The 144,179-nt window shown below is 39.2% G+C and overlaps 3 protein-coding genes across 3 annotated transcripts; 1 reads left to right on the top strand and 2 right to left on the bottom strand.

The window, feature by feature from the left end:
- Nucleotides 1–49,490: 49,490 nt before the first annotated feature.
- TMEM182 (transmembrane protein 182) lies at nucleotides 49,491–69,328 on the bottom strand. Its single transcript, XM_079317755.1, has 5 exons — nucleotides 68,949–69,328; nucleotides 68,466–68,565; nucleotides 67,045–67,143; nucleotides 58,489–58,626; nucleotides 49,491–50,462 (listed from the first exon to the last, which is right to left on the bottom strand). Exons 1-5 carry the CDS (start codon nucleotides 69,087–69,089, stop codon nucleotides 50,239–50,241), a joined length of 702 nt encoding a protein of 233 aa, XP_079173881.1. The 5' UTR covers nucleotides 69,090–69,328; the 3' UTR covers nucleotides 49,491–50,238.
- Nucleotides 69,329–76,155: 6,827 nt separating this feature from the next.
- Nucleotides 76,156–88,327, top strand: MFSD9 (major facilitator superfamily domain containing 9). Its single transcript, XM_079314710.1, has 6 exons — nucleotides 76,156–78,813; nucleotides 80,657–80,744; nucleotides 82,000–82,043; nucleotides 83,014–83,143; nucleotides 83,540–83,749; nucleotides 84,242–88,327. The coding sequence occupies exons 1-6, from the start codon at nucleotides 78,232–78,234 to the stop codon at nucleotides 85,027–85,029; spliced, it is 1,842 nt and encodes a 613-aa protein (XP_079170836.1). The 5' UTR covers nucleotides 76,156–78,231; the 3' UTR covers nucleotides 85,030–88,327.
- A 4,601-nt stretch (nucleotides 88,328–92,928) lies between these two features.
- Nucleotides 92,929–124,932, bottom strand: SLC9A2 (solute carrier family 9 member A2). Its single transcript, XM_079314698.1, has 12 exons — nucleotides 124,487–124,932; nucleotides 118,553–119,016; nucleotides 113,100–113,350; nucleotides 106,398–106,615; nucleotides 104,810–105,012; nucleotides 102,480–102,569; nucleotides 101,141–101,211; nucleotides 99,536–99,697; nucleotides 98,861–98,957; nucleotides 97,835–97,966; nucleotides 95,859–95,949; nucleotides 92,929–93,840 (listed from the first exon to the last, which is right to left on the bottom strand). Exons 1-12 carry the CDS (start codon nucleotides 124,770–124,772, stop codon nucleotides 93,470–93,472), a joined length of 2,436 nt encoding a protein of 811 aa, XP_079170824.1. The 5' UTR covers nucleotides 124,773–124,932; the 3' UTR covers nucleotides 92,929–93,469.
- Between the last annotated feature and the right edge of the window lie 19,247 nt (nucleotides 124,933–144,179).

The following is a 144,179-nucleotide window of genomic DNA, read 5'->3' as shown; positions in this document are numbered from 1 at the left end:
ACAGGCAGAGTGTAGTATTTTAATGAGGCTGTGGCTTTTGGTAGTAGGGATGCTCAGTTTTCTGCCAGATACAAGGCCTGGCAATGAAGCTTTTCCTTTCCCAAAAAACATCTTGTAAACTGTAGCTTTAGGTAGACTCAAAAAGACTTGGGCTGGCTGGGACAAAATCTGTCCTCACAAAACGAACTACAGAACAGTCATGATGACAGAACTTTGAATGTGGGTGGCCAAAATCAAACTTTGAGCTTGAGGAAGGATATGTCCCTGAGCAGTGTGACACCTCTCACCTGAATGTTACATCTCTTGGGCATTAAAGATTCAGGGACCTCGATCAGCTGTGGAGTGCTCTTCATGACACACAATTACTTTTTATGTGCAAGATATTCTAATTATCCTGTAGGCATCCATTTCAGGTAACAGAATTATTATTGAAAGCCATTTAATTTTTGGTGGCAGTCACTTGAGTGTACAAAGTAGACTAGCACAAGAAATTACTTAGCACAGATCCAGATCCTCCCTCGTTTGCATACACACAAATAATGTGATTTTTATTTTTTGTTTATACAAAAGGCCAGTAAAATACTAATATGTACTGAATATAGTGTGTTCCTAGTATCAGAGTCTTAAGAGTATGAAGAAAATACATAATTTTTAATTATACCTGCATGAATTTTCTGGGTAAAATGAATAGCAAATTTTTACCTACAAGTGTGTGATATAGTATTGTTATACTGCACATACTAAAGCTCTATGTGCAATAACCAAAGCATCCACAATTATTGTAGTAAAGAGAAGAAACAAAACAAAACAAAAAAGATTCTAAGTCTTTTAGGAAAGGATCTAAATTCATATACTTCAAGGAATAAAACAGTCTGTGGATTAAGAAATTTTCCCTGTGGACAACTAGTCTCTGTAACAACCTACTGCAGAGTTTCTGGCATGCTCATCTGAATCTAGCCAATTTTATAAATGCTTTACTAAAAAAGGTGGACAACTTTTCTGATCCAGCATGTCCTCTGTGTATTCACATGAAAAATGAGAGCCTCTTATATTACGCCTACCATGAGCAGTTTTGTCTGCTATAACTCTGCTCTTGATACTTTTCCAAATGTAAATTTAACCAACTGGTGGTTAAGGTTTCCTTATTATACCTTCTTCACTTCCCATTCCTATCCCCATTGTAGAAGACTGTAAAATGCCATCTCCTTGCACTACAGGCATATAGCATGTCTGGGAAATAACACCTGGAGCTCAGAGGAGCACTGGCAGTACCAGAGGAAGAGAAAAAAGACCAGCTGCAAGGCCCTGCTGGGTTTCTGCCCTAGCACTGGGTGATCCACACAAGGTTTCACTCCACCTGTTGGATGTTTGTGTTTGCAATCCTTCTCCATGATAATGTGGCTTTAATTAAAATGGTAACTAAAACTCACTGCATGGGCCCCATCAGGAAGGCATAGCATCTCAGAGGGCTGAGGCAGAAGATACAGGAACACTGACTCAGGAGAGGGCAAGCTGTCTCTTTCCAGTGTCTGCAGTTTAGGGCTCTTTAGGGATGGGAGCTGTAGGCTATAGACCCCAGCAGTACATCTCTGATGTGGATTTTTAAGGTAGACACACTCCTTACACTTCCCTCCATGCAGGACCCAGGCAGGAAATTCAAAAGGAATCCATACTCCAGATTTAAAGGAAGGGTGCCAGTTGCAAGTCTTCTTCCCAAGGGATCTCCACTGGGACAGCAGTTCTGCTGCTCAAAAGGGATGAGGAACTGTGAGGTCTGGGGAACCAGCATTACCACTGGCATTTAATGCTGTATTTATTGCTTTGATTTTGGGCATCTCAGTGTAAAGTCAGTAAAAGCTCCAGGAATTCAGCATGTTGGAAAATCAGACCCAGCTTGTCTTAAATTGACTATCCAGGACAGAAAGCTTCTCTGGGAAAATTCTCTGTTTCTGTAGAAGCAGTTGTTTACCAACTTTTTTTATTTAATGCTGAAACACCCTTCAAGTTGTTAAAGCAATACAAAAGCTTACAGCTTTCCCTTCAGAGTGATTTTGGAATTTTGATTGCTTTCTCTGAAAATGAAATACTACATTTTGTATTGCTGGTGAGTAAGCTTTGCTACATCTCAAATTTCTTTCATTTAATTATATAGAGGTAGTATAAATCACCTGTCCTGAGATTTTCCCTCTGTGTTCCACAGAAGCACAGTCAGTAAGGCTGTGGTGAGGGTGAGGCTTGTCAGTGAGGGCTGGTATGTGGACAACTCATCTGGTCCTAAACACACAGGAACCTTCCTTATAACCCATTTCTGGAGCCTACAGTAAGCTGTGGGCTCTGTCTCCCACCATGACACCCAACCAGCTGGAAGTACCTCTGGCTGCAGGACCACTTCCACACCAGGATTAATTTTTGGAGCCCTGACAGAAGCCTTCAGTACTATTAGTTCAAATAAGTTTGGAAATCACTGGATTATAGGACAACTCACAGTTTAGCAAGCTGTTGCCTGAGGATTTTTCAGAAGAAAAAAAAAAATAGAAGAAAAAAGCATAGCAAAATAAAAGCATAGCAAAATAAAAGCATATGAGCTTATGCTAAAATAGTCCTCTGACTTGGGGCATTTCAGTTTTAACTCAGAGAGGAGATTGTGGGAACTCAGAATTTTCACAAAGCAAATCCAAACCCAAGTGTGTTAAATTGACCACCCAAAGTCAGAAAGCTCCTTCTGACACTTTTTGCTTTTTTTTTTTTTAATCCATTATCCATTCATCTTCAGGCTTCTAAACTGAGTCTGAAATCCTGTACATTCTGTATAATACACAAAGTTAAGATTATGCAGTTGGAAAATACTTCTCTGCTGCAGTTTTCTCCTAAGATGTCTTACAAATACTGAGCACAGAGCCCCCGTGCAGAATGCAGCTGGGTGCCATTCAAGTAGTTCTTTCAGGGATAGTACAGGAAGATGTGCATGGAGATAGGAGTGTCTGAGGCTTCCACCAAGAGGCAGTAATTCCAGGAAGCAATGCTCACAGGAAGGTGTGGTGCTCCTTTCAGCAGTGGCATTAATGCTTGCTAATTTCCTTGAATGCTACTGCCTAAGCATTTTATGATTGCTTTCCCCATCCTTGAGAACTTCTGTGGAGACTGACAAATAGTTGTGCTAGGACTACTAATAGAGTTTTACAACATATCACTAAGATCTTGAGAGCTCTTCCTCCAGAATACTTGCAGACATTCTGTGGATGACCAATGTTTGCTCAATCTGTTATTAAGTAATAGCCATTAATTCAATAATCCACCAGAAATTAGGACCCTAAGCTTTTTTCAGTATTGGCTTTTACAGATTTCTCTGAAATGTCATCACATGACAGTTTTCAATCTCAGCAAGCTCCTCCAGGTCAACAAGTAAAAGGCAGTAACAAAGCAAAGCAAAACATTTAACAAATTCAATGAGCATCTATTATCAGCCTGATTACACACTGCACCACATAGAGTCCTAATGATTTCAGTGGGGCTCCATGCAGCATAAGGAGTCTCCCATGCAGATTAGTTTACAAGATCAGGGTCTCCATATGGAACATCTCCTCCATTCACCCCTTCCTGTTCTGAATAGAGCTGTATAAAACAAAGGCCTGCTTTTCTGCAAGGTTAGAATTCTTGATGGGCTTGTACAATGATTCAAATGGTAACAGCTATGAAAATATTTCTCAGTGCTATTTAGAACCTGTGTTGGCTTTTCTCACCTCGGTCACTCACCGCAATCTTCTCTGTCCAATTACCTTTCTAATAATCATTTTGATGCATTTCAGCTGCCACAGCATTAGGTGTAAATGCCTAAAATCATACCATGCAATTCCAGGAATAATTTCATGGGAGGACTGTCATGGGGTGTGTAATATTAAGGGGAAAAAAATCAAATGTCAGAAACTTCATATTGATACTTTGATCAGAAGCAACATGAGACTGAAAGTTTTTGAACAACAAACCATTTGAGAGTGTGTAACATGCTTGTGAAAATATTCATAGCGTAATTAGATAAATAACAGATCCAGTGTCTATTTTTACTTTCCCTTGATGAGAAGCTTTGCAGGAGAGACTGCTGGTAGTTAATTCTCCCTAACAACAATCTGTGTAATCACAAACCCCAATTAGCTGTGCCTGTTCTATGCTATACAAACTATTTCCTTAGCGCTTCACATCACTACTTTGTAATTAGCTTTCATCTACACGAGCTTTGACTAAAAAAATATAAAAGAGTGTAAGTGATTGTACTGCCACTCAGTATTCTGCGAAATAATCGCTAGCGATTTCAATCAGATTAATTTTATCACCCGTATTAAGGAAAATTACCTCCCTCTTCACTCTCTACAGCTGAGGGCTATTTCATTTCCTGAGATGTTCATAAAAGCATAATATAAAGCAATCTGTAATTGTAAATATCCTTCCCTAATAACTTTGAGATATTTCCTTAATACATCTTTACATTTGGAGTTTCCGTTCCATAAAATACAGTAACAAGTGCTCTATTATGTTTTAAGTGTGTGCTGTTAAGCTGGACAACTTAGCACTGTCCTTCCTGTTTTTACATAGGGTTATATTTAACTTGCAGATAATGGGAACAAGGTTTAAAAGTGATGGAGCGGAATAATGGCGTTACAGCAATAATATATCTTGCCTTTGTGAGGAATAGAACTTTACGGCCTATTTCAGGTCAGCCAACACCAATTCCATTTTTCACAGCCTGACAACTTTCACCTTCACCCACACTCCAGATGGGTATTAAAAACTACTTTCCAAACAAAACTGAGGTTTGGCTATATCCACGTTTTACACCTGGGAAGAGCCCTTTGATACTTAAAACCTACACAATTAGAAAAAACCTACAAAATTAGAAAATAAAATAAAGTAAAATAAAATAAAATAAAATATATAATAATAAAATTAAATTAAATATAAAATAAAATTTAATACTAAAATATAAAAATGGTCAGCCCACAATAGACGCATGCCACTGGTTTGTGTGGTGAACTTCCCAGCTATTCAAAGAGCAAAGAAAGCTGCTGAGGTCCTGCAGGAAGGGTCATAGCAGGGGGATTTCTGTGACTGCAACTCTTGCAACTGCTGCAGCAAGGACATGGCCTTAGTAAAATTTTAGCACCTGGTTTGTGGGAAATGTGAGGTGTGCTAGGAGGACCCAGCATCTCAGTATAGCACCACCAAGAAGGTTCATTGAGCTGTTCAGGCCACCATCAGTTTTCACTGAACACAGATCCAGATGTGCATGTGATGGTTTGTGTGGAAAGCTCTCTCACTGAGCTGTCTACACTCTGAGTTGGTCTGTAAGCATTGTTCCTGAATATATCCATGTAGTTTTTAAAAAAATTATAACAAAGGAAAACAGATAAAAAGGCACTGGGTGACTAAAGTGCATTCTCACCTTTATATGTGCATGTTGTCTGTATTGCAGTGCTTTCCCCCAACATCCTCAGCTTCACCACAGAGGTACAAGGCCACTGATACAGAAAGCACTCATCTCAGGGCCAACACAGCTTAAGGCTGCTTTAAGCAGCCCCTGTTCTCCTCAGAAAGTAGTCTTCCAGCCTTTCAAAGATAAAGGCATCTCATCATCTGAGCAGCTCTGTACTCTGCTTTATCTGCCTTTTCCCTTGGACTGTCTCACTCATCCCTAATTATTGCAGGTGAGAGCTACCAGTGCATGGGAAGTCTGCCTGTCATTGGAGAGATGACAAAGACCAAGATAGGTAAGGGAGCATCCCCACTGGAGAAAGAAACTCTCCCTGCCCGCTGCACTGGAGTCTGAAATGTCCCAAATGGTGAAGCTCCAGGGATAAATGAGGGGAGCAGACCACACAGGGTGCCCCAGCCCACTGTGAATCATTGCACATGGCTGTACATGCCTTGGCACTTTGACACTCTGCAGGGCGTGGGAAATGAATAACAGAATGTATCTTGAAATTTTAGGAATGGGGTGGGGGTTGGAGATGTAATGCAGTTTCATCAATGTCATGGTGTCAGGATATGGTGGATGTTAGAGATAACATCTCACTGGAATCAAACATATTGCACTCACCTTTCTTTCTACAGGAGCAAGATAAACTGTTCTACCTTTTAGTCAAGCATGAGAAGAAATCCACTCTCATCTAGAGCAACACCTTGACTGTTTGCAGTCATGCCTCTTTGTATACATGGATGAGACACATCACACAGATAGACTGCAATGGGTTAATTTCCTTTGCTGTTCACTTAAGACATAGGAGAGGCATTTATGTCCTTTCTTTACCACTGTCCTAGTTTCCATGGTGGTAGAAGACACTGAAGACCAGATTATATGTTTCAACTTGGCATGACAGAAATTCTAAAAACTTATCAGAAATTAATTTTCAGTTGGCCTGAGTCTCTGCAGGAATCCGTGCCTGAATCTTTTCCAAGGATGTTGTCAGAAAAGAGGCCTGCAGCTGCTATATCCCCACATGGCACAGATATTCCCAGCAGAAGTGTCATCTTCCACTCCCTTTTTTCTGCTTAAGCAGCGTTCAGGGACAGGGATGCAGCAGACAGAAACACTGAATCCCCTGAGGAAAAGGAGACAAAATCATTGCAAGAAGAAAGGCTCAAGTTCATACATCTCCAGAAAAATTCAAACACATGCTGAATTTCAATTTTCTCATGCTTAAATTTCCACTTCTGAGAAGGCCAGCTAATAAACAAAGTCACCTATTACAGTTGTACAAATGTTGCATCCCCACTGCCTTATATTGTCAGGAAATAAAGTGAAACTAGTAAAAATTCTGTATCCCTGGCAAATATCTGAAACTCTTTTATGTGGAACAAGGATACAGTTAGGGCTGAAAGAACATGTGTTTTCAGTCCCACTGAAAATTTCACTGTCTTCATATCTGCTTTTATCCCAATTTGGAACAGAAAGTTAAACATTGACTACTGAAACTTCTGAAAATCACAAAGTTCAGAAATGTCAAAATATGCCACTTTAGTATTTCTGATCTAAAGGAAATGCTGAATGTAACAAAACTGCAAGAGTGAATAATATTTTCTGAATGAAACCAGAGCATTTCATTTTAGCTCTGTTCCAATGTATGTCACCCTGACATGATCTTGATACCTCACAAAAGCTGGAGATTAGATGTTTTGCATTATTAATTTTTTGCTATGGACAGATTTTCTGAGCGTGCCACAAGGTATACATCACCCATCATACAAATCCCCAGGTAAAACATCCAGTTGCATCTTGTGAAGTGTAATCCACTGGAGAGATATTTCCATGTGGATCTTGCTCATCAGGCTGTTAGGAACAACAACACTGCATAGCAGCACAGAAAAATGTTGAATAGAGCTGATACCAAATATTTGGCTTAATTGAACAAGACAAATGGGTTGGGATTGTGTTGATCCAATCCCAGGCTTTCATGTAATTGTTAAATATTATACTGAATTACATGTATTGGTACAGTGGTCATTCATAAAGATACTCTGGACTACATTGGGGTAAAATAATGTGCATTTTTGAGCAGTTATACAGATGACTGGTGCCATTTGATCGTCAGAGATTAAAATACTGTGAGTTTTTTGGCTGAGATAAAGTTAGCTAAGATGACAAGTTTTCTGACCACTATAAATACATTTTGCTGTCACATTTGAAACAGTAGATAATTAATGCAGAGCCAGATGCTACTAATATACAGTACTAAAACTTGTTAATACAAGGCTATAATAAAGCTGTTAATACTGATAATATCATGTAGCATTTTAAACTATGCCAAAATATTCCTTAGAATTGTTCCCTTGCTGTGGAAGGGTTTGCTACATTTTGGGTTTCTTTTCCTAAATAATCTCCAACAGCATTTATCATGTTATCTGTCATAAATAAAGTCAGCTCTTGCCTCTAGGGTCCTGCGGTTTAACAGGCAACAATAGGCAACAATAAGAAAGTTGAGATGTGTTAGAAATCTAAACCAAGCAGGATTTGTTATTTCCCTTATAACAGAAGCTGGATACCCCATCAAGCCCAAGACTTCATTGTTTGCATGTGCATTGTAGACAGGTGAGGAGAGATAATCTTGGTCCTGGAGAGCTTGAATAAAAATATAAATCTAAAGGAAAGCACACCTTAAAAAACCTGCTTTTTGCCTGTAAGGGTCTCTTCTTTCTCCTTTACACTTAAACCCAAGAAAACCTTCAGTGTGGCTGAGTATTCAAAGGTGCAATCAAAACCTCTTGAAATCTGGGAAAGTTTTTGAGTATGCTTTTAAAAATTGAGCTCCAGTTATCCAGATGTATGAGAAATATCCTACTGTAAATGAAAGGAAGGCATTCTCTCACTCTTACAAGAAATCTAACTGAAAATGAGAATAGCTCTGATCACCAGAGTCCGAAATTGGTATTCCAAGAGTTTCATAACAGAAATTGGTTTGCCTCCATTTTACTGAATTATACTGTTCAGTAGTTAGAAACTCATTTTATAAGCAAATACGTACTTACCTATTTTTTAAGGCTCTGACCCACTGATCATCTTAATGGCTTATAACTACAAGTGTTCCAACTGGTTGATACCATCTGTCTGAATCTGCTAGACAAAAGGGTAGTGGACTAGATCTGTGGCTTTAGCTCATTTAGTTTATATTCAAGAAAATGTGACATTAGTTAGTCTTTAGTATGGAACACTGTTGAAATATTATGAAAGCCAAATGATTGTTCTTCTTTAAAAAGTAAAAGGCAGTGACTAATTAAACAGCAATGAAAAAGAATGACAGAGCAGCTGTGGACTGTGTTATTCTCTGATCCCTAGATACAGATGGGCATTAAAATAGCCTGCCTTCTGGGAATGCAGAAAGAAACACAGAGGGGAAAAGTAGGTTTCCAACTGTCCAAAGTTAAAATTGTCTCACTAAAATAAAGGCAAGAAGTAAGAGGGGTAGATGGCTGCACTGGATTGTGTCTGGACCAGACCTGTGGGCTTGTGTATCATAGTTGTGGATAGTCCTGTGGTTTGTTCCCACGTGAATTCAAGGAACATGATCACCTCCAATAAGCAGAAAAGAATGTCAAGGATAGATGGAAAGTCCTCTCTGCCTCAGGAGGTGTCAGAAGAGTGCTCAGCACATGGATGGTAACTGCCTTCAGGCATAAGCAAAAGGCAAGTTTTTGTCAGTGACCAACATAGTTTCTGACATGCAATGCCCATGACATTGAATATTAAGGGTACGAGATGTCAATGCCAGATTTTATTGAATTAAAGGTTTATATTCTACAAGTCTGCTTAGAACATAGTTTTCCCCATAACAGTTAAACATTGACTAGAGCCTTTAGAACATCAAGGATCCAATTTGCTAATGATCTGTGTCCATGTACAAATCAACTTAATAGCACTATTCCTGGAAATATTACAAGCAGAGAGATAAGTTTCACATTTGTCAAAGCTGTTCAAAACCATTAAACCATTTGGAATATTTTCTTCTTTTTTCTTTTTTTCCTTTTTTGGGGGGGAGGAAGTATTAAAAAGATTTAGCAGTTTAAGGAGAGATCAAGGCTATTTTCAGGCAATTATTTGAAATTGTTAAAATCTGGCTCTGCTTTTTTCTAAAATGCACATTGTGATGCCATTAGAGCAGCTCTGACAGGAGTGTAGACAATGCACATTTTTTTCTTCTCTCTTTTTTTTTTCATATTTTTTGGAGTTGTTTTAAGGATTCTGGCCATTTGGATCTACATCTGTCTTGGTCCCTTGAGAATTATTAGTAGCAATTTGTGAAGAATCAGAAATTCATTTGTCTTTTGATACTGATGACTATACTAACAGTCCAAAATCTTTCCAACTGAAAAGTTGTCTTTAAAAAGACTTGATGTTAGAAAGATTTTTTTTCTCTTCAGCAGGAGGAATGTTCACAAAATTTAGATCAGAGAAAAACTAAAAATTTATTTTTCCTTTTTTTTTCTTACCAAAATTAATTAAATGTATACTCAGCTTGGTGCATAATATACATAATATAGTTTGCCTAGGTTTTATAGAGCTTATCAATCCCAGCGGCAGTTCAGAGAAACCTTTGCTCAAAACTTATACAATAATGTTTTTCCCCAAATCTAATTTGTCCTGAATCAGGGAACATAGTTAAAATACAATGAACAAAGTTTCCAGTAATTACATCAAAATTAAAATTTCCTTTTACTCCAATCTAATTAAAATTAATTGAAAGCACATGCTTTAAACCAACTTGCCATACTGTCAATGTGATCAGTTTGTCTTATTGTAGATAAAGCCATACCTGCTTACTAAAAGTATGCACGTTCTGGCTTCTTCTCCTGCCTTTGAATATTAATAAACTACCCAGAAGGCAGGTGAGAACAGTTTTCTCAGTCAATGCTTTGGCTTTTGGTGAAAAATGCTTTCAGAAAATAAAACAGTAGTCAAACTATCCAAAGAGCTCAGCTAGGTCATGAAACGAAGCTGAAATGGTCTTTCAGAGGACTCTTCCTTCAGTGTCTTGAGAGATACATGGTAAATGTGATTTAAGAAAGTGAGTTTGTAGGGAAAGAGAATGAGGACAGGACAGTGGAAATGTTTAGATTGCATAGATAGCCAACATCCAATGTCTTCATAAATCACAAGGCAAAACTCCTTTCCTCATCTGACACCAGGTCTGCCAGTTAATACCACAGGATTCTGATTGTAATATGTGCCTGCAATACCACAGGATTCTGATTGTAATATGTGCCTGCCTAGTGAATGAAATTAGGGAGCTACAAATAATAATCTGCTAAATATTTCTGCAGTATTCAAAAAGGCAAGGAGCTGCCTTCTTCTGCACCTCCAGTCTTTTCCTGTCTTTCAGATGACAAACACAGCTTTCTAGGTGAGGTACAGACACAAGTATGCACACACACAGAGAAATACACACATGCATCAGTACATGCACATATTTTACCCTGAGATTTGCTTTAAAGGTTGCTGTGCAAAGTCTGGTGGATTAATATGTATCTCCAGGACAAACACACACTCACAGTGTGTTTTGGAGGCACCACTTTGACTCAGAAAGAATCCCACCTTTCCCAGCTTCAAATAAACATGGTAACTAGGAAAAAGAGATGGTTTAAAAATCAAAGACAAAATTTCTTGTCACTGCCAGCTAGAAAAGGTATGTAGGAAAAACAAAAATTTCAGCTTCTTATGTTCCTTTTTTTTTTTTTTTTTTTTTTTTTTTTGTTTTTTTTTTTTGTTTCCTTTTGTAGAAATAGATTTCTTTTTTAAGAGATACCACTTTGCACTTCTGGCAACTAGCAGTAAGTGTGTAGAATCATTCCACTAATGCTCTCCCTCTCTACTGACACTTTCATCTAAAGTTATCAGAGGATGCAACTAAAATATGTAAGCCCCACAATGCTAGTTTGAGTATGAGCCACTCTTTTTTACAAGTAAAATCACAACTGCTTTTTGGCAGCAGTAGAAATATAATTAACCCCTTTGTTTTCCCCTTCTCCCTTGCAAGGCCCTAAGCATGTTTGTTCTGACCTCTACATCTTGCACAAATGCTGGTGAGCCATGAGGTAGACAGTGTGAGACAACTAAATATATTGAAAAAGTACCTTTCTTTGGGGCAAAGGAACCTGTGCTTCAGCCAAGGCAGTTCCCAGCTGAGTTTCATCTGTTTGTGCCAGGACAGCACCAGGGCAGAAACAATTTGCTGACAGATCAAAGGGGCAGTAATGTGCCTGCTAAAGCTATCACTGCCTTTGCATATCTACCTACAATCTAAAAAAATAATAATTTGCATATAGGGTTCTATGTCTTCTAGGATCAGGGCCAAAAATCAAATCTTTATTTACCTAGTCAAGGTCACAGAGAAAGTCAGCAGAGGCAGGATATGATCCCAAAATTTGTTTACTGGGTCTGCATCATCCTGATAGAGAAACACAATCAAAAATAGCTTTTAAAAAGTTTTCAGCAAGTAGCTTCTCAGGATATGTAATTGTACATTACTGTGGCATTTTAATCACTTCTGAAAGTACTGTGTGAAATTGTAAAGTTATTAGATGACAAAGCTATCTCCAGCATGCATAGTCTAAAATGGGCTAATGTTAGAAGTCTGTGCTGCTCATGGGCATATTAGGTCTGCCTTTTTCCCCCCTCCTCCCCTAAACTGCATGCCAAAAGATGTATGATCCACTTTCTGAGCCAGGTCACCTTTAAGAGCACAGTGACATGCCACAGAATTATTTGCCAGTCCTCACCAGAGATGTCTGCAAGTGCAAAGCCTGTGACAAAGGACTGAAATGACAGCACTTTGACTCACTTCTACATTGTGTTTGTTTAGGAAGGTCCTAGAAATTGTATTTCACCAACCACATTCGCTATCAACACACAATTATCTGGCTTAATCATGTGGAACAGTGGCAAATTCACCTGGGGCTTAGGAACTAATGACATTCTCGTCTGAGCTGCTTTAGTGAAATGGCCTAGCACCTGAAGCAGGAACAGCAAGATTGCTCAAGAAAATTTGGTTTTCTTTTTTCATTTCACAGCATAGGGGCTCTGCTCAAATCAACAAACGCTCCTGATTAAATAGCTGTGGTAGTTGACTTATTTGCACTTGTGTGTATGGCTCTGAATGTACATTGAGAATCCCTAACCTTTACAGGAAAAGAATTGTCTGTGACTTGTTTTTAATATGTTGTATTTTGACATAGAAAATAGTCAAATAATTTTGCATTTTATAATTTTGGTATGATGAGATCTGTGAGTGTGGGTAACTCCAAATATCCCAAAACCAGCACGGGGCAACCGCAAAAAAACTCCACCTTTTCTAACACTGAATGTATTTGTATCTATTTTTGTCAGCAGCCTGGGCAAGGCCATTTAAATTCTGCTTGCTCAACAGAAACTCAGATTCTTATGTGGTTTCCCCCCTAGTATACAGGAGATGGGATGAGTTGTATTGCTGCTGACTGTGCCACAAAATCTCAAAAGTTTAGAGGTGGGCAAAGATGAGAAATTGAATGTTCAGGCTCTTGAATCCTTAAAAAAAGGGATAGGGAGGCTTGGAACCACCTTGGCCAAAGGAAAGAAACTATCCCTTTTTCCATGAATAAAGTCTCTCAAAAAACATTCAGAAAGATATAGTAGGTGATATATGAGCTATTCATACTCAACTTTCATATTCACCTTTGGCATTTCATGTTCAAGGACTCCAGAGAAAAATTCCCACAGTCTTGAACAGACAACTCCAAAACAAGGCAGCCCAGTTGGGCTTGTTGCCACCACTTTTCCTGTTATGAAAATTAATTAGCACTAACTACGATATGGATATCAGCTCAGACTGGTAGGCAGATAAAATTAAGTTTGTATGGATAAGATGCAAAGCCACCCACTCAATGTTGATTCTGCTTTTGACTACTACTAATACTCTATCCTACTAATGCAGCATCAGCATTTGTAGCAGAAGATTTGTAGCAGAAGATCTCCCCACAGCCTCTATACCATGATTGCTCCCACATCAGCAAGAGAAGCACTCATATAAGGTTGTGCATAAAGCAGTTTTTGCCAAGCCAGCCAATGCAGCCCACATTGGAATCCCAATGCCCTATCACTGATTGCCTGGCTCATTGTAACAAAGCTCTGGCAGCAAAAGCTTTGGCAATTTCTGGAAGAGTTGGTGATTCAGGAACCTCTTTGTAAGTAGCACTATTGAAGATAGTCCTGCTAGGTTATGTGAAAACACTTATTTCCCCTCTTTGAGTCTGTATCTCAACATAGTCAGGCATAAATCTGATAAAATGGGTCACTGAAAGATTGAAAAGGCTAGTACAGTTCTGTAAATGCAAGGATAGAAAACATCCATAGTCTCAGAAGTCCACGAGGAAGTTATTCCATATGGTCAGAAATGAAGAGATTTTGGTTTGATGCTGATCTCCAGGGGAAGTGATTGCTGACATGCTATGTCATTTAACTGGAAAGAGCTGAAGCTTTGCAGAAGATGGACTGAAATGGAAAAGAGTAGAGGGGCAGATTTGTTCACATTAGCTCCAAGGTAATGTTCAAGCATCTCAGGAGGAGCCTGGAATATCCTTTTGTTTCCTGAACTATCTCAATAAAGCTAGGTAAAACAAGCAAAATTTTGGAGGCTATGAGAGAAAATAGTTCTTCATATAGCCTTCTGTGCTGCAAGATGCAGAGGCTTACCTGTTTATGACTGGACAGTCACCAGGATAAGGTGTCACCAGCACCACCTTTGAAGCCCTCAGCATATTACACTGTCCCTGGAATTTCTCAATCACCCAAAGGCTCAATTTCTAACATATACCTGTGCACCATATTGATCTCATGGGGAACTTGAGGTTTCTAGGACCCCAAAAGATACTCCACCTATTTCCTTAACACTGGGCTTGGCACTGTCTCAGCAACCACATGAAAGCTCATCCTTGTTGTCTGCAGTGAGCTTTGCATGACTGCAGCAATTATTTCCCCTTGATGTCTCACCCCACCATAATTGTAGGGGTTTTAGCACTCCAGATCATGGTGCTTTTTGAATCTTAGCTCAGCACCAGTATAAATTAGTATAGCTAGATTGAAGTCAACAGTTACAGCAAGTAATATTGAGAGAGAATGCAGACAGTAAACCCAACTCGGTGAAATGAAGAAAGTTCTATTTCAATATATCTGTGTCACTGTTTCTGTGAGACCCCTATGTGCTCTAAGGCCATGCTTTAACACTGGAATATCTAACATCTCAGGGGAAAGATCAAAGCTACCAGGCTGGCTGTATTTCAGTGACAGATAGGGGGATAAATGCAGTCAGCATGGATTTGAATGGCTTTTGTGACAGGAGTGCATTGCCATCAGGAGCAGTTTAGTCAGTGAGTTCTACACTTGGAGGACACAATCAATTCACTGTATGCCAACAAAAGAATGTCACTGATAATGGGGAAAAGTTGCTTCCAGATGGTCATACCCTATGGTCATTTTGGATATTTTGCTGTTAAGGCTGTAGTAGTAGAGAGGAAAAAAATGTGAGATTGGGTGCATTTATGCAGATGTGTATGTGAATCCTATCATTAAAGCATTTGATTCTAGTCCCTACACAGAAGTTACCATACATACAGTCACTTATCACTAATACTAGGTTTCATCAGGCATATCTAAATCAGGAAATAATATGGTAATTTTCACAGTCACCAAGTGGAAAATATTTATGGTGCAGTAGTTCAATATATCTGTATTTTATATTTCTAAGATTGTACCTGATGACATAATAAGAGTTTGAGTTTAAATAACAGCTGGATGATTTCAGAAAGAAAAAATGCACTGGTAGAAAGCTTACTCCTTTATAAAAAATCTTTTCCACGTTCATCAGGATTGCCAGCCTGGGGCAAACTTAATTAAAGTCAATGGAGAAAAAAATTGAATACTTAAAAGTGCTATTTGGGGTTCATAGAGCTTGAATGACTTAAAATATGAAATATTCAATTACTAATAATTGTGGGGTTTTGTTTGGTGAGCATTTTGTCACTCACTCCACACTTCACATCCTCTTCCTTTCATTCTCTTCTAGACAGAAGGGTTAAAAGAGAAGAAAATTAGCAGCTCAAGTTACAGTTCCCAGAGTGAAGAGGTACCCAGATTTCACCAACCCATTGCTCTTCATCATCCTGGTTCTCTCCCTTGACTCAGACCTTGTGCCTGCTGCTTTCTTGCTGGCTCCTTTCCTCTCTCCCTGAAACATGTTCTCTCTCCTCTCAGTCTTTTTTTCACTTTTTCTGGGTGTGATCATGATTCATGAAGTGATGATCTGACTTTGAACATGTCCTTACATTTAGCAGCTCACTGACTTAGGTGCCAGGGAGGGTTTGAATTTCTTACTGACTTGAACACACCATTTAATAAACTCAAATGCTTTAAATGGAGATTTGAAAGAAATAATACCAGGAGATATTTTTCAGCAGAAGCTCAACAGGGCTTGTAAAGGGAAATCTGTTGGGCAAAGGCAATGAAACTTGAAATGGTTTTGTTTACTGGACTGCAGTATTAGAGGAGGTGAGCTCAAATTTAAATATATCCCCTACCCAAAGTGGCTTCTGATTTCAAGTATTTAGTTTTATATCTTGGGGGACAGAGTTCACTGGGATTGATGCTTCAGTAAAAGACAAAATGCTGTGCAAGAGATCAAGCAATTTCCTCACCTTTGAAATTAAAACCAAATCAAATCAAAGATATATGTATTAAAATAGAACATGAAAAACTGAAGTCAGCCTCACAGACCAATGCTAAATATTTCCTAATTTCAAATATTCTCCAAGAACTATAATAAAAGGACAGCTTTGGCTCAGTTATGAGATATTCAACAATTCCAGAATTACTGGAAGAAACAAGACTAAGGTTCATTAAGTGATTGATGAGGACAGGCTATTTGAGTGAAATTTTAAAAAATATTTTACTGTCTTATAATAAAATAAAATCCTAACCTGGAGAAATGGCAAATTAATTAACATATTCTCCAGTACTTAGTGACACCTCAGTAGAAAGAAACTCTTAAAATGTGAAACCCTTGACATTGCCAGAATAGAAAAATAAAGTACATGTCTCTCAGTGGGTACCAGGGACCTATATTATGTCCTACTGTTGGTTACAGAATTTTCAATATTTTCTTATCCTTTTTCACTCATATGAACTGCAGCTTATAGCAGTGGTAATCATTTCCTGTGTTTGAAAAAGAGATGAAAGCATTCATGGATGAAAGCAAGTTGGATTTAATCTCCTTCTCTCTCATCCAGTGCACTGTACTGATCATTTTCCAAAAAAACAAGACTTAAGCTCATTTTTGTCATGACAAAACTAGTTTCATAATAATCAGATGGCAATTCCTAGTGTACACAATTCTAATATAATTACCAGGAGGAAATGTAGAGGGAGTTGCAGGTTTGAGATAAAGAAAAGCCTGTGAATTTTGTATTAATGTCTCAGACTCTCTTATTTGTGCAAGTAATCAATCTTTCGGGGAGTAGAATAGTAATTCTTTGTGAAAAAATGACAAGAGTCTGAGGAAGAAAGAAGATAATCTGAGTTTCATTCTGTACACAGCAGGTCAGCTGTGATTGACAAAGCTCATCACAAAACTATAGCTCCCGGAATAATCCCAATAGCAGAGTTTCATTTGCAGCCGAAGCAGTGTTAATGACATGTTTAACAGCTGCTTGTTGAAGTTTGGAATCTGCATTAACCTGCAGAGCAGTGAGCAGAGAAATGAGGGGAAGTATTGAAATCAAGCCCTCATTATGCTGACAGCCCAGGGTAAGGGGCAGCCAGGGGCTGGTGGAGAGGGAGGTTTGGGGGGCCTGGCTGCAGATGGGGGTACAGAGGAGATGGCAGCACCAGATCCACGAACACAAAGGCTGCACGAGGGAACTGACAGGCTGGCTCACAGCATCGGGGAAGGGGGAAATTCAACAGCTGGGATGAGCAAAAAGGGAGAGGTGGAAAACGCAGGACTGGCAGCACATGGCTTGTGAAGAGGAAAAGCAACTGCTCCTTGCAGGTTATCTCATCCTCAGCCAGCCCCTTCTCCAGCCTTTAGCTGTTCTCTTCTAGCCAGGGGTCTTTGTCTACCCTATAAAAGGGACTAATATCACAGCATTCAGTCTCCTGCTGATACCACTTTTAAGATGAAGAAACAAAGCCAAGACACTGAATGCCTTTCCATGCCACACTGATATCCAGCAATAAGAAATTTAAAAATACTCATCCAACTCCAATCCTCCTACACCAATGCACATATTAAGAGCCTGGGTGCACTTGAGCTGCCTGTAGACTGTACTGTTCTTCAGCAACTCCCTCTTTCATCCTGCTAACACTAACATCAGTTTCACAAAAGCAAGGGGCAAAGGCCTGGAAGCATCTGATTCCTATGTGCATGCTCCAAAATGTTGGCAGTGCCAGGAGGCATCTTTTGATGGAGATTATAGTTAATACAGACATATATACAGTACCTTCATAGGTTAAACAAAATGGCTTATTGTTCTTCTTAGTACTTTATCAGCTATGGGGTTCCATTAAAAGTCATTTGAAGGACATCCCTCACACCAATTTTACTGACTTTTCTTGTCTGAGGGGCTTCTTAGTCAGTCTTTTCCACTGTATTGGGTTCCTCTCTGTTGCTTCCTGACATGAGTGGAACACTTCTAATCCTCTAAAATCATTTGATTTAGTCCATAAATTGTAGGTGACAGGCATTGAGCTTTGACCAAAGTCCCAGATTGTCCTTCCAAGCTTCCAAGGCTTCCAAGCATGTAAATTCAAGGACATTACAGCTTGAACTGAAGAGTTTCTTAAGCACCTGGCTTAATGTCTTTCCAGAAACAAGGACTTGAAAAGAGGTACATTTTTGGTAAAGTCTAGCTAGGCTAGACTCAGCAGACCCCTCAAACTAACTCTGATCTGCTACTATTGGGGCCCTTACCACTAACCCAAGTGACCAATCCTAGGGGGCTGGAAAAGATTTTTGCCTTTAAGAATATTTGGTATTCAAAGCCAAGACATCCCAAGGATAAGTAATGGCCATGAAAATAAAACCAAATTTTAGAGGTGTGCAAGTCTGACACAAGTTTAGAGTCACATTAGTGGTAAGGTCTGCCATTCAAACCACCCACAATTTTCTTATTATGCCTGCATTTCCAGTGTTTTATTTTCGACCGTTTTTTTAATTTTTGTTTCAAATGTCTTTGTCTCTAGTGAGGGTCAAAATCTCTGCTCTGGAACAATGTTGTCTGGGAAACAAGCCAAAACACAGTTGATGCTCTCTGAAAAAAAAAAAAAATTCAGGAGAAAACAGAATGACATTGAACTGGCATGGTCCAGAGGCTAGAGCAGGACTCAGGGACCTGTGTTATATAAATACCTTCAAACTGATTTACCATTGTACCAATGACAATATTTCTTGACATTCCTAGTCAGAAGAGGTTTTGTTTACGAAAAATTCAAAATTTGGCTAAATATTGACTGTTCCTGTGGTAATTTTCTCTTGCCTGCTTGGTTTCATGTGGTGATCATATTTGAGACCACTTTGGTTGTGAGTCTTTTCACAAACATTTTTTTCAGACAACCTTCTAAAACCTTAAGGCACATAGCAACTCAAAAGCTACATCAGGGCAAAGCTGGATGTAGGTAGATATGTAAGGTAGAAGTAATATACACCACCACAGCCAGTTAAAATCTTCCACAACCTCAGAAAACACATGTGGTTTGTCATTCTAGCCTCTCTCCTAGAAAAGTCTTTATATCCTGTGAAAATTTCACTTACTCTCTTAGCTATTCTGTGGACTCAGGCATCAAAAATCAGACATATTTTGGTGACATATTCTTATGTTTAAACAACCATTTTCTGACTCTAAATAATGTCAGATACAGCTTGTGTGTTTTTTTTTTTTCCTTATGCATACCTGCTAGCTATTGCATTATCAAAAGACTTAGATAGTATTGTTAATTTGTCCCCTAAAACATATGCAATGGATTTACACAGATCCTGATGGTTTTGACAGCAAAATCTACTCCTGGGAAAGTCTTCTTAATCCGTGTTCCCAAACAAACCTGAGGGCAAAGACTGAATGATAGTAAGCTGTTGAACATGAAAATAAATAACAAACAAAAGGAAATGAGATATACCTATGGAACAATTTGGCAATGTGTTTAAACACTTTTGTTGTGATTTTCAGAACTACTTTTAAAATACAATGACTCTGTTAGATAGATAAATTTCTCAGAAAGAGCTTAGGAAACCTTATTATTTTCAGCTCAGCCTTTAATTTTGCAATGGCCAGGAAGTTTATTACAGAGGATATAAGGTCAGAAGAAGGGTTCATCTTTGAATATAAATACACAAAATTCAGTCACCAGAACTAACCACTTCATGCTTCTTCACAGTATCAAAGCTCTATAACTTCTGTTGCATTTTAGCATAATTTATGAATTTTAATATTTTCTGTAAGATAATAATAATCATTGGGGGGTGTTCCTAGCACTGTGTTCTGCTTGCACTCTCTGTATCTTACTTTGTCAAGTTCTTTATGTCCTTCTATTTGGCTTCTCTGCAATAAATACATTCTAGTATTATACTTCTAACAGTAAAACTCAACTTCACCTGCCGCAGGTGAAGTTCCTGTGCAGGCAGGAATTTGCTGAAACTTGGAGGTGGAGGAGCCCCAAAATATGAGAGTTTCCTTGGAGATAAATAATTCCCACTGTAAGGAAACTTTGTTTGAGGATTCCCTTTGGGAAACAATACCGCTGTTGCCATCTGCAATGACCATGACTTTAAACCTGGTCTATTTAATTTTCTCCATTAATAGTATACAGCTCTGCAAGTGCTTTAGAGAGACAGTGGAGTGCTTTAGTACCACAGTATCTGAAGCACAGAGAGTTTGAAGGGACTGACCTGAAATCCCTCATCAGACAGAGGGATGCTCCTCCCCAGTCCTCCTGTCACACAACTTCCCTATGCAGAGTATTTTGCAACCTGGCAGTTGAACTAGCAGTTTTGCAGCTTTGTCAAGGTAAATTGTCAGCAGTGTTCCAGGAAACTGGGATGAACATGTAGAAATGATGATGAAGATACTGAAATTCCACAAAGCCAGCAGTTGGACTAAGATATATAGAATAAATAGATGCATTTGTTGATTTTGCTGACCAATGAACACCCTTACCAGAAACCCTTTTGTCAATCTATGATTGTGTTTAGACTTCACCATGAGGAAGTGTCTCCAAAGGCAGTGGGATTGACACCTTGCACAAGAAGGAATTGTCAAAAAAGGGATTTCCCTGTAGGAAAATGGGAGTATGCACAAATAGAGAATACACTGATTTTCATTCTGCTTCAGTGTAAAAATATTGCAATCATCCTGTGGCTTTTCTAAAGTTAAGTTGCTTAATTTCAGATTGAGGAAAATAAAATAAAATAAAATAAAATAAAATAAAATAAAATAAAATAAAATAAAATAAAATAAAATAAAATAAAATAAAATAAAATAAAATAAAATATTATTTTAAAAAAAGATAAAAAACCAGAAGAGACTCAGCTTTTGCCTAAATACATGTACATTACACACACACACAGTCACTAATTTGGTGTAAGGAAGCGAGAAGATTTTGACACCTTTTATTGGGAGCATATGCTATATTTGCTGTTAGCATTTCAGGACCTTTTTTTATAGCCAGATAAGAATGGGCTGGCAGAAACATAAATGAGAATCCAACTCCATACCTGTCTGAACAAATTTCTTGCACTAATGGGTTGAATTAAAGGAGATGATCTTGTTGCCATATGTGCGTTTTGCTGCTCTTAACCATATGGCTTTACTGCTAAGCAAAATATTTCTAGATTTCTATTTTTTTCATCCTCAAGCTGGGACAAATGTCAGCTTTTTGAAATTTTTCCCACATTGAGAATCAGGGAAAAATTGTATTAAAGTAGTTAAAATATTTCCTTTACATCTCAGACTTCCACAAAAGTTTACAGTGAATTACTCTAGCTTACTAAGCAATCAGTTATTTTGTGCAGGAAATAGTGATAGTTTTGATACAGCTAAATTCAGAACAGACTGATAATTTATCAGGTTTTTGAAAATTTGAGTTTGAATGAATCAATATATTTAGCAAATAAGTGTTATTTCAGTTGAAAACTTTTTCGAGTCGTGTCAAATAAACATAATGTATGCTTTGTGATTAGAAAGGAAGCCAATAAGCTTTTTCTTAATGCAGGAAGTGACTTAGGGAAATGTGAAAGTGAAAGAGGGAAGGTAACCAGAGATAGACTGTATAAAATCACAGGTTTCAAAACAGGCATGGATAAGGACAAAATGAAAAACCAAATAAAAAGAGCAAATTAATCAGGAATGTCAAAGAAGAAAACACAAAAGAAAAGGAGCTTTGAAAAGGACTGCAACTTCACCTGTGGCTAAGAGAGAAAATATGAAATCTGCACTTTGTCACTAAGCTAGCTATGACTTGAGCAAATTGTTGCCCTTATTTTGGATTTGAGTCATAATACCATATGGTCATAAGACACCATTGAAATGGACTACATGGGTGGTAATGGCAACTACTGCATACTTTAGTGTGTCTCTTAGTTTAGTTTCTACCAAAAGGGTCAGATACTTAGTCTAGCCCGTGATTTGAACCAAACTGGTAAGAAGAGCCAGGGACAGATTTGTTTCAACAGCATGCATATGAGCTGGGAATAAAATGCTGATGCACCAAACCCTTGACTAGCTTTGTGGAGAATTACAGGAGCAATCAGAGCATCTCCCTTTGAAATTACATCCTAAATGGAGGAAGAAACAGTGGACAGCTAGAAGGATAAGTGATGGCCTTCTTCAAGCATTTTTCCACCAATGTCCATCTCTCAACACAATAGGAAAATATAAGTTATCCTTCATCTTTCCCTTGATCACAGACATGAAAAAAGATCAAGACCACCGATTACCTGAAGAGGATGGTAAAAAAAATGCAGAAATCATGCAAGGCAGAAATATTGTTTGTCTGCCACATTTTGGGGCAGAATGCAGGAAGAACTCCTCCTCTCCAGTGGCCATGGCTAGGAAGCATGTTCTCCAACTACATGACCAAAGACTGTGAACAACTTTCCTGGCTTTCTATTCCATCTTGAGAAAGAAGGCACCTGGGAGGCTCACCTTGCCAGAGCTAAAGGGGCAGAGAGGACCTGCTCTTTTTTATAGCAAGTCTTCCCATTCCTGATAAGCCCTTAGACAACTCATAAAGAGAAATTTTATGCTGCTAAAAATGCAACATGGATCTAAAAGCAGATACATTCTGTGTATTAGTGGGAGAGAAGATACGGGTAATTATTGCTTATTTTGTAATCATTTTAGGTTTTAAGAAATCAATTAATGCAAAGCTAATGCACATCTCCCCTGATGTTTTTAAAGGTCACCCACCCTTTTCTTTCAAAGATCAAAAGCATGAACTAATACCATAGGAAATGTTGAAGCCTGCAAAGTGTCCCTCCTCCATGACATGACTTAGGTGTTTGTTCCTCTCTGTGCTTTGATCTTTTCCCAGTAGCATGCAGGCACTGTAACCTTTAAGTCTGAATTGAACTTGCAAACTCCTAATGACTGAGCAGGTTCAAAACTGAGCAGAAGTAGTCTTTCCCATTCATTGTTAGTAGGAATAGAAGAGTTTTTCAGACTTTACATTGTCAGCATGGAAGAAGTTGCCTATGAATATTTACCTTTAAATTAAAGGGAATTTTCTACAGCTTCTGCTAAAACTAAGTTTTACTTAGTTTCATGATAAGGCTACTCTCACAGAAAGCACAGTTTTTGTCAGTATATGTCTGGAAATAGAAATATTAGATGAATCCTTCAAGGGCAGCAGGAATATAACCCCTTTTTCTGCCTGGCATGGCAGTAAATATGCTCATGAATCATCTTTTAAAGAAAGACCATTGTCGCCCAAAACCACAAGCTAAGAATTTAGGAAATAAATTAAAATACCTTTCTGGAGGCTAGGAGCTGATGCAATTTGGCCATTACTAGCTCTGCTGGATTTTGGAGCATTGTAATCTCTAGTGAGGTCTTGTGTCAGAGTCAGATGCGATTGCAGCAAGCACTGAATGCTCACCTGTTCTCCTTCTACACCAATTGACTCACACTGACCATTTGCTCACTACATTTCCAAATCAAAATTTATATTAAATGGAAAAAAAACAAAGTATTAGTATCAGGTGGTTTTTATAACAGCTGTATTTTCCTGGGTGGGGGTGGATCAAGATGTTTCATTCTTGATTGGGATGAAAAATTACTGAATGATGACAAACTGAATGTCAGTCTGCTCAAGCCACACTTTTAGTATGTGCTAAAGCCTGTTGCAAACATACCAGCATTTTCTCCTTGAATTTCAAAGTATGACTTTTCTTATGGTTCTGTGCAAAGACAGTGGCTCAATTCCTAGGGCGTTTTTTATTATGTGACTAAATGGCTAGGTACTAAATATCCCCCTTTATTATAACATTACAGATTTAGTTATTTAAGAGCAAAATAGTGAGCCATTAAAAAACAGCTATCTCAGAGACTGGAGTGAGCAGTAAATCACTGTTAAATTTAGCTTTCTTTTTCACAATTCTACCCATTATTAAAATCTCTTTTCAAGTCTGTGAATTGATTTGAAGCAGAACTCTGTGGATATCCGATATACGCTCTCCAGGGGAATTTAGAGATTGCAGCATGTTCTGAAAGAGCAATGAACTTACTGCCCCTTTCCATGATGTCAAGAGAAACTCCTGTCCTAGACAGATAGCAGCCATATCTCAGTTAGAAAAGAGATTGAGAACTGCTGTTTTGTTCTGGGATGGTTAATTTGGGTTTCTTATTCAATCTCCTTTTTGGTGAGGTGTGCTTCTGGCCAAATTTTACAGATCAAAACGGAAAAAAACCCTTTTTATTTACTGCATGTATATTTGTGTACTTGAAATCCAATTCCCATTAAATTTGTATATGTAATGCCAGACAAAAAGGACACTTAGACTACAAGAAATGTTTTTTCTTGGCACGTGATCACATGAGTATGGGAAGTGGTTTCAGCATACTTATTTTTCCTCTTGCTTTGTTTCAATCTGTTATTTTTTGTATTTGTATTGTTCATTAACCCCCATTTAAGAAATATTAATCCTTTAAAATAGTACTTAACAAACAGCACCAACATATGCAGAAATTGCTCAGAAACAATCTTACCAAAAGTGGCTGATAACCACAAATTGTTTTTCTGCCTCTGAAGTATCATGAAAAAAATAAGTCCTCTTGTTGCTCAGGCAGCCAGCATGCTGCACTAAAGCTAAAATCTTACTTGAGGTTTGGTTATCAGAAAGGAGAAAACTTTGATTCTCAAAGTCAGGAGTAGATGAATGCACATCATAAGAATGTTATGACCATTTAATCGTTTTTCCATAAGAAAAGATTAAAATGCCTTAGTTATGCTAGATTAAATGCTCATTCAATAATTGCAATGGACAGTATGCTTTCAGAGTAGGAGAATTAAATTAAAAGAAAGACAACTACAGAAAATGTACTAGTGGTAGAATTAGACAATGTTTCATCAGTCCCTGATGTCTCTACAGTAATGAACCTGTCAAAAGATAATAATATTTTAGTGAAAGGTGTGATTGGATGAGTCACATTATTTATTAACTGTTACCCTAAAATATCACTTTTGTCTTATTATTAAAGAATGGTTAGAGGGCAGCAGGGATGCCTGACATAAAGCATTAAAACATGGATTATGGCTATAACAGGCCATGAAGTGTATATGCTATGCTGTAAACTCTGTAGCACAACAGGCTAATACCTGATAACTCAGAGCATTCGAGGAACCATAAACCAGACTTTGTGCAGGGGCTTTGGATCAGTCTGCTAATTCAGTAGTGCTTTTGGCTATCTTCCTGGAGCTAACTTTGTCAAAATATCTTAACTGTCTGGTGGCTACAACCTTGGATTCCAAATTTGATATTCAAAGCATTGAGATGAAACACTTTCTTCTTCTGTTTTTTTATTTGGTTTGGGTTTTCTTAATTATGGTGATAACAGTAGTAGGCAGGAGGGTGTTATGGAAAAATGAACTATACAGCTGCAGCAAACTCAGCAGAAAGTCAGAGATCACAACAAGCTCTCTGGCATTCCCAAACCACGTGCATTTTATTGCAAGTCTAGCCTAGGTCATCTAGTTGTATGGTAAGGAAGGGATCTCTATAAATCCACTACAAAAGATAATGAGGAGGAATAAATTACACAGTGGTATTGTGGATGAGAGCAAAAGAGCTACTATGAGATGGAAAGGATGTGGCTCCTACAATGAGGAGGCCATATCTAAACCACAGATAATATGTACATAGAAAATTTTCCTCAAAATGCTCCTTTCTTTGATTTTCTTAAAGCAACAGCAGTGAAAAATCAGGAGGCCAGACTTTGGCACCAATGCCTGGCATTTTTACCAAAAAAATCCAAATTTCTTTGGCTCAGCTCAACAATTACAAGTAACACTCTGCCAAATCATATTTCCCTGTAGCAGTTGCTGGTTTCTCAGAATAATCTATCTTTCCTATGGCTGTTAGACCACATCACACTGATAAAATGCAAAAAGAAGTGGCATTGTATACAAAACCAGCTTTTAAACAGCAAATGAACAACCTTTAACTAAGTACATGAGCTTGCCTAAAACTAGACCTCAACCTCATTCTCAAGCAAAATGTATCTTGCACTTCCAGAAACTGCTTTAAGAGAAGACAAAAAGTTACCAATTATATACCAAGAAAAAGCTGGCCTTGTGGAAAGAGGAAAAGATATTTAAAATTAACCCATTCATTGATAAAAAGGGAGCTACTCCTGGTAGATGCAACTTGATCCAAAGTGCTATGTGTGGGGTTAAATCCCTCATGTTCCTGTAAATACAAACCCTTCAATAAATCAGGGGCAGCAGCAAGGTTTTGACTATTGCCATTACTGCCATAAGTATTTCTACTAAAACCATTAATTCAGGGTATAATAATGCAACACTGCACAACACCAAACTGGCAAAGTCCTGCAAGCACACCTAAATTTTTATGTTTTGTTAGAAAGGTTACTCATGAACAAAGATAGATGAGACACTGGGGCAGATACCAGGAGTGTGCATATCATCCCAGCTTCATCAGCATCACTGAACCCCAGCACACCCTCTTGCCAGCCTGCAGATGGGGCCTTCAGGGCTCTTGGAGACACAAACAACACACCTACATGCACATACACACACCCATGTGGAAAGAGAAAATCCCACAGAGAGTGCATTTACATAGACAATTCTCATGCTTTAATATTGAGCAAATTCCACCAGTTTTTTTGAAAGGAATTAATGTTATCAAGACCAAAGCAGGTTCTGAGTTGCTGAGGAAACCCAAACCCTGGAGCTAAAGCTACATCCCTTTTTGGTAAAATATACAAACCTTGTCCTGGTTTCCTTTCTGTGAAAACCTGGAATTCTGAAAGGCTTCCTGAGCTGGTTCACACTTTTGAAATTTTAGCTGAATCACTACTCTGGCACCAAGTTCCTGCCATATTCAGAATGATCATGAAGACCTTTCCCACTACAAACCAAGGCTCATTGCTGCTGGAGAAATGGTGTCAAATATTTTTTACTGTTTGACTCTTTCAAGGATGATTACTGCCAACCTAATATGAAAATGGGAGTATCAGAAATATGCAGATTATAGGTATTTAAACTGTAATGCAGGATTATATGAAAGCACTTACTATTGCAGTGTTTGCCATTGAAACAACTTCACTGAGATAACCTGGCTGTAGCAGGCAAGGACAACACACATACCATGATGCCCAGTTTCACAGGAGGGGAGGAGAATGGACACAAGCAAAGCAAATTTGTGATTTAGTGCAAAGCTGAATTGTCCAGAACAAACACATCACAAAACAGTGAACATACCCTGCAATTTGGAAACCTCCCCAAATACACTGCAAAGTACTCATGGTAAGAATTGGAGGTGTCTGAGGTGGTTTGTGCAAGGGCTGCTAAACACCTCATTTGCACCTTTATGGTTAGCAATTAGATGTTGTAAATATCTAATACTCCCACACATACCTCTACACAATCACAAGAATGCTCTTGTCCCTGGACCACAAAACATCCTTTGGAAACAAATGCCTCAATAGAACAGATGACAGCCCACTGTTCAGGTTTCTAGAAATCAGTTAAAAAATAAGGCAGAGGAAAGATTTATTTTCAGCTGACAATAGATGGACTATTTGTAAAATGGCAAAGCAGGAGTTAATCTAATTCCCTTAAGCTCCTTATGAAATGACAGCCCTTAAAAGGGTTGTACCTACACTTATAGCTAACGATGCAAGTTGCAAGGAAGTGGAGAATCAGGCCCACTTGATTCTAATCCTACTGAGTAAAATATATATTTGTACATTAATCAGAGTGTGCACAGAAATACCTATATAACAATACATAAGGAAATGAAGGGATTAAAGCACAGAAATCTCCAGATGCTGGAAAAGATTTTGCGTCCTTATTTTTAGCAGTCAGCATCAGCAAGATTGTCTTTCAAAGGAAGGAGAGAAACTGACTTCACAAAGACACTTGCATTTCAGGTCAGCGGTACTTAGGGAGTATTTCTGTTCCCAGATGGCTTCCTGAGTATATTTATAAGATGCAGAAAAAAAAGGACCTGCAAATATTTCCGCACTCACTGCATTTTAATCTGGACAAGGGATTAAAGGGAGGTGCTTCCCATTGCTTACATAACAGCCACTGAAAACACTTCACATGCCCATGCCTGTCTGAACAATTTCCATGCCAAAAGGACAGAAGATACTTGGCCCTTGAAGCCCCACTGCAGGAACCACAGAAAAACCAAAGGATGCACATGCACATCAGTACCAAGGATCAGACAAAAGTTATTGCTACTCTCTGTTATTTACTCCTGAATTCTTTGCAAAAGCAACAACAATGTACAATGATCTGATAAACAGTACTGCTATTTTTTTTCTTTCAAGGTCAGTTCCAAGAAACCCTTGCTAGAATCAGCTAATTAATTTCTGGCCTCTTTAACTACAGAGTATTTGAAGCCACATGTTATGAATCATTTTCAGTTGAGATATTAAAATCAGATTACAACAGAAAAGCCTTGTAAATATTTGCCTTCAAATGAGGCTAAGAATAAATATATATTCAGTAATTCATCCATATTTAGCAGATATTAAAGAGACAAAGCATAGCTTTAAATTCACTTATCATTTTATACAAAGAGGGGAAATATGAAACTTGGCTTGATTAGCTTGTTTCTTCCTATGCTTTGTAATACCTTATTAAAATTTGAACTTTGAAATTGATATTATCAGTCAAATAATGTCAGCAGAAATATTTAATCTGTGGTTAGAGCTTTATTAATAGAACTTTTATTTGAAGTGTTTTATGTCCAAAGAGGAAAAAAAATAATAAAAAAAAAAGCCTGAAATGGATTTGGAAGGTTGATTTGACTTCACTGATCTCATTCTGAAATGCTACATAATGTGCTGCTAAAGAAAAATCTCTAAATCTTGCTTCCCACATACACACACTTCAGACTTCCAAGACTAGAGAGCCCTCACTGAGTAACATGCTCCTTTTTGACTGGCAGGTATTCAGGTCTTCATGCAGCACAGGGTTCAACTGCCCTTCCACAGCAGCCAAACAAAGACTTGGGCTCACTGCAAAAGACACATAAAAGACATTTCTCTCTTCTTCCCTCCTGATAATATTTTAACCATTAAAGAATACAGTATAGAAGGGAAATAGGGAAATGATCGCTTCTTGTCTGGTTTTGACAAATGAGTAGTATTAACTCATAAAATAAATTTGTAGACCTCTGATAGACCAGACCCCAAAATTAAATATAATTATTCTGACAAAAATGGAAATGACATCGCAGAGCCTCCAAGGGTGACATTAGAAATAAAAATCACTTCAGAATTTTGCTTATAGAGGAGCCACATTTATGGAAATCTGAGTGACTGTCATTCACAGTATTCCATTTTGTGCAATAGCAATGACATTGGAAATAGATTTCAGTTTCCCTGTAAAGTATCTTTTCATCTCCACTGACACATGCACCAAATACTGCAGAACACAACCTATAAAGAAATATATATGAGAAATAGAATCATGAAGTCTTGCTGTGTGTTCTTGTTTTTCCAGTAAATATTCTAGTTGTCAGCCCTGTCAGTTATAGATTTTCAAGGATGAGACTTATTTTGCAAATAGAAGAAACAGAGGGGGACAGAGAAAAGAGGAAGACAGAGAAGGAAGAAAGAAAGAGAAGAGGAAGGAAGGAAGGAAGGAAGGAAGGGAGGAAGGGAGGAAGGGAGGAAGGGAGGAAGGGAGGAAGGGAGGAAGGGAGGAAGGGAGGAAGGAAGGGAGGAAGGGAGGAAGGTGGGTGATGGGAAAGAAATAAGGCAAATGGGAAAAATTAAGAGAGAAAAAGAAATCTTCCCAACTAAACAAATTTTAATATGACTCCCAGTATTTTGGTGAGTATGGCAAGGAATAAAATGTTGATTTCACAGGGAATCTGGTTTCAAAGCATTCAATAATCTTAAACTAATAATTTGAAAAATATAATGCCTCTATTAATTACTTTGTTACCACAAAAGTCATCCTTATGTAAGGACAAAATAGAAGAATTCTGCATAGAAGAATTCTGTACTCAAAAAGATCCCCACTAATGTACCCGACTTTCTTTTTGTCACACATACATAGGTGCAGATATTTGATTCATACAAAAACTACAGGTTAGAGCTCTTAGGAACAAAGAGGGAAAAGATAATCAGCTCACCACTTCATCATGGTTTTATCAAGTCAAGTACAAAGCCTAAAACCTAGAGGTACTTGCAAAGAGCTGATCATCCTTCGCCAAAACTAAAAACAAAACAAAAAAGCCTTTCAGGTCTCTACATCCCTGTTGATTTGTGAATGTCTGCCTTTGATAATGCTCCATTATACCAGTAGAGGTTATGGCATTATCCACTGTGAGCAGTTCATGAAGACAGGCATGAAAAAGAGGACTTTGAATTCTCTACTTGACGTTTTCTTTCATAATGAAATTTATGATATGTGTTAGAAATCACTCTACAGTAGCAGGGTGAACACACATTGTTTCACTCCTGAAAACTTGACTAAAATCACATAGCCACAATTGAATTTCTGTACATAGCAAAGGCCACTAAATAAATTGTTTTCCCAGCACTACAAATGTAACAGTGAGAAAGGGGAAGAAGGGTGCTTATTAAAGCATGTAGTATTAAAAGAAGTTATGTCATCACCAAAGTTTGTAACAGGGACTCTACTGCTGGTGCTGTTTTGCAACCAGTTTGCAGAAAATCTCCATATCTAATGCTCTTCCTGGCTCTGCTCCTTTCACCCCTCAGCCCCATCCACAGGTGCTGGGTGCCATCCAAGGCAGGAGATCAGAAGCTCTCTGTGGCACCCCTCAGGAGACCTCAGTAGATCATTGTAGAAATTCACTTGGATTTTCATTTCCAGTATTAACCCTTACCCCCCTTCCTAATATTCCCACTCGGTGAAAAAATCTTTATTCAGGTATAGACAAAACAAAAACAAAAACAAAAACAAAAACAAAAACAAAAACAAAAACAAAAACAAAAACAAAAACAAAAACAAAAACAAAACCACAATAATACAGTTCCTGCCAACCAAACACTGATCAGAGGCAGAAGGTTTGGGTCCAACTGTGCCTTGATTTACAATTTTTCATACCAAATAATAAGAATAATAGAAAATTCAGGAGTGAAGGTTTCTATTTTGTGCCACTTCAGCCCCAGTCTCTTTTATTTTTGGTTTGGGATTTTTTTTTTTTTTCCTTTTCGTAACAATATTATTTGGAGCATAATAAATATTACTGTTTGTAACTTTTAGCCTGAAGAGTTTTCTTTCTCAAGACACTGACACTTTCACTGTCTTTGTAGACCTTAGCTATGTGACATCATTGGTATACTAGTGCAAGCTTTGATATTTTAGTACTTTTATGACTGAAGAAAATGCTATCAGATTTGAGATTGGTCACAAACAAAAGGGCTGATAGCTGTTGCACAAGATCAACTTTCTTTTAAAACCTTTCATTACTAATGCATGTAGTCAAAATATTTAGATATTATTTGGTTTATCCTAATATTATCTTAATATTCATAACTTACATTTTATTGCAGGAGAATTTGAAAATAGCAGTAACATTAAATGGGAAATTGTCAGAGAGAACCACAGAATTTGTGTCACTGGTCTGCAGAAGATGTTCTTCCCCAAAGAGTAATGGGAATTTTTCAGAGTCCTGCATCAAATTGGCAATAATATTAAATGGCAAGTGTTGCATGATTATATCAGCACTTCTCGTATTTTCTCTCCAGCACCCCAGTATACTGAATTAATTCAGTATTTCCCTTGGGTTGGAGGCAGAAAATAGCATGAAAAAATGCAAAATAACATGCCACCATTTTTAGAAGGGGACTTATTTGTGATGTTTTCTTTAGGACTGCAGTCTCCTGAAGAGCCAAAGGGCACAGTTAGTTTAACAGGGTTTGTATGAGACAATGGCTCCAGTATGCATCCTTTGGGCAAGTCCATGGGTCATAGCAACCAGCTGGGATGATCAAGCTGAAATGCATGTGGACATCTCCCCTGGAAAGTAGCTGTGGTCAGAAAAGCCCTCTTTTCCAGGCACTCAGGGCTGGCTGGGAATCATTTACCACTAGAAAAGAAGCAGTAGCCTCATCATGGACCTGACCTGAGATTTAACTCTCTTCTACTTATCTGAGCCCCTGGCAGGAGCCAAAGCAGACACACAGAGAACATGGTGGGAGCTGGAGATTTGGAAATGTGTCAGGAATGGCAGGGGAAAATGAATTCTGAAGGAGACATGAGGCTGCTCAGGAAGGGAGGGAGGAAGGCAACAGCTCACAGGCTGAGCCATCCGTGCTGCACCAGAGGAGCAGAGGAGGCTGTGTGTGTGCTCTTCCAGGGGGTATGCCAAGCATAGGATTGCTGCTGATGGGGAAAGAGCTTCAGCAACCAAGCACATTCTTTGTGATGCAAAGGAGATGTTTCATTACAAACCTGTTGAGGAGTGTTACTCAGCTCTGCAGGTGTGGAGAGGAACAGAGAGGCAGCATCCTGACCCAGATGATGGCATCCCAACCCAAATTATGGCATCCCGACTCAGATGATGGCATCCCAATCCAGATGATGGCATCTTGACCCAGAGGATGGCATTCTGACCCAAACGATGGCAGCCCAACCCAGATGATGGCATCCCAACCAAGATGACATCCCTACCCAGATAATGGCATTCTGACCCACATGACATCCCGACCCAGATGATGGCATTCTGACCCAGATGGCGTGACCCAGCTGTTGAGGCACCATGGCTACATGGGCCAGAATGCTGTTTTTTCTTGCAAAATATTGCACAGAGTCACTGTCTAAGATTTTTATTCAAACCCTTGAATTTAAGTGTGTTACCACTCTCAGAAGGAATATATCACACAGTTGCCTAGTGTACAAGAATAGCTATGGAGCTATGGCCTCAGTCAGTATTGAAAACAATATCTGAAACACATTTTAGGCTAGAAAGTAGCAAAATCACTCATTTCAGAACATGGCTTAGACAAAAACACAGACTGGCTGGCGTCTTTTTGGCTTATAACACAAGCTACATGGCCACAGCGTGAACTTGCCCTGGAGAAACCCTGCAATGCTCGGGTTGGAAATGGTGTTGAGAAATCTTTAAGTCCCCTGGAGGGACTTTTGTTTTTAACCAGTTCAAAATATTTCTATCCAGCGTTTCTATCCAGTTCTGCAGTTTTCCTCCTAATGACTGAAATCAATGCATGGGCCCTAACTTTTTTGCTGCTCTCCTACCATATGAAAATGATGCTGGTGTGTGCTTCGTGCTGCCTTTCCCCATCACCCAGTGGGTGAATTTTGTAGCCTGCCTTGTTAGTGGCACAGCAGGCCGCCGAAAGGAAACCGAGTTGTTTGTATGAGATGAGATGTTGGGCTGCCAACTGTTATAAATCTTGTGCTACTTACAGCTTCGCCTTTTCTTCAAGTCTACTCCACCCCCTGCTGTGGTTTCCACTGTTGGAGCAACATTAGGAGGCACAACTGAAAGCAGTAATATTGGCATTTGTGGGGAAAATAAGAGAAAAGGCGAGGCACGAATGTTTCATTGCAAGAACTATATGCATAAGACCTGCAGCCGCAGACATTTGGGCTCTGTGACAGTGGAAAGGGGATTTGTCCCCTGTAATATTTACCTGTAGCTGTATACACTGGCACCAGCTTGTTTTGTAAGTGTAGCTGCTTGTAACCTTGCACGTGCTTCCCCACTGTCATATCATATTAAATGAGCTATAATTGTAGTCTATTAGAGTGCAATAACCTAAAAGTGATAGTGCATGACAGCACCTGTCAACACGTCATGGAGGATTGTACAGAATGCTGAATTATACCCATTTTATACCACATTAATGAGGCAGCTCATTCTTATCCAGTCATAAATAAACAGGTTTCAATTTCTTTTTACACCATGAGAAGCTGGCTGGCTTTTTTTTTTTTTTTTCCTTTTGCACTGAGAGCCACAGAAGTCATGATGGGGTGATCTACTGCCTTTAAAGGAATATCAGTGTGTGTGGTCATTATTGTGACGGTATTATTTTTATCATTATTAATTGTTTTATGAATTCATCTTGGTGTGACTGCTTCTTTACACTTTTTCTGGAAAATAAAATAGAAATGCATAACAAAAACCAATACTGGTTGTCCCTAATAAACTTTTAATATAAAATAAATTGCTTCAGCAGCACCCAAAGGACAGAGTGGTACGGGCAGAAACCTGATCCCCTTAAGATCAGTAGCTGTTCTGGGGTCTGGCTCTCCCTCATAAACTCTTTAAGTCAGGTTTGAACAGGGAATGGGAAGAGAAAAAAGGAAAATGACAGTAGGGAGAAGAAAGACAGAGAATGAGAGGCTTCCAGACAAATCGAAAGAAAAGCAAATGTATCAAAGCACATGTATAGTGCCCATTATTTTCCCTAACCTAACTAGATCACGGTGCCTTCATTTTGGAGAGCTGCTTAGGCTTCAGAGCCATAAATAAGTGCCTGTGCTCTTCTGCTGAGCCCACGTGAGGAGAGGTCGATAGAGACCCTGTGAGTGAGCCAATATCTCACCCCCTGACTCACACAGAGGCACCAAATACACCAGGTCAGTGATTCTGAGAGGTGCTTGGGTTGTCATGTCAGACAGTTTCTTTCCTTTCCTTGTTCAAAGTTACCCAGCTAATGCAAGAAGAAGTGATCCATTTAGGAACTTTTAAGTGTATATATAAAGTATAATGTGCAGAAATAAAGCACACTTGAGACAACCAATAAAGAGTAGACAGTGTTTATAAGAGAAAAAATATTTTCAATGCAATGAATATTAAAGGGCTGGAAGAAACTGGCTACCAAACAAAATGAACACTAAATTCTGGTCCTTTGCCAGGCATCTCCCACAGGGTCAGTGTGATGGGTGTCTTTCGGCTCCTGGGAAACAGCCTCTGCTCCTTCTTTGATCTCTGAACTGTTGCAGGAAGAAGAGCAAGCTTGAAAGCACAGCCCACAGGAGGCACGCCAGCTTTTCCTTAGGAGGTGAGAAACAGAGATCCAGCCTTGGGAGCTGACACCTGGGCAGTCAGCGTGACCAGAAAATGATCTCCCCACCCTTGAGCACACAGGACCCCCAAAATGCCCTCTGCACCTCGGGAAACCCCCAGCTTGCCACAGGGATGGTGATTTGGAGTCACAGGGAAAACCCATGGTACCTATCTGAATACTCTGACACCACAGGCTATTTTATTCTTTTTTATATTTTTCCCTCTGGACTGGTGATGAGTAATTTTGTCAGTAGTGGGTGTTACGGACTGCTTAAGTAAAACTTTTGTCAAACCTTATTTACATTATATACTTATTACTTAAAAATAAAAATCTAAATTGTTTCTTCACTTCAACATTTCCCCTCTAACCTTAGCTTCATAATAGAGAACTAGATTTAGAATTTTGTTGTTCATATTAAAAAAAAAAAAAAAAGTTTAAAATTCTCATCTGAAAATCAAGCCATCATTTCACTCAGAATTTGTTTGCAACCTATCTTCCAACAAATGCACTGTCCTGTGAAAGAAGGGTAGAAGGACAGAGGGAAGCAGTGTTGTTAGGTACTAGGCAAAAAGTCAGGTCAAAATTGTTTCTGAAATTGGTTTGATTTGGTTAATAATTATGACTGAAAATTATCATTATTAAAAAAAAAAACCACGATAAATTATTTTCATATTCTCACAATATTTTTCACATATTTTCAAAACGTTATTTTTGTTTGAAAGTTATTTGCAAGCTTCTCTAAATTTAAAATGCATTTAATGAGCATTTCAATACCTCCAAATAAATGAATCATTAGCTTTGACTTCAACCCCAAATCACTTTCCCTAACTTTTTTTTAAATTTTTCCGAGAAAGCCAATAAAATTTTATGCTTCAGGTCAATCCAAAATGAATGGGTTTTTTCTTCAGTTTGACCAATGAACTGAAAAATCAATTATTCACACAACTCCTCTTTAAAATGGCTTGGAACCATCTAATTGTGCATGTGGGCAGATACTTACTGTGTGATCTTATTGCTGCTCTCCTAATTCTTGCTCTTTTCCCGCCTAGCTTTGTTGTGTTTTGTTCTATGTCAGATCACAGGCTGTTGCAGTTGGACATTTTGCCTTCCTGACATCTGAGGTATGTGTGCAGGGCAATTATTCCTATACCACTGGTACATAAGGAGCACAGGACTGTGTCCTTCACATGTCCATCAGTTCTCACTATTATCTGGATGCCTTCCTTGCTGCAAGGGACATCCCCAATACACAGGATTCAGGGTCTTTTATTTCCTCCTGAAATTAATATTTCCATTTTGCAAATTAACCTTTTATCCTTTCCTATCTGGCCTGCCCACTGCCATTTGAACTGGAAGCCAACTGAAGGAAGAGAACACAACAGAGGTCTTTCAAATGTCCACAGACATTTGTCCACAGCAGAGGGAGAGCCAAGTGTTTGATTTCCAAACTGGAAAGCAGGTGAGAAGCAGAAAATGACAGAGAAGACTGGAAGAGTTTGGTTTCTATCTGCTCAACAATGTTGGCAAAGCAAGAATAGATTAATGAACAAGTGGTTCTTGGTGTAGATATAACTACCAGATCATTCAAATATATTTTTATCTTTCACTGTCTTGCCCAGGTTTTTGCTGTTTTGTTTATTAGTTGATTTTTTATTTTCTTTCCTTTTAAAATAAACCTAAAGTAGTGTTTTCTGGTTTTCTGCTTAACCCAGTCTGAGTTTATTTCAGACTTACCTTGTTTACAGTGTGGCAGTAAAGGTTTCTTTGCAACCTAAGAACAAAATTTTAACAGATATGCATTGTAAAAATGCTTGATTCCTCCTCAAAACAAAATGGATATTTCACCTTGACCCAGACAAATGGCAGATGCTGCCAAACACTTATGGTAGCAAGCAGAGACAGGAGAAAGAAAGGTTTGCTCATACACTGCCCTCAGATGACTACCAATCATTCATAAATTACTCCCTATGTTGTTTTGATTTTGTTTTTTCTTTAATGATTTTTAGTGCTCTTATAAAGCGCCAGTGCCTCTCTCTTCACCCCAAACTAACAATGCATTTGTAACAAATCCTCCTTCAAACATGATGCACAGTCTGGAAAACATGTTTGTCTCTGAAAGGGACTCACTGGAAGCTTATAAAACAAGAACCTTTCTATTTTTAAAGTGTTTCACATATATCCTCTGGACATGTAAGTCATAGCTCCCTGCCCCTGTGGATGACTGAAACCAACCAAGAATCTCTGCATTAGGCTGCTGTGTGTTTCAGTGCTCTATAAACCTCTGGTGGGGATGACAGTGAGTGATCAGCAGGAAGCTTTCATAGAAGTCCTGATGCTAATAGAGAACAAATATTTTTCCAGTAGAGAACAACTATTGAGATCTCTGGGATTGCAGCTTAGAAGGAAAAAGATGTAAAGATGGCCAAAGAAAAACAAGCCCAAGTCCAGACTCTCCAGGAGTTTAGTTCTAAAGAAGATTTTATGTTTTTGGTGTTAATCATGGCCTCCTGAACCCTGGGTGCAGGCCAGAGTCTGGCACAGAGCAGAGAGAAGGAATCAGCACCTGACAACAGGGACAAGGAACAACTCTGGGAGCAGCAACCTACATCATGCCATGGAATAAATGGGACCTACTTAACTAACTGTACTTTGCAGTTCTATATTATTAGCTGCTGGGGCAACTGGTGCCTTGGCACTGCAGTCCTGTGGATTGCATCCACAGCCTGGACCTGCTAACTAAGCCTGAGCAAGTGATGCAGCTCAGCTGGCTGGTGGCCCAGGCTCTACCACGCAGCAAGCAAAGCATCTCAGCTCTTCTGCAGGACACCCAGTGCAATTATGTGTGTTAAAGCAGCACCACCTCTGTAACCTGCACACCAGGAGCACCTTGCCAAGCACTCACTCACTACACAATATGACATTTGACACCTGGTTTGCAGGGGCTGTGCTGGGTACAGAAGGAGAGTTCCTTCTCCTCAGCTGCATTTCTAAATTAATCTTTATCTGACACCCAAGTACCACCCACATTTGCCAGCTGACACCCTGCGTCAGGCTCTGCTCCTGGTTCTGTAAATTCCATTAAGACCCCAGGGACAGCCAAAGTGCAAAAGCAAACAGATCTGAGGACCTTGTTTTGGAGTCTGGTGGTGGGTTTTGCTGCTCTTATATGCCAATGGAATTTTAAAAGATGAGTACAAATGATACAGACTTGTGTAATGCTTGACATCAATTCCTTCAACATCAGAGTTCTCCAAAAAAGAAGTTTGCAGTTTAATTAGAATGGCTTACATCCAGCAACTGTATTCAGAATAAACAAAAATTAGAACATAGGGATATTTTTTTTTCCCTGGAAGTGTCTCAAATAGGGAGAGGGAAGAATTTACTTACATTCACACACTGTGAGTTTGTTTTAGAAGCATACTGCCAGGGCAGATACTTGTGGCTGGAGGCCAAGGGGAGACCCTACAGGCTAAGTTAGATGGGGTCCTTGTTGTCCAATGTGCTAGTGGGAAAAGGAGAGGCTGGCATGAGGCCTCTGCCCAGAACCTTTTTTTATATTGTGTCCCAACAGAAAAAGGTGTGTGAAGTCTGATTGTCTTCATAGATGATTTCCTATCTTTTGAACTCCTCTTCTTGTTGAAGGTACCATGGGTAAATCACATTAGCTTTGATCTGAGCCTTTCCCAACACCCCATAAAACATAGCTTTGCATACCAGAGCATGAACAACAGCAATAAAAGGGGTGCACTTAAGTGTAGAGTTTTATGGATCCATCTGCCAAGCATCTCTTCACAAGAGGAGAAACGCATTATGAGTCTAAGCAGATGCCAGGTCTCACCAAACTGCTCATTGACAGCAAAACATCAAGCCATACCTATAATTGCCTGACCTGGTTGCTACACATTGGAGATGAATCTGAAGGAATCACTGATGCACTGACTCTGAGGGAGCACTTCAGGGAATGGACATGAGAGGAGATGATGCTGAGGGCACTCAAGTCCTTTCTCTGTTTATCCTTGACCAAACATGGTCCTCACCAGCAGGGTTATCTGAGTTTCTCTGAGGATGCAGAAGAGGGAAAGATGCACACAATATTTATAATCAGTTGAGGAGATGTCACATTCATCCTGATCGCATTCCTGTTCTCTGATCAGAAGAAAAGGCATTGCTCCTGCATAAAAGTAGTAAATGGTATGCAGGAAAAATAAGGACACTTTTCAAGGATATGGATAAGTAAATATGATTCCACATTAATAGAATTACAGAATTGTTTTAGCTGGAAGGGACATTTGGAGGTCATCTGCTCTGATTACCTTCTCAAGACTGGTCTTGGTTTGAAGTTAGTAAGTCAGAGCTACCCTAGTGAGGGAGTTCAACCAGTCATAAAGGACAACATGGATTTTAGAGCCCTGGCAGCATCTTCTGGCACCCTCAGTCCCCTGAACACACAGAAGTTGTCCGAGTCCCTGAGGACTCCCTGAGCCGGGGGGGATAAAGTCCACACAGTGTTTGAGTTGCTGCATAGCACTTACTGAGCCTTCCCACTGGGATAAACTCTTGAGAACTGGGTCTACCTCAGTTTTCCCAGTAAGTGAAGTGATCCTAGCCAAGCCCAATGTTCACATCACCAGTGTGTTCAGTGTGCCTAAGAAGAACATTCTGTGGGATGGTGAATTCCCCTCTGCCTCTTCACATAGTCTGTGTTAGCTGTCACAGAAGACATACTGTACAAAGGTACTCTGGGGTCAAGACACATGTGAAATATCTCCAGTTGTCTCCTTCCCACTATCTCCCATCCATTCTTTTCCTCTCTTCTCTTCCCCCATTACTTTTGCTGATGTACAGACACTCAGCATTGCCTGGGAGAAGTGACCATTTGACTTCTATCTTCCCAGGCCTCCAAACATCCTCCCAGCAGCAAACACAAGGGCAGAGCATGCAAGCCAGAGCAAGCACTTGCCAGAAGGGCCCATGCCCTTAGAGAGAGAGATTTTATTTGCATGGACTAAAGCTCCCCCTGTACACCTAGGTGCTAGAAAAACCTGACCACCCTAATATTTGTGTAAAGGGAATAAAAGGAGCACGAACGTGATCAGATGGAATCACTAGCTAGCTTTAGCAAACATGGGCTCTAATTAATTTTTTCCTCCCATTGTTTACCCAGCTTTGTATGTAACTGAGAGCTGAACTGGGCTTATCAGTAATTACCAACAGTTCTGGAAACTTTACACGTTATTGTGCTGCCTTACTACACAGGGTAGTGATCCATGAAGATGGGTGTCTCTACATTCATTGCTAAGCAATGCCTTTAAAAAATCAAAATCTCCTCCAACCCACTATTATGGTTGTTGCAAAGAAGAGGGAAAAGGAGGGAAAGCAGAGGGTGGCAGCGTGTCTGCTTCAGATCTATGAGAGTTTCCAGGACACAGTGGCACGCTACCTCGGCAGCAGTGTCACAGGATGCTCCGCCTGCAGCCAGGCTGCTTTCCCAGCCCTGGAATTGCATTTTCCCATTCCATAGTGACACCTGCTGGGAGCAACTGAGCGGAGACTCCCCTGCTGCTCTGCTTGGCAAGGGGCTGAGCAGTGCAAAATGAAGGGTCTACAGCAATCAGGCAGATTGATTCCCCTCCTTTCCTTACAGATTGAGCCAGGCTCTTATCAGAGAGAAAACGGATGTCTGCAGCATGATTAATGCTCAGAAACACCCCACATGAGCAGCCCCTGAGACAAGACACTGGAGCATCAGCTGTAGGCCTGCAGGAGAAAGGAGTGAAGAACATCAGAGGGCTGTTTGCATGCAGAGGGCCAAATTTAGCCCATGTAGCAAGGAGGTGAAAGCAGGGTTTAATTTTTCCCCTTTGAAGGAGTTGGAAGGTCATATGAAAGGAAAAGGCATGCTCTACTTGCTGTTTGCTGACAGTCTTTCTGTAAATATTGAGCAGTGTAGGAAGAAAAGATCTTGGGCCAGTACCTTTGTTGTGGTTCAATACAGTCATTGCGATGGCAGCCCAAACTGTGGCTTCTCTGGGCTTTCTATTCTCCTTTTCTCCTGAGGATTTCACTGCTCCTGCCCAATGTTTAGATTCCATCATGCCTGGCATGTGGGCTGCAATCAATGCATGCAATAACCGGGGAAATGGAAAAATCTTGCCCTAACCCTGCACTTTCCTTTCCCCTTCTCAAAGCTGAAGGGAAAAGAAAACTCAGGAGGAAAAGTGCCAAAATGTTTTAGAAATAAACGACAGACACCAGAGTCATCACACATTTTCCTAGGCAGGATAGTAATTTCTGTAATGTATTTTTAACCGTGAGGAGTGATGGGAGGGAAGCCACTTAAATCTAATGCAAATGAAGGATTTGTCAGTTACGCAGTTCGTATAATGTCATACGTAGAAAATGTTATAAAAGTGGAGGGATTATGGTGAGGAGAGACATTTCTAAAATTGGAGGCCTCCTTTTAGGGCTTTAGCCCCCTCACTCTTTCAGATCACTGGGAACGTTTTCCTCCAAGGAAGGGCAGGAGCCTCTCTCAAAAACTGTGACAGCTCTCTGAGCTACATGTTACTTAAGAAACTTCAGTCTCCTCACTGCTACCTCTTCCAGTTTTTGCCAACTGCTGCTTCTCGTTATTTCAGTTCTCCAGTGATCCCCAACCACTTTAAGCACAGCAGGGCAGTTTCCAGATTCTTCCAGGCTATTTCCTTCCTCCCTTCAAGGCAATGGCAGCTTCTGTGACCAAAAACCTTATCTAATATGGAGGCTTTCCGCTGTTTTGGTTTTGATTCCAGATTGGATTAAAGGTGCTAGAAACAGGACCATTTGTCTGGCTGATGCCAAGTGACAGCATCAGTTTATGGGCACATCTGGAATTTCTTCGCAGCAGTGGCTCAATAGGGTTAATTACACTGACCTCATTTATAGAGCACTTTGAGATCTTATGAATGAATATAAGTGTTTAAAAAAACCCCAATGTATTATAGTTATTAATATGTATTACTCTCATGGATAATTATTTAAGCAAGAAATTATTGAAGCACCCATTTACTGCAAAAAGTAGAGCAGCACTGCAGTCACAGGAGCCTGGCAGGCTGGAAAGAGCTTTTAGCCCATCATTTGGGGCCGTCCTGCCCCACTAATGGCTTTGGTTGTTATTAAGGCTTCCGCGAAGGGTAAAACGTGCTTAAGTGTATTAGCCTCTACTCGGTGAAGGCTGACAGACGTGAGACCCTCAAAATAAACAGGAGGCCGAGATGCCTTTAAATGGCTAAACCGCGAGCCAGCAGTAAACGCTGAGCCGCGGGAGCAGAACAGCCGGGCTCTCATTAGCGCTAACAAGCCGCTTTCCCGGGAAGCCGCTCCCGGCACAGCTCCTTTCGAGGGGAAATGAAGCCCCCCGGTGGCCGCCGGGCTCCTTGCAGCCCCCGCTCCGCACCGCTCCCGGGACCCCGCTCCTGTATCTCACCCGCACCGCTCCCGCACCGCGCCCGAGACCCTGCTCCCTTATCGCTCCTGGGATCCTGCTCCCATATCGCTCCCGCACTGCTCTCAGGACCCTGCTCCCATATCGCTCCCGCACTGCTCTCAGGACCCTGCTCTCCCGCATCGCTCCTGGGACCCTGCTCTCCCGCAGCACCCCCGCATCGCTCCCGGGATCCTGCTCTCCCGCACCGCTCCCGGTCCCGGGCCTCGGCCCCGCAGCTCTGCCGGCCACCCCGCGGGTTGTGCCCGCCCCCGGCCCGCACATCCCCTTCCCCAGCCCCTTCCCCAGCCCGCCGCAATGAGCGGCCCGGGGAGAGCAGGCGCCTCTCAGCCGAGGGGGTTCCGTGCCGCCTGCAGCAGGCTGCACAGGGGGACGTGAATGTCACCCGTGTTCCCTCTCAGATAAACAACAAATACAAATCTCAACAAACACGATGCAGATTCTCCCTTTCACAGAGAAGAAACTGGCGGGCGTCCCAGTCTCACGAGGGTAGAGTTTGGTTTTGCCAATCATTTGTCTTAACGCTGGAGTAGTTCAGACGCTGATACAGTACAAGTGTTCTTTCCAGATTTAAAAGCCACACCTTTGGCATTCTTCAGTGGCAGGATCCAAGTGCACTGAAAAGCTGGTGTGGACCAACTGCTTTTTGATAAATTGCTCTCTCAAAGATCTTTTTCTTTTATTGTGCAGCTTTTAGACAATCCTTGCATCGACCAGTATTCCTGCATGGAGGCATACCGGCAGCAACTGAGCAGGCATTTGTTTGTGCTAGAATAAGGATCTGACCAAACAACCCAAGCAAGTGGCTGGCTGATCAAGGACCTTCAGATACCAAGATGTTGGACCTTAGCTTCTAAATGGAGCTTCTACTTTGGGCTCTACATCACGAATTTCTTCCTACTCTGACTGCAGAAGTTCTCAATTAAAATAAAGAGCCCATAGCTGATTCATGCAGAGTCTTCAATGGATGTGCTGATTTCACTGGAGCAGCAGAGATATGGACACAGATTAACAAAGACAATCTGAACAATCTGAAGAGTATTTCACTGCCATTGAAATATGCATAGAATTTGTTTAGATTCTTTTCTAAAAAAAATTCAGATGTGCTTTTTTACAGTAATTCATAATTGGAATATAATTACTTAATATTCCCATACATCTGAATTACAAGTAATGCTTCTTATTGCAGAAAGGTTATCAAAATAGTCACTGTGTGAATCACAGGTTAGACTTGTAAGAGGGTCTTATACAATAGAACCAACTGTCACCATCCTTCATTAAATGTGTGTCACTGCCCTGTGACAGATTTTTATAGGATCATTTCTACAATAAGGTACTCCTAGGTTTTTATTAGAGGTAGAAAAACTAAGCTGATAGCTGGAACTTTTATTTTCTGATAGATACTGGAAGCAAGTGCCTCCCATGGATTACATTCTCTGTAGATACAGAAAGTAGCCAGAAAAATCTTCCAAGGAAATATGAAACTCTGTACAGCTTTTCTACAGTAGTGTATCAATCCAGCTAAAGAGCTACAACTTACACATACCACATTCTGTCACACAATGTCATGGAGGCTGCATTCTAACCTGTCCGTGTGGGTCCTGGAGCAGCTCACAAAGCTCTTCAGGCTGGTCTCAGCACCAGGCATGTGCAGGACTGTTGTGTGCATGGCACAGCACACCAGTGCCTCAAAGGATGAGGTGCTTCAAGGGAAGCTTAACACTTCCCTCCCTGCTTCTCAGGGAAGGCTGAAAGGCTCTTGTACTGGATTATGTGATGTACATGCCAAGGAGCCAAGCTACTTAGTACTAGTCCTAGAACATACAGGAATATGCTGCACATATTGCTTTGACTAGCAAATTGTTATTTAAAGATTTGAACCCTGAAAAGATTTCTTCATAATTGCAAGGGAGAGGGGTGGGGGTAGGATGATGACTTACAAATGGGTGGGACATCAGAAAATACGAGTAAAAAAAAAGCATTAAATAAAAAAATATCCATTTCCTAACCAAGACTCACTGGAGCTTCTCTAAAAGCACTATCCCAGTGCTTTTAAACCCAGGGAGAGGTTAAATGCAAGCTGATCACCCCAGCTTCTGAATTTAACACATCTATCAGAGTTCACAATGAGCTGGGCATGGGATCAGTCACTTTGTTGTCCACGGAAAATTCTCCTGTTCTTCATTAATAGAATAACTAAATTTCCAGCTAAATACAGTGTATTTTTTTGGTTGTCTTCTTGGGCTAGCTTTTCTTGATTTTGTTCAATGCTCTGTAAAATTCAAGATTAGTTTTATGATATTAAGAGCAAGTTTCAAATCTGTTTCAAATCTATTGCAAATCTCATAAAGATATCCTCTCCTGCTACAAAATCTCACCCTGGATTGAATATGGGAAGACAAAATTAGTCTTTTTCAAGACAGAATCATCAAAGATCAATGACCATCAAAGAGCTTTACTTGGAGGAATAAAGAAAGAAGCCAAATTTCAAGATAATGCAGAGTCAGTGAGACTGGAGTGCTTGAAGCTGCTGGAATTTTTTTAAGTCATTCACAAATACTATATCTACCCTTGACAGGTCATTTAATTCTATTTAGCACTTTTTATTCTCTGTGGTTTATAAGCTCTTAAGCAAATGTAAGAGGGAGGAAAAGCTAACGTGTCTGATAATACACTATATCAGGCTGACAACCTAACTGAATTTCCCCTGTGGTGCTAGCAAAATGTTCCAAAAAGTAATAACGCATAAAAAAAGAGAGAGAAAAGGAGAAAAGGGGAGGGGGAAAGGATCATAGAGATCATGCCGTCACATTTAATTTCAGAGAACAAAACCTGAAGCTGATTTCTCTTTAGATCAGTTGTATACCAGTTGGAACATGGGTGCCTAGCACTGCGACAGAGTAATATGATCTGAGCTTTAAATAGCTGCCAAATAACCATGTGGTGGCTGGCAGCATTAAACGTGTTGCAACGAGAATGATCTGTTTCAAAGTAAAGCCACATAACAGAGGATTAGTCAATCTGATGTGGTATAGAAGAGGAGGGGGGAACGTTTCTCATTATCCTTCTGGGTTTCTTTCTGGTTTAAATGTGTTTCCAACTCAAAGATGCATTAATTTAAGCTCCTTCTCTTGACTGGTTTAAAACCTGAACCATGTCCAGGTCATTTCAGATAACATCTCCTAAGGAGCCCGGGTACAAGGTGGGGAGTAACAGCGTGACAAATGTGAAGTAACACCACTGAGACTGTTCCCTCGATTTAACCTGGTACAGAGTGGCTGCCTCTCAGTGTGAAAGGCACCTTTCCTGAGCAGGGCCACTCTACACCTCCCACCCCCACCCCGCTACCACCCCCCCACCTCCCTAGCTTGTACCAAATGCATCCTTGCCAGATTTTAGGAACAGATAAGGAACAGATCTACAGCAAGTAACATGGGGTGATTTGCACTCCAAGCCCTCTAATTATCCTCACAGCAAAATGTGGAGCCTTGCAGCACTCCATGAGGCCCTTCTGGGCTCTTTGGGACATAGGGGAAAATCAGGTGCAGTTTGAAGATGTCTAATACCGGAGCTGCTGCCAACCCTCCATTCCTTCTTACCTTCAGATGGCTCTCCTGACCACTATCCTGGATAGATAAAGCACATAAGGACTGGAAAGACAGACCAGTTTTGGTCTCAAACTGGTAATATGAGTGAGAGACACAGAGGGAAAAGTGGTGCTGTAAGTACTTGCCATTCTTCATCCCTTCTGTCACTTTTGATTATACATGACTGACTTCTGTTTCCAATTTCAGTGTCTCCACCAACTTCAGCTGCATCAGTTCAGACTTACTGTAAGTTAACAGCAGAATTTCATGTGAAGATACTTTATCTAGCCTTTACTGCCTGGGAATCACACTGCCAAAAGGACAAATAGGAACAGGAGAGCCAGAAGAGAGCCAGCTGTCGCATCAGAAGGTAAATAGCTCATTTAAGATGTTCAATACGACTTTTTAAAAGATAATAAGCACAATATACTTCACAGCCAGGATTTTGCAAGAATGAAGATAGCAATAGACACTACTTACAACTGTCCTACTAGCAGTTTACTAGCACATTAGAGAGTACAGTCTTGGTGGCAGCAGGTAGCACCCTGCAGAGAAATAAAGCAAGCCTTTTTTTTTTTTTGCATTTCCTCAGAGGAGAACCTGTTTTTAGCTCATTAATATAAATACCAACAAAGAGCCACAAATTTCATGAAGGTGAACTCCAGTGAAACCTACAGCAGTCATCCAAATGAGTAAAAAGCATGAACTGGGGCAAATTCTTTTCTGACTGGTCCTGTCTGCAGCTGCCTTTGCCACATTGTGTTGGTGCATCCCCCAGGGATGGCAGAGGCATCAACAGATGGCATCAACACAGGGACACTCACATCTCCTTTCCTCCCTCCTTTCTCACCTCCTTCTCCTCATTTTAACACTTCCTCCTTTATGGGCAGTCATGGTCCTTGCCATGTTTGCACTGGACAAATGGATGATTAACAGATTGAAAGTAATCAGAAAATGCTTCTTATTTACTCTTCTTCCTCACTCTTCCAAACACATTCCTTAAAAAATAAACCTATTTTCTTCCAATATGATCACAGGTTATTAAGCCAGCTAGGAAATTATTAAGGAAAAAAAACAACAACAACCAAACTCCTATGGATTTGTGAGGAACACAGTTCTTTGACCAATTTCACAGAATATTTTGATTAGCGTATTTAATCCTCTTTACAATATTTTATTCAGCTCTCATGAAAATCCCTGCATCCCTGCCAAGGATTTTCTAGACAAAAGCATATCTGGAAGAATGCCACAAAGCAAGTCTCCCTAGCTAGCCTGTCTTCCCCAAGTTCTTACAAGCACATTCCCCTGCACATAGTTCTTTAATGAAACCAGAAGAACAAGAGTTAAACTGTGATTTTAGGCAATATCCATTCAGAAATGCTCCCCACCATGCTTAATATCATTCCTTAGTCTGCAGCAACTACTTATTACATATCATGTGCTTGCTTACATATATTTTTTGGAGGGAGCAAACAAAACCCACCATTCAGAAGGAACCTGACTTTCAGTCCTGCCACTAAGAGTGAATCCAATTAAAGTAAATTGATAGAGCTACAGGCTGCTGTCAAAGTATGAGTTTGAGTGAAAAATTTATGAGGACTCAAGAAATTTATACTGGTCTTGGAAAGGCTTCCAGACATTTCCAAGGGAATATTCAGAAACACTTGGATCTCAATGGCCATTGCATGCACAGTCTGACCCAAAGTGTTGCCTCCAAGAGAGGATGTCTCACACACAAAAGTGTAACTAATTTAGCTGCATAATGGACAGAGCTCTGAAGATGCACATGGGCTGAATTAAGGGCACCACGGGAGCCTTTGGCTCAATCCTTGCAGAGTTTATTAGTTGCTGCTGCACACATGGTTGGGTTTGCTGGAAGAGGTCCAGCTCTGAGGCACCTCTCAATTCCTCCAGCTTCCAAAACCTGCAAGAAAGTGGCTCAAGCATATTGCTCCCTCTAAGCTCTTGTGGAGAAGGACTCTCCCCTGCAGAGAAGCAGACAGGGTTTGGGAGGGGGTACCCAGTCAATAATTCTTGATTATTGAGTTTACCTTCACAATTATTAGTGAGTGTCCTCGACTGTATAGAGGGCAAATTCCAACAGAATGTGTTATTTGAGAAACAGTATGTGATTGTGTAATTAAGGGCAGGAATATAATACCATATGTACAACGAGCAAGGTTAATTTCAGCATTTCCTGACTAACCAACAGCATTATGGTGTAACCCTAATGTTCTCCGGATGGTTGTCATTTATGTGGGGTTCATATATATATATATATATGCTTATGAATATTTGGTTAAAATTCACCCATCATACTCTCTGACATAGTGATTAAAAACACTATGTTATATGCCAATAAAATATTTTTGTGAATTGGTAATTATTCTAAACCTCACAGTCCCAGCTTCCCTACCTCCCACTCTTGTTGTCTTCCTGTTCTATAATGTATAACACTAATCTTGATGAAGGAAAAATAAAGAAGTAGCAGGAAAGGCTGGAAAGCTTCCAATCACAAAACTTCCCAAAATGGAAGTAACATCCAATCTGGCCCACCACAACTTCTCTGTGGGCATTCCTTTCCTGCCTTTTAGCAATGCTTTCAGTATTCAGAACAGCTGTGGAATTAAGCATTATGAACAAGAACAAACCGACTTGCAGCCCTTGCTTTTCCCCATCAGCCCCAAACTATTCTGCATTGAGTTACAAAGTGAAAACCAGCACACTCTCAGATGGATTTAATTTCTATTTGGGCCCAATGCCAAAGTTTCACCATTGTTGAAACTCAACCCTATCTTTTCCATACCGTGCATACAGTCTCATCCTTATCCCATCTTCCACACAGATGTGCACGAACACAAACACACACACACAGAACCAGCCACTCCAGCAATGCAGAACCAAATCCATCTCCCCTGCTGCCTTAGCTGGGCTCATTGCTTTCCCTAGCAAGCCTAGCAGGCAAGTTGGATTTGGTCTATAATGCAGATTTTTAATATGTGGGAAAATGAAGGCTGCATAAGACACACATTTTCATGTTCTAGATATTGTCTTGATAATAAACCTTTTTTAAGAAAAAAATTAATTTTACACAACCATGAAAATATTTGTTAGAGGAGTCAATTGTTCCACTGAAAAATAAAAGGGTTAAAACTTAATTAAAATATTAATGCTATAATTCAAAATACAATTCTGGCACAACTTCAGATAGCGATTGTACTATGGCATTTTGGCTTACAGAATCATGCAACACATGGATTTCAGAATACATAAGTATACAGCTTTCATATGCATACAGAAAAGAAAAATGGTAATAGAACAGTTAAGCTTTTACACATTCATGGCAATTGTCTTCTCCCTCGTCCTCTTCCTATGGATGCTGCAGGAACAACTGCACTCTATTTTTATGAAGTGCAGACATGTTTGCTGCCATTAAAGCTAAGGCAAGTACTGGAAAACAGGAGAGGAGGTAGATTGAATTACTGTGTTTGAATGTTTGCCTTCTCCTCTACTTTGTGCCATTCTCTACAAACAGAAGTACAGTGTAAATGCTAAAAGATAAATGTATAAAATGTGGATTTGAGACGATTCATGTTCATTTTTCACTTGCAGAAAATTTTTGTCTTCTTCTGTTCATTAACCTACAAAAATGCTGTTAATAGTAAAATGGGAAGAACCACAACTGTGTTTTCTACAGGATTAAAAACAATTAGTTGGGTCTAAAGGTGGCTTCTTCCTGTACTGAATTTCGTGTCCTTTACCCTTAAACAAGTAATAGAAGAAATTCCCGATGTCTGCTGCATACATAGGATTGCCACAACGGTAATAATGTACAAAATTGTGTTCCAGTTTACACTTGTCACAAGGTTTCTCAGGTATTGCTGCATTCCCTTCAGCAGGGTCTGACTAGTCTGAGTGTAAATAAATGGCACGCCCTACCAACAAGAACAGCATTCCTGCTAATAAAGAAAAAAACACTCCTACAGGAGCCAACATAAATGACCATCCATAACGCACATAAACAGCAAAGTCTGGGCAATCCATTTTTTTCATGTGTGTGTAGTTTTCCAGATCAGCCATGGCCTGGACCCAGATGACATACATCACGACTACCAGCGAAAACAAGACACCTGGAAAAGAAACACCAGGTTTTAATAACAGAGTATGGACAGATGCTGGGTGCATTTACCATATTACCTAAAAATCCATCAATGCTTGAGGTCCTGTCTGCATGGCACAGTCAACCACCACTGGTTAATTCTTGCCTTTGGCTTCCTCTCCTAGCACCACCACCATTGTCCTTCCTGATTTTCACTGAAAGGCATACTCCCATGACAAAGGAGATATCTGGTTTTGGTAGGCAGACTTTGATGACAAAATTTGTGTAGGTATTTAGTGTTTTGACTTCAGGGGTCAAGGTGGGGCAAAGAAAGGGAATGGAAAAATCTGGAAAAAAAAAAAAAAAGGACTTTTGCTTCCCAAACTCTGGCATTGTTTCTATCAGTCTTATGGATGACATATAGAAAGGAGAGGAAAATCTTTTTATTATCTTCACCTCTCTGCATTTGCTTCTTTATTCTTCTGAAAAGGGATGTGTTTGGAACACAAAACTTCAGAGTACTCTACTCAAATATTTTGCATATAAATTCAAATATATTTTATTCAAAATAATCCACATTTAGAAAACAAGCTCTTGGTAGAGGAACAAAACCAACAACAATTAAATAATAACTATGAAGGAGGCTGTTAGTAATAACCTCAAATTGGATACAACAGTTTCCTGAAATTAATCCACCACATAATTCACAGCCTTTTCCCAATCCTCTGAAAGGCCTTTGAATTGTTTATACATGATAGTAATAGAAGCACATGTCCTTACAAACTTTGATAATCTCCTTGTTACTATACACCAGAAGGAGATATAAGAAGAAAGTGCTTTCCAAAGTATCAGTTGCATTCCTAATACTTCGTTTCACTTTAGAGGAATGTGGACACTTGAGAAATGCAAGCCTGCAGAACAGATGCTCCAGAAGATTTGCAGGAGGACCACGGGCACGAGACTGAATTTTTTGCATGCTTCAGCCTGTACCCATTTGCTCCCTGAGCTCCAGCTGCCACAGCAGAATTACAGCAGCAGGGCCAACATTAAAATATTTGAAGGACATCACCCCATCACGTTTTTGTCCCAGAATGTTTAGGTGCCTCATTAAAAAACAAGTCAGTGCACAGCCCTGGGAATTCTTCACTGCCAAACTTGAGGCTGCAAGTCAAAGTTATTTGTGGTTTCTTCTCCATCCTGCTAAATACTTGCAATGCAACCTTGAACAAATGTGACAAAACCCACAAGTGAACTTTGTAAGCATCCATGGCCAGGCATTTGCTTCCATATCTAAATGTCCTGGTAACCTTTGATGGTCACCTTTCCCCATCCCCAACCTGAGATGCTGCCTCACAACCTCCTTTTCCCCACCCTTTCTGCCCATTTACCAGGGAGCAGCTGTTGTCCTCACTCCCTCACTTGATGCTGACACAACCAGGCAGGTTAGAGGCAGCAGCTTAACTTGGTGATCTTTCTGTTACTGCTTTATGGACAAAATGTAATATCTTTACATACATCCTGAACATCTGACAGGTAAGAGCTCATGGCTCAATCCTTATAAGCACTACCTTTTGAAGACCAACAAAAAAGGGGCTGAAGTAGTTAACCTGAGGCATAATCAGAACATTCCCAAAGGAATTGCAATTTATAGGAGGCTGAAATAATAGTAGAAAAACTCAATAAAGAAGGAGACAGACACATTTCATGTCTATGAAATACACTTCCAGAATTACATTTTTTGCTAAGGTTCAAATTCCTAACAAAGTTTGAAAAAAAAACAACACTCAACTCTAAGAGGCATAAATTCAATTTTGAAAGTATTTTACCTAAGTAAAACTCAATTTTGATGGAATTTAGTACGGTGCCTGTATTAAACATAAAACCATTGAAACAATCAGAGAGGATTGCCTTAGGGCCAGACATGAAGAATGAGAAATTAAATTGAAGACTCTTCAAATATAATTCAAATTGAGGAGAATATTCCTAGAACAGAACATCTAATGATAACAGATAATGTAGGCAACACAGGAAAATTAGAGCAAAACAAAGCTAGGAACTTTTGATTAAAAAGTAGAAAGATTCAGGAACAAATTCATAAATTGAGTTATTAGATATATGGATTTTGTTCAAAGTTTCAAAATTTGAACAAAAAATTTATAGCCCTAAAATTTGGAAAGATACATTAATAATCTGACAAAATCCCCAAGGACATTGGAATTTACCTCTTCAACTGGCTCTGCCCATGCATTTTCAAACTACTCCTCTATTTAACCTCTACACTGGGGAAAACTTTGTCCAAAATAATAATAATGACAAAAAGGTAGTGATTCCCTTACTACAGCAGCAGGTAAGTATAAGTATAATATAAGTATAACCAGGCCTTGCACATCTGGAAAGCTCTCTGGCATCCTGGGTAGAAGCAAAGTTATGTAGAGCAGTTAGTCAACAACATCTCTCATTAAAACAAAACTGCATCAAAGGTGCTTTAAACTAGAAATGAGCACCCCTTGCTTTTCAGGCACTCTGAAGCAATACCTAGGTGATTAAACTAGAATCAACACCATGTAGATGCAAAATAGCAAACCAGTGCTGCCAGTGGTAAAACAACTTCAGGGAATCTATCATCCATTGGGTGTGATTTCACAGCAAGCTGTTACACCTCTGAGTGGAAAATTGGCAGGTATGGAAATTTGAAGAAGAAATGTATATCAAGCAGAGATAAATGTCCTTCCTTAAAAGGAAAGAAAAAGAAAGGAAGAGTATGTAAACCCTCTTAGTTAATTAAGGCACTAAAGAAGTATTTAAGGGTTCTCATAGCCTGTTAATGGAGACTAATTAATAGGTATATTACTTAGCATGTTCAATAAATATCTTGAACAATATAATCAGGCTAAGTAAAAAACTGACCATGTCCTGTTGCCTCCATCAGTATTTTATTCATTAACACTCCTTTTGTCTAATTTTCACAGAGTTATGATTTTCAGAGTTAAGAGCTTAGACAGTTTACTGAATGTATATTTATCCTGAAAAATCTCCTTCAGTCTTGCACTGACAATCTATTGTGAATGTTGTGAACTCTCAAAGGCAACCTCCAAGACAAAATTACTGAGATTGAAAAAAACCTGCAATTTCTTGAACAAAATATTTTTAGAAACAGTGTGTGCTGTGATATATTTCTATGTTTTTGGCATTTAGACCTTTTTCATAGAGTGCAGGCGTCCTTTTGCCTTTGCCTTTTAGTGAATAAGAAATAGAACAGAAGTTGCATGAATCAGGAATGATGGGGGAAATAATTCCTAGAACATGAAATATGTCTGAGAGAGATTAAGACAAATACATACTTCCCTCCTACTCCTTTTTCTTTTTTTTTCCATTTTGCTTTTTTTTAATAAACACACATGTTTGAAACACAGCTCTGTGCAGTGTGATAAGACACGGATTTCTCTGAGGTCACTCTTTTCTGTCTTTCACATTCATTCTTTTGAATTTCTTTCAAACAAATACTTGTGCATATTGTAGAGGAGAAAGAATACAGAACCTTTAGAAATGTCTGTGAATTCAAGAAGCAGTTTGCTGGCCTTTAGTACTGATTCTTCCCACGTAGAAATGCCTTTCACTTGTCAATGGTGAATGGCTGTTTATGGCATGAATCTTTTACTGTGCAGAAGCAAAGACAACAGGTGCTGGAAAGAATGATGTGAGCTTTTTACTTATGCCTGGAAGTTTAGAACTCTTTATCTCACTTGAGGAAAACTTCTATGTGTGTGTGCACATTTTCTATTAAATGCATTTTCCTGTTCCTGTCCTTGTTTCAGATTCTACCACCTACCTTGGCCTCTTGTGATCTTTATTTAAAAATAAATAATAAATTATATTATATATATATATATATATATATATATATATAATATATATTATATAATAAATAATAAATTTATTTAAAAATAAATAATAAATAAATGCCAAATAATGGTTGGCATTCTTTGCTGAAGTACGTGCAGAGGATCCCATGCAAAAGTTATGGGAGTAGGTACATGTCTCTGAACACAGATTTTTGTCCTCATCTAGGATCTTGAATTAAAGTACCATCTTTTTTTGCCCTTTAGGCAGGAAGCAGCAATCGTGCTTTTAATCCTGCTTCTTCACCAGGGTGTGATTCTGTAATGCTCTGTGCAAGAGGACAGTTTTCACCACCACCAGGCAGAAAGAGGCACAAGGTAATTATGGACATTATTGAAGGCTGCCCTAAGGGATCATTTTATGGCAGCTTTCCCTTCTTTTCCTGTGACAGTACCACAGCTCCTCTTGGATCATCCTCTGAGGTTGCAGATATGGAGATGAGGCTGCAAAGGCAGCATTCAAGTCACTGACTGTGGTAGCATTGAACCAATACTCACTTTTCCCTACAGATATTGCAATTATAGTTTCACCTATGGCCTCAGGTGGTTAATAAAGTTACAAAGCTTTGCTACTCCCAATTAAGGAAAAATGGGTCAGGAAAATGATAGGTGGTGTTAACTGTAGTTATAATGGCCATGAAATGGCAAAGGTTAATATCCTAGGAGGAATACAGAAGGTAAGACCCAGAACTCAGGAGAACACACTTCAATTTGTGCAGAGAACTGGTAGGGAAACTCCTAAGAGAGGCTGCCTTGAAGGGCAAAGGCTGCCATAAAAGGCAAAGGGGCCCAGAAGAATCTGGTGTTGCTCATAGACAATTTCCTCAAAGTACAAGAATGGTCTCTTTATGTCTACAAGAATTCAAGTAGATCTGGCAAAAATGAAAATTAATCTCATACAGAGCTGCATTAGCATGAACACTGTTATCAGATTTGAAAGTACTATTATCACCCTTTATTCAACACTTGTGATATCATAGGTGGTAAGCTGTGTCCAGTTTGGGGACCCCATGTGAAATAGAGGTACTGATAAACTGAGGTGATGACCACCAAAACGGTGAGGAGAGTGGAGAACAAGTAGAGGCTGAGTGAGCTGGGGAATTTTAGTCTAGAGAAGAATAGTCTTAATTTTTCTAAATGGAGTCATAGAAAAGATGTGGATAGGCTTTTCAGAGACCTACGGACTTGGCAGAATAAGACATAATAGTCACAAACTGCATCAAAGGCAGGATCAGGTGAAAACAAGGAAAAAATAAAACATTTCTCACAATGAAGTTGGTCAAAGTGGGACAAGCATCCAAAGACACTATGGAACATCAGTTTTTGGAGATTTTTAAAACTTAATTGGAAATTGCTCTGGGCTGCCTGATCTATATTTGAAGACAACCCTGCTCTAAATGGAATGTCAGATTTGATTTCCACAAGAGGTCCTTTTCAACATAAATTTATTTGCGTCACTCGGGATTTCTGTTTAAGCTTCTTGAATGGGTCCCTCCAAAAGGCAAGCCTGTCTGCCTTGTCAGAAAGAAGGTGAGCTGTCCATCTGAGTGTTTCTTACTGCTGACAACACAAGTTTAAGCAGTTGGTTCATACAAAACAGCTTTCAGATGGCTGAACAGTTGGCATGAATCTCATTCCCAATAATATCTTCAGCTACTTCCTGAGCCCTAAGATGTCACAGCAGACCATGCTACAAGCTGTACTCTTCAGCTGAGGGAGAGCTTTTATCTGCTGCTAATTTGTATGTTAAGGTTGCAGAAGGATAAAAATTCTTCTAGTCCAATAACAGGTATTAAAATTATTTAATCTAACTTTTCTTTAAGATGTGTAAGTAGGAAAATGACTGATCTCCCTATCTTCTTCCTAACTTCCAAATAACAAACATCTTGTCTAACTTCCTTCTCAGAAGACTATTCTCTACAATTTAATACATATTTGAATTTTGTGATAAGACAACTTCCAGGCTCTTTCAAAACAATGCGTATAATTCTTTTCTTTTTTCTTCAAAACAACCTGCTGGTTTCTGTCTTAGAAGAGCTCTAACTTCACTAAATCTAAATCACATTAATCTAAGTCACATTGCACCTTTTCATTTTCCCATTAGGTCCGTGTTTAAGTAGATGCTCACCCTGGCTGCATCCTGATCACATCTTTGTGAAGTGATAAATATGCACCACTTCTCATCACTCTCCCCTTCCATGCCCTGCTTTGATTTGGCAGGCAGTAATGAACAGTCCTTCTAGTTCTGAAGGAGATGGGCAAAGGAAGGGATCAGGGCAGCAGGAACACAGCAGAGCACATTACCCTCTTCTGCATCAGATCCTATCTTATCTTGCTCTGTCTTGAGAAAGCTGAATGGGTCCTATTTTCTTCTGCCACCACTACTTTTTGACAAATCATAGCAGGATTTTGCTAAAGATCTTTGCTTTTCAACAACAGTAATGGTAATAGTAAAAATAACACAGCTTTTTTTTCTATAGCTCTTACTGAGAACAGTCCTGAAGTTGAAACATGCTGCATACAGAGAGAGTAAAAAATCAGGATTCCCCTTGAAGAACATTTGCTCTATAGGGACAAAGGGTGAAAGGGGCAAATAGATAGACCCAAGGTCACACACTGGGATAATAAAGCTCACTTAACTTCACATACCTAAAGAAATAGTCTCTCTAGATTCTCTTAGTAAAGGAAAGAGAGTTGTAGGGTTCCTCCATAGCATATTCATCTGATCCAATTAGGCCTCTCTTTCAGTATGAAATGATTCCCCTGCTGGGGGAACTTCTTACATACCTACTGTTTTTACTGCCAATGAATGTTATTGCCTCTTGCAGGCCTCCTAGAGAAGCCAGGGGAGGCAAGCACAGGCTTGGGGATCTAACTTTCCCCTGCCTAAATGAGGGCAGATGAACTGACCCAGAGTGGAGAACACAAGCATCGCTTTGCTCCTCTGCCCACCAGTTCCACATCTTTCAAGTGCCCTTTTCCTCTCAAACAGCTTCTGCTACTTTGTAGTGACAGCTGAGGTTTTCATGCATTACAAATGCAGAAAAAGAGCAAGACTCACATGGGCTCTTGCCCTGCAAATTAGTGACAAAAAGCATTGAAATATCTTAGAATCTCCGTCAGTCCATGAATATTTTTTGTATGTCTTTTAAAGTGTGGAGGAGTAATTCTCAAGAGATAAAATGTAAGTATGTGGGATTTTCTTCAACTAAAATATTATAAAATACTTCCCACAGTTCACTGAGAGTCCTTTTGAAGTGAATAATGATCACTAGCTGCATATGAAGAGCTTAGAGGTGCAGTGGGTAAGTAAGGTCAGGGGGTCAGTATGAGAAGCAAAAAGAGAGCCCAGGCCTTGTGGTCCTGACATGGGTGGCTCTGCCCTGAAACACAATATGTTCTCACAGGGCTGCCTCTCACCAGGCTTTAAGCCAAGGAGGGCAGTGATGGAGCACACACTATCACTTACATCCTGTATAACAGTATTTACACACCAGTGTGACATGGTCACAGGCTTCCCAAGGTTAAGCAGTGTGCCAGTGAGCTGCCAGCATCAGCTGAATCCTGGCAGGGGGCATCCTCCACCCTACCTGGGTTATGAGGAAGGAGAGAAGTTGGTTATTTGTTATCTATCATTCACAGAGGTTTAGGGCTCCTACTTACTCATACATGACAACTATTTTGTTTAGTCCTATCACATCCAAAGCATTTTCCTTTATTGGTCATGTAAATGTGTTCTGTCTCCCAACTTCTTCAGAGTCCATTGTAAAATTATCTTTTTGCATCACTGATAAAGGATGAAGCTATAGCCTCTCCTTAGCTAAAGTCTTTGAGATTCCTATAAGGCAATATCCTTAAATATGCATTCTTTTTCCCGTTGAAAAAAAAAGTAGGCTAAAATTGCAGTGTAATTCCATGATTTGTCCTGGATGTGTGGCTTTTTTAAATCTTAATCAAAAAATGGCTTTTATAATAGCTTCATTATAAAATAATTGTGCAAAGAATTGTCTCCAAGACAGGCACTCCAAAAGCCAAAGAATAGAAACATATGCTTTCTCTTTCTTTCAACCATGATTAATATAATTTTTGGTTAAGGAAAATGGAAGAAATAACTCATCCTTTCTACTCTATAATTGACTGAACAAACAGTATACCCACCAGCAATGATGAAAAAGCCTCCTCCTGCTTTGTATAGAATGTGACTGGCAAAAGGAGCTGCACAGATGATGAGGAAACTAGCCACCACAACAGTGAGCACTCCCAGGAGCATAAGAACTGTCCAGAAACCTCGATAAACTGGAGAAAAGGAAGAAGGAAGAAAGAGAATACAATGGTTTTTTAGAATTTACCCAAATTGGCTAACAAAGATTTTCCTTTCCCCTTCTCTTACCACTTGCCTTATTAACAAATGAAACATGAATTCTATTTTGCATATACAATATATATAATGTGGATCAAAATAGGTTTGGCTATCTGATGATCATGGAAAACGGAGTGTAAGTTATTGTAAAGGAAATCCATCTGCAGAATATTTAGCAGCACCTTGTAAGATGCAACCTGAGCAACCTGACACTCTTTAGAAAATGGGACAGCAAAGATATAACAGTGATTCTTTAAGATAAATGATTGGACTGATAGGATACAGTTATTTTACCAAAATTGTGTGGAAGAAGCAGAGAGCTTCAATATCTTGACACTCTTAGTGCCCAGACTATATCACCAATAACAATCTGTAAGTTCTTTACAATTTACAGCTGGATAACATTTCTTATATATAGCTATATTCAGCAGAAGATAACTTAAGCTAGGAGCAGGGAGAGACTAAGAAAATGTAAACTGTATTTCTGAAATACAGCTAAGTGTCTCAAACCAGCCTATTTCTGCTCTAAAGCTCTTTGTATTTTATTAAATTTAAAATGTGATGTTTCAGAAGCCACTGTTAGGCAGTGCCAAGCAGTGCTGAATTAATGGATGCAGCTGGTGATAAATGAGCTGAGAGTTTTGTGACATACTCTGGCCAAAAGAGTCTTTCTAACAATTAGTTTTAGCTGGTTAATTGCACATCCATTTAACAAAGTCATCATTTTACAAATGATACAAGAGTGACATAAATTTCTCCCATGAATTTAAAAATTGGTACATTAACACAACCCATTAGTAAAATTATGAGTTGTAAAGATCTCCATCGTCAGATCTGAAAATCTTGAAGCACTGACAATTCAGTCAGTGAAAAACATTTCCACCCAACTGAGGGAAAGCACATAAGCCAGCTGGCAAGTCAGGAAAAGTGTATCACAAAAGAAACTGCCACTTATCATCTGACAGCACCTACTTACTGTTATGGAAAAACACAACCAAGCAACTATTATACTGGTTCATATCCTGAAGGATTCAAATTCATACAGCTTGTTAGAGACAGCTATTCAGCAATAATTCAGGTTTGTTCTCATCTGAAATCTGAAGGCACACTAGGCATTAGCAGCTCGTGTTTCCCACTAATGTATTCCAAAAGTCTACGGTTTTTAACTTGACCAGCTTAACACTAGTTAGAGTATAATCATCAGCCTTGTAAATGTATTAGGTAGATCACACTCACCACATTACATTAGCCACACTTTTTAAATAACACCCTTTTAAATCCAGGCAAACATTCAGAGACATAATTTTCCGCCACACCGATCAGCAGATTTGGGCATAAAAAGGATGAATGTGTCTTAAAGTACCTGGCAGAAGGGTTAAAATTGTGGTTTGGTTCATATCCAAATCTCCACTTCATACAAACAAAAAAAAAAATAAATTGCAAGAGTAGGTAAGAAATAAGGCTATGGCTCAGCAAAGCAGTTAAATGTGTGTTTTGCTTTAAGTACTATACTCTTATGGGATTTAGGCACCTGTTTAAAGTTAAACACATAGTTAAATGATTCACTTAATGCAAATGGACAGTGAATGGAGACCTGAAAAGGTAAATCTCTCAAGTCCTTCAGTCTTGGGTTTCTGAAGCAATTTCATATTATTTTACTCATGGGGCTACTTTGATAAGCTTCATTGCAGTCTCCAAGTCTATGGGACATTACTTCCTCATTTAAAGCCTAATACCACTAAATCAATCTATAACCACCCAACTCTTTTACATGGGTGGCCCAAGGTACTTCAAAGTCATACCACATAATAGGACACATTGGCCAAAATGAACCTTGAAAAAGCTTTCTTGTATATTATTATGGTCAGTCACCGAAGTCATGGAGTAGTGTTTTTATTTTCTGAATGGAGGAGGACACGAGATTCTCCAGCATTACAAAACCAACATCCATTTTCATTATCTGCTCTTCATACAGGAAGCTTTGAAGTCTGCTTTTAGTGAAATTTCATGAGAAAAGCTTGATTTGATGCTCAAATATTCTTAGAAAAAGAGCACAAAAGAAGTAAAAATGTACCTGATGAAAATTTGTTTCAACCTCTCTGTAACTATACAAGAGAAAAGCTGTTTTTCTGCTCCAACATTTTAAGTATTTTCTGCATTATGTGTGAAATACTGATTTCACCTAGCTATCACCTGACAGAAGCTTCCATTCTATTTCTCCAAAACATTTCCTCCACAGAATCATGGATAAAATCTGATTATCCTAATACTTGTTTATTAAGCTAATTCAGTCATTAAACATCAAGTGAAAAATAGAGTGTAATTGACAGGTACAAAGTCTGCTCACCAATCTGTGAGTTTTCAAACAAAATACTACCCCCTCTAATTTGCAAGGCAGAAAGTCATTTGTGACACAGGTCTGGGGAAACACCTTATGAGCACTTAGACTTATTTTGTAAGAGCATTAAAAAGCCATAATTTTTTTTGCAAAGATGGCTTCACTTATTTTATAAGCTGACCATTTCTGCTTAGATCACATTTCCATATCCTCTGCCTAGATGGGCAAGATCTATTTCTACAGGGCTAATTCAAACTTACAACTAACTGATGGCATTTAGCTTAGCTGTCATCTATAGATGAACACAAAAGAGCTGGTTAAAATTAAATATTCCTAAGAATGAAATTACTCTTCAAGTCAAAGACTCTGCTGCTCTGATGCTGAGACACACGATAGATAAAATGCATCAGAAGATGCTGCTTTGAATTACTCTTCTTTACACCCCATAAAAAGGGCTGACACTGTGATCCAAACAGTCTTTTCAAGAAACAATAATTCAGTGAGCCCACACAAAGTGTATCTACACAAAGTGTTAACAGAAGTTTGCACAATTTCAAGTCTCACTGAGGTATTTCATAGGATAGTCCATGTTCTGGTCCAGATGACAAGGAGTACCCTTGTCTCTTCCAGGTACTTCACAGATATGCTTGTTACCCACCTCAAATACATGCATTATCCCAAGGGTTTCCTACAACAGAAGAAATAAAGTACAAGCACTATCGCAGAGTGCAAAGTAAACATATCTGCAGTGTTTCAATCCTAGATACTGTTGCTCTGTGTTGCAAGAGTGCTAAACAGAAGGTTTTGTAACTCATCTTGGTGAACTGCCCCTGTGTTGAGTACACTTGCCTTGGAAATGACAGGCAGGCCTAAAAATAAAAAAGACTTAGAGGAAAACAGGAGTACACACAACTGCACCATCAGGCCTGTACGGGAACATTATATTCCTCCAAAACTGCATGACCTGTGGCTTTCCCCTGCTACTTGTTTTTCTATCTAAAGATTCTAATTTAGGTCTCCCCAGAGACTTTTGCATTATTTAAAAATGAGAAGTTTCTGGATTTGTACAAGGAAACAAATTTTGGAGAAATTGGTGAAAATTACCAAAAGTCTTCTTTTCTAGTGTAGTAGATTCCAGCATTGACTACAAACTGAAGTTATAGATTCATATTTTAAGATGTTACTGATGCATGATATGAAAGAGAAGCAATAATACATTTGAAAAGTTACAGAACTGTGTCACTACAACACACACATGTGCAGCAGTCATGGACACCTCTGGAACTCCATAATAGTTATTCAGGAACAGCCTAGCTAATGTCACAAAGCAACACCCTTCTACAATTGGAGAGGTTAATATCAGCATCATGAAAGCATACCAAGTATTCCACTGCCCTTGCTGACTTAGTGTTTTCAAAACACAGCCATCAGTCCATACAAGTACTGTGGTCTGCCATAAAAACCCAGGCCACTTAAATTTAATATCAACAGGAATTAATAAGTGCTATAAGGATGAAAAGCCTTTTGAAACATGTGTTAGTACAATGCCACATAAAAATTTCCAGGGGTAGGCAAAATTACTTGGAAAAGTTTCCTTGAATTATCAGACAAACTCACATCCAAAAGGGAACATTTCCTGTGATCTGACAGTGGACTGTCTCTTAGGATGTGTGTTTTTACCTCTCTATTTAAAATAAGAGATATTGAAATGCTTTTGACAAGAGTATTGCCACATACAGTGCCAATACAGTGAAAGGCAAAGTGTCTGAAGTGCTCTCAAGCAGAAGTATCTTCTCTTCAGATAAACAACTGTCAATGAAATCACCTATCTCATCAGCAGCACAGGAGACACACCTAGCAACACAGTAAACCTTACAAGACTTTTCTCAGCTTCATTCAGCACCTTCTACTATCCTGTAGTATTTTTTTTTTCAAAAAATAACCTGAACAGTAAAATAACTACAGTATTCACAAAATGAATACACCACTTTTTAAAATGCTTCTTATTTATTGCTGCTTGGAGCACTACAGAGATCACACTTACAAATATACTGTATTACAATCTCTCATGGACAATTATATGACTATTACATAAAAGCATTTTTTCCTTAGAAATAGACTACTGCTACCACTTCACTTGCTCAAATTCTATTTTCAGATTTCATTGCTGGTATTTTGCAGATTACTTTAGGTAAATTTCAATCCATTAACAAATCTGCCAATAAATTTGATCACACTATTTTAGATTTAACAGTTGCTGAATAAGATTTTTGCTTCAGTCCTATAAACATTGTGTATTATCCATTAAGCATTACTTCAAATTCTGGCAATGTGCCCAGTACTGGACAAAACAGGATACTAATAGTGGGGAAAAAAAATAATATATTAAACTAATGTCTGCCCCATTAAAATGCTTATATTTCAGCTTCAAAAGGTGTTGGGATGATTTCAAACAGTCAGGGAACTATTGTTTATTTCCAAATTAAGTTGAAAAAATCCCCTCAAAAATAAAATAATGAATTAGTGAGTAAATGTTAGATTTTTCACTTCTTTTTATTGGTATAATCTCACTATGGCCAGCGGGACTATTTCCATGAGCAAGAACTTTGCACATTTTTCAAAAACAGGCCTAATATTGTCCTACAGTAAAAGAAAGTTTAGGAAAGTGTGACAGCCCTTGAACATCAGTGTTAAGTAATCTAATGACATGATATTATGCATGAATCTAGCTAGCAATGAATTCATATTAAAGTACCATACTATTATGTTTTCAGAATAGCCTGATGGGGCAAGTAATCTGCTTATGATTATGCAAATATATGTTTATTTTAAAATATATAGGCCAATGCTGTGGTATTTCTACTGTATAGTCTAATTTATTTTTATTTTTATTCTTAGGTTGTAGTTTATTGTACATATATATGAATCATCATAAAAAGGAATCTGCTAGCAACACAGTGAGGTGCTAAGTATACTTAAGAGATGCACACTATAAAAGTTTGTCATTCTAAACCTCTGTACCATCACAGAAACTCACTAGAGTCAGGCTTCTCCTGAGTTAATTTAGTACCTGTTTCAGGTTTAGATAAATGACATGGCCTACAAATATTTTAAAGCCCATTAACCATAAACTATGGATCACATAGCTTTTGCCAACACCTTACACAACAGCCAGGGGAAGTCCTCCCCACTCTGTCAAGACATTTAACAAAACAATGCATGCAAAAAAAAATATTATAACTATGATTAAAATATATAGCAAACTGCATTTTCAAAGCAGTGCTAACCCTTTGGAGCTGACCATGCATCTAACAGTAACGATCAAAAGATAACTGATCCATTAAAGCATGCATTCAAAACTCCAATATAAGCACTCCTGTAGGCTTTTCTGTCTTTACATTTCTAAGACTTTAGTCCTTCACACCAAGAGCTCATAGACAAGGTTTGTACATCAGAATGAACTGAGCCTGTTCTAAAGCTTTGTAAGGCATACTGAAACACTAGAGTTCCCTGTCCTCAGTGCTTTGAGATTTTTGGGACTATGACACAAACACAAACCCAATACACAAAAAGATGTAAATAAACTAAGGGGAGATAGGTGAGACTGTTTTGAATTCTGGTCCAGAAAAGCTCTGAGCCAAATTCCTACTAAAGCCAAAGGAATTATGTCAACAGAGAATTTGGTTCAGACACTGCACTCAAAAAGCATCAGAGATTTCATGTTCCTCCAGCAACTTATCTTTGTCTGAGCTCTTGTACCTGGATGGTGACATGGCACTCCAACCACAAATTACACTCTTGTCTGCACATAAGGGACTGCACAAGGGGCTAAAGTCAAATTCAAATTCCTCTGCTAAGATCCAAAAGTCTCTTAAGCTGAAGAGTCTGTAACAAAGTCACATATCTTTACTTGTTCACAAACTAGTAGTGTTCTGAACAGAAAGTTAGAGATTTTTAGAAAATGAGTAGCATAGTTTTGATTTTTCTAATTAAATTTTAATCACTGTATTCAGTTCTTTATTTTTCTATGAAATTGAAAATGAAGATGACAGAAAAAATTATTGTTATCTTGTTATATCATGTTAAAACAGAACTTAATCAACTCACTAAACGTGCAATGATAAACCTGGGGAGGGGATTTGGGCTTTTTATCATTGCCAAAAGAGAATATGTCCAGAAAGCTATGAGCCATGAAAATGGTAATATTTTATCAAGAAACAGTAGCAGAACCAAAAAAGTGGACAATAACCTAAATTTTTTGGTAGTGCCCTTTTATCCTATGCTTAGCTGATGCAAAGTATTAGATGCAGACAACTGGATATACAAATCATAGATGAAATCTTGTTCTTCATGAAACCAGACCAAAGCCTTTTGCCACTGGCTTTATAAAGAACCACTTTCTGCACTGGGAGCCAAGAAGAAAAGCATAACCTTCTGGCATTTCTTAATTTAGCAGCTGCAGTTGAAGCAAGGTTTTTAAAACTTGTTTGCCAAATACCATGGGCACGATTGTTAAAGAGAGTAAAGGAGAAACAAGTTTTGAACTAACAGAAGACATAATGACATAACCTTCTTCATAAAAAGTTGTGAAAGACTCTTGAACAATCATAACTGCTCTAGTAAATAACTCAACTTGGATGCTGAAAATGAAAGGTAGGCATAAAAAACCTCAAACTCTGTTCAGTTTTAATGAGCTCGAAAGCAATCCAACTGTTTCTATTTATATAGCAGGAATGGCTCTGAATATGCTCTACCTGGGCCAGCATCTACAGTACAGTTCTGCCTACTTTTAATCTCCTAATATGAAATATAGATAGGAAAATTATATTTGAGCAGTGGTTCTTTTGGCAAACATTAACTAAAATTAATTAAACTTTTGATGATATTCCTTCTCCTTTCCTTTTTCTTTGTTTGTCCACTTCTGTGTAATCATGCAATACAATTTGAGGAACCTTTGTGAATGTATGAGTGAATGGTGGAATACAAACTATGTCTAGGCTATTAGAAGCTGATGGCTCTGTCACTTTCAAATGAAAAGATAAACTGTTCTAGATGTGCTATGAAGTTACAGATTAGATCTCTGAATAGTGAGGTCTGAATTCTTCCTGGACAAACAGTTCATAATTTCTAAAGATTAGCAGAACAATTATAATTCTAGTTTATTTTCTTTTTCATGTCTGTAGAATAAAGATTAGACTCTAAAGACATTTCAAGGTTATCAAAAGCATAATTACAGCTTCAGGACAGGAAGAGATCACTTAAGTCCCTTAGTCAGCAAGCTCAGAGACATTTAGCATGCACATATCACTGGCTGTTTAAAAAGTCATATGAAATAGATATTTACTTCAAATATGTTTGTGTAAAGCTCTTAATTTGATTAAATGTACCTGATATTTTTAAGTAGTTTCTAGGTGTTGTAAAGACAGAGCTTTCTAGGCATGATTCAAAGTTTTCTATTAATGCTTATCTTTCACATGTATATAAATACTTACATGTATCTCTGTTACAGTACAAGAGTTTCTCAGTGAAGTATACTTGAGTCAATTAAATAAACTTAGCATCAAGGCTCTGCTCCTCCTTCTTCATGAAGTAAAAATGCAATACATTTTTATATGTGGTTATTTATTTAACACAAAAAAAACCCAAAAAACCTAAAAAATCCAACCAAAACAAAAACCAACAACTACATGATGAGAAATTCTTGTTTAATGCATTCAGTCCCAGGAAGATACTATGTTGGAGAAAAAAAGCACTAAAAAGGAAATTCCAGTTTTTTAAATTTTTTTTTTCAGAAATTACCTCCATTCTGCCATCATGCTTAAAGCTAAGCATTTATTTATGTGTTTTGTTAAACACTGGCTTAAATATGCATGTAGTAAATTTAAGAGAAGTATGAAATACCAAAATTTCTGTTAATTAAACTGTGTGGAGCGATAAGGCTGTTTTATTTTGCAGCATCCAAATTGCTTTCTTGAAACTACAGGCATTGTATTCATTTGCACCAAACAATACTCACTGATTGCAGAGTCATAGGAGGTTGAGTTATGCTCATCTCGGAGAAGAGGGAATGGGGACAGGTAAGCATGTGTACAGTTCTTAGAAGGTGACTGGTTGGCTAAAAGTGAAAGACAGCTAAAGATTAGTATTTTACTGCCTTAACAATATGGTGTGTCTCTTCTTCAAATGGGCAAACTGAGCTTCATAAGTCAAGATTTCAGGTCCTTTCCTAGGCAACAGCTTACAGCGAATTTGGTTAGCCTTGTTATCCAAACGAGAATATTCCTTAAAGAGCAACACAGATTTGTACTCTGGACAAGAAATGAGCCCTGCTGAAAGCACACTGCAATTTATATGTGATGCATAGGTATGCCTTTGCATGTATATGTACCTTTCTCATTTGAGGGTTAATTATATTCTTCTCATTATTATATGTGCAGAAAAAAAACCAACCAAACAAATAAAATCCAGGCAATTACTTTTTCTTATGGAAAAGAACAAGGAAAATATCAAACATCTTTGTTTGTCTAATCTATGGAATGAATATCCTCCAGAAAAGGGTAATATTATATTTTATATTAAATTCTAAAAATATCAACTTCTTCCCGGCAAAAGACAAAAGCTGACCATAACTTAAACCCCATCTAAATTTCAGATTCCTGACCACATAATTTTCCAGATAAATAACAAGGGGAAAATTAACTGCTGTGAATATTACATTTTCCACCCAAAACAATGAAACATATTTATCAAAATATGGGCTATTGAAGTCAAACTTGATTGATGACACCTTTTCACAAGGATTATGGAAATCCTGCAATAAGGTGAAAGAGCTCCCTACCTCAGAGGGAGTGTCATAGACTGGAGAAGTTTTGCTTGACTTCTTATTTTTTGGTTGTAAAACACCATCTGATCTTGGAATTCTATCTATCTTATGAATATCTATCTTGTGAATGTAATAGGGGAACTCTTCTGGAGATGGTGTGTCCTACACCATTTTCACTGTGGAGTTGCCTATTCCTTTCTTAACCCAATTGTAGTCTGTTAAGAGCAGATGGAGAAACTTTGCTAGCAAAAATTAATGGACTAGGTTAACAACTAAGCTCTTTTTTCCCAACTTAACAGAAATAAACCAACTTTTTAACAACAAGTGGTAAAAACTGTGTAGTTAAGAATGGACTCAGGTTAACAGGGCATCCATAACAATCACAGTGTAACCTGATAGCTAAACTTGTATCAATTTGTCCAGGGGTTTCCTATAGTACAGATTACGAAAGTGTGTGTCAAGAATTTATTTTAGGGTAGCAGAAGAACCTGATCCCCAAAGAAGGCATATGAAATCTAATGATTCATAAGATAGAAGTAAAAACAAAAAAACAAAGCCCCAACAATTTTGAAGACAAACTACTATAGATAATGTAAAAGGAAAAAATTACTTACTATACCAAAATTTCCACATGCTGGCATTACTATCTCCTACATTTCCATTAAACCAGCACCTCCAGAACAAACCTTCATGATGGAAAGTGGCCTTCTCACCCTACAGAGGACGGACAAGAAAAAAAGAAAAAAATAAAATAAAAAAAAAAGAAAGCCATTATCATACAATTTTTCAATGAGTTAAAAAACACCACCGTCATAATGACACACAGCCTGTCTGAATTTAGGTCAGCTATAGCATTTGTAAACTGTTATTCTTCTTTTGAAAAAATATCATATTGCAACAGCAGTACCACAAAATAAAATTTCATTTTAGAGCTGATTACAAATTTTTATAAGAGGTTTCGAGGTGGGCTTCTAAGCCTCCAGAAGGTCAAAATTAGTATATTCAAAAGTACATACAGAAGTAAATTCTTAGTAAATAAACACATCTAAGAATTCTGCATATATAATTCTCATTATAAATAAAAAGTTCATACTAACCCCAACACTTTCAGGTACTTCTGAACAAGTTCCTATTTCTGTAGCAAGAAGCCAATAATCAGTTCCAAATGCCACCAAAAAAAGCAAAACTCCTAGAGCTGCAAAGAAGCCTCCAAAAAATATCCCCACACTCAGTTTCATTATTGAAGTTTAAAATAAATAAATAAATATATAAATAAATAAAAGCCACAACACAACAAACAAATAACCCTTAATTATTTAAAATACTAGAGCACAAAATTTTTTAAAGTTATTGTGCAAGTAACTAAAAAACTGTTTGGAGAATACAGCTCATATCTGAAGAAGTTTCTCTTCACTTGACTTTCTGCCTGTGCCCTCCTTCCCAATGCCCTGTGAGTCAATTCACATCTCCAAATTTGTGTTCCATGTGGCTGACTCAAGTCTGACAGATGAAAAGGGCCTTCTATTTTAGGACACTGATGGCAGAGCTTTCCTCTGTTTCGCTGTCTGGGTGAGGCCAGTCAGAAATAGCTGACCTTCCCCTAACTAATCAGGGATTGACTTGAAATATTATTGCAGCTGGTGCATCAACATCAGTGGAGATGGAGATGGACTTGCAATGTCCATCTATGTTAGCGGAGTTACAGAGCACACAGTACTAGCAGAGACTTCCAAAGCTTGGGCCTGGTGGTGAACATTCCCTCAGCTGCTAACAGGAAAGGAAACCTGCAACACTTTGGAAGTTACTATAAATCATGTTATAAAAAGAAGGCTGAGGATTTTTCTACAGAATTTTAAAATAAGGTAGTCAAAATGAAGAGATACCTCCGAAAAATCTTATAGAATAAAAATACAGTTCTCTTCAAAAATTTACAACCTATCTTTAAAGTAATAACTTTAGCAACACTAAACACAAAAACACTCGAAATTTTATTTATTCAGATTCACCTTTTTTGCATATATCAAAAATGTATGCAGACAAAAACTCCTTCAAGCATCTGATTAAAAACGTCAAAATTTTAATAACATGAAGACACTTTCCAAACACATGCTTTGGTCATTTTGGAAAGTGATGAGGTAAAACATTTAAACTATGCTGTACAAGAAAAAGGCTTTTTCAACAACTTCATTTCATGCCAAGCAGGCCTTCCCAATCATCTCTCACTGCTTGTAGGGCATGCTCCTATAGAAATGTAGAGAGTTTATAACATGCACCAGATCTTACAGTACTTACCAAATAAAATTTCATCAGAAATTATCACCAGAGTAGAAAATTTCCACTGATACTGTGTACTGGGAAGTGCTGAGCTCAAGAGAAGAATTAAGCCAGTTTACTCCAGAAAACACTTGTCACAACATTCCATGGCTACAGACTTAGGACTCTAGAGGGACTCCTAAATTCAATATGCCAGTATTGGTTTGGACAGTCCATCAGCATGCTTGAAGACAGCAAGGAAAAAACTGCTTCTACCATCTCCCTTCATTTCTACACAGATGAACTGGAGTTATGTCCTCAGTGGTTTTATACCACTACACAATCTGCTCAACACCACATTCACATTTGTTATGAATCATATGTTATTCAAACCTGATACTATACTAATTTCATACACAAGCACATCTTATATTTTGTGGTCTTTTTCCACTTCAGAGTTTCAGTGTATGCAGTGCACCAAATGAATATTCAAACAGACTCTTTTTGTCGTATTTGCTTTTCCTGACAGCCACTGATGCAGTTCATTTTGATACAGCAGAAGAGAGGTGTTTGGAAACCTAATTTTGCAATGTGGTATTTTATTGTTCATTATAAAGGAAAAAAAGAAGAACACATAGAATGTGCTATAAAATAAAATAAAAGTGATCACTTGCAATTTGGAATAGTATTTCAACTTTTGGTCAGTCCTAAAGTGGTCAGGCAGGTGTATTAGATAATTGTTGTAGGTCCCCTCCAGCAAATATTCTATTCTGTTCTGTTCAATTCTATTTTAATGTGCCCCCCCACCAAAAAAAAAAAAAAAAAAAAAGCAGGATTCAGTTCATCACTGACATGCCAAAATTTGAACAATTTCATATAAGCTAAATGTCTTTCCATCATTCTTAAGAGTGATCACACACAGTGGAGCCAGAGGGCAGAAAGCATTGGCCCAAAGTTCAAGAATTTCATACAGTGAAATTCAAAGATATAGATAGTCACAACATAAACAAAATCCATTATATGAAGTTCTTCATGATATCTATTAAAAATTCTGATGCACTAACAATATGCCACTTAGCTCATCTTAAATAATAGAACAACAGTGAACTTTTCCAGCATTAAATCAGAAGAAAAAAGAGAACTCCAGACCCCTGCCTCAGCCACTGAACCACAATTAGTAAAACAAACAACCAAAAAAAATCAAATGGCCAGTTCTAGTCATGTTGCACCTACCTGGTTTCAGGACAGAAATATGTCAGTGACTATGTGAGCCTGTTTCTGCATGAGAGTAACTTGTGAATAGCTTCACTAAAATCAGTTTGCATGGAAAGTTTCACTTAATTCAAATGACAGCTGAATTACTGCCTGTGCAGGACAAGTATTTATTTTTAATATACTATACAAGCACTGTGGTCTCAGTTTAGCATGTTCATCCTGAGAGGATGTAATTTAATTATTCTCTTTTATATTTATGGCACATTCTCTGGCAGTGTTATCTTCCAAATACTCTAACATCACCAGCATTATACCCGTCTATGTCAAGAATGAATCACAAGTCATGTTAAGACTTGTTATGTCAGCTTAAAAATTCATGTTATCCACCACTTGAATACTCAAAGAAAGTCTCAGGGCTCTTTTTCTTTAATTAAATTAAATTCTGAAGGTTCATCAATAGAAGAGATAAAGTTTCAAGGCAGAGAAAATAGGGCCAAGCTTATCAAGGCAAAACAATCATTATTCTGAATCTTAAACAAAGTCAATCCCCAACTCCTTTCAAAACTCCTAAATTTCTGCAGAAATACTGTCATTTTAAACCAAAATTACTTAGCCAAATTTATCCCTACTGTAATAACAATGAAGTAATTAAATCAGCTTTAATATTCAATCAACTTGGCTAATTAAGTCCAACATTCTTTGATTTTGTTGACTCATGGTGTGAATATTGAAGGAGCCACATAATGGGTGGATTCCAGGCTCATTTAACAAAGCTGCAGAAGTTTTTTTATTTTATTTCTGTTTATTCATCAGATAGATAGGGCTAAACTAAATCCCAAATCTGCACATTTTATTTATGTATTTAATAGCTCCAGCTTCAACACAGTATTTGAGCCCCTCCTTATACTTAAAAATAGAAAAGAAAAAAAATTCAAAAAACAATAGTAGACTGTTTGTTTTTTCCTTTTCCATCTGAAGGGAAAAAATATATTTAGGGGAAGGGGATGTTGTTTATTTGCTAGTTTGTGTCTGTGTGTGATTGAGTAAGTGTCGGGTGCGTATGTTTGGAATTGGCAGGCAGTTCCTTATCTGTGCTGGCAGATATGTCCATGATCTATAAACAGCCTTTTAGAACTGGCTGCATGTCTCACTATATACCAAGAAACAATTTCAGCAAATGTCTCACAGCTGAGTCCTTCTGAGACCTCAATGCTCATTTACTGTTCTGAACAGTAATGGGAGTACCTCACTCACTGATTCTGATCCTCATCCTGTCCATCCTCCCCAGCTGGGCAGATGTTACATATTGCACCAACACAATCACTTGTCAGCAAAGTACTAGGCAAACAGCCAGATACCTTACACAACATACCTGCACACACCTTGTCCATTAAATGTGTGCCTGGAGTTCATCTTTTAGTCTGGTCACTTCAGGTTTCCTCTACAGTCAAACGTCACTTTTACAACACAGTCTGTTTGACCTTTTTTTGGATGATCACCTCAGTGTGGTCAATGTGCAAGCAACTGTGCCCTAAAAGTACAATTACTTTGGTTGGTTGTTTGCTGGTTTGGTTTGGTTTGGTTTGTTCACTGATAAAGAGAGGGTCTGGAATAATTAGTTTGAGATATGACCACTTTATTCTTAATACTACAGTAAATCAGACCACAGATCACACAATCAAGAGCAACTGAGGTTGGAAGGGATCTTTAGAGGTTGTCTTGTCTAACCTCCCTGCTCAAGCAGGACCACCTGGAACTGATTGCCCAGGACTATGTCCAGGTGGCTTTTGAATATATCTGAGGCTGGACACTCCAGAACCACCTTGTGCAACACCTACCAGTGTTTGGCCACCTTCATAATAAAATGTGTTTCCTGATGTTCAAAGCGACCCTCCTGTGTTCCAGCTTGTCCCTACTGTCTCTGGTCCTGCCAATGAGCATCACTGAAAAGAGTCTGGCTCCATCAGTTATTTATATAAAACTCCCTTTGAACCCTCTCTTCCCCAGGCAGAATAGTCCCAGTTTTCTCAGATTTTTCTCACAGGACAGATGCTCTGGTCCCTTCATCCCTTTAGTTGTCCATCATTTGACTCCCTCCAGAGTGTTCATGTGTTTCAGAACTGGACACAGCACTCCAAGTGTGGCCTTACCAGCACTGAGTAGAGAGGAGGGAACACCTCCCTCAACTTGCTGGCAATGCTTTGCCTAGTGTGGACACCATCTACCTTTAGAGAGGGTACATGGCTGGATCAGGTAAAACCTGAGTGGAGATTGTAGGAATGTGCTGAAGTCTCCCACAAAAGGAGGAAATCAAGCCATTCTAAACACACTGAGTTATTCATTCTGCATGAGCTATAATAAGGTCACAGATGACAGTAAGAACAAAAGGGACAAAAGCAGCCCATATGTCAGCAAAAACTTCAACAGGAATTCTAATGAACCAACAAGAAAAATCTTCTTTATGAGGCATTACTACCACACATCTCTCTGTATCCAGGACCCACTCCTGCAGGAACACATGACAGACTTGCAGCCACCTGATGAGGAAAGATGTACATGCCATTTGAACCTTGCCTTATACTCTCTCTGTGTTCAGGACTTTGACACTACAAAGCATCACAGAAAGGAAGACAAAACTTTAGTATGATTGAGTGAATCACTCTGTCTCACATATCCCATTCTATATTATGTCTTGCATTAAATCTACATTAGATAAAATAGGCTAAAAGACAGCAAAGCACAATTTATTTTTAAATTGTGTCATAGCACTGAGTCAAGTAGTGATGAATCCACATCCCTGCAAGTTGGGCAAGATAACTAGAATCATTAGAAGTACAAGAACATGCATCTGAGTTCCTTTACCACATCACCATTGTGAGTGCTTTAAATTTTTTATGCAGTTATGGGAAAGCCAGGCCAATGTCATTAATGTTTTCTGCAATACTTTAAAGTCATGACAAATCACATGTGCAATTTTCCCAGAAATTAATGAGTTGCCTAATTCTAGGAGGTATTCCACAAAGTTTCCTATGAAAGTAGTTATGCATAAATAGTCAGAAATTAAAAGCTGGAGTCTTCTTCACCATTCTTGTTGCTGCCTTACATGGGTCCTTCCACAGCAGGATGCTATTCTGAATCTCACCCTGAGGCTGTAACACCTTCCATTTACTGCATAGACACTTTCTGATATACATGTATTTGGATTTCTTGAGGAAGCCTGAGGAACTAGCCTTTAGTCTTTCTGTGCCCTTCCAGCTTCTACAGAAGCTTCTAATGACCTTAAAATAAATGATTAAACAAATAAAATCATAGACTTGGTGAAGGACTGGTGGGGTTGGGGTGCAGCACAGACAGTGGGGACTGATGTGTGTGACGTAAGGGTACTCTAATTAATACAGCAGAAATGAGTCTGAGGTCAACAGCAGTCATCCCAGGCACCTTCTGCTCCAGAGAAGGATCAATAGCATATAAACCATTCCAAATATACTTCTTTGATCTGTTAAACATTATTTAAAAAAACACAAAAAGGCCTGTGGCCTTAGTTATGCTGCCATAAAAACTCCAGAAGAGAAGAAGCAGACTCAATGCCTGAAATACTTAGTTCCTTTAACGAGCAGTTTTACAAATGCTTTCTAAGACTCTCTGACATACAAACCTGATTCATTTACAGCTTTGAGGGTGGCATTAATTAAAATGTTTCTTTCCACAATCCTTAAATTTGCAGATCTTTTCAGACAGATTACACTTTAAATATCTTTAACAGCAGATTCCAAACTCAAGTTCATTTACAAGTACCTCTTAAAATGTTCTGGACCACTGGATTGTAACTTTTTCTACTTCACTCAATTTGTATATGAAAAGTTGAAATGACTGCTGAAGTTACCCTAATGATCTGAAGCAGTAAACCAGAATGAAATAAGTCATTGTTAGATCCACTAAATTTGATGACAAATTGTACATTTGGGGGTCTTGACCTTACCTATTTGAAATGCAGGAACTCAAGGATATATTCCATTTACTGGAATAAATCAGTGTAGTTGTCTTAGAGCTGTCTCACTGAAGTATTTTACAAATGTTATTAAGAATTTATAAGGTTTAAAATTTTCTCCACTATTCAAATAATGTGATCATCTTTTTCAAAAGAATTTTATTACATTTCAGATGACTTCCATCAGTGCTTTCACTATGTCAGGGCTTGGAGCACACAGAGCCACAGAGCCACAGAGCTGGCTGAGGAAGGGTAGCTGCAGACTGCCTCAACCCCTTGCTTGGCAGGTGACACCAAATATTTATAACAGATGTTTCCACTAAATGGCTGAAGATTCCTCACCCCTTCCCCTCATGAGCAAACTGAATCTCAGACATTCTCCCCCAGACTAGTTTTTCCTCCCATACATAATTTGAGGCAAGAATAGCCCAACAAGGCCCAACAAAGATAAACTGATCTCCAGCAGCCCAACACAGAAGAAATGTTCCTTCAGCCATTAAAATCTCTTTTTTTTTACCCTCTTTATTTATGCAAAATTAATATTCAGTTGGATAGCAGACCTAGACACAATGTTGCATTAGTATACAAACTGAAAAATGTAATAAAGTTCTCCTGTTTTTTTACTTCTGGTTCCTCCATTTCCTAACAAAAGATGAGCACTTTTTGGAGGACCACAAAATAGCAATAAAAAGTTAGAGTTCCTGGCTGAGTACTGTGACTATGAGGTTCATCTCAATCACAGTCACAACAGAGAGGAACACCTCCTCATGTTTTGTTTCTAGAATGATGCACTTCACACTTACTTTACTCACATATAATGAAAACAGTACTCTGATTGTGCAGTGACAGTACTCTGCATATTCTTCCTGGTTCTAGAATTGTTCACAAACCCAATAATTTTCATTCAATTACGTCCACCAGGTCACAGATAAAAGACAGAAAGAGGATCATCTAGGCATTTCTGAACACACATGCTGCTGGCCACTTCTGAGTATCATGTCCCTGTTTTTAAGAATCATCCAATAATAAGTCAAACACCTTAAAGTAAACTAAGACTACTATACTGGTAATATCATTTTAATCTACCAGCTATGTAACTCTGTTCCCAAAGATATTAGACTAGGTCTATTTTCCTTAGGACTCTGATAAATGATCTTCATTGTATTTCATTCCCTTAATTGCTAGTCAATTCCCTTATCAGTCATAAAACCACTTTATTTGAGAACATTTATCTTAAGATTTCTTTATTTGCGAGCCTTTATCCTAAATTTTGTAATTGCAATTACAGAACATGAGTGGGAACCTTGAGGCAGATGATTTCAGCTTCACTTCAAAAGTAACAGAGAGATTTGTCCATTACAATATATTAATGCCTTTTTCATATATACTACATAAATTATGTAAGCATGTAAGATGCACAGTTTAATAATATGATCAAGTTCACCAGGAAAAAAGCAGTAAGAGATCAGGTAAAGGAAGAGACACCTATGTGCTCCCTAAATGCTTCTTTTTTTTTTCCATGAACAGTTTGCATTGATGTTATAAAGTTTGGTTATTCTCTGCTTTACAATCACAGTGCATGGAGACAGCTTGAAATAACATACAAAACCTAAGGGTTTTCATTGTCAGGGAATTCAATATACCTGCCTGCAATATTTTGTCCCCATCATATTTGCCCCCATCATATTCTGATCTTCAAAACCTGAGAAAAATACAGAATAGCTAACTGGTTTCAGAGACTTATGGCAGAGACTAACACATAAAACCTTAAAAATTTCAGCTGGGCTCAGTGTTTGCATAGAAGTCAATGACCCTTAGACCCCAGGAAAAGTACCTAAACTCTTGCAAGATCTTTAATCATCCACCTCTTTAATACTTTCTTCTAAAGGATTTCCAGGCATTTTACATTTCTTCTATCAGTTAAAATGACCAAGGATAAAATTTGCACAATATTGAGCAGACAATGTAGCAGCAACTCCCAGGATGCTCCAATATTTCAGCATTTTGTCACCATTTTGTCGATTTCTGAGAAATTATGTGCAATTGATCTCTGTTAATGTTGTATCCAGAATTTTAAAAACCTCACTGAGAGAATATGTTATTTATCCAAAAGATGAATTAATAGGATATATGTTAACCCAATACAAAAACATCACAGCCACTGGGATATTAAACAACTGAGTTATTCTTCTCTGAATTCTGATAACATCTTTGTCCCTATGCAGATACTAAACTAAGTTTTGCCTAGGTATCTTATAAATAAGCTGCCTATCTAGATATATGTCTTTCTTTACAGTTTTGGTGTTTTGGAGTTTTTTCAGCTTAATTTTTAATAATCATAAGGAAAACTACATTCCCCTCTCCTTTTCTTTTTTGTGACCTAAATATGCAAAATCCTCAACCCTGTGACACTTATTTCTTCTGAAAACAGGAAGATAGAACTGAAGTTATGCTATTATCAGTTATTGAATGATATTTCTCAAAGTTTGTAACTCATGCTAACTTTTAAAAGTCATCAACATTTTCCAAAGGTTTCTTCTTACTGATAACTAAAAACAAGTTAAAGCATCTCCTCTCCCCTTGTGCATTTTAAAAAATATTTTAAAATGCAGCAGTTTTACTGATCCCTGGCCACGCAACTATATAAAAGAGTGCCTCTGACTCTGACATAAAGTTGGGTAGTCACATGTTGCATGTGACAATGGTTTCCACCGGTGCATCAGAACGATTTGTGAAGTTCCACTGCTTTGGACGCAAATGCATTATAACATACGGGCTGTCAACAATCCCAGCTACCCATGACTTTTAACAAAAACACAGAATAGCGGTGAATGTGCTAAGCAGAAGGAGGGACGCCCTTCTTCCTCGGCTCAGTACCATCCTAAGCCATGTAACAAGAAAGGAAAACTGCTGCCATAAACTCGATGCAGGCACCGAGCCGAGATGCCCGAGGAGCGGCAGCAGCGCTGGGACACGGCCGCTCTCCACACGGACAGGTAGGATCGGAGGTGCAGGGGCCAAAAAGGCACCTTTCTACAGCAACCACGAGAACTGTGCAGGAGACCCAGTACCGTGCTCCTACGGCATATTTGTTTCCAAAGCCCCTCGGCTCCACCTGGCTCTTCCTGCCTTCCCCAGAGCCTCAGGACCGGAGGGGACGGGTTGCAAAATTTTCCTTGCGTACAAACACGCAAGAGTCAGGAAGGGCAAAGTCCTACGGAGGTGCGTGTGGGAGGGTGCGGGCAGGAATCCCGCGGGCGGCAGGGAGCCTCGCTCTTCCCCGTCTCGGCCCGAAGAGGAGGGCACAGCGGCCGCCGCGCCGAAGGAAGCGGCGCCGCGCTCCCCGCCCCGGCTCGGTTTCCGCCGCGCCGCGGGCACTGCGCAGGCCCGGCCGCATGGCCGAGGGCGAGCGGCAGCGGGAGCAGGGCGGCGGAGGCCGCGGGGCCGCGCCGGGCCCGGCCGCGCCCGCCCGCTTCGTGCGGAGCCTCTACGCCGTGGGATTCCTGGTAAGCGCGGCCCTGGGGCCCGGCCCGCCCGGCAGCGGCAATCGCCGCTGTCCGGGCCGAGGCTGCCGCGGTCCGGGCTGCAGCTGCTCCGTGGCAGCGCCAGGGCTCGTAGCGCGGCTGGTGTGGCGGCTGTGCCCTGCACACAGCCACGCACTTGGCTACACAGGCCGGATTTTTATCCTCTGAATGCCGTGGAACGGCGCAGCACCGGAAAGCTGAGTCTTGCCCTGGTGCTTATAAGATAACTGCTCCCTGTGTCCTTGAAATACCCGTCGTTCCTGTAAATTTACCCAAAAAACCCCTAAAAATATGTTTTTCGGGAAAAGAATTAAAAGTTCATGTTCTGTTCATAAAGGCTCATTCCTGAGCCTTAGGAAAATGCCTTTTAATTAATTTGAAATTAAAAGCGGTGATTTGGAAAATGACTGCAGAATGAGTACGAGTTTGCACTGTGAAATGTCCAGATGCTGTCTTACCTGCTTTTGGGTTGGGCCATAGAAACAACCCAGTTGGTTTGTGTCCTGGAGCAAGTATCCCAGGGAAACGTGCATTAGAACTTTGCTCCTTTTAACTGATTTTTAAAGACTATAGTTCTCCAGCCTTGAAATAGCTTGTTGACACTGAGCTGGAGCACGCAAGAAAATCAGTCAAGTGAGTGTCTTTTTAAGAGGCTATGGTGATGCAAACTTCCTGTAGCCAGACAAATAAATACAGCATAACTATCACTCCACAAAAGGAATTAAACGGGGAATAAGACCTAACTATCCATCAGAGGGTAGTGGTTAATGTGTCTTGCTCTGCCTGCATGCCTGTGACAGTCCAGTACTGCCAGAGTAGAGTCTGAGGCTGGTACTTTTTAATGTCTCCGTTGAGGTCACTGAACATCCCTTCAGGTTCACAGATGACACCTAAGATTGTCTGATTACTGAAGATGTTTGTAATTGCTGTGCTCTGTTTGTTCATGCTAATGTATTTAATGATTCTAACCTTGTAAGCCTCAATTTCAAGCATCAAAAAATAATTAATGACGGACTGTGAGAATTCACTTAGTGGCACACTTTGTTACAGTTAATCAGTCATTCTTTGAGGTAGTCCAGTTCAGTTCAAGCAGTCAGTGATGAAAGGTGATCTTGCTCCAATAGATCTCCAAGGGACACTGGATGCTGTGCCAGACTGTAGTAGTACTGAAAGAACTACTGGCTCAATGTGATGAGCTTAGCAAAAAGTAATAAAGCAAGAGGAACAAGCAGGAGATCCTTGTACTTCTCCGGATGGACAGTGTCCTTTACCCTCCTCTTACAAAACATTTTTCAATTATGCTTTGCCTTTCTTTTCTTTTAAGTTTCTGTCTTGTCACGTTTCTTAAGCTATACACAAAGGCAGTCTGCAAGTAGGTTTAGATCTATTGCAGCTTCTTCCCCATTGTGGTTGGGTTAAAATACCATTTTTTAAAATACATGTTCTTCGTGCAAATAAAAAGTATTTATAGGTGGTTGAAATTAGACCACTTTGAATTTAAGCACTGATACGAAGTGCTTTTCTTGTTAAACAGATGAAGTTTAATATATATTAAAATAATATTTAAATATATATATCTTCAGAAAGATTGTATTTAGAGTGGGGGGAAAGAGTTGATGTTTTCATAAGTTTAACTCCTCTTTGAGGCAATCATTTATCTTTTAGTTTATGAGTTTTGTAATATGAACAATTTTCTTTTAACCTTGTGTTGATATGGTGATAATTTACTTTTTTTTAAATTTATTTTCCTAATGTTGACTGTTACTGAACCGGTTTGCTGTTACCTTTGTAAAAGTTACTAAAACTTTTCCTGCCTTCTTTTCAGGACTTATTTGGGGTGAGCATGGTTGTTCCTTTAATGAATCTTCATATCAAATCTCTAGGAGCAAGTCATACAGTTGCTGGAATCATAGGTGAGTTGCAGTACTTGATTTATGAAAGAGTGAGATAAGGCCTGGCTATTGCCTTACTGCAGGTTGGCCATTTAACATTATTCTTCCTTGCTAATAGCATAATCAAAAGTAAAGAATTTCCAAGTAAAACTCTAAGGGCAGCCTTATTATGTTAGACCCAGACACCTGTCCACATTTATGCACTGACAGTAGCCAAAGTCATGTGCTTGGGAAAGAGCACAATTGGAAAGAACAAGGAAGTCTTGCAGTAGCATTTGTACAGCTACTTTTCCAGCATCCAAGAGTTCACAGCTTAGCAATTTAGGGAGCCAGAGGTGTTGCTTGTAGTTCTATTGTTATTTACACTTTGTAAACAGTCCTTCTGCAGCTGGTTCTCCAAAGCTTTCCAATGTCCATGATTGCTCCCAGTTTGATTAAAATTTTTACAGCTGTTTTGGCAAAATATTTATTCACTTTTAGGAGTGTTTACAAATAAATGCTGAAGATCTGGAATTTTATCTCGAAGTATTTAGTGCTAACATAAGTTCTGTGGCTTTAAAGTATCTTTTGTGGTATTGTTTATGGTTTGGAGTGTTACAATATATTCTTTATTCCCAGACATGGGAGCTGTTACTCAGTTTTATTATTTTGCTTTTTTATTAACACTTTGTATGAAATAATACTGCTTCTACACTTAGTTGACAATATTATTTTCAGCAGCTATTAGTCAGAAATATGTTTTCATTTCAACAGTCTGCTTTGATTTTTAACATTAGAAAAAAATAGGTTTGAGGTGTATTCTTACAAGTGAAGGAGTCTGGCAGATGTTTCTCTCTGCTTCTTTTTGTTCCTTTTTTCTGTTACTAAATGCTGCTAAACTCCTAGCCTCCAAAATGAGAAAATAGGGTCCATGTTTTCTTCAGGGCTTCTGTGGTGGCTTGTAATAGACTGAGGCACCAAGTGGAAAGGCCTTTCCAGTAGAGAAATTCTCTTCTGATTCTGAGAAAGCAATTATAAAAGCCAAGATCTGTTTTGTTTAATATACCATACAAAGCAATGTCATTTTACCTTACATAGTTTTACAACATTTCAGCGTTTTTTTCTTTTTATTTTGTCATTCCCTGAAACTGTTTCCTTTATTAAATGCTGAACTCCTCCTTCTTCCCAGTCTTCTAGTAAACTATTTCCATAATTCCCCATTTTTCATCATTTAAAATTCTTTGCAGTTTTCATTAAAATAGCTTAATTTTTAACATTGGTATTTTATTTGTTTTAGGATCTCTCTATGGTGTAATGCAGCTATTTTCCAGCACATTTGTGGTGAGTTCTAGCACTGTGCTCCACAACATATTGGTATTTCCATAGATTATAGAGGGAAAAAGGGTGGGGTTAATAATAGCATTTCTTGGCATTTTGAAAATGCATAAAGTGTTTATATAAGCATTTTGGTTGAAGAAATCAATTTTCAGTTTGCAGGAGAAAAAGCAGTTTTGTTTATGGGAAATTGGCAGGTTTTTCAGACCCAATCAATCTCAATCAATCAGTGCATCTTTGCTGTTTGTTTGGTTTTGTTTTCTATTAGCTATAGATTTTTTTATATCCTAATATTACCCTGGTACTAGTTTTCTAGTTTTGAAGAGAACATGTTAGGAGAATGTCTCATAAAATAACTGTTTCAGGGTTTGTTATGCAGGATACCTGGAATAATTTCCTGCTATAATTTTGTGGCATTTTTCTTGGAAGTGCAAGACCATTGTCTCCTTCCTTAAAAAACTATTCCTAGTGGGAATCAAGCTGATTTATAAGCCTGATAAATGCAAGTTTTCTGTTTGCTCTCTGCAAACTACTTCTTACCTGTCTCTGCTCAGATGACAAATTCTTCATAGCCAAGATCATTGCTTTTAGGATGTTCAGCAAGTGTCTAATACAAAGCAGCCTGAGTGAAGGAAGCAAATATTTGTGGTTGGTTATGGTAAGATTTTCAGAAGGCTTCTACTGGTAGTATTTTGTGGTATTTATTGCAGGACTGTATTTTTGAAAGGGAAATTTTTTTGCTCTATACACAACATTAAATGGAATCATAGTTTTGACAGGTAGCCTGCCTGCAGGGCAGAACTCTGCTTGTGACTTCCAGATTTTGAGCACTTAGGAATGCTGTGTAATAAGCTTGTTAGGTTTTCATTGACAGTCCCTTGATCTCTTTTCTCAATTTAATGTAGAAGTACTGGTTGATCACTGCACATAGCTTAGTGTTATAAAAAGCTAATCTTTCTTTCCTGCTTTGTGAAAGGGCTGCTGGAGTGACATAGTAGGAAGGCGGTATTCCCTGCTTGCTTGTATTCTCCTCAGTGCACTGGGTTACTTCCTTCTTGGAAATTCCACCACAGTGTTCCTGTTTGCTCTTTCTAGAGTCCCTGTAGGTGAGTAAACACTTGGCATTTTGCAGTTTAAATTCTGTGTAGTCTTAGCTTGAGAATTACTATGGCAGAAATCATGGTATATGGATGGCTGCACAGCATCATCACCCAGTAGCAACAACTGAACCTTAGTATTGGAAAAGTCTCTACAAATCAAGAATTCTCACTATTATTTTCCTGAAAATGATCTGAAATATTGAGGTTTAACCCGCCAGACATCTAAACCCCACAAAGCTGCTTACTCTAGCTCTAAAGAATATGTGAATATTGGAATTCTAAAATTATGAATCATACAAATTTGGACCATAGTTAGTTGGGACAGCTTCTGTCTTTTTTTTTTTTTTTTTTTTTTTTGACCAAGAAGTGCATGTTTATTGATTTGTTTACATTTTGTTGCAGGTGTTTTCAAACACACACTTTCCATCTCTAAAGCCCTGCTGTCTGACCTGGTTTTGGAGAGGGATCGCCCTTTAGTAATGGGGCGCTTCAATGCAGCCTCCAGCGTGGGCTTCATTCTGGGGCCTGTTGTTGGGGGCTACCTTGCAGAGTTTGAAGGTGGCTTTTACCAAACATCCTTCATCTGTGCCTCTATCTTCCTTCTGAATGGTGGTAAGTTGTATGCCATATTTTGCATCTTGGGTCCCTTCATTCCTCATTTTCCCCTTTTAAGCCATCTGTAATACCTTGAATTCATTGTGTGTTTATCATCTATGGCATAAATATTTTGTATGCCAGTACTACTGTTTGAAGGGGGAGAATTTTAAAACAGTTTCCTTCCAGGTGCTTTGCCTTTTGTTTTGTCTATATCTCTTACATTCAGACACCAATGGGAGTTTTTGATGTGCCCAAAGATAAAAACTAGAAATCAGAATTTTGACTTTAGCCATTGGATTTGTTTATATGGTATGAGTGTAGCATTTCAGTGCTTTCCTTTCTTGCTTTCACTGCATTTAAAATTGAACTGATACTATGAATAATGCTGGACTTAATATTTGCAATGAATTGTTGAAGTATTTTTTTAAATTGTCACAATCAAATTAATGTCTTCCAGGTAAAGTTGATGCAATTGAATGAAATAAATTGATTTCTTGATCTATATAGGTCTTGTCTGGATGTTACCCTGGAGTGAAGAAAAGGCTAGGAACAGGAACCATTACAAAGACAAAGGAACAAATAATTGCTCAGCAAAATCAAATCATGACCTTCACTTGAAATCAGCAAGTAGTAGAGCTGTGACAAACAGTAATTTTTTCCAGTCTCCATGGATCCAAGTTGCAACAGTGCTGAAGAAGATTAAAGGAATTGCATGCTCTAATTTGTGGGATGTATTCTTAGTGCGGTTCCTGATGTCAGTTGCTATACTGCTGTACTACAGTAATTTTACTCTGGCCTTGGAGGAGAGATTTGAGGTGAAACCCTTGTTTGCTGGATACCTCATGAGCTATAGCAGTGCACTGGGAGTCCTGGCTGGTTGTCTGCTCGGGCCAATAGCAAGACTCTATGGGCACAACACTTACAGACTTTTGTTGCACTCCAGCACTTTTACCTGCACGCTGATTCTCCTGTATGCCTCAGCACCGAGCATATGGATGGTCATTCTGTCCTCCACGTTCTTGGCCTTCTCCACTACCATAGGGCGTACGTGTATCCTTGATCTGGAGCTGACTGTGGGTGGGAGTGAGGCCAGTGGCACACTCCTAGGAGTTGGACAGTCAGTGACATCAGTGGGACGTATTATTGCCCCTCTCCTTTCTGGAATTGCTCAGGAGTTCAGTCCTTGTGGCCCTCCAAGTCTAGCTGTGGGACTAGCTCTGCTTGCTATTGTGATAATGAATGCAAACAAACAAAAATACCGTAGTCATGGAAGTGAGAAGTTAAAAAATCACTAGTCACAATTTTGGATTGCAGATGTATCTTCACCTGCCAGGGTTGTACAGTAATTACGTGATTTTTAAAGACAGCACATTATATTCCCGTGGAAGCAAGTATATATATGTATTTCTGCTGCAGGGATGTTAAGTCTAGATGGATATTATTCTAACAGGGACCACTAGGACATTTCTAAGAGCAGCAGATGTTCCTGTATTGCACTGACTGTGATTTTTTTAAATGGATTTTCGACGTTTATGGAGGGGGAAAAAAGAATATTGGGAAATGCACAAATCCTGCTTGTAGTTCATTTTTGAAACAGTGTTTTGACTGAAAGATTGTTAAAAAAGGATGAATGAAAGGTGAATTTTTGTTATTTAATCAGAAGGAGAATTTCAATATGTTTGGCCTTAATTTCTTATGCTATGGTCTGTTTCCTTTTGTCTGTTATGGCAGTAGCTTATATAACAGGATGTTTGCTTATGTGATTTTTGTGCAGCATATTTTGTCTACAAAACTTTCTGCAGACCATGGTTAGGCACTTTGGGGTAATCATGAACCCCCTGCTGATTCCTGGTCTTTCCCAAGGAACAGAATTGGGTATATAATAACTTCATGCTAGAAGACCTAATCTTAGAATAATACAAGGCCCTTCAGACTGAAACTGAGGCTGAATTTAAGTTGTATTGAAATTTGAACTGGTGGCTTCTGTTTAGTAATAACTTCTACTGAGGAACTTTGTCATAATTTCTTTATTTATATTTCCTGTGCAATATTTCTACCTTCATTTTAAAAATAAATTACCTTCTCTCAAATTACTGTAAACGTGTGAGCATCTAAGTTCATGGATCTGGATTAATGTATCCTGTCTCATCTCAGGCATAAGTGACATTTCAGTGACAAGAGAAATATGGTTTTGTTGGTATTTTAGTCCTCATTTGTGTGCATGGCTTAACTGAAGAGAGGTTACTCTCAGAGCTGTACAGAGTTGGAGCACTGCTGTGCTATTTACTGTTCAGGCTTATTATGTGCCAGTCACTATTATTGTATTTCATATGAAACATGGAAAATATGTGTTTTGCTCTGATAATGTTCTCTCTGATCTTTGTTATATTGCTTGATAAAGTAAAGGTCAACTATGTAAGTGTTTGTTTGGGGGGGTTTGTGCAATTTAGTCAGCTCCCTGAACACATCAGTGCAAACATTCTTCCTGCTTCAGGTGAGTCATGGATTGTGCTTGCATTTTTTATTTTCATCTTCTTTACCTTTTCCTCTGCCTAGCATTCAAATATTTTTGAAACCTCAGTGATTCCAATGGCAGCACCATAGGAATTCATATATGGAACTCTGAATTGTTTTATTTACTGACATAATCAGTGTCTTATTCCTGCTGTGATTTCACTGCATATCCTCAGAGTTCTTTATTGCAGTAATACGTGTTTCATTTCTCCCAGGGAACTTGAGGCATTTTCAAGTCTCTATCTTCTCTTGCCTTTCTTGGTAGATGCCCAAAATATTACTACTCTATATTTCCTATTTTCTTTCTTTCCATCTTTAAAATTGTGTTTTTTAAATTTACCTAAAACCACCCTTCTGTAAGTAGGGGAATCTTCTTACACATCTCTAACAAGGGATTAAGGAAAAGGGTTGGAAAAAAGCTTCAAAAATTAACATATATTAATTATTTAGTAGTTTTTCTAATATTTGTTCATTATATGACATAGCATAACATTTACCCTTCTGAATTGTTGCACTGATTTAATCTGACTTCTGTGAATACCTGTCCTAATACATATCCCACTGAATACTGGTTATTGAAGCCTCATGATCTGTGGAAGCCTGTGGTCTTGGGGACATGTTGCAACATATTTTACAGAAGTTTTTTACTTGTAGGCCAAAATGATTCCTGAAGTGCCACAGAAATATTTCTGTACATGTACAGAAAAATTTCACTTTTTTTTTTTTTTTTTTTTTTTCTTTAAGGACTAGAAATAAAATGAAGTGACATTCCATATGTATCATTATGTCACTGTGGTTTTTTTCCCATCTTCCTCTGCTGAAGCTACAGCACAAAATAGAAGTGTTTTAAGTCAATATGAAGTGTGGATGCTTTATTTTTTTTTTTCTCAAGCAGTGATTAAAATCATTTGAACCTGTCTGCATTTCTCATAAAGGGCACAGGAACCAAGGATTCAACCAAGAAGTGGCTTGACATTGACTGAAAAAGAAGAAATAAAACTGAGAACTCTGCAATTTCGAGATGAATTCTTAAAGCTACTGTTCCTTGTGCCTGGAGGTGACATTTGCAGCCCTTGTGTTGCCTCATAGTTGCTATGACCATGCTGAAGGTCAGACAGTGAAAATTCAATGACCTTCCTGCAGAAACAGAGATGTGATTCCCCATTTTAAGTTGAGGGAGGAGCAGTTGCAGCTAATTTTGGCTACAGTCTAGTGGGCAAACTGCTGAATTACTCAGCTGTTTCTTGAATCCATTTGTAGGTCCTCCTGTAGAAGACTGTAACAAACCAGATCTGAGTATGGACAAAAGGGAAACAATTTCTGCCAGCAAACCACTGCAAATTAAGATTTTTCTCTTGCTTGCTGTTACTTTATTTTGGGTTGGTTTTGGGCCTGTAGGAGGGGTTGGGTTTTGGTTTGGTTGGTTTCTTTGGTCTTTGCCCTTCAAAATTTTCCCTTTGGTAAGTGACTTTTCTGATACTTTTGATCGTTCATGTTGAAGAGGCTGTGTATACATAATGATTTTGTTGCTTTTAAATTATGAAGAAAAGGTAAGATTTTTTTTTTTTTTTTCCTGTTGGGGTAGGCTGTGTGCTTTTAAAGACATCCTTTATAAACATACCAGTTGAGGGAGGGGGGATTGATCCTCGCTGGACACCAGGTACCCACCAAAGCCACTTCCCTCTGGAACTGGACAGGGGAGAGGAGAGAAAATACAAAGAAAATACAACAAAAGACTCATGAGTTAAGAGCAGGGAGAGATCACTCACGGATTACTGTCATAAGAAAAATAGACTCAGCTTGGGGAAATAATTGAATTTATTACCAATCAAAATTAGAGCAGGATAATGAAAAATCTTAAAAACAACTTCCTGCAAGCCCTCCCTCCTTCCCAGGCTCTACTTTCTCCCCAGCTGCAGAGGGAGATAAGAAGTCAGATGTTTGGTTTGTCACACTTTGTTTCTGCTCAGAGAAGAGTCCCTCCCCTGCTCCAGCATGGCATTCCTCCCACAGGAGATAGTTCTCCACAGACTTCTACCATGTGAGCCCTTCCCCTGGGCAACAGTTCTTCACCAGCCACTCCAGCAGGAGCAGGCTGCTCCAGTGTGAGTTCCAGAGACCCACAGGTCCTGCCAGGACCCTGCTCCACTGTGGGCTCCTCTCTCCATGGGTCACAGGTCCTGCCAGGACCCTGTTCCACTGTGGGCTCCTCTCTCCATGGGTGCACAGGTCCTGCCAGAACCCTGCTCCCATGTGGGCTCCTCTCTCCATGGGTCACAGGTCCTGCCAGGACCCTGCTCCCATGTGAGCTTCCCATGGGTCACAGCCTCCTTTGGCATCCACCTGCTGTGACAGGGGGTCATTCACAGGCTCCAGGTGGATCTCTGCTCCTGTGGAGCTCCAAGGGGCACAGCTGCCTCACCATGGTCTGCAGCACAGCCTGCAGGGGCATCTCTGCTCCTGAGCCAGGGGCACTTCCTTAGCTCCTGTGCTGACCGTGGTGTCTGCAGAGTTGTTTCTCTCATTCCTCACTTCTCTGACCACAACTGTTTCTAGAAATTTTTTTCCTTTTTTAGTATGTTATTAGACACTGATTGTCTAGGCCTTGGCCAGCGGTGGGTCCACCTTGGAGCCAGCTGGCATTGGCTCAGTCAGACAAAGGGAAAGCTGCTGGCAGCTTCTCAGAGAAGCCACCACTATACCCCTCCTGCTACCAAAACCTTGCCTTGCAAGCCCAATACACCAGTTCTGCAGATTTCCATTTCCTGACCAGTTTTCTTTCTTCTGAAATTACTCACTGCAGCACCATCACAGAAGTCAGTACCATTCTCATCTTCTGACAACAATTGATTATTGAGCAGATAATGCAGCAACAGAATAGGGCAAGTTTTGTTTATGATCAGGCTTGCTCATTACTCCAGGTTCTCAGTAGTGCCATTGCATTCCTGCTGTTGGGAACCTCTGTGGGTGCTGCCAGTGCCAATCTGGTTATGGGTTTTGCAGGACACCCTTGGGTAAATGATCCTTTATAGTCTGACACTTTGGCATTTGAAAACCCAAGACTTGCCTGTTACTGCTATAATATTGAAGACTAATTCACAAAGAGCTGATCATGAATCTTGTAAGATCATGAATCTTGTAAGAGTGTGCTGGAGCCTGAACTTTGCAAATCAAATTATTGTAAATGGAGATCAGACTGCTTTTAGAAATGAAAGAGTCTACAGCTTATTTTAAAGGGAAACCTTGAAAAAATTAAGTTTTAATTTACAAAGAGAAATAAATTGAAATTTTTAAATTTTAAATCTCAGCACTAAAGAATTACTTTTTGAGATGTGCTACACCATAAGAACCACTCTTCCATTCTGTTAAATATCTAATAAATAGGAAGCCTCAGAGAGGAAAAATGAAATAAGCAGAAGTATTTAAGTTTTCTCTGTTTTCATGGCAAAATACTACTTTTTGAAACAAAACTTGTGGCAATTAGGGTGCCATGTTTATGCACATTAACATGATATTTTTATTGGATCAGAGCTCTTGTGGTACAAAAAGCATTCCAACGTCCAATTTCAAAATCTTTCATCTTTTCTTTAGAGGTTCAGGGATGTTGACAGAGCTTGGACAATTTTGGAAATGGTGACCAGCATTTCTTGTAGTGTCAGCTGATGTTTGCAATTGGTGGACTTGGCAGCTCTTGAAAAAGTTGGTGCAGGATGCAGTGTTGTTTGCTTCCAGAGAGCCCAAGATACCCTTCATAACAGCAGGCATGTTATTTTGGCAAAAATTTTAACTTTGTTTTTCCATGTGATTTCTATGTGGCTTTAGTACAGAAGGATATTCTCAAATTTTTAAATTGTTATGCAGCAAGGTTTTCTTCTTTAACTGGTTTCAGTGGAATTTGCATTATACTTTAGTAAAAAGCAGGGCAGCCCTTAAAATTTTAGCCCTTTGGGCAGATTTTTCTTGGGTTTTTTTTCAAGTATTTGCCTAAAAAAGGTAACTGGGTGTCTATCTCCTGTAGGCCTTGTTCTACATTCTTTCTTATCCTATTTCAATTTATAGGCCTCTCAGCAGCTGAAGGGGAAATCCTAAAAACCCTAATTCAGAGTGGAACTCTATTTTCCACTGTCCTTAAAACTGGACTTTCTTCATAAAAAAAATGCATTAAGATATCTGTACTACAGAGTGTACTGGGGAGTCATCTGGAAACAAAACATTTGTATGTGGCTTTGGCAAGTTTCCCAGTCACTGTTGAAGATCTGGTTTTCTTGAAAAAGCAAGGAAAGTTGTCCTCAGTCAATACATGACTTTCCCCATCAGATGGTGCTCGAGGACAGATTTATTGGGCATTTCATTCTCCAGCAGACAAACTCTCATATGATATGAAGGATGTGACTCCTCTGCAGGCTCAGAAAAGTGCTCACATGTTTTTCCTTTGCAGGAGAGAAAAAAAAAAAAAAAAAAAAGGGAGGGAAAAAAAGATCAACCTCTGACCCAAACCAGGGCAAGAGCTGAATGATAAGGGCTACCTGAATCAACACCTATGTCACCTGCTGCTGTCATTGCTACTGAAAAGGAGAGCATCTGGAAATCAGTTCCCAGACATGGCAGGGCTCTGATTCAGCAGTAATGGAAAAGAGCCTGAAAAGGGTGGGAAGAGCAGAAGTGAGGAAGGTAGAGGGTACTTACAATGACACAGAGTCCCAGGAGATTTGCAATTCTGCTTCACAATGTGACCATGCTGGAGATGTGCCTTGATGCTTGTATTCTGTGGATTTGCAAGTGCTTTGGAAAGGCAAAAACATGCTATCATGTTTTGGAGCACCAAGAGCTTAAGACCATATTCATAAAAATGACCTTCAATTTGATGTGCTTGTACTATGGGGCACCACTTTAAGCACAAATAATGTGAGCATGCCCTGCATTAATGGGCAACCAGCACAGCAGTAAAGTTCCTGAAACCTGCATTCATTATTTAAAATTGTGCCATAAAAAATAACAACTGTTTGAAAAAAACTTGAAAAGTAGCTCTCCCCAGATAGAAGCCAAGTGCTTGGTGATTACCAGCACACAAAGAAGAAAACTCCACAGAGTAAACTAAATGTTGATGTGCAACGTTTCACATTTATTTATTTGGTCAGATTTCAGATTGGCCTAATATAAAACAGCTAATCTAAACAGTCTGCTCTGTAAGGAGGATGTCTCAAAACTGAAATCAAAACTCGAGGCTTTTTTCTAATTCAAAAATGATCCAAATAATGCAGTGACATAGCATTCCCTGACAATTGTACAGATGAAAGTACTTTCCTGTTAAAGAAAGACAACTTTAAATTTGTTTTTAAAACTCGCTGGCTTTGTTTGAACCCAATTTTATTTCCATACAGGAGGTGATCATTAAAGGATATCTCAGTATTGATTTCCACAATAATGATTCATTGAGACTAGCCATGAACATTTGACTGAGGTTTACAGGGCTCACACAGCCATTCCTCTGCAGCTTAGACTTTGAATTTTCCACACAGCAGAATTTTCCATAGCTGGAACAGAGGAAAAAGACTAAAAGACCTGTGCTAAGGAAAGAATTTAGGAAGGTTTGATATTTCAAATTCATACATGAAATAAATATTTTTTAAATGTTTTTAGAAGAAGGAAAATCTTACAGACCCATTTATCAACCCCCACCCATGCACATTTGAAAGAAATCTACTTTGTGGTTTTAAAAGGAAACTCTGATTTTTAATAGTTCTTTCAAAACAAACTTAAATTAAAAAAAATTAATCTTATTGCCCACAGATTTAGAAATGTGCTAATGAAAGAGAAAAGTTATGATTTCACAGTGTACATTCTTCAATGAAAGTTATCAATTTTGTAACAAATAGAAAGAAAATTATTTCTGCATTATAGTGAAATGTGTATCTGTGCTAAAGCAAGCTCAGTACTGAGATTCAGTGGGACAGAAAGTGCAAATTCCTGAGAGCTACAGTTAACTATCATTTATTTTAATGCACCCTCCCTTCCCATATGCCCTCAAATGGCAGCCATTCATGCTAGGATCAAGAAGTCCATGTTATTAAGGTGCACAGTGACTTCAGCTGATTCCAGGGCCCCACTGTGCTACTTTTCTGTAAAAACAAATTAGATGGAACACTTTTGTTCCTTGGAGTGCATAGCTCAGACAAAGAAAATATTATCTTTCACCTTTTACAGATGAGGAAACAAAAAGTAAAACAAATTAACCAGGGTCACAAGCATGAGTTGAATGAGCTTTCTTAAGTCTCAGTGGTCCCTGACTCAAACAGGAGACTGCTCTCTTTGTCTATGTGCAGTACTCTGCAACTATTCTACTGCTGTGTTTGCATTACATTGCAACCAAGTACCTAAGGTGCAAAAAAGCAATTTTGATTCACAATGTCATTTATCCATTTGAAGTTTTCTGGTTTTAGGCCTTCTGGTGTCCTGCTAAGTGCTCTCAGTTCCTGCTGACATAAGTGAAATCCAAGGTAGTTCAGTTTTTCTTTGGTGTTCCTTAGTACCTTTCAAAGGTAACATATTGCCAAAAATTCAGAAAGTAAAAATTCAAGCTAGTCAGGTCTTCGTTGCAAGTCCCTTTTTATAAGCTGTATCTGCAATTCTGCCCCTACAGCTTGTTTCTTCTTCCTTTTTTTCTGCATCAGAAGTCTTCAAACAAACTAGGCTTCAGGAATATATTATATCTTCTTTTGAAGTATATATGATAGGTGCATTGTGCAATTTTCAGTGTTATTCATGTTGAATTTCTGGTTAAAACAAGTATTGTTGATTATAAATAAAATCTGAAACTATACACAATTTTGGGGGTATTTTTAAGAATTCGTTCATCACTGGACTTTTCAGCAAGGATTTAAATGGAAAAGTGGATATTGAACCTTTGGAAGTTGGTTCCATGAGAGATGATGTGATAAGGCACATTTCCATACTATTTTAACAGTGGAAATAATGTAATTAAATTAAAGCTTTGCCTTGAGTTATTTATAAAAGAGATATATATTTTTTTATGTCTTCAACTTTGCAACTGCTCCAGTATTCCTTTCACTTAGGTAATGGAGTTGACTCAAATGGAAGTGGTTAGACCCAGATTGAGGCTTGTTTTGTTACATTAATGGATCCCATAGTCTGATCAGATAGTTTAGAATCCTCATTCAATATGTCCATGGTTTATTACCAACAGTTCTCCTTTGGCTGTGTTTAGTAGGGCTGGTTCTCAGGCCTGTTTCTCTGCCTGTCCCCTTGCGATGCCTGCCTGACTAACCGTGGTGGTGGCATAGGTCTGGCTGAGCCATGCTCTGCAGTCAAATCTTCCCTGCTCAAAGTGCCAAATCTTGGTCTTGTCAGCAGTGGCTGCCTGAACCCAATGGATGGCTGAGGCAAGGTGCTTGGCTCCTGCTGCTCTCCTCGTCCGTCCTGGCTCCCGTCAACTTCGTTCTTCCACTCCATCCTAAACTCAGGCAGTGGCCTCTGTGGTCTCAGTCTCTGGTCTCTCAGGATTTTCCCTGCTCTTGGCCTTAGATTGAGCACTGTGGTAGCAGCATCCAACTCAGAGTCACTGCTGTCACCCACTGTTAATTGAAAACAAAAGTATAGTTTTAGGTGTAGATATAACTGTTTCAGGAATATTTGAGTAACAGCACACTGAGCCCTTGCAGCCATAGAATAAACTTTCCCCATGTTTTTCTATATTCAGTGCTTTGATTAGACACAGTAACAACCTCTTAATTCTGCCAAAATAGGGGATAGATTTGACTTTAAAACATCCCTACCCTCAAAAGTGTAATTTTTAGAAAGGCCTCACTCAGCTGCTCCTTGATTGCCAAGTGCTCCCTTGATTCAAGTAACATTCCCCCAGTTCTGGGAAATTTCCTGTTCTCTGGACAGAAAAAAACCTGCTTCTCTCTGAGCTTAGGGTCCCTTCTTACATCCAAGCAGGATACCAAAAGTAGATTTCTCAGCCTCACATCTCATGAAATCTAAGCTGAGAGGCATTTCCAGAGTACAACATGTACAGGGGCTCTAGAAACTTGATTTTGAAAAAGGAGAATCAATACTCTACCAAGCAAAGGATCTCTCAAGGTCAATGTACAGATGGGTGGAAATACCCCATCCTTAATAAGGATGAATGTAAGACATGAAACAGAATCAACAGGGCAAATATCATAGGTTGCAAGAGCTGCAGATTCTTCCACTAACAGTAATGTAGAATATGCTCTATGGAAAACTACCATAATTGTTTAAGGAATGCCCTTAAATGATCATTGCCAGGTAAACCAAGCTGGAGATTGTCTGGATGTGCACATGTGCATATATTTTTCCCCAGCAGACTTCTTTAAAAAAAAATTAACATCTTCATCAAAACTTTCACACTTGAATCATTTGATAATAATTTGGACAATGGTTTATGAATGCCTCAGATTTGTTCTTAGACTTAAATCAAATATGATGATTTAAATATATCAAAGTAAACAACTGTGTATGGTGCAACTGTCATAAGAATAACTTAGATTAGTAGCCTTCATGTTATTTCTTTTAAAAAGGTGAGGAAGGGGTCAACAAAACATATCACCACGTTATTGTCCATTCACCCAGATAATTATATATCAAGGAAGGTCTTCATCAGACTGTGTTTTCAGGCTTTTTCCCTTCTAAATGTGTCAAATAATATATTTTTTGACAATTGAATAATCTGGAGGCATATTTTCTCTTTAATTCTAGGTGACAGTAGGTGACCTCTGCAGACTAACTACGGAATAAAAGGCATCCTACACTCAGGAGAGCAAATATATTATTAAAACACAAAAACAAACTATTGCTAAATTAATTGGGAATAGTGAAAAACTAATTGAGGTGGAGATCAGGAAATTTTTGCAACTCTGCAGAGATTTTGTCCTCCCAGCAAGAGAACTTGATGACAACTTGTCATGAAAGAAAATGCTTTCAAGTATGATATTAGCATGGTAATGAAACCATTAACAATCAGCAGTAATATATAGAATTGGGCAAAATTTTCCCATCAAATATTTGTGCTTCAACAGATTTTTAATTTCTTTCTTTTTTTTTTTTTGTTACAACTCAAGAACTACAATATAAAACATCTGCAAGTTTAGGCAGAGGAAAACAATTAACAATTTAGTTGTACACCACAGCAAGTTGAGTTCTTCATGAGAACTATAAACTACTAGATCTCATTACCTTCTCTGGTTTGCTTCTCAGAGCAGTGTCCTATACCCTGACCCCTGAGAGAAAAGAACCAAATAGGCTCATAATCCAGGAGGTATATCTGGATTATGGAATAAAGATAAGGAGAATGAGCCATAGCAGTGTTCCTGGTGCAAAAGTGCAGCAGGCTGCTGCTTGCTGACATGAGATGTGCTGGGAGGACTATGCCAGTATAGAATAGGAAGTGAGAAAGCCCCACAAAACCCTGCTGTCAGGCATTTCTCTACATTCACTTTTCTGCTTTAGGACACTGCTTTAAATGCTCTAATTCACTGATTTCTCTACATCATGCCTGGAAAAACCTTCCTTCTATGTAAGCAAAATGACTACAGCACATAAGAAAAAAGCAGAAAAAATTCATTACCTCTGGAAGATGTTTTATTTCTCACTCGTAGTTTCTCTGGGAGTTTAGTGTTTTTAGGAAGTGAAAGAAATCTTTTTGTGTTTGCTGCAGCCTGCATGCAAAGAAAACCAAAACATTTTAAGTCACTGCAGCCTAGTGCACCTGCATAATGCATGTCAAGATACCCAGCTGAGGCTGGAACAGGTTTATGTAGCTAAAGGGCTGGAGAGTAGTTTCAGATTAACTAATATGTGATCTTTTGCTACACATTCAGTGCTGATTGCTGGCTGAAGTCCGTGCTAACTAAGGTAAAGACTGAATAATCTCAAGCAGTTTAATCAAATGAAAGCCTAGTGATATGCCCTCTAAGATCAGAGTTAATAAATGTATGGTCTCTAACCTCAACCTTACCTGCACAGGTTTTCCTAAGGAAGGCAAATGCTGCAAGCATGACATTTCATGCAGCTCCATGTTTAAAACTTGTTCAAAACTTTTTATAAATCAGCTGCAAAAATGAAGCTTGGGCTCAAGAACTAATCTGTATTCTGATCCTGCAAGCACTTTATACATATAAATGACTTTAAACAGTTGACTAGTCACACTGAAGTTGATGAGGAAGTTAGGCACCAGCATGATCATTTACCAGTTCAGGGCATAAAATCTTTGTTTTCCTCAGACTAACACTTAAAGGCTCTGGGAGCCTTTAAACATGTGAGGTACTTTCCAGGACAAGTTGCTTTTTTTTAAATTAAAAAGTTTCTCAAGGACATCCTTACTTATATTTGCTACAAAAATTTTAAAATCTTTACAGTCTACCAGCTCTCCTCTGCTCATACCATTATTTGTGGCAGACCCAAAGGGAACCTGAAAGGAAATTTATTTTCCCTTAGAGAGTTTTACTCTTTGGATTTTTATTATTTTCCTCTTTCTCCTCTTCTCTCTGTGGAGGATTTATCCAAGGATAATTATTCTTAAAATTATAGCCAGTGTGTTTTAAAAAGTTATCAGGCATACTTTTTCTCTCCCTGCCCCAAAAGTCCGGCTGGGTCTCCTCACTATTCGACACAGTAAATAATTTAATTGTATGAAAAGATAACATATGTAACTGTGGTTGAGAGGGGAAAAAAATCATTCAGGAACAGTCATGTCATAATTAACACCACAGTAGCTCTGGTAATGATCACCTATGAGGCACAGCCCTTTTGGAGACATTTTTCCAGCCTCAGTCAATGAAGACAGCAGTCATAAGAATTCCTGTAACATGAAAATACATATTCATAGGATGGCTAATTTCCTTGATACCTGATATGACCCAAAGGATGTTTCCCTGCCTAATTAGTGTGCTCCATTCCACACTTGGTTACAATTGCAGGATTGCCTCAGACAGCCAGATATTATCATGCCACAGCAATCCTTGTCAGTGGAAGGAGTTTTCCTAACCAATGTCAAAATCTGAAGGTCTGACTACATTCTATGATAGAGCATATAATATTTTTTCAAGGGAAGAGTTTGCTCTGACTGATGTGGTCAAAAGTTCTCTCCTATATTTTGGATCTTGTCTTAAATAGCTTTTCTATCTCAAAGTAATGTTTTAACCTTTAATAATCCACACTTCATCAAAATACTGATAGAGAATACTGATCATACCTACATTGTGTAGAGAGCCTGTCCAGCTTCTCTGAGGTAAAATTATAGCAGCATATCCCACTCTCATCACATGAGGTGAAATTATGGCACAGATCATACTCCTATCATATTTTGCAAGACTGAAGCTTTACTGAAGGTGTCAACACAAATTAAGGGGCTCATGTGTGGAACTCAAGGTGTGTGATATTACATGTGCACTTGTCTTCCAAATTCAAGATTTTTTCCTGCATGTCTGAGGATTGTTTTTTCTTCATGACAGTTAGCTACAAAGAGCTGCTTTCAATAAAACTAAAATTAAAAAAAACAAACAAGCATTCAAAAAAAAAAAAATCATTAGAAAATGCAAGTACCGGTCTCTCCCTTGACAGGCTGTTTGTTTTCCTCAGGCTCTCCCTAAGGCTGTGCCGGCGACGGATCAGAATTTCCTTGGCCTGCTTTTCACCTGCATCTGCAGCCAGGCTGTGCCGGTTGTAGGACATTGTCTGAAAGAGAAAAGCAGTGATCACAGCCTGGAAAGCATGATGTCAAGTGTGTTGGACTATATGAGCAGGGAAAAACAGGCTTTTTGCTTTAATAAGCATCATCAATCCTTGTGAACAGGATCATATTGCAGATGATTAAGAACAATAATTATGCCAAGAATATTTTTATTCATTTGCTTCACAACCACCTGGGGTTTTTTTGTTGGTTTTGGTTCATTTTTTTTAAACCTGCTGATATTTAGAATGAAAGACAAAATGGAAAAAGCTGGTTTAATACTATGTTTACCCCCACTCTGTAGTAGCTTGGTCAGTATGTCAGTAGAGGACACATTTGAAAGTGATGAGTCCCCTAGAGGGAAATAATTTTTACCTCCAGCAAGCTGAAGCTTGCTCAATTTTTGAATGTTTTCCAAGTACTCAGGCAATCAAACTACTTAGCCACAGGAGGATAAATGTGAAATGTCCTTTTGCTTTTATTTCACTGTTTTTCCAGTTCATCACCTCTGCTTTTAATACAAACAACTTTACAACTGGAAGCAAATAGGAAATCTAATCCCATATCATGGAGTGACCAACATACTGATACAAGTAGACAATGTTGAGTTGAACTGGTACCTATGATCCTACTTTAATACTGTAGGTACATCAGAAGTTATAAGACAAAAACATTAAGCCTTATCAATAGTATATGATCAAGCAAGTATTTACACAAAGGAATGTGAATATGCTACTGAACATATGACAGGATATGGACTCAAAGCAACAGAGGCAAATAAGAGCATTACTTGTTATTATATGATAGAGCAGATGTACTAGCTCAAAGATGTGTTAGGAAGATAATCAGTCTATTACAAGAGAAGTGGGATATTAATGTAGGCAAAAGTTCATCCTTACTCGATGTCGTATTTGGTAGAGATTCTTTGTTAATATTTCTCTCATGTTTTCCATTTCAGTGGGAGAAAGGGGCTTTATCTTTCCTTCATGATAGTCACTGTGGCAGAATAAAAAAAATGGAAAATATAAGGAGAGGAAGAAAGAGAGAGGGAGACAGAGAGAGTGTCTTTATTCTAATGGTCAGGAATGACATTTGAATTATTCCCTTGGTTGAAGGTGGAAAAAACATTTCAAAACAACCAAGTAATAGATGAAAATATAACAGGTAGAAATGAAATCTTGATTTCATTTGAATCCATGTTTAGACACAAAATGGGATTAAAATTACAATAATGTGTCCATTTTATTAGGCACCATTCAAAATGCCCCTCAGGCTCCCCTTGTAGCTATTCTCAGCAGGCTGGCAGGCACATGTTCAAGTCCACCTGTGCTCTGCACAGCAGATCAATGTTCCAGTGAGCAGCTGCCCCAGAAAATTACACACCCAGGAAGAACACAGCACTTCATGTGAAGCTACAGGCAAAAGGCTCTTGTTTCACATCCTCTTACTGCTCTGGTGACATTAGGACCCAAAGTATCCTAAGCCAAAGTGATTATCCTGCCTGCAGCCCAGGCTGGGAAATAAATTACCTGTCCCAGCTGAGATGCTTGGCCATGCTGGCATCACTTGCTTACCTGAGAGACACTGAGGATGGGACCTTGCTTATCATTCCACTCTCTGCCATCTCAATGGCATGCTTGATTTCCAGCTTCTTGTACAAAGAAACAATGCTGGATTTGGGCTGGTTCTCACGGATTAGAAGTCTTCGCAGGTATTTATTGTCGAACTTTTTAAACCTGTACATGAGGCAAACCAGCCCAGCCAGTTAATTTTTACTGTGCATAGTTAAGGAAAGCCAATATATTGCAGTTAATGGAATTTTAAAGGGCTTTATTGTCTGGGAATGTACCTCTTTATGTTAACAACCTAATGCTGAGTAACCTAAGAAAGGGTCAATTTCAACTTTACTTCAGATAGATTGTCTTAACCTGTGTTTTGCTTAATGTGTTAACAGTCAGTCTCCCTAGAAGCAACTTTAAACTTTTAGGTATTCTATGTTATTAGAAAATATTATTTTTAATTCTCTGTTTTCATCAAGACAAAAAGAACATTAAATATTTACTGTAATAACAAATAAAAGGCCAAAATTTGCATCAACTGCTTTTTCTTTGAAATTTTAGCCTGCTTTTGTAAAACTTTAGAAGTTCTTCCTTTCTCTAAAGCAACTGCACCCTCTTGGATGCTTAGTGAGAAAATATTGATTGCAGCTGGTATTGCTTTTGCTTGTCAGAAAATATTTTCCCTCCAGACATTCTAAAGTTATTCTTGAATTTGAGTGTGAAGGTCAGAAGAGGTGGAACTCTCCTTTGCTCTACAATATTTTCATTAAAGATCTCATGTAGACTAGAGGAGAACCAGACTGAGTAAAGAAAAGTTGTACCCATATCACACATCTGTCAGGAAAGTGCCCTCATTGTGTTGTTGCTCCCAACTCATTTGGAGAGGGCTCTCCTCAGCCATTCCTGCTGGTGCTATTCTCTCCTTGTACAAAACGACTAAATTTTTCTTGGAGGGGGGTGAGCAGTGCCCATGCTTTGGCTATTTGGGCATAAAAGGAATTGGCTCTAAAGCATTTGGGTGTAAAAGGAATTAGATCCAACCTAATGATGATGATGACAGTGATTCAGCAGATGAAGTAAAAATATGAATTATTCAGGTATTGCCAGGGATAATCTTCCTAACTAAGCCTTAAGTAATACCATCAAGAGCTGTGGAGCTCTCTGCCATTAGGATCTCCCATGTATCTCATGCCAGCCTTGATCTTTCTAGAGGAAATCAAATAGTTTTTGTATGTTTACTGTCAAATAAGAAATTAACCCATCTCTTCACTGCCCTAAGAAATACGGTTTGCAGGAAGACAGCTGGGTGGGATGAAAGGCTCAGCAGACACTCAGGAAATGCTCTGCAACAGTCAGAAACATGCACCCTCAGAAGGTACCATCCTTCACCCTGGGATCACAGGGCTGCCTTTCTTCCCAGATGAAGATTCTACTTGCTTGTGGTTTAGTAAAAACCATTGTTTTGCTACTTTTCCTTTGAAACCCACATGTTCTAAAAACAACCATACACTTTCAAGAATGGATGCTGAAAATGAAATATGATGCCAAACAGCCTTTGTTTGTTGCTGCAGAGCCATTTCAGCCTCTCCTGTATAACAAAGTTTCAAATGCAACTCTTACTTATCTCTCCAAAAGTTGTGACCCCAGTGTCCACACACATCTTCAATTCCAGTCTTCACATGGTCAAAGAACTAAAGGAAAACATTGGTTCATTACATAAACTTATAGACATCACTCAGCTTGTCCTTAGACCTTATTAGTTTCCAGCTTACTTTAAAACAAAAATAACCAGTCACAGTTCAGGAAAATGCTTCAGTTTTACCAAAAGCAGTCCAAACCAAGCTCAAAAACAGAATCTGTTTCTTTCACCCTGAATCTTCTTTAGCTCACAGCCACAAAGGGACAGAATTTAGTTGTTATTTTCTTCAATGTCAATCTTGCTCAGTTCCTGCCTGAAACTAAAGGTTTTTCCCGTATTTTCACTTACTTGAAATTCACTAATCACTTGCTGCTATGCCTGGAACTTCCCCAGGCTTGATAGTGAGGCAAGTATGACTTTGTGGAGATGAGAATGTCAGTGGACAGAAGCTTCCTACATCAGCACCAGCCCCTCAGGATGCACAGACACAACTGAGAGCCAGCATTAGGTCCTGAGCTCCTATTTTAGGAATTTGCATCATCCTAAAGCATCCTGTCCACCTAATATTAGAAACACACTCTTCCTGAGTCTGTTATCAATTATGAAAAACTGAATTGGTTCAGCTAAGGTCACACTTGATCCCAGAGGCAGCATGTTTGCTTTCAATTCAGGAACCATTGTAGGAGTCTCTCAGTTTCAGGCAAAAACCCTGGTAGACATGTCCAAAGGGTAAGCTCTAAAAGGTCAGACTTTTAGATGCCTATATTGGCTTCTTTTCCAAATGTGGCCCTTCCTATTCCTCAGGTTTGAAAGATCAAACCATACCACCTCAGGTATGCTGCAAGGAGAAATATGTTCAAGAAGATGCATGGCACACATCTACCAAACATATATCCATAAAAAGGCTGATGATGTAAGAGTTAAGTAAGTTTAAGTGTATTTAAGAGAAGTTTGCGTTTGTTTAATTAAATTAAACCAAATGCATATAATGTAATTAAATAAGGCCAAAGATTTCCTGATGTAGCTGAATTATAAAATAGCATGTATCTCATGTGTGAAATAAACTACAGAAAGTTAATTTACTTCTAGACCTGAGCAATTAAGAAAGTGAGAGATTCCAAAATAATGATACGTAACAATAATTTCTGTAATTGCCAGAAGTTAAATAAGTTTTACAATTATTGTGCATATTACAGCATTCAAAAAGAAATCTAGTACAACCTCTCCATGATACTGATGCTGAATGCTTGTGTGTCTGAACATGACCAGGAATTTCATCTATACAAGGGTTTCACCTGTGGTAGAGAGGCTGCAACATACCCTGTTATAAATCTCTTCACTGACAGCAGGCTGCTTTTTGTTTGACCTTTTGACATCAAGAAACTCCACTAGTGGGCGAATTGTTATTCCCTGTGAAGAAAAAAAGAACACAATAATTATAAAAGTGAATTAATTCTGATTGGCAGGTTTTGCACTTAGCTATGAAGTCCTTGTGAGCTCAGACTCCACTAATGCAACGGGAGGAATGAAGGGGCACCCTAGAACTGAGAGGTCCAAGAGGGTCAACCTAACAGAACCTATCAGGAATACATCACCTATCTCATCAATAGTAATTTTAAACTCTTTTTTTTCAGTTTTATTATGTGTTAAAAAAACATGAATTGTTCAACTGATAACCTGCAATTTCAAAATAAATATGTAAAGTCCTCTTTTTTAGTTATTACTTCCAAAATAGGTATTCAAAGATAGGGAAACAGTACTATTATTGACATCTATGATCATGAAACTAAGGGTATTTTGTAAATATGTATCTTTGATTGACCATTCTCAGAGAAAGAACAAAAGGTTTTGGCTATCCTTGAATAATATAATGGCTTTGAACAATTATTTGTGGAAGAATTGAGATAATTTGTTTACTTGTACACTGGCACAGGGGAGAGGAATGAATCTCCTGTGGTGTTGAGATCAGGCCCTACTATCCCAGACACCCAGGTCACATTTCTTTTCATAAATGAATCAAGCTTTATCTCAAAAGTAGTGAGGTTTCTTTGCCCCATTGCTCATAATGGAACACTCATCTTGAACCTTATTGTTCTGATAATTAGAAAGCTGCTTCTTAATTGCATCATGGTCACTGTGTACCACTTTGTTCTTGTGCCAACATTTGTCTTTTTAATTTAAACAGTGTTCACTCCCTCATATAAACAGTAATTATCTCTTCTCCTCTTCTCCTTCATCTTGCTAAGGCCAAGGCATCCTGGTCTCCTTTCACATGACAGCCTTGCCAGTCCCTGATCACTCCAGAACATGCCACTCTGCTCTGGTGGAAATGCCTCTCTCAGTGTGTCCTAAGATCACATTTGCCTTTCTTCTCTCCTCACTGCACTGCACTGTTGGCTTAAAACCTACCCCATTATCAACTAGTCCTCCTGCATCTTTTTCCCCTTTCTATTTTTTTTCCCAAATCAAAGGTTCTCATGTCACAAGAGAAATTCCTAGTACGAAAATCCTTGCAGAAACACTTTTGCACACATTAGTGTTCAATTTCATTCTGTTCCTTCCATATTGTCCCTCAGTTCTTTCTACAGGATGCTTTATCTCACTGTCACCCTGAGAACACTTTTCAAAATCTGTCATCAAGAAATATCAGCAACAGAAACTCCTACATTTATGTTCCATGGTCAATTAACAAAAGTATTAACTTATCCTTGAGGAATTCCTTTAATAATATCTCATCACCTATTACCTGGCCAGGGTGATTGAACACTTGATCAAGTGCCCAGAGGGGCTGGGGTATCTCCATCCATCAGCACATTCAGAACTCAGCTCCATATGGCCCTGAGTAACATGAGCTAAGTGGCCTTTCTTTGAGCACAGGGTTGGACTAGAGACCCCCAGAGATCCTTTCTGACCCAAAAGAAAATTTGTTTCTATCTCCATTTAATAGAGAAGCTAGAGGAGCTGTCAGCTCCTTCTTCATTCATTTTATAGTCATCATAATGTCAACCTAAACCTCAATTTAATCAGCAGTAACACTAAAAATTCCTCTGTCACCCCCTCCCCAAAGATTTTACAATATTCCATTTAATTGAGATTACTCTAAAAAATAAATTGCCTTATGAAAGTATGATGCCAGGTTTTTCTTTTATTAATCAAATTGCATCTCATAGCACATTATATTTATCTCCATATTTTAAATTATATATTAGTTGTCACATCTAAAATCAGCTAACTGACTTCTACCTTTGCAGCATCACTTGCTAACAGCCAGACTGCAGTTCACCTGTCTGGGCCTTCAGGGTCTTTAGCTCACTGTGCACTATATCCAACACTGAACTCCTGAGCAAACACACAAATTTAAACATTCCAAAAAAGGGAATTAGTGCTGAAGCTGTACCCAGATTATCTTTTGTCTCTACTCCAACCTCACTAGTCTTAAATACTTAATACTACTTATATGTAAGCATAAGTACTTAATATCTGGCATACTTTTGCTACCTGCCCGTGGTATGCATAGCATTTTTTTATACTATGACTATGGCAAGTACCTTCAAGTATGTTCCTTACAGTAAATTAGAACATTTGTTTTTCTACCCAAGGGTTATTAACAACCTGTCTGAGACAGAAGTCCAGGAGAAGAAAGGTACTACCTGAATGAAAACAGTAAAGAATATCACCACGATAACAGCAGTGATGAACAATTTCTTCCTGGGAAACACAGCAGGAGGAAGCAGAAATACAAGTGAAAAACAAATTGCTCCTCGGAGACCTCCATAGGCAATAATAAATTGGTCCTTAAAAGTGAGAGGTATTGTCCGGAATACATTAATGATCTGAGTCAGAACAAAAACACCTGAGGGGAAAAAACAGAATTACAGAGAGGAGGGGTTAAACATGGAACTTAAATTACACAGAACTAGCTCACGATGTTAATATTTGTTTAAAAACACTTCTATTTGCGTCTTACTTTTTATTTGCTTCTTCAATATATAATATTGAAGAAATGAAACATTACTCAGCAGCTTGAAATACCATAATATTAAATTAAAAAGCCTTAGTAACATCATTTTGAACATATTTAGGGAGCTAAAAACCTCAGGTCAGCTGAACTTAGGACCTGAAGCAGCTAATAGATCTCCACAAGACAGATATCTGCTGGACTACACCTCTAAAACAGCAATAATTCTCTGTGTCAGTATAGACCAAGACTCCTAATTGCTTTTTAACAGATTTTGAGGTGATTTTGAAAATTGGTATGTCCCCTCCATTAATCTGTGCTTTGAAACTTGCAAACTCCAGTCCACTTAATTTTACTCACACAGACAGGAAGGATGCAGGACTGGGGATGGAGGGAGGAAATGCCAGTGCATGCTGGTGTACCTTGAAAAAAGGTTCCAGGGATGTGGCAGATTGGAGTAAAGGCATAAAGGCAGGAGAAGGGAGCAAGCACTGGTGGCAAGAGCTGTGTGGCAATCAGGCTGATTGGCTGCTTTTCAGCACAAAGTATTGAGTGTGGGGTTTGCAGGTGCAGTAGGAAAATAATCCAGGTTTCTGCTCTGGAAGGAGGCTTGGGAGCTGGATGTAGAGCTGCAGATTAGAGCATGACCCACCTTTACATATGCAGGGGCTGAATCATTAGAGATTAAGCTGGGGAGAGGAGCAGATTTAAGACCTACCAGCCTGCCCTGCACTTAGCTCTCTAAGTAAAAGAGCTAGTACTGTAAATTCTATAGGAGGGGGTTTTTCTTTACACTTCAATTACAGCATTCCCTGGTTTGATACTATTTATGTCAATGACTGTGAAAATCCCAAAGCTAGTAAACATAAATTAAAAACAAAACCAAAAGCAAAGAAAAAAACCCAACGAAAACAAAACAAAAACCAACCAAAATAAACCCACAAACAAAAAACCCCCCCACAACCTTTCTAACTGCTGTATGACTGTAAATTCTTTTAACCAAAATTTTCTTATTTGTAAATAAATGTTTACTTAAATGCATGTGTTGTGATTAAGAAGCAGACTGCCTCTCACTTTAGACTTTATTTGATTAGGTTGATTTTTAGGTTCCATTTTAGGGAAAGGTAGAAGCTGACCCTGCAATATAGAGCATGTTACTAATACAAAAACCAGTCTACAAACTGATGGGTCTATGTCTAAGTTTTGGCATTTTCTACTTGACAAGAGATAAAACATTTCACTTGCAAAATATATTGACCCATAGTCTGAGGCTTGCTTACCCAGTGCCCTCCAGATTAAACAGAAGAGGAGGGTGAAGCTAACAAAGGCCCAGTTCCACTCGTGGTTCTTCCCAACTGTAGACACACCCATGAAGATGAAGATCAAAGTCTCACTGACACTGCTCAGCATCTTCATGAAATATTTTATCGTTGTGTAGGATTTCTGAGAAACATTTTCCTCCACGTATTTATTCATGGTCATGGCACAAGCTGTGATCCTGAAAAGCAAACATTATCCCATATTTCATTGTTGTTTTTTTTTTTTAATTTCTCTTATATCTACATAATATTATTCATTTTCCATAGTTCTCTCTAAAATGCAAAGCATAACTTATTCCATAACCAATCTCAAATTTAAAGGCTTGGTGAACCTACAATTTTGGGCACAACATTTTTTTCTGCAATGGGAAGTTTTCTGAGAAGAAATCAGTGTATATAATTTTTTTTCATATACCAAATGCACATGATCTGTGCAGGGGTCACTCCAACCCTGTTTTGAAAGGGGCAGAGATGAGGAGAGATAGGGACAACCTTGGAAAACAGGAGTTGCTGCATCTCTTGCTGCTGAGGGACATCAGACAGGGTGGAAACTGCATATCCTGGGGCAGGGCAGGAATTTCCTCCTTCCCTACCAGCAGCTATCCCACCTCAATGGCAGTGACAGTAGCCAGCTCCTCTTTCCAAGCAAAGCAAGCAGACAGTTTGTCATCCTTCACCAGCTGAGGACTGCTCTGCCTGCACATAGGGATGGACAGGAGAAAACCACCAGAAAATCACACTGGTGCTGCTGCACATTTAAAACATCTACAAATTAATGGAATGGGCATCTCAGCTAATACATGAGAGAAAAGGGCTTACTGTAAATGTCTCTAAAAGTCCATTTTCTGTGTTAGCAAACAGTTTGTTACTCCTCAGTCAAAGCAAAGAATGACATTGCAGGTTCCATCACTTGCTCAGTATGGCTGAGGACCACTTTTACATATTCACAAGTTTAAGGGTAGTTACCACAGCTGGCTGGAGGATACCTCCAAGGTGGTGTCTCAGTGTAGGGAAGGACAGTCTGAGCTGACTAATAATTGTCAGGGAGGACAACTAAGGCAAGATACATTGTCAAACAGATGTCATTCCTGGTTCAGCTGTCTAGAGCAACAGCATCTGCTCTGATTTCCCCAGTTAAAAACATTATACACATCCATGTGTGGGTTCTCAGTCAAACCATACACACTAAATCTAAACTAAGAAAGAGAGATGTATTTACAACTTGTCTATGGTTATTTATTCCAGTTACACCAGGTTTTCAGATATAATTATTTGCTAACACGGGATATTTCTTCATGCTAAAATCTCTACACTTCTCTCTCTCATGGGAGAGGTTTGCTGGCATCTCTGAAAATTTTTCTTGAAATCTCCCAAGTTTTGTGGAGATTTCACTGCAGAAACTTCTGCTAAGTATGTCCTGCCTCTAAGCCAAGAGCCCTATCTCTGAACCACTCTGAACCAAAAATCTCTGAACGTGAATGTAAATGGAAAGGCAGACTGGGGCAGAGCTCAGAAAAGCCTCACTGACATTATGAAGACACATGCTTGTGTTCTTTCTTCTAAATAAGGGATTTTAAAAATTTTTTGCAAAGCAGGAGGAATCCCAGAAGCAGCAGGACCTTCATACAGTGAAATGTCTTTGCATTTGGCAAGAGGGAGTCCATAGCAGCAGCTCAGGTTGTAGTCACTGGCAGACTCTGAACACATTTCTTTTAATTAATTAAAGTTATATTTGTTCAGAAATTTAGTTCTCTTACATGGAGCCACATCTACATCCCCAAAGTGGCTGAGCACCAATACTTGAGAGGGACATGCCTGGGAGGACATGTGAACACTGGGAGAGGACACAGTGTGCTTTGTTGTCCTTTTGCAAGGAGAAGAGGCCCTGAATGTACATCAGAGTGAACAAAACCCAGGGAAGAGGATGAGATATGGGGACAGATGCAGTCTGATGGGACAGATAGGGGCTTACAAATACAGACAGAAAAGTGGACCTAACCTGCACTCACTCTGCTTTTTTGTCCTCCTGTACTTGGTGATGGAAAAGGATCTAGTCAGCACAAAATAAAATGTCCATTGACGTGCAAAGACTAGTTCCAACCCTAAGCAAACTCCAAGCCTAAGAAGGACAAAAGGTTCTCACTAAGACTATCCCAGACCCCCATCTATATTTAGTACTGATATAATTGTCAGCTCTCTCCTGTCAGCTGATTTCACCACGGTCCTGGCCAGAAAGATTCTATGTGGTCTTCAGGTAGCATCATGCTGCCTGGGAGCAGAGCTCATCCTGGTTACACTGTGGAAGATATAATGTATATTTCATAAGCATGAAAGATTTCTCCCTGGAACACTCAGCAGTTGAGTTAACATTTCTAGTTTGAGCACTAGGTTAGGATAACAGGTCCTGAATTTTTTGCCAATACTGACAGACTGATGATGCTTTTCACAGCTTTCTTCCCTGTTCTGATCTTTCAGTTGCCCAGACTGGGGACTTAGGACAGATCCCACATTATGTGCCTGAGCAAGAAAGTGGTACTGGACCTGACACACACATGGATTTTGTCCTGACATGCAGCAGCCACTTGGCCAGGACATGCCCTCTAGCCCAGAAGCTGTGTCAAACACTCCCAGGTTCCTCAGTCTGCACACTGTTCTGGTGTTCAACCACAAAAGTACATGCACAAATCTCAAATCTACTTGACACTTTGACCCTCCAAAAGTCTCATACTCAGTGGCAAACCAGCCACTCTTCACTGCACTGACACACCTACAAAGATCTCAGGCTGTGCCATGGGTTGTGACAGCTCTCCTGGGTGTAAACTGCTCATCTGCACAAGAGTAACAAGTCTGTGCAGCCTGGCACACTCAGGGGAGCTGGCAAGTGCAGGGACAGCAAATGCTAAAGAGCAAGAAGGCAGTGGCTGGGCTGGAAAACTGCCATTTCTAGCTCCACAGTCTGAGTCCCAAAGCAGCAGCTTAGTGCCCTGAAGCATTAGGGCTGTCAGGTCTGCATCAGAGGCACAATGAAACATGTAGTACTATTTATTACCTCCTTAAAATAAATAATTTTCATAATTCTAGAAATTTAGGAAAGCCCTGCAGCAAGGGGAGCAGGGAATCATGCTCTGGACATGGTTTGTTTTTGGAACCTGAGGTAATGGAGACACTGTAAATAGATGTCTGATAAGAATCTGCCACCAGATTAATCAGAATCCTTGCAAGCTGTAACTTAAAACACCTACCATGCTTAAGCACTAGAATTTAAAGGGACAACTCTCTTATTTTCAGTCACATTTTGCATTCATTCAATTAGTGTCAAGCGACTGAGGAGTTGGTCCAATGCTATAATAGAGCTGCACATGATTTGTTACTCTTCAGATAAGTAATATTCCACAGATAATCACTGCTCCCTTTGAATCAGGTATCTCTTTAGAGTATTTGTTTGCATTAGAATGAAATGTTGAAGTCTTCATTTGAAAATTGTGTGGGAATATAATGTTAGAATTTAATATACAATCAATATCTTTATGCAAGATTTTATGTACATTATAATAATAAGTTATTCACACAATTAAATTTTTACCATCAAAATAATCAAAGTCAAATCTCAAGTGTGTTTTATTTTACATTTCTTATCCACATACATTAATTCTGGCTTCCAATTCTGTGACCTGAGTAGTTGCCTTGGTCAAGAAGGGGAAGGGAAAACCACCTCATTGCAATTAACCTGCAACATTCTGTACTTCTGAAGAATAAAAGTCTCACTGTATAAACAGTACGTTTCTGTCAGGACTGCAATAAACTAGGCCACTGGGCTCAATCCTCAAGTTTCCTTGACCTACTAAATTTACAGTAGTTTCAATGTTTGCTCCTTTCAGCCTGCTAATTCATTGTTGAAAAAAAAAAAAAAAAAAAAGAAAAAGGCAAAAAGAAACCTGTATTAGAAGTTCTGCAGTTCTGCTGCTTCACTCCCTTTATGAGAAATTAGTAAGCAGAAAATGCAGCATTATAATTAGAAATTATAGCAAGCAAATAAAGTTCAGATTCACATCTGTATGCTTTAAATCTGTAATCCTCATTCATGCCCAGTTCTAGTTACTGTAGGAACTCTTTGCCCTCCTTCTGAAGAGGATTTTCTCACTGCAGCTCCCAGGGACATGGTTCAGTCCCTTCTCTATTTCAGCCAAGAAACGTGGTGCAGGGGTTATACACAGACATTTTAAGAATCATTTGTCCTTAGAATGAGTACACAAACTTATCAGAAGAGGGACAAGTGCCTTTCATTCTCTTCTATTCCTCTGCCAGTAAATTCCTACTTGCAATGAGGCAATCTCTGTAAGTATCTTATTTATTTGGTAACACTGTACATTGCTGCTCATGTCCTTCCCCTGAAGTATGGTACAGCATGTAACCACAAGGTCTCACCAAGTCCCTCTATTAACCTGGTTATGAAAGGAGTGGGAATCAGTAGTTTAACAGACTCATGTGGATATGGATTTAAAAGGGGAGACCAGGCAATTATTCCTCATAGGCTGAACTGCAAATGGCCACAGAAACAAATAATAAATAAACAATCTCGGTTGTAAGGGACATTCCAAGGTCATTTGCTCCAACTACCTGCTCAAAGGAGGGCTGACTTTTAAATCAGACCCAAAAAGCAATCTTTACATGAGTCAGTTGCTGCAGAAAACAACAGGGAACTCCACACTGGTGTGTTTTTGAACTGTGACACAGAGAAAATTACTTTCTGTAGTTCAAAGGCCAAAGAAATGTGACAAGAACAGGGTAGATTTACTCCAAGAGGATGCAGAGATTGCAGGAGCTCCAAGGCTGCCAGCAGCACTGCTGAGGGGACAAGGTTTATGGCTTATAGCAGCTGAGACCCCACACAGCAGCAGAGACTCTTCTGTCTCAGCTGGGATCTTACTGCTGTACACAGCTCTGTCAGCTATTGTAAAGTATGCTCAGAGACAGTAACAGACAGAACTTTTTAAAGATAACTCATATGCTATCATGCTGTTTGAGGGCAAAAATACTTTTTGTTTCCTCTCCTGCTCTGAGCCCATTCAGGAGCCGGTGCACAAAGGAAAATGAGTAGGTTTTTAGTGCTGTGGGAAGCACTGGTGTGCTGGTGGCAGGCACTGGCATGTGGTGGGTCCACTGGCCCACCAGCAGACCCACCATGCCCTTTCCATTGTGTCCTGGATGCAGCAGGTCCAAATCAGGATTTTCATAAACACTGCCACAACTTTTTCCATGTACAGTTTAGCCACACGTTTTTGGTTTAGAAACCCTTTAAGTATTTGATCATAGGATGTCAAGGACATTTGGCTTAGGAGGTGGAGGAAACTAGAAACCACACAAATGCTATGAATAGAAGCTATGAAAAGAGATGGCACATTTATGAACTCGGTCAAAGTGGATGCATATGCTGCTTTATTTAGGCTCATATCAGAGAAAGAAACCCATGCAATCTTTAGCTCTTTACTTACATTAAAGTTCCAACCCCAGCTGTTTCATGGCATATTCCTATTTTTATACTACTGAAATCATCAGTCATAGGTTTCCTTGTAAATTTCTTCCCAGCCCTAGAAAACCTTACACTGGCATGACTGTGATATTAAACCTATCCTCATTTGCCTAAAAGATAATAATCAAGTGAGGTATTATTGAGTATTAGTGACAGTCAGAAGTAACATCTGAGCTTACACAAAAAGCTCTGGTCCTCATGCCTGAATGACTCATATTTGCCACTAGAACAATAAAAAAGTCATTAAAGAAAGTTGACTTTAAAAATATTACTTGGAACCAAAGCAAAACATTTAATTATATCAAATGTCATAAAGGCTCTTTTTAATGTTGAAATTGTTACAGTATAAACAGAGTGAAGAGAGAGGCTGTGTTCTTTTTTTACTGAAGACAAGGAGTGGAAAGCCAGAAGTGAAAATATTTCTATCTGTTGGAAGTGGGAAGAAAAATATTATTTTATACATAATAATGTATACAGAGAACATTGTAACACCCAGGCACACATATCAAGATGCTAAACTACAGGATTATATTACCATTGGACTGCAATTTTTACATTCATCCAATCCTTATTGTGCCTGTAATCCAGAAACTTGCCTTAATAATATGGACATTGCCTTCATTGAATGGTGCTTATTGGCTGCTCACATGACTAACTGTTAATCACAGTTTCACAATATATTGGCATGGAAAGTGAAGGCAGCTGATGGAGTTCCCTGCTGCCACTGCCACTCCCTCCCTGCCACCGTTGCCCCTACATCCCTGTGGACCACTCCTTACCCATGCCCTTATGACTAGTTGAAGGGTCACATTAGGACACAGGTCACCAAAGTGACCTGGGTTAAAAATAAGCCACTGAAAATACAAGTGAATATTTTTAACTTGGAACATTTCAAAGATATGGCTTATGATGTGATGCCATGAGCAGTTTTAGTGACACAGCTGGTGCGGTGGCAAGCTGAGAGAATGGGGTGGAAGCAGGAGGGAAGAGGCCGGAAATCCTCAAGCCAGCAACTCTGCCATGCACTGTGGAACAAAGCCACATGGGCAAGGTTTGCAAAATCTGATCCTCTCTCCAATTTCCTCTGGCATTCTTACTTGGATGCTATGATTACTGAAGTTTGGGGTACTTACGCCATGATGCCCGAGAGATGAAACATTTCAGCTGTTATGTATGACAAGTAACTGTACAGGAAGACAAAGAGTGGCTCAATCACTCGGATTTTATGGGTGAAACGGGTGGTAAAGGCTGCTACAAATCCCAAAAGGATTCCAATCAACACTCCACCGATCCCCACTATAAAGAAGTTAGCAATCCCAGCGAATATGTCAATAACCTTAATTGTGCGCATCTGGCAGAAAGACTTGAACAAATTGTACAGGACCTATGAGGAAAAAGAAAGCACATTATCTTTTTGAACTATTCTTCATTTCCCTTCATGTCATTATGTTCCTCAGCTTAAATGTTGAACTTTGAATTTCTCTATCTACCTTGAATTTGCTTTTTAGATATGCTGTTATTCATGTCTGGCATATTATTTGTCATCCATATATATACCAGGGAGACATACAAAGACAGATAAATATAATTACTTCTGTTTTTGCAAATGGGACAGATTTCTTAACCTGGGCTGCTCTAGGGGCCATGAGCACAAATCTATCCAATACTTCTTTCAAATCATTTATTTGCACAGCTCCTAATTTCTCCACAGATGTCCATTTCAGGTTTCCCCCAGATTAAAAGAAATAAAACAAAAGGAGAAAAAAAAACCCAACAAACTGTTTCATAACCAGTGAAAAGTCAGGTTTGTTCAAATCTGTTTGATCTACATGACACTGAGAGATAGAATATACGGAACTAGACTACAGATTCATCTAAACTGCTGGGGTAGGAGGGGATGTAGAGGCAGCTGGGGATGGACAGTGACCTGCTCAAGGAGTAAAATAAACATGGCATTCACTAGGCCAGTGCTCTTTCTCAAAATTACTGGCCAGTAGGAATCCAAAAGTTTAAATACTTTTCAAAATATTGGGTATTTCTAGAGATTTGGACTTCATTGCCATTAAAAAACTTGTTGCCATATTTTTGCCCCATTTAATTTTCAAAGCATTTATAACCATCGTCCAAAACAAACTAGGGCAATGGGATTATTGCATTTTCTTAGCCAGAGACCCTTTTTGTTTTAAACAGGAAACAGAACAATTTAACTCCACATTTCTCTAATATCCAGCATTTTAGTTTCTTCAAAACAGAAACCAATGGAATCAGTTACTCTTAAAGAAACTTTAAAGGGTTTCCCCATCTGCAGATCCACTTGGAGATTTAACCATTCCCTGGTGCTGCATGTATGCTCCCAGCCCTGCAGTACCAGGGTGACCATCCTGTCCCCTTGTACAGAGCTAACTTGAGTCACAGGCACCTACTGCTATCACAGTGGGGTCAGACTAAGCCAATGAAGAACAGTCATCTTGGACAGCTTGCAGGAGTTAAATCTCTGCTTTCTCTCTGGACTTCTTAGTACAACAAACAGGTTTCTCTATCAGGAATGCTATTTGAGAGAACAATGTTTTATCAGTACTTGCACTGTGCCAACAAAGTAGGTGTTTGAGTGGTGGCTGTGGAAGGATTTCTCATGTTTGCAGTCTTGTTCTCTCTCACAGGAACACAAGCTGTTCAGCCCTTCTTAGTCAAAACTGGGTAAGTCTTACAGAACTAAAAGTTTAATGCAAAGACATGGCTTATGATGGGTCCTTTGGGCTAAGTGAAAGGAGAAAAACTGAAACAGAAAAGAGAAAATATATTCCAGAGCAAGCATGAAAATAGAAGGTTAAATCAAACCTAGAATGGTCGCCAGTAATTTTCATTACAAAGCAGCAAATATAATAAGAGCAGGATCATGAACTATTTCCTTGATAACAATGATGGTCTCAGGATGAATCCACTTGGAAGAAGTTTCATCTGGACAAACCCCTTGCTGCTCTGAGGAAGACTCCCAGCCTTTTTCCCCATTCCTTGTTGCTATGTACTGTGCAGGACAGGAAAGCAATGTCATAGGCTCCACAGTTTTTCCACCTGCTTTGATTTGCAGACCTTATGGATTTGCATGGAGAGAAGTATACCAGAATTAAGCCTACTGACAGTAGGAGTGCCCTTGCTGGTCACTTTAGAAGGACTACATTAATCAGAGACTGAAAAATACTGTTGACTTATGCTGTGTGCAAAGTTTTCCTGAGTCACTTGAAACTTGGGATGACCATAGAGTTATGTTTTTCTCTAAGACACCTACAGAATTTGACCTGGCAGAATACTCTCTTGGTACATATTAGGGAAGGTGATTATTTTACTTAATTGGAGTTTTAATAGTTTTTTTTTTAATTTTAAAATATAATTATATAGATATATACAAGGCTAGTCTCTAAAGTAAGAGAACTGCAAGGTTCTTGTAAAGAAGCAGAGAATTTTGATCTATCCAAGCCTTTCCATAATGTCACCCCATCTTCACAGCAAAGTATTTCCCCTGCAAATATAATGGAGCCTGCTGCTCCACATGGAGACATCCTCATAAATCTCAAGTCTAATGCCATAAATTATTTGAAAGACAAAAACCAATTTTCTCCTTTGTACCTCAGCCATGGTTAAAGCAGCAGCTACAACTATGGAATGTGGATTTTAACCTCATTCCTATTGTTTTTTATTTACACTGTTGCAAATGAGATCAAAATCGGGTTTGCTTTCCTTTCACTCTACAGTAGTTCAGTTTTACTGAGCTGTCTCTAAACTTCCAGGTGCATCAGCCACCAATCTGTTCACATTTTTAATGCATTTGGTGTGAGAACAGGGAGATGTTTTGAAGTTCATGATTTTCATTTACTCAGTAGCCTTCAGTTGAACTCACTGAAGGTCACACCAAGCAATATTAGTCACTGATGACTTTTTAATCTTGTCTCAGAGTATCTCTGAAACACTAATTGCTTATTTTCATCAGTTCAGGGTTATTAATTCTAGAATTACTTTAAAGCACTCTAAAATAATGTTGTCAGCAGATGCAGAGTACAAAGTATTGCTGCAATGTTTTTTAACACAAGAATATTATTATGACACTGGCTACTTCTTTCTGACTTTAAGCCAGAACTGGAGTTTGAACTGCTAACACTCAGGTGTGATCTTATAATTTATTATTACCTTGCTCATTATGGACTCATTTTTTTGGTAAAGCACCCACTCTGATCAAGAATCCAATTGTCAGACATTGTCCTCTGCCAAACTCAAGTTCCAAAATTCCACCAGTGGGGGAAAAAGAACATTCAAATGCACAGACATACCACAAAAAGTATTAGGCCACCTAATAGAAGACCACCTGCAAAATGCAGCAGAATGGATACTCCTAAGAAAACACACCTCTCTTTGTATACCAAATGAAGTGTGGGAGCATGTTCTCTGGAAGGAAAGCACAGATGACACTGCTATTCTACTAAAAGCACATTTAATAAAGCCACTCTGGTTTGCACTGCCTATCTGAGTAGTCCCTGGTTATCTGATATTGCAGTGGCTGTAGGAACCAGGCAGCTTCCATGGGTGGCCAACATGCATGCAACTCTCTTCCTCCTTCATCCCCACATCTCACTGAACACCCCTGCCAGGGCAGGTGGGACTCCAGGGCTCCAGAAGGTGAAAGCTGAAAGTTCTGAGCTCTGCTGGTTGCTGGCCTTGTCAGCAACCTGTAAAACAGGGGCAGAGGAAGGGAGAGCACTGGGCTGAGTGGCCTGGCAAGGGCTGCTCCAGCAGCAGCTGCTGTGGGCAGGGAAGGCAAGGTCCCCTAAGGGCAGCCCCAGGAATCTGTGACAGCCTGGGTCACATTTTAGGCATAATCACATGATTGCAGGTGTGCAAAAACATAACAAGGAACCATTAGCAGACCAATTCTGTGTACATGGAAACAACTTGATCTCTGTCCAAGTTCTACCTTTAAGCGATAGGAAGTAAGTCCAAAGGTACTGTACATTCCTTTCACTCCTTCATAAATATATGAAAGGCCAGAGCATTACTGGACTGTCCCTACAGACTCCTCAGATCATCTACCCTCTGTTAGGGCATCTGGAGAGACAGGCCTTAAGGGAACCTCCAGAGAAGGCAATACAGGATAGCTACACATTAAATTGCCATGCCAGCCCCTATAAAAATGGTGGTTTAGATAAATTTGCCTTTGGGAAATAGCACACATGAATATGCCAGTGATCAGGATGCAGAGTTTCCCTAGCAAATCATGCTGCCCTGGTGGCTGACTTTGTCATGGAAAAAAAGTGATTTTTGGGTGGAATAATCCACCAAAACCAAATTTTAAATAACCAGATCCTTTTCCCCAGAAAAAAAATGTATAAATAGACATCCATCGCACAAGTGGACATTAGAGTGACTAGAGACAGACCCAGCCATGGCTGAAATGCTAAGCCTTTTGAAACTCAGTATGTACACTTATTTATGTACAGGACTGACTTAAAGTACCAGTTTAACATTGGCAGCCAACTGCAAGCTAATAAGAAAATCTAGTCTTTAAGGCAAGCCTTTGAAAGGAGATGTGGTTCAGCTAAATGGATAGCAACAGGGTCAGGTAAAGTATGCAGTGTAAGTCAAAAAATAATATAGTTTTGCCATAGACATACAAGAATTCATCAATACCAAGGCTCAGAGTAAATTATTATATATACATGTGTTAAGCAGGTGACAGGAAATCCATGAAAAGGGAAAAACAGGTAAGGCAAAGCCCAAGAAAAGGTGAAAAGAGGACAGTTTTGCATAGAATAGGATTGGAATAAGAAGCCAGGGACAGAGACAGGAAAGTGCAGACCCAATTCATGAATCTTTCTCATCCTTCCAGTATACGAAAAACTGTACTTCTATGCCTCACAAAACAGAAAGCATGCTAGGACATGGTTGGAATGAGCATGACTTCAAGGCACGGATAAATGGGAGTAATGACCCAGACAGTGTCCTCAGGTACAAATGGGACACTGGGGGGGATAATGGAATTTGCAGATTGCTGTCCTCAGGTCAGCACCACAACCCCAGTTCAGCTAGTTAATGATTAGAAATTACTACCTCCAGGTGGCTGTCTTATCTCACCTGTAGCCTGGGATACATGTATTGGTGATTTCAGGGCAGTTCTGAGTGGATGGGCACATGCAAAAAGTTAAGCACATGCACAGTTAACCTGTGCCATCTCCATGGTTTGCCATTCTCCCCATTAACACACTGCAACACCCCACACTGGCCCTTTCCCTTTCCTGTCCAACAACATTTCTGCAGGTGAGGAAAACCTACAGTTTCAGATTACAGAAGTAATAGAATTACAAAGATACAGAAGCTAGAGTGATCAGTAGTATAATCCCTACAGTAAATATGCTACCATTTGTAGTAAGACTACTGTGTTTCTAAATCTAGAATTTAAAGAATTAGAGAAACAAACTAGGACTCCTTGACTTCCTTCTAGTAGCAAACTGTAATGACCATAAACAAAGAGATACAATGGAGTGGCATGTAAACAATCATACATCAGTTTTATCAATTAATCATTTAACAAGTAACTTACCACAGTTATAGCATCATTCAGCAAAGACTCTCCAAACACCAGGATATAAAGCTGCTCATTGACATGGATATTTTCAAAGACGGCTAGCACTGCCACAGGATCCACAGCTGAAATGAGGCTGCCAAAGAGCAAATTCTGCAGCAAAGTGATATCAGTCAAACCAAATGCACTGATCTGGCAAATTCCATACAGGGAAATTCCAATGCCGATGGCATTCCAGAGTGTGCCCACCACAGCATACCAGAATATGGTACCAAAGTTCTCAAAGAACAGACGAGTTGGCATAAAGTATCCAGCGTCGAGTACAATAGGTGGTAACAGATACAAGAAAAAAACATCACTGTTCATTACAGGTGGGGACTTCTCCTCTGCTCCAAAAATAATACCACCAAGAAGCAATCCAACCAGAATAAGGAGACAGCTTTCAGGCACTATTGAGGGCAACTTGTGATAGAGATGAAAGCCTTCAAAGGAAATTCAAACACAAGAAAGGGAAACAGTTACTTGCACAGAATCCATAAAATTATTCTGGATTCTGTTATTGTCATTTCTATACTAAACAAACAGTGACTGCAGGGCAGTTTCATTTTCATGGCAAAGACTGAACTGGACATCCATAATAGGTCAAGGCAAATATGTTGGCTGGCACAGTTAATTCAATTGATTTGGTGGAGATACAAATTAATAGCTAGACATTCCACTTAACAGCTAGGATAGATGGAGCAACTGTGTGCAAGGGTTCTCTCTGTGAAACTGGGTTTTTTTAAATGTGGAATCCTCCAAAAACACAATACAAACACTTCTCTAGAGAAAAAACCTCATACTAACCACTGCTTCCTCTCTGGACAGCTTCACAAAGGAGTTTAAAGAATACTTTAATTTCATTTTTACTTTTAGAGTCTCAAATCTAGTGAGGGGAACTAGCACATGTGACCTCCACCCAGTCACCCACGATCACTTCCCCTACCACCAGGAGGAAGCATTTACAAATACAACTACTATTATTTTTAGTGGAGCCTCCAAAGTAATTTCATAAGAATCAACGTTTTCTTTCCACAAAGTGACAATAAGTTGTAGCCTCTATTACTATGTTCATTCTTCTGTATTATATGAATTGTAGTAGAGTCAGTATTCTCACATAAAAATCTGTGCAAAATACTGTAGAAATTAACTTTAAAAGCTTCTGAATGAGGACTTATTGGTTGAATGTTACTTAGCCTTCTAAAACTCTCAAAGACATACAGTTTTGATTTAAAGATTCCAATTACTTATAGAAGTTGGCTGTTGTAAGGATAATTCTGGTAATGAATGGGAAAAGTTTTGAAGGAACTTACTCTGGCCAATCTAATGGAATGATCAACCTTATGCACCAAGGTCACATTCCAGGTCCCAGTGATGCCAATCTTTTCCAGACTCCTCCTTATCTATATTTGGCCCACATAATTATATAGAAATTGATCCACACCCACAAGATCCCACAATCCCTGCCTAACTAAAAAGCATGTAAATTATTTTAAATGAGAGCTGCACGGAAACACTGGGTGTGGTAATAACGGGCGTCTATTTCAGTAAAACTATTTCAGTAAAAAATCACACCTGTAGTTGAAACAGTTAAATTAGTGCAATCTTGGTACAGTTTGCATCCAGTTTCCCAGTTTCAGGGTTATGTATCTTGTAACATCTATTTTGTTAATTCTGCTTTCAACATGGATTTTGTTTCCAGTTAAAAGAAAGTCTGAACTTGTAACTAGGAAAAACAAATGGTTAAGAAGGAGAAAGAGGAAAGTTGTTTTAATCTATGGACTTTTTACTTACACATTCTGCAACTATTAAAGCTATTTTTAAAAGCCAAAAAACTAAAAAGCTGCAATTTTTTTCCTTTTTGAATGAACACAGAGTGCTTTAAATAATTAGAAACACAGCCTATGTGACTCATTAGAAGGACTGCCAAATTCATTGCCATTCTTCAAAACCAGAATAACCAATGTCCTATATTGGCAGAAGAAGGTAATGATCCTGGGAAAATCAAGAATTTGCGGTTGGAGACTTGCCTCTTCACCCTTCAGCCACTTCCATATAAACATTTTATTATTTATCTTAGTTTCTGCAGTGGCAGAAATACAATTCCAATACAATGGTCAGGAAGTTTTCCCTGAGTAAGTAGGTTTTGCCAAAAGGTTTAAAACCCTTCAAAAGTTAATTTTAAATAATTTCTGCAATGAAAATCCAAGAGAAAGGAAATTTTGTAAATTCAACTTTTGACAAAAACAAAAAAAAATCCCAACCAGTTGTAATACAATGGCAATGGCATGCTTACTGTGATTTTAAAAATTAAGATTTTTTTTTTCTTTTCTTTCTACAAATCACCCTGTAAAGTTCACAGCCTCCCAGAGATCTGGGCTTCTACCTCATTCTTACAGGTAATGGAAAGCCTCCCACTAAGTTAAATATGCTTTTTATTCATGTAAACAGCATCAAAACTCCTGGAAGACTTCCCACCTACATGAAAAGTATTCAAGGCTGATTAGGGACAGGCTATGGCTCCTGATTTGAGGGCAGAGAGCTAAGATTTAGAATCTAGGGCATGTCAAGTCAGTAGCAGATGCCTTGCCCAATGAGGGACTTATTCCCTGCTCTGATGGATTCACAGCCACAGGGTCAGGATCACCCTGGGAGCAGACCCTCTGCAGGACAGGAATTTCAGACTCAGGCTTTACAGTTACTCTGCTCTCCTCTGACCCTGTCCTTGGGCTTCAGGTTATGCAGTGACTCAGCTTCAACAGCATGGAAGATGTTTATTGAGTAAGCCTCCTCCATCTATCATGGCAAAAACAGCAGCAGGACACTTATCTAAAGTCAAGTTCAGTATGTTTCAAGATAAAAGTCCTTAGAATCCAAGTTTCCTTGTTTTTATTTTTGGAGGGTGGGGGGTGAATTCCAATGCTTTCTGATGCTGGAAATGCCACTGAGATGAGTACCTCTGAATAGCTTAAACTTTCTTTCAGGAGAGGTGGGTTGGAAGGATATCAGCTCAACTGCCAGAAGAAACACTTCTCATTGTCCCTTTGTGATTAAACACAGAAATGAGGATAATCTGGATCAGTTACACAATATTTTGTAGGTTTAATAGAATAAAAATTAAGCAAAACTGGGGATTAAGACTAAGTAAGACTAAGTAAGACTAAGACTAGTCTTACTGCTTAGAGACTCCAGCATATAAGTATGGAGTCCATCAGCATGTGAGTAACACACCTATGGTATCAACACACAAAATAAAAAATAAGTAGAGGTAGTCATAAAATAATTCCATTCAAGGCAATTTATTAGATTTCAAATTGTGCTCATGTACTATACTGGAATAAAAAGCACCATGTTCCTAATGTCCTTGTGAAAATGCACCTTGTCAAAATGTTCAAGTTCTGCTTGACAGCCTCAGGCTTTCCATTTTTATGCTGCCTTTCTTGCTCCCTCTAAACTAAGCTTACAGTGACATGGTCACAGGTAGGATCAGACAAACCTTTCAGGTAAATTCTCTACAAAAATTAGCAAATGGTGGAACATTTCAGCTCTGGTAACACTTCTGTGAAAACATATTTGTTAAAAGATTCATATCCAAGTGCTGCAGTTGAGTATATTTTGGGATCTTACACACAGTGAGAGAGCTGTTACTACACAGGACCCAATCTTCTGAGCTCCTCACAGCTGAGAAGACCTTAGGGATCTGTTCATAAAGGTTTGATACTCAGCAGTGCCAAGTGTAAGCATTCAGTGCCTAACCCCAGAAAGGAATTTGTGATGCCAGATTAAGCTCTGAAGTTCCTGGGTAGTACATCTCAAGGTGGATTTCACACTGCCTGGCATGTCAGGGACACGATGCCTGTGCTGCCCAGCAGGAAATGATGAGGAGAGGAATGCATCAGAGAGCCTCCTCTCTCAGAGGGCCCCTTGTAGGGCCACAGGCAGTGAGATGGGCTGGGAAACCCATCTCCATTCTTTTGAATCGAGACACGTGGCTCACTCCTGGTAACCAGTAGGACATGGCAGAGCATCATTTAGGTATCTTCGTGGTTCAAAACTGCCTATCTGGGCTACCTTCAATTGAAAACAAGGCATAAACCAGCGAAGATCTGATGTGGAATGTGACTTAGGAGCGATGGGAGCCTGACCTGGGAAGGTTTACCTGATGCACTCATTGGATAAGGAAGCACAGACAGAGCTCCAGGAGCAAGAACTGGATGTTCCTAATTCCAGTCCTGGAGTCAGGGCGCCTGCAGATAGGTGTGGTGAAGCTGAGCACTGCCACACCTAGGGCCACTCCTGGCTCTGGCCCTCATTGCTCCGCGCACACGCACTGACAACAGCATGCCCCAGATTAGCCACACTTGCTTTCATCTGCTGTAACTGAAAGGATTTTAAATTATGTGTGTTTTTCTTCACTCATGCTGTTTGCTTGTGTCACAGCTTGCTTACTTACTAGAATCAGACTGGAAAATTAAAGCAGTCAGGCAACTCTTTGTTTTTTTGTTTTTTTTTTTTTTTTTAATAACTTTCTAGATGCCTATGCACTAGCCAAATACCATGATAGTCAGAATGTATAGTTTTACAGAAGTTATATATTATTGTGTCAGTAGGTGTATTTACATGCTTCAAATGGCTTCCCTTTTAATAAAAACCTTTAATAAACCAGAAACTTTTTCAATAGTTTTAGCTTATTCATGAGTTTTTGCCTTACCTAAACTCAGAAGCCAGAGAAAATTTCAGTAACTAACAGGCTGAATTCTCTACCAAACTCCCTATTTCCTGATTATAGCAGTTCACGATATATTTGAGGGGATCATATTTGAACTCAGTCCTAATTCTGCAAACACCTAAATGCATATTTAAGAATAAGCATGCATTAGTGCATTAAGACACATGCATGGGGATGCACGCCTGCTTAATGGCTGCAACACAGTATTTCTGCAGGAAACAATGATAGCAGTCCAAGTTACTTGGGTGAAGGATCAGACCCCCAACTGTTACAATGTTAGAAATGGCAGGAGGTGACTACAAATTTTTGTTTTTCAGAATCTTAATTAACCTGATCACTATTGTGACACTGTCTATTTAAATGTCACCAGCAGAGGTTAAAAGTTTTAACTTTGAGAAGAAGGTTTTATCAGAATGAGCATGATGATATTTTTTATGATAACCTGTGCTGCAAAGCCAGAGTTCTGAGTGAAACAAATGTAGTGTGGGTAAAATTACTTACTTTGTTCCCAGAGCTTTATTCCTTACATTATCTTCTAAGGAAAAAGATACAAAGTTCATAATTCATAGGGATTTACTGTATTCTAAATAGCTATCCAGACATCATTACCTGACATTCTTTAGATGATTATGCTGTACTCATTTCTCTGTTTGGCTAACTAAAAACATGACAGATAAGCTGCACAAAACTCAGTGAAACTATGCAATGCAAATGTTTTCCACATGAGGGAAGAGGTGGCCTTCTTTACTCGTAGAGTGCTGTCCTTTATATTTTTCTCGGGACGTAAATGAATGGTGGAAAAGCAGAGTAAAGAGGAGGCATACTCTACCCTCATAAATATTTGCTTTTCATCGATCCGCCGTTCTGCTTAGAGACTGTCATTATACCCGGCGTTATTTTAAGAAAAAAAGAAGACCGTGCTCAAATGACAGCAGAGCGATCAGGAAAAAGTCAGTCATGCTCCGGGTGAACACCGGGTTTCACTGTCCTCCTAGCCCGGGGTTTACCTGTCTGTTTTCTCCTCCGCACCTTTCCTAACCGAGAGGACCCCGACTTCTTCCAGCCAAATCCCGCCCGGGCATCCCGCTCCGCGTTGGAGCATCAGCCCCCTCCGTCCGCCCGGGCAGGGAGCGGCGGCCAGGGAGGGAGAGAGCGAGGGAGGGTCACCCCACGGCCCCGCTCACCGATCTTGGCCAGGGAGGCCAGCAGGATCCAGAGGGTGATCTCGAAGGGGATTTGCACGTGCGGGTAGTCCAGGGTGAAGACGTGGAGCCGCGTCTCCTCGAAAGCGGTGCCGCTGGGGCTCGGCGGGGTGCCGGTGCCCATCGCCGCGGCGCCGGGCAGCTGCCCTTCCGAGGCGGCCCGCGCCTCCGCCGCGCCGGCCGCCAGCGCCGCCAGCACGGGCAGCAGCGCGGGCAGCGCCGGCGGCCGGGGCGCGGCGGGGCGCGGGGGGCGGCCGCGGCTGCCCATGGCCGACCCGCTGCGCTGCTACAGCCCCGCGCCGCCCGCCGCCACCATCCCCGCGCCGGGCACCGGGCACCTGCCGCCGCCGCCCCGCCTCCTCCCGGTGACGGACTGGGCGAGTCCCGGCCGGCGCCGCCGCTGCCCGCTCCGCTCCGCTCCGCTCCCCCGGGCCGCCCCCGGGGCCGCCCCCGCCCCCGCCGCCCCCCGGACCTGCTGCTGCGCTCCGGGTCCCAGCCCGCCCGGAGCCCCGGCACTGCGGGATGAGGGGGGCTGCGCAGGTGTAGGCAGAGCCGGGGTGTTCCTGTAACTGCAGATTGCTCTAAGAGAGATGCGTGTGCACTCATACAAATACATACATACATGTTTATGTAAACCAAGATAAAGCGTTAGCACACTCTGTACGGACACGCCTGTGGATACATATATAGTCTCTAAATACATGTGTCTGAAAGCAATTTAGGGACTTTATATAGATGTACATCTATACATGTACGTCTAAATATATATACATGTTTTATATATGTATATATATTATTAAAGTAATTTTAACATATGCATATGTCTGTATGAATACATGTATTTTGTAATTTCCTAACGCAGAAAGGTGCTTCTACCACATATATGAAAGGCAGAATTCTGTTCACACTGATTAAAAGTAAAACTCTTAATTTGGAGAGTTAAAAGAATCAAAACTACTGCACGGAATTGGTATTTCTGCCCGGTTGAACCAAAACTGCAATAAATACACACTGTATACATGCATGTATGTAGGTTCATTTGTATGTGTATGCCTGATACAGAATATAGATATTTTATATTCTATGATATACAGTTATATAGTTTATTATATATTTAATATATAAAATAATATATATTATCTATATGCTTCCCCCTCTCAAGCATGTGATAGACACAATGCCATTTCTGTTAAGATGTATACATTCTATTAATTGAGGCACTTAAAAGTGCACATTGTATAAGCATATATGATTTCCCATAGATATACTCTCATATATGTATATATAAATATACAACTGGTAATATATTTATGTGTGTGTTGGTGTGTTGTGCAAATATTGAACATGTGATTGGCAAAGTCCTGTTTCTAAAGGCACTGGGATTTGATTCCATCAGATACTGCTGAGCACCAGGTTTCTCTATTTCCTGAAAGAATGGAATCTCACCCGTGATTTACTCATGACTTCACCACTCATGAGTAAGACAGTATTCCAAAGCTCAAACTCGTAAAATCTTTAGAGCACGCCATTCTGTGTGCCTCTATAGCAAAGCATGTCTTTCTTGCTTTCCAGTAAAACTAAAGCAGGAAGTAGGAGTTGTTTTTTCCACGAGTGTATCAGTGGCTACTGTTTCTGTACAGTGTTAAAGTTCAAAATCAATTAGCTGAGTATCTGTAGTTGTCATTTACCTTCAGAATCTGCAAAAAGGGCACTAAGCCACTAGTTTTAACAGCAAAATTTAAGACATGATATTAATAAAAATTTGTTCTTTATTTATCTACAATTCGGTCAGGAAAACATGTTTTAATATCAAACCAGTATATACACCATCTAACTCTGTAGCTTAATGCAATATCTTCATATCTTTTTTTTAATTTGTTTTGTTAGATTCTCTGATATAAGAGAAATGCTTTAATATTGCCAATTCTGAGGACAGTTCCTTTATAAGGAAAAGGAATACAAAAGGAAGACAGTCTTTCAATTTTGAATCTCCTGTCCCAGTCAGACCATCCATAGGAAAAGAAATCTAACCCTCAGGTGAAAATGTCAACACTATGTAGTATAAATAATAAATTTAATTCAGTCTAAAATTACAAGATCTGTATGGGTACTTGCATGTCACATTTTATGACCTTTTTGCAGATGAAGAAAACTTTTCTGAAAAATACAGTTACGAAAGTGTCAATACCTGCTCTCCTAGGATCCCTTCTGGTTATCTACCTACAGGATGCTGCACTGAACTGAGATTTATCTTCAGTAGTGTCAAGTAGTGGCAGGAGCAAGCTGTCCCATACACCCTTTTCTCTAATATCACCTCATAATTCTGATCTATGCTGGAATTCATACTCCCTTCCCATAACACAGACAAAATGCACTGTAGAGCAGGGAACTGAGCCATAGTGCAGCAGCCCTGCAGGTGCACCAGCTGCCAGATCAATGTTTGGAAATTTGTGAATTGCTGAGGAATTTCACTTTGCCATAAGCAGGGAAGGAAGACTTTGAGTGGGAAAAGACTGAGTAATACAAAATTGGAGGACAGTCCCTTCTCATGGAAAATGTTCCTCATTGCTGCCCTGTTCATTACAGGCAGTGAGGGATGACAGAACACAGCTGCTGCATGCTGGCAGAGACAGAGAGATGCTTCAGCATCCAGGTCATGTGCTTTTAGTCACAAAGTTTCACCCACACACAGAAAATGGACCCTTCCTTGGGGCACCATCCACATATTTGCCATTATTTGCCATTATATTCTCTTACTCTCCCCAACTCCAAAAAAAAAGGGCACAGACACCAGAAATCCCTCTAGCACTTACACTGCTGTGGGTCTGATTAGTAGGCTAACTTTCTTTTTATATTAAGAAAATGAGAAGTTGGTAAATGGGAATTAAAATAATAGGGAAACATGTCATTAATCTTGAGGCTGGAGACTTACATGCCAGTAATAAAAAGGGGAACAATGCATTGACACAGACCCTAAAACACTGAGAGCATAAAGAAAATGGTAATTGAGATTAATTATCAGAGATTATAGTGTATTATTACACCAAATATTTTATAGATGGATTGTATAAATGAGAATATCCATCATTTGAATAGGAATTGCCTTTACAGAACAGAGTGATGCAGCAGGGGAGTGGACCCTATTTGTCTTTGGACCAAGCTGAAATGGTTGCAGTGAAGCTCAGCACGGTGTGAGGTACTGGAGTGCTTGTGAAGATTCTGTCATTCTGTCAATATTTTGACACATGCCAGTTTTGTTTGCCACCAGCCCTGGTCCCAAAGATGTTAAAGGTTTCACCACTTGAATCCAGGCAGAACTTTGGCTAGTACAGTGAATGGGGTATGATATTCCTATTACCTGTGCCTCACCCAGGCAGGCTGTATGAGGCAGCAGCAGCTTCCCTGCCCTCCACTGCCCCTCGCACTGTGCCCAGCCCTGCAGGTATCTGTGCAAGAAGCAGCTTCTCCTGGAGCCGTGACTGGGACCTCACCATGCAGAGAAAACTATCCCTGCTCTTCCAGAGTGCCCAGGATTGAAGGGAGGGGGCTCAAGCAGGGCTGCGGAGGAGACCGGAGGTGCGCTCCTGGCGCCGCGGTGTCTCGTCATGGCTCTGCGCCTGACAGCTCAATGCATCTGCTTCCACTTGAGAACAATCTGCTGTCAGGTCGCTCCGCACCATTTCAGTGGCAGCACAAACAGAACGCACGTACGCCTGGCTCCAGCTGATCCATGGAGCACCTTCCCGCAGTGCCCCACTGCTGCCATCTGCGCCCGCTGCACTTTCATCTCCCCAATTCTGCAGGCATGGTCTGCTGTACCAGACACCGTGCTAACAGCACTTCACGTGACAAAGTGCATGTCATTTCATACATCAAGATGCTAACTCACATGATGCAGCTTGTTTACCTGCTAATCCATTTATTGATTATTACTGAAATGGCTACCACAGCAGGGGTGGCACAGGGTACCCACAGAGTGCTCTTTGGGAAAGGGAGGCGTGGCAGAGGCACCACACAAGTTTGCAGTACCTTGAGTGGTTTATACAGGTGTTAGGACAATTTAGTTTTACTGTCATTGGAGTAGGTACTGGGACTTCCTTATTGTAAGCATTGAGTTACGGGGTTGTATGCTGTCTGTTTATTAAACCACCTTTATCTTTTTAATAGGAAATATCAGCCTATTCCTATTACAAAAACTTTGCTTTCACAATGAAAAGCAAAAGAAGTAATTAAAAAAAAAAAAAAAAAAGGGAATTGTCACTGTATCATAAATTTAGCTCCATATTTTAGGGATTCCTTAAAAATCATGAAGTCATATTTTCATACTTGATTTTCTGACCTGTCTTGGTCATCAAAGAAGCCTTCTGGAATGTTACTGTAACTATTTTGGTAACTCGATCCCCTACAAGAAATGTTATAGGTCTTGTCTTGTCTTGTAAATATGATAAAAAAATCAAAATGGTTGGGGGTAAATCATAAATATATTAATAAATATTTGTACATAATTTTCATTGCTGTTCTGGTTTGATAGACTATTTCAGCAGATTAAAATTTAAAAAAAAAATTAAATAAAAGGTTATATTCTATTGCTGATGTTTTATTTTGATGAAAATTAAATCCTGTGCAGAGAAGCTTATTCTTGCACACTTCTTAAATTTTCACTGACACAGTTCATATAGCAGTATCATAAAATCTGTACTCCTTGCTCAGAAGAAAAATATAAATTCCACCATTCTTCCCAGTAAGTTCTCAAAAACAGCCAAAGATTTTTTGCAGTTTTCCCCAAAAGTATTTTCCCCTAATGCACAGGAGACTTAAACACAGACCACCTTTCTGAAATACATTAGTGTGTTACTAAAATAAATTTGTTTGAAAATATAGTATTTCCGTTAGAAAAAGGAAGGAAGTTTCTGGGCTATATCAGGCAAAGAGATGGTTCATCTTGACACCTGCAGCTGTATGGGAATCACAATTACACAAGGAAAGCCTGTGCCCAAAGCACCTGCAACCATGATGTTCCAGGAATTAAGTGAAAACATACACCAAAGAGGAGACATAGTTTTGTTTTCTTCTTTTTTTTTTTTTTTATTTTTTTTTTTTACTCCTTTAGAAGTAGCCTCATTGAAGATTTAAGGACTATAAACATGCTTGACTGAGAGTTTTTTTTCTCTGGGAGTGGGGCTAGTCACTCACCTACATGCATTATGTTAACAATCATTTCTCAAAACCTATTCCTTTAGGGGTGGGACTCTTTTTTTAAGGGCTGTGTCATCAGGGCCTTGGCTGAACAACTCTGTCTCTAAATCCATTAATTAGTGATTGAATATCTCAACTATCAAATGATTTATTATCCATAAAAAATCAACTGTCCATTGAGGATGTGTTTTTCCACAGACCTTTCTAGGACTGCTTAGCAACTGCCCCCATAAACCAGGTCCACCAGAGGCATTATAGCTTGCTCATGTGGGCACTTTAATGGCAGCAATTTAGCTCTGCAGGTCTGAACTTTGGTTAGCCATTTTAAGGCCCTTGCTCTGTTAGCTGTTGTGTCTGCACAACCTGTTTCACTTAATTGAAAAGAGTTGAGAAAGGGGACAGCCACCTAATATTCCAGGACTCCAGGAATGCTAGAAGCAGCTGATTGCCTGGCTATAGAAGCAGAACATGAGGGAAGGAGCATAACTATTTTGTTAATCTTCAAAAGCAGCCTCATAAATGAAGTGCTGGATTCAGAGTGACAAATTCTGCTTTTCTGGGGTTTCCTTAGGCACTCAGCATCAGTCACAGCACCAGGCACAGCTGAAGCCCCGAGGGAACAATGTGTTGCTGCTTCTGTGGATTACAGGCCACCACCTCCCAAAGCCAGGACTAATCTGGTATCAGAGTAATTGCACCCATGTGAACACTCTCCTAAAGACTTTTCTTAAGGCTTTCCCCAGCCAGCAGGTGTGTTCACAGCACTCTGCTCACCATGAGTAAGCATCTCTAGCAGATTCAGCCAGGAAGCTCTGGAGAGCATTTTGTGCCTCACACCAAATAACAGAGAGGTTTTAGCAGCACTGCAGGGCATTGGAATCAAATATCGTCCCAAAGAACAAAAAAGGAATCTGTCATAAACTACTGCAGGAGGGCTAAGTGATGTTTCTAGCTCCAGAGGGACATATATAACCCAGGAAGGCTAATAACCCATGAATTTAATTTCTGCTATTACTTCAAGGAAAAGTGCCATTCTGTTCATAAGACAGGCAAAATCAAGAGGAGTTGCCCAGAGAGTGATTGTACTGTTTTTCCTTTTATTGCTTCTGTTTCAGGTGATCTGGATATCACTGAGAAGTTACACTGTTGGGCATATTTGCTGAAAATCTAGAATTCAAGATGACAGGCTGGCCTACTTCTCTTAAGGCTTAGAACAATCTAATTGTTTAATAGCTAAGCAACATGTTTAATGTTTAAACAGTAAATCCCCTCTTTAGCTCACTCTGCACCAGGACGCTTAGTCATTGAATGATTTCTGAGACTGTGTCCCCATGCTGGCTGTCAAAAGCAGCCACTGTTCTCAAGCTTAGCACCTGTCACTGCCATGAATACAGAAATACTGATTTAAATGTTTAACTTTGGGGGCAAAAAAGTTAATCCCTAAAAGAACACCTCCAGTTTTAACCTTACAATGCCATCAACAACAACGAGAATTTCTCTTTGAAAAGCAGGGCTTGATAGATTATGGCAGCTACTATAAACATATTTCTTAACGCTTTCCCATGAGTTCAAGTGTTGAAATTGGAGGCTGAAGTGATTCCTTTAGTGCTGTAACCCATATTTACAACTCTGACAACCTTTGAAGCATAGAGGTGTAACCTCTGTTTGCAAAGGGCAAGGTAAAGAGTGACCCAGTCCTGCTAAGCTGCATTTCCAACTCCCTCTCTGCCACTAGATTAATGGCACAAGTGTGTTGAAAAAGTGTTGCTTTAAAAACACAGAGGGGTTTCGTATTTTTTTTTTCCCTGAAAGAGTTTCATTTAAAAATAAATGCTACAAGCAGTCCTGAAGCAAGCAAAAACGTGTCCAGGCTGTGCTCTGTCTCGTAGAAAATCAACTACCACCTTATTCTCAGTTAAGCACAGCCTAACTTCTGCTTCCCCTTCCAGTGACACAGGCTGGTTTGAACAGGTATAGTAGGTAACATTCAGGCCCCTGATAAGGACTTTTCTAAGAAGGCTCAGATCTTATGCAGGAGTCTGGAAATATCTTCTGGGATGCCCACAGAATGCAATCCTGTGGCAGTGACGAAGGCCAGTTGATAACAGTAGTTGGAACAGCACTAATATGTGGCATAAGGAGCTGTTCATCCCACAGCCTTTCACATCTGTACCTTGTTTCTGACACCCTCTTGTTTCTCCTCCTTATCCCAAGAACCCTCCTACAATACACAAATAAATGCACCCAGCGCTCCCTCAGGTACAAGGAGCCATCCTTCAGCAAAGGCATAAAAAACTACCTTAGATTCTCTATAAACCTCAAAGATGACTCTGTCTTGAGTGATGCTGTATGTATCCCACTGAAGCCAAGGGGGTGTTCCTGACAGCTGAAGTAGCCCCAATACAAAGAAGGGGTTTTGCAGTTTGAATTGCACTGAAAGGTAGTTTGTGAATTGCAATCATCAGCCAGAGAAGTGTCTGTACACTAATATTGTATATGCAGGACTTTAATAGTAAGTGCATGTTATCTAGAAAAAGAATTAATTTAGAAGAGGTGTGATTTTTATAGATTGTATATAGCTTTCTGTTAGGATTCAGAATGATGCATTTCAAGAGTTGATTAATTCTTCTTTTCACTGGCTTGTGTTTTGTTTGTCTCTATTCAGTTTTCCATTATTTATTTCTCTTTATCCAGCCTACCCGCTAAAGTCAATTAGTCATTGCATCTCTCATGTCTCTATATTTTCACTGCAGAAGGTTCCTAAAGCCTTTCAAAATCTTTAAGTGCTTATTTCAGCTGCTTGGCTCTATGACCAATAGGCAGCTGGTGTGAACATAGGTTTTCCAGTTGACTTGGTGGAATTTGGCTTTAAATTCCACACAGAATGTTATGTGTGGTTTGTCCTCAATAAAAATTAGTTCAGTTCATTGTTCCTATGATTCATGTGTAAAAATAAATGTTCTTCACCTCTTCATATAATCCTGTCCTTGGGAAAGTTAGCACAAAACAATCAGGTAAGAAATTAAAGAAAATCATTCATTCGTTCAAGAAGACACATCATGGGAAAGTCCATCCTTCCCACTGCTCCTTAAAGAGGAGGTGTTTTTGGCAGAATAGTCAGTGAGGCTGTGAGAGTTAGAAGAAGGCCTCTGACTTGAAGACACCCTAAATTTAGAGTCAAGAAGACTACAGATGCTAAATTTTGCCTCTGCACTCCAGAGATAAAGGGTATGACACTCAGCTGCACAAGAAACCCTCCCCAGCCTACAGCCTGGATTTTAGCATTTCCAAAGTGGAATGGCATCAGTGTGTGGGGTTAAGAGAGCACAGCTGCAGTGCTTCTTCAAATAAACTTCTTCTAAAACTTCTCAAAAAATTTATATGGCTTTTTAAACTGGGAAGATGCACACAGGAGCTTTGAGGAATGGAAAGTGTGGACACTTCTTTGGAAATCTTTGAGAGAGTGGAAAAATTTTGTTAACAAACTAATGATTGCTCACTGGTAGAGAAACAAATTGGCATAATGAGGAAGGTGTCAGATTTTCTATGTCTCAGTGAAATTATTTCAGTTAACTTTCTGATGAACATTTTCAGTATTGACAATCCTTTGGTAATCACAGTATTACTGGCTCCCATACCCTCTTCATCTATCAATACCCTGGTTTTGATTATACTCAAAGCTAATAGTTTGATAGAAAACAAATTTACTGCTCCTTCAATGACTAACAGACAGCCTCTTTTCCTTTAATATATATTTAGTATCCATATCAATGCATTTGCACACATGCACATATACATGTCCATATATATGAGGAGAATTTTATTTATATTTTACATATGTTCCATGTAATTAGCTCTAATAAGCAGTCCTACGTTTGAAATTTTTTACCCTTTTTTTTTCATTAATGCAAACCTTGCAAATAGAATCTGTCCCTGTATTTATAAATCATTTCAGCTAGGCATAGATACTTAAATATTAGACTTCTCAAATTAATTGCAAGCATTTCAAATTCATAAAAAAGCAGTAGGATTTGATTCCACAATTACATATGGGCACCAAAATGTGAACATGTATTTTAATCAGGGAAAAGGCTAAGCAAGGAAAAAAACCAGCAAACAAACAAACAGACAAAAACCCTAGGAAGAAAAAGAAAAAATGAAACAACAAAAAACTACACCCTAAAGAAAACCCTCCTAAGTACCCTAGCAGAAAAGTGCAGAGGAATGGTAAAGTCTGTCCAATGCCTGCAACAAACAAATCTACTCATAGAAGCCATGTTAGGATAGCACTGCTTTATTGAGAAGATTGTATCCATTTCCTTGTAATTTAACCTGCCTGTGATTACTTTCTTATGCAACAGTCTCTCTTGGAACATTGCGTCATGGAAAAAAAAAAAGGTGGAGCAGTTACATTCACAGCCATTAACTACCAGAATTTTTTAACTCCTCCCGCGTGACACTTTGCCTATAACTCCTAAGGAAGGAATACACTGCCAAAATGCAGAATTAGCAAAATCTCTGACACAATTTACAACAAGGTTTATCACCTCTTGATCCGTAGAAATAAGGAAATCCCCTTTTCCATTTGCAGGTGCCTTGGGAAATTCCAGTTCTGAGGATTAACCACTGCTTGTCTTGTGGTGAAGTACAGTTGTCACATAAGCAGTTTGGTTCTCATCTCAGCATTTTGGTGCCAGTCCTGTAATGGCAGCAAACACCATCCCATAGTATATTAAATAAACCAGAGCAGCTGTTTAACAGAAAAACCTTAGAGAGGAAGGAGGAATCTGTCTGTTCTGTGTTTTCTACCTCAGAACTCAGATACCTTGAAACCCAAAGCCGTATGAAGTCCAGTGGTGAAGAGCTAACAAATGTCTGGCCCTACATTCAGTCCAATCCTAGCAGCAGGATTCCCAGACCAGCTCAGTACCACACACATGTGAGCAGATGCATTCTTAAGGCAAAAGAGATGGGCTTCTTAAATGAACATAGGCATGGAACACATGATGCAGCTGCTCTGATTCTAGATATTGCTTTTTTAGAGCCCATGAAAGCATCCTGGTACAGAACTAGAGTAAAAAGTATCAGCATGATTTTAACAATTGCTCTCAAGTTCAGCCCTAGCATCACATAAGATGTGTTCAGATGCTGGTCTAAAAAAGACGAAAATCTCTTAAACCCCCTTCAACTCCTCAGAAAAAAGTAATCATAATTTTATTTTTAGGGTGCTTCATCTCTCCTGTTGCAGTGGCACCTAGAGATCTATTTAGGGCTCCTGGAAAGCAGCAGGCACTTCCCAAAGGCCTGCTTGTTGCTACCCAAGCCATCAATCACTGCCTGTTGATGCTGCTTCCTAGAGCTGAGCACAAATACACCCTGCCTTGATAAGCTGGGCATGCATCTGAACACAAAAGTGGTGGATTCAAATCCCACACTTGCCCACAACTACTATTAAAATATCACAGCATCCAGCCTAGGCAGGGTGCCTCCTCCTTGATGGCTCATTGCATGTTCCTCTTTTCCTGAAGTTTTTCTTACAGTGCTGGGATGGAATGTGAGTTTTGACCCTTGCTAAGAAACTTGCAGGTGTGTCCATTCTCCAGGTATTTTCCAATTGACCACTCATTGGAGGGGACTCATGGATGAGGGTTTGGAGTAGATGACCCCCTGAGGTCCCTTCTCAACTATCCTGTGATTCTGTGATGATAAGTGATTTCATCCATCACCTGTGTGGTTGTTGCATCTATGGGAGCATTACATGCTCATGGGATTGAGACTTAGGATTCTCTCACCTGTATCACACTAAAATAGGATGAACAGAGAGATACAAATTGCCAAAGTCACAAGGGTCAAAAGAATGGCAGGTTCAGATGCAGTTTTTGGAAACAGGCATAATTGTTATGATTCAGAGCTGGCACTGAGCAGAGAAGTTGGCTTCCAACTCAGGAGGTCACTCAAATTCTGGGTTTGAACTGTCCAGTTTACCCTGAGAAATCATACCCAAATGTTTCTGCGTAAGGCCAAAACCAGAAAGTATGCAAGTCTCCTCACTGTAGAAAATCAAGCAATTGACCAAACCAGCAATTACTGCAGGATCCAGATAATCTCTACATACAGAGAGGAGAAGTTTGGGGCTGTTTGAAGAGAAAATCCTGCTTTTTGGAACTCAGTAGTAAAAAAAAAATCCAAATATGATTTCACCCTACATCATGCTATTACCAGTGTGGAGATTTTTTGGTTATAGATAAGGATCAGCCAGGGTTTATTGCAAAGTTTATTTTGTAGTAAGCCTGTAGCAGCAATTAAAGTTCCAAAACAGTTTTCACATACTAGTAATTTAAAGAAAAGTACATCTCTGAAGATGTAATTTTCCATTTTTAATCTCTATCCAAAGATATTCATTAACTTTGAGCAAATTCCTGTGAAGCAGTTATAATTGTATGAAAAAGATACTTTTGCAGATGTAAAAAAAGATGGCTATAAGATAAGCCAAAAGAGATGACCTCTAAGGACTGGTACATAAATAACAGCTCAGGAACTTGTTCATAAATACACTATAAAATTAAACTGGAAAAGAACTTAGTTATAAATCTTGGGTATGCTGGGTAATAAGAAAGTCCAGTAGAAAGCAGCAATAAGATATTGTGATTCCTTTCAAGTCACAACCTGCTTCCTAAAATGATACCTGAGGTCTCAAAGCTAATACATGTGGAATTGGAGCTCAGTTTTAGCTCAGATATCAGAGTATAGGTGATTTCAGCCTCAGTGCAAAAGTTGTAGCAATGTACAATATTACAAAAGTTCTTTTCATAAATACGTCAAGCAGCCTAAAAAAAAATTACTTACCAAAAGTAACAATTAGTAGAAAAACAAAATTTTTATATAGAATGGTTCTATGTGCTATTCTAACACAGAATTAATTTACTTAATATATGAACTCTTCCAGGAATAGCCTTGTCTTGGTTTATATTTATCATGGTGAGTGGGTATTTGATATCCTTTAACATGCAGAGGTCTGTGTAGGATGAAAATGTATTGAGGAAAGGAAATCTTTGCTCCTACCTACCACCCAGTTATACCTGCACAAAAATTTGTCATACTCATGCAGAGACAATACCCAGACATATTTTCCCAGCAGCCAATTAAGATCTTCACCAGGATAATTAATTCTATATAGAAGATGCATAAATACTTTCTTCGTGCCTCACAGCATGTAGTTCTCAAAGAGGCAGCTATAAATATTTGGCTTTACTCTGAAATTTGTATAAAGACACTGTAATATTTATGGCATCTATAATATATGCAAACTGGGATAGGTTTTAATTCTTTACACTTTTTTATCTTGATATTCTTAGACTGACAGACCAAGAACATAATTAATATCTACTTAATGATATCATATCATAGTGCACTGATCTATTATGTTGGGGTTTCTATTTATCTATATGAAAATAAGATATTTCTTTATGTACATTTTATAATATTTTTTATAAAAAAAAGAATGAACTTGGTATTTTTCCCTCCTCACACTTGCAGAACTCATTCTCTACCAATCCTGAATGAGAATACCATGGTAGATATCAGTAAAATGTCATTAGCAATATCCATTTGTCTCTTGAGAGAAGGATGTTTTAGGCACAGCAGCGTTTCTAAAGCATAAAATTAAAGTATACTAAAAAAAAAAAGAAAACTTCTCAGGCTCTGGTGGAGGCATTATCCAACTGAAATACCTGAACTGGGAAGAATTCCATCTTGGTGATCATGAATAGACCTACCATAACAACTGACACTGAAGGAAACTGATACCAATTTCTATCACTGGGCTCCCAGAAAAGCCAAACAGTGTGGGTACCAGTTGTTCATTGGGCAGTTTGGAAACATAAAATAACTCTAAGAGCACAAAGCCCTGCCTGCATTTATGCCTTTGTTTAATACTGAATAGTTCTTAGCAAAGGCCCTAGTCTGAAAAAATTAAGGACATACTACTCCTATTTCCACAAACTACTTAGCTCTTAATGGAAGCTTTCTTATTGATTTCAATAACTTTATTCCTATGAGATGAATCCTTAAAGGCTTGGCTCTAATGAGACTCCTCCCAACCTTGAAGTTAAGCATTAAGGTCCAGATCCTTGTGGGTATTTACGTGTTTAATTATTTTCCTGTATCAGAACTAGCCCATAAAGACACGTTCCAAATTCTTGGTCATAAAGGCATGACAGTTCCTAGATATTTCTTTCTGCCACAGGCAGCCTGCCAACTGGAAAACTTCTTTGCCTCAAAACTTCAAGAATACTGAGTGTCAGTCTGGCATGGGCTACTGGTCACTAAATTCAGATCACGTAATACATGGAAGCACGATGTTTTCTTCTGGTGATATAAACTCCTGGAATGCACTACAGCACTGTAAAAAACTCACATCTCCCTTCTCTGTTGTGTCCTCTGTCTTTATGCCAGTGGTTTTTAATCCCACCAAAAAAAAAAAATCTAAAAATAATTTTAAAAAGGCAACTACACTGATATAATTTCTGACTTCAGTGGGTGTGAAGTGCGGCTGTCAGTTTTTCATATTTAGCCTGAAAGAAAGTTGTTTCTTCTTAGCATAGCTTGCTTTTCATTCTATTGATTTACAGCAGAGGATTTGAATGTGTCACCTTTTGTTTCTGGCTCTTTATATACATTGCTTAATTCCATCAACAGAGGTCACTGCAGCTCCTTTCCTCTTTGGTGAAAGCATTCCTCTTCCAGCTGATAAAGCATAATTAATGCTGTTAACTAGCAGAAGTTTAGTTTATCCATTATTTTAGAGACATAAAAATTAGTACAGGAAAATTTGCACATAGTGGAAGGCTAAAACCCAACAAATCAAAATAAACTAAAATAAAACCCCACCAATAACAACAATAACAACATGAGCTTGTTTGAGCTTTGGAACTTAACCTAAGTCATGCAAACTTGTTTATATGAAGTTTTGAGCTAGGTCACTACATCTATCTTTCTTTACATTACCTAGGAACAAGACATATAAATCTGATCTTGGCACCAGCTGTTCTATCTGCTCTGCAGTTCTTGGTAAATCAGTATAATTTCTACACTATGGAAAAATAAGAATAAGATTCCTGAAAAAGCTTCTTTAAATTGCTAAGATATTTCTCAGCAGTCATCACTTTCATTTAAATCTTTGTTTGCATACTTATGAAAATGATGAGGAATGATTTTGGAATATTTATCACTAAGTGGAATTCAAGCCAAAGGGTCCATCTGAGGCTGCAGTAATGTGAGCCTTGCAATTTTCTATCACTAAAACCATTACAGCTGACAGAGCCAAATACACTTGCAGACACAGAGTCTTTTAGAAATTAAGATAATGTGGGAGTTGCACACAGTGAGACATTGTTAAAGACGTATATATATGTATGGATGTATATTTATATCTGTGTATATGTGCTTTATGTGTACATGTATAAATAGCTTAATTTATTAAGGAGGAAAAGGAGGTTTGTCTCAGCAGTCATAATGCCTTTCTTTGAAAGGACACTTCTCTTTCACAAGTGCCAAAAGGATCAGGTCAGTGGAATACTAATTCAGGCACAGTGAGCTGCATTCATGTGTTCACCACTAAGGTGAGGATGGGGTAGATGTCTAAGCAGACACTGGAGCCAGTGGAGCCAAAGCTGTTTATCAGGTCACTGCAAGGTAGCCAAGGTAGCCACAAGTTGAATCAATTTATGCCCTAAGTGCCATTGGCTGCCTTGAGCAGACCCCCAGCAATTTCAGCCCAGGGCTCTGTCCAGCTGCCCTAAAGGTGCCTCTAAGCTCTGGCTGCTGATCCAGGGAGCAAAGAGCTTCTATGGTTCCTCTGCCAAATATGGCAGCTCAGATGGCTAGTGGCATTTTAGACTGAGCCCTGAGTGTCTTTAGCCCTAAAGATTTATCCTGGTTCTAACACCTGTGCTAAACATCTCCAGCTTCCCATCCCCATCAGACCAAAATGGAAGAGGAGCAGCTTCCAAGAGTTTCTGTTCCATTTGCAAAAAAAAAAAAAAAAAAAAAAGTGTGTTTGCCATAGCATATACACTTCCTACCATGTCACCAGATTTTGGAACTAAGTAAAGCATGCAGAACATATAGTTTTTTGAAAGGAACAACAATGTACAAGGAAAAAAATAGTAGAAATTCCGTTTTTATACATTACATGTATTTTGCACATGCATCTTAAGTATGGCAAAATTTTATGTTTTAGGACACTGGGTGTTTGTAAGCAGCATGGTCTGATGGCTGGAAGCAGTGCACAAACAATTTCTGTGTGAATTGTTTCCTTTTTCCTGCTGTGAGATGAATGAAACATTTCAGCCTGTTCTTTTGTTCCTATCTGTAGGTTTCAGTCACCTGAAAGCCAAAGGGAAGTAGACTTGGGGTCAAGGAACCAATGTCTCTTGTTCCTGGCACTGTTCCTGTGTTACATATACACATGGCTTATTTTTTTTTGTGCAAATTTCTCTACCTTACACATAGGATTTTAACACTGGCATAAATCTCAGGATGCCCTGGCACTGAACTGTCTGTGCTTTGTCTTCATGCAGCACCTGGAAGACACTGTGCACCACAGCAAATAATATCAATATTCATCATCATGTAATATTGAAGCTGAATATATCTGAGTAGCTGACTTTCATTTGTATATTGTTTTTGCACCCAGTCCAAGCTTCTGTGATGGGAAATTTTCTGTCCAGGTTTGGGACAAAATTGGAAGGGAACTTCCAAAGGGGTGATTCCCTAAAGGGCAAAATTCAGTGTCCCCCTTCCCCTCACCTGCTCAGAAGATAAACCTCCTTTGAGAAAAGTGGAAAAAAGTGTTTATTTAACAAGCAAAGTATTCACAAGAATTAAAAATTAATAATATTAAACAATAAAACCTCTTGCTGTTCTGAAGAGATGGCAAATTCAGAAAGTTCTTCTGTAGTTCAGAGAGGATTTCTCAGCTCACTGAGTGTCTCTCCAGTGCTGGAACACCACGTCCTGGGCCTGGAGGGCCACAGGTGTGAACTCCTGCTGTTTTCTGGGTTTTCAATCCAGAGCAGGGCTGAACAGTTCCAAGAACAAGGAAACTCACAGTCTGGGGAGCTTCTCTGCATCAGCTTGTTAAAAAACTGACTAAAAGCACAGGAGAGTTCTCTCCCTGTCCATGCTGCAGACAACGCACACAAAGGGGCAGAGAGCTGAAGTTCTTATCTCTGTGTTTTAAAAACAGCCATGAAAAAATTCCATCACTTTTCCTTCTCCACTCTTTGCTCTCAGATCTAGTTTTAAAAGCACAGAACTCAATACCCAGCATAAGCAGGACAGATGGTTGGGGATACTATTCAGCATCATAAAGCCACTCCAGGACATTTACCAGTAAGTCATGATTATAGCTGTCCAAAAGGTTATAGGGTTTATTCCAAGATGTCCTAAAAATAGTCAGAGCCCTTTTATTTTGACATTTGTGCATAACTCATTATTTTCACCCTTTATCACTGCTGATGATTCATTAGAACAAAGAGCAAATGGGACTAAGCTTAGTACCAAATAGTGACTCTAAATTAATACCTGGCACAGGTGCCAGCAGTTCCACTTCAAGCATCTTTTATTATAATTTTACATTAAGCAGAATAGGTTACTGATGAGAAAGCTTTGAGCAGATGTCTAATAATCTGACCTGTGTTTGCACATGTAAAAGGGATGTTGCAGATGACTAATACCTGTGCCCACAGCTCACTATGGCTGTTCTTGACAGATGCTCCTTTCTTTTCTACATCTCTCCAACAAGGATGGTAGAAAAATAAGTAATGCATGATGATCAGTTTGGGTGTCTACTCCTGACCAGCTTTTCACTGTTGGTGTGGCTGCAATCTGCCCTGCCAAAGAAAACTCTGAAAATAACTTGACGTTGTTTTCTTCAGTCCATGTCACTTTTCTTATGATTGAAAGGTAGTCAAATTTGTCCATAAGGATGAGTGGACTAGAAATAAACAAGAATCTATATTAAATTTTGAAATTTAATTCCTGTGAAACCAAAGAAGGAAAGAAAAAGGATTTTCACTTGTGATTAATACTGATACAGATTTCTCAAAATGAAATTAACTAGGCAACTTAGCTCAATAGACTTCCAGTCATTTTAATTGGTTCAGAATATTACTCATATAACACCTCTAATTTTAAGGTTCTTAAGTATAGTGATTTTGGAAAAACAGCAAATATAATTGTCCTTCCTAAAAAGCAAACAAAATATAAAAATAAGGTAATCTGCTTTTCCACTCTCAGTGTTTGTGTTTTATGCCTATATGCAAATATAAATATTTTTAAAAGTATATATGAAAAAAGGAAGCTTGAAAATATTTGTTGCTATTTTCCAGTTACCCACAGGCTTTTATATAGTAGTTTCCACTCTTACATGACAATAAAATGTGAGGTTTTGGTATCTAAGTTTTTGGGCTACAGAAAAAACTCTGAACATGTTAGTTCTCAAAACTGACACGAGAGAAAATAAGGAACATTTCCATTTTTTTCCATCTTCCGTTACTTTTAAGTTGTGTTTTGCATCCACAGCAATTTGATGGTTTCTGTTACAGATATCACTGGTCCTCTTTCTTTGAATACCTCTCTCATATATATGCATTTTATCCTTCTCACATTAAACATGATATCTATAAGCCTCTTCATCCTGAAACTCTGACCTCCTTCCTGAATCTCATCTAACTTCCATTTGCTGCTCTGAACACATCTGAACTTTTGTCATTTAAGCTGGTGTGCTTCCTTGGCACACGCACAGCACTAAATCTGTCCACCCAGAGCTCCTGCCAGGACACTTGCTCTTTTCCATCTGTTGCAGCTTCTTCTCTCTGCCTTTGATAGACACATGCCTGCTCCACTCACTGCAGTTTGAGCCATGCTACAAGGGGAGTTGCCTCCCCCAGCCCCTGGTTCTGCATCCTTTGCCAGTGTCTTCCCCTAGTGTGCCCCAGAAACTCTTTAGGGTCTTTCACAGCATCCTTCCTTATCCTGCTTGCTGGCATTATCCTGTGACCAGCAGTTTTCCCCATGGGTGCTGTACAGATGGCAGCAGCCCTGGCTGCTCAGGGGTGGGCACCATTGTCCTCTGAAGAGAGACCATAGCAATGCCTTCTTCCAGTGCACCAGTTAACTTGTATTTCTAAGGGTCACAGCTTGGATGCCCCCTGCACAAGCTGCTATCTTGTCCTGATTGCTGGCACTCCCCTTGCTGCTGCATCCTTCTTGCTAAGTTCTCTAAGGGAGAGATTCTTCTTTTTCTACATATTCTTAATCACCAGGGATATTAATTGAAAAGCAATAGCTGCAACTAGAGCAACAAGATTTAACAGTTAATTACACTGTGCAATAAACATGAAAGTACTGCCAGCTGCTCACAACATATTACTGACCTCAATAAATCCCTCCCTTTCTCTGCAATATTCTGTTTGACCATTGTTGCTTTTTCTACTAAAATATGTTTTCATTATGACTGTTATTGTCTCATTTTTCTATTGATTAATAAGTTCTGTTCAGATGTGAGCTGGTTTAGGCTGGAACAGGGTTAATTTTCTTCAGAGTAGCTCATATTGGATTTGGCATTTTGGATTTGTGCTGGAAACAGTGTTGATAACAGGATGTTTATGTTATTGCTGAGCTATGCCCACACGTGCACAGAACACAGAGCTGCTCTGCCTCTCACCCCACCAATGAGCAAGCTGGGGATGCCAAGACAGGACAGCTGACCAGCTGACCAGGGGATATCCCACCCTGGGCAGTGTCATGTTCAGCAATAAAAGTGGGGAAATGGGAAGGAAGGGGGGACAGTCAGTGATGGTGTTTGCCTTCACAAGTCACTGTAACACCTATAGGAGCCTGGTTTTCCTGGAGATGTCTGAATGCCTGCCTGTCCACTGGAACTGGTGAATGAATTTCTTGTTTTGTTTTGCTTGTGTGTGTGAGTTTTGCTTTACTTATTAAACTGTCTTTATCTCAACCCACAAGGTTTTCCTCCAGTTCTCTCCCCCATTCCTCTGGGGGGGGAGTGAATGAGTAACTGCATGAAACTAAGTTGCAAACTGGGCTTAAACCACAACACACTGCATCTCCTATTTCCTCTGCTGTGAAAGGTAAAGGTTATTCATTATTATTCCTTCCTGAAACTCATCTGTCCTGCTCTATCCTCCTGCCCAAGGAAATAGTCATAATTTTCTGAGCTCTTATTTCCTCTCAGGATTTTGAAAAATATTCTTCACCCTCTGGGCATGAGTTTCCTGTGCCAGTTCACCTTAAATCAGTGTGGAATTTAAATGCCTGAGTAAATAGCACTGTACCAGTCAAAAAAAAAAAAAAAAAAAAAAAAAAAAAAAAAAAAAAAAAAAAAAAAAAAAAAAAAAAAATCTTGAATTAATTTACCTTTCTAAATTATCAGCACAAGGTTCCTGGATGTGAC

The sequence above is a fragment of the Erithacus rubecula genome (assembly GCF_903797595.1).
Source record: "Erithacus rubecula genome assembly, chromosome: 1".
NCBI classification, from domain to species: Eukaryota; Metazoa; Chordata; class Aves; order Passeriformes; family Muscicapidae; genus Erithacus; species Erithacus rubecula.
The sequence above is the reverse complement of the archived record's forward strand: the minus strand, read 5'-3'. Positions and strand labels throughout refer to the sequence as shown.

Bases quoted from the DNA above. Each gene is read 5' to 3' on its own strand.
- TMEM182 (XM_079317755.1), bottom strand. From the start codon at position 69,089: ATGAAACTGAGTGTGGGGATATTTTTTGGAGGCTTCTTTGCAGCTCTA. The intron at 67,144-68,465 runs GTAAGTAATTTT...TTTCACTTTTAG, and splicing joins CATGTGGAAATTTTGGTATA to CCAACCAGTCACCTTCTAAG. The intron at 58,627-67,044 runs GTGAGTATTGTT...CCTTTTCTCCAG, and splicing joins CTCCTATGACTCTGCAATCA to TTTATCGAGGTTTCTGGACA.
- MFSD9 (XM_079314710.1), top strand. From the start codon at position 78,232: ATGCAGGCACCGAGCCGAGATGCCCGAGGAGCGGCAGCAGCGCTGGGA. The intron at 80,745-81,999 runs GTGAGTTGCAGT...TATTTGTTTTAG, and splicing joins TACAGTTGCTGGAATCATAG to GATCTCTCTATGGTGTAATG. The intron at 83,144-83,539 runs GTGAGTAAACAC...ATTTTGTTGCAG, and splicing joins TCTTTCTAGAGTCCCTGTAG to GTGTTTTCAAACACACACTT.
- SLC9A2 (XM_079314698.1), bottom strand. From the start codon at position 124,772: ATGGGCAGCCGCGGCCGCCCCCCGCGCCCCGCCGCGCCCCGGCCGCCG. The intron at 99,698-101,140 runs GTAAGAGTTGCA...CCTCATGTACAG, and splicing joins CACAACTTTTGGAGAGATAA to GTTTAAAAAGTTCGACAATA. The intron at 93,841-95,858 runs GTAATGAATTTT...TTCAATTAACAG, and splicing joins AAATAAAACATCTTCCAGAG to TGGGTGACAGCAGTGACTCT.